The following is a 144,179-nucleotide window of genomic DNA, read 5'->3' as shown; positions in this document are numbered from 1 at the left end:
CTTCACATTTCAAACCCATTTCATTCAAGTATCAATTGTATTTCTATTGTTTATGCCACTACCAAGTGGCATAGGGTGCCAAAGCTTTAGCCACAGAGATCAAATAGTAAGATATACAGATAAATGCAACTATAAATCAGTATAAGAATAGTTTTCTCTTTGAAAACATTATACGTGTATCTATGCATTATAGCTAAATCAACATAAAACATATTTTCATAGAAAACATCAGAAAATGATTAAATATTTAATTTGAAGGTCTCATATGTCCTTTCTATTTTAAGCATATGCTAATTTGCTTTTACAACGTATGCTGATTTAAATATTAGGCAACTCCTCTTGTTTCTAGCAATTTAAAAAAATTTTAAGAGTATGTATTGGCTTTGTGTTTATCTCTCCCAGCACTTCATCATAACACTAAAACTGGAGCATCTACTGACAGCTATCGTAGGTAATTTATTGTCTCCAGGATAAACAATTTTTCAACCAATTACTGAAATTGCTAAAGAAACACAAATGTTTGGGAATTAAAATATGGTAGGCCTTTGGTGCATGGTTGCATTGGGAAAGCAAAGGCCTAAGGTTTTTTTTTCTTTTTAAAGTCTCATATCATTTTTCTATAAAATTTATTGGAAGGCATATTCTCCTGCTGAAGGTAATTTTAGGGTTCTACCCTATTTAGTCTTGAAAGGTTCACAAAGGACAGATGTACACACACTTGCTGGGCACTATCTTTTCACGCGTTAAGGTGTTACATACTGGGAAAGAAGTGTCATGATTGCTAACCTCAATCAAGTAGCCATCTAAGTAGAAAAGTACACACATAGATTTTCAGGATTAGAGATCATGAAAGGCCAAATGAAATGGAGATACGATTGCAGGGGTAACGTCTAGATAGAAGCAAGCTGAGTTTATTAAAAGACACACATAGATTTTTTTATACTTGAGCTAGACTTAGAAAGTTGGGCAGACCTTGGCTGGCAGTGAGCAAGGGCAAGAACACAGCAGATCTGTGAGTGAATTTCTCCAGTACAGAGTTGAGGAAACAGAAAGGAGTGTGTGAGGCTGGGGGAAGAAGCAATGTAAACACTGTCCAGACCAGAGGAAGATGTATACTGAAAAGTGATGGGGTACCAGGTTGGGTAAGGGAAGGGTCTGATTATAGGAATGTGGGTGATGCTACCAGCAAACGTGCATAATGTGTTGTTATGTATATTACAGATTTTTGGAGAAGGCTGACAAGATATGGGGGAAGGATGAGTATCGGTTTAGAAAATGAAATTGGTATTGGATTGCAAAAACCATAGTACATGCTAGGACTGAAGAGTATGTGTATACATATATAGGGCATTAGTTGCCTATTATATACTTGCTGCAGCTGAGTGATATGCTCATAGCTGAGCTTTGAGAGACAAGATTTTATGGTATCTATAAATTTAGTGTCTAAAATTAGACCACCTGGTTGTAAATTCCGGCTTTGACACTTACTACTTATGTGATAATGGGGAAGGAAGGTTTTTTATTTATTATTCAAATTCTTAAAATTATCAATTATTTAATTATATCAATTTAAAAATATTACTAATTATTTAAATTGTGTATTATTTAGATTAAATTAAATAACATATAATGTATTATTAGATTCTGAGGCAGAGTTCAGTGATTCATCAGTCTTCTGTAATACCCAGTCCTCATCACTTAATATGCCCTCCTTAACGTCTATCACCCAGTTTCTCCATCCCCTTAATCCCCCTCCCCCATAGCAATCCTCAGTTTGTTTCCTATGATTAAGAGTCTCTTAAGGTTTATTTCCCTTATTTTGATTTTGTCTTATTTTTCCCTCCCTTGTCCTATGATCCTGTTTTGTTTCTTAAATTTCACAAGTGAGATCATATGATAATTATCTTCTCTGATTGACTTACTTCATTCAGCATAATACCTTCTAGTTCCAATCACGTTGTTACAAATGGTAAGATTCTTTTTTTTTGATGGCTGAGTAGTATCTATCTATCTATCTATCTATCTATCTATCTATCCATCCATCCATCCATCCATCCATACCACAGCTTCTTTATCTATTCATCTGTCAATGGACATCTGGGCTCTTTCCACATTTCAGCTATTGTGGACATTGTTGCTATATACATTGGAGTGCTGGTGCCTCTTCAGATCACTATGGTTGTATTTTTGGAGTAGTGCAATTGCTAGGTCATAGGGTGGCTCTATTTTCAACTTTTTGAGGAACCCCCATACGGTTTTCCAGTGGGACTGCGCCAGTTCACATTTCCACCAACAGTGTAAGAGTGTTCCCCTTTCTCCACATCCTTGTCAACATCTATCATTTCCTGACTTGTTATTTTTAGCCATTCCGGCTAGTGTGAGGTGGCCCCTCATTGTGGTTTCAAATTGTATTTCACTGAAAGGCAAGGCAGTTTTAAATTCTATGTTTGCTCTTGTGAGGATTAATGAATTATTATGTGTAAACAGGTACAATGCCTGTAACACAATAAAGTCTATGTAAATATTAGCTACTATTAACTATCAGCAATATTTAAATAAATAGGTATAAATATATTTAAGGAAGGGAAAAGCAGATGTAATAGTACAGGTAAGAAAAGGTCACTATCTGAGGTAATAACTGAGTTTGGAATATTGTAGGTGGTAGAAATAACATGATTGACAATTTTAGTTTGCTCCAAATTAGCAAGTTATATAGGCAAATAACTTCTGTTACCTACTTAACCTACAAAAGATATCAAACCACTTTTTAAAGCTTCTTAAAATTCTGACTTTTGAAGTTTGTTGATATTAGGAATTATAAGAGGGCATTTACCTCCTGGGCTTAAAAATATTTCATTCTTGGAGTACTGAGAAAACATCTGAGTGATAGACTGTATAGAATGGGAGAGATGTTGGAATTGGCATGATAGACAGGTGTTGTTCTTAGAATCTCAATGGATAATTGAACCTACAAACTTATCATTCATATGCTTGCAAAAATCTAGAAAATATTATCAAAAGGATAATTTATGGAAACAAAATATAGAAGAGAAAGCAGTGATCACTAGAACCTAAAAAGGATTCTCTACAATGTCATGTCCATTACAGCTACCTTCTCTGGCACCATCTGGAAGACATAGACTCAAGGCATTTTTACAGTTTCCTCCCATTTTTCATAGACAAGGTATAGGCCTATAATAGAGATATATAGACTGGATATATGGGTTACTAAATGGATCAGTAAGTGGTTGACATTGTTTGAAGTTGCTGTCAACTATTTGACAATGGAGAAGGAAAATTATGAGATGAGCTCTCTGGGGTGGCATTCAAAGAAAAAGATGAAAGCTATGACAAAGGGAACTCTTGATTTAAGAGAATCATGTATAACCAAGCTGTCTAACCATGGATGCTTTCCCATTGCTGATTATTGGTTGTTTTGTTTTTCCATTGCTGATTATGTTTAAATAGAATTGGCAGGCCTCGATCAGAAAATCATAGAGTGTGGCATGGATGTTTGCTGCTTTTGCCTGCCTGGTGTGCATATTCTATATTGCACAGTGATAAAGTTTTGCTTTGAGAAACTAATTTACCTTTTTTGAAGAAGGTTGAGGGAAGCTGCTAATAGAAAGTCTTCCTTTCCTGGTTAAGTGAGCAACTTGATGTATATCAATCAGAATCCCTTTGAATTTGAGTTGCCAAAGATGGGATCTTTTCATCCCTGACACAAACACAAAGGAAAGTGCCCGTGAGTTCTCCAAGATAGAGAACTCTATTTTCACTTCTTCCCAGAAAGTAGCTTTTCCGTGTCTATTCTCAGGACACTTCTCACTTTTATAATTACTTCATAATATTACAAAACTCTCCAGATTTGTTTTCATTGTTTAAAACTGCAGAATTCTGTTTAGTACATAGGTGTTGAGCTGCACATTCATGCTTGAACGAAATCACTGTTAAAATATTTTTCCATCCAGACTGGCTGTGATTCTGTGATTTAGAAAATTATTTGCCTCCTTTTAATAGGAAAAAATGACAGGAAAATAGGGGAACCTGAAAATTGTTGACAGGTCGAAAAATCCCAGCTATTTTCTTCTGATTGCTAATTTTTATGGAATTGATCATAATTACTCTGCTATCCAAGCTTTTGAAATTTTTATTTATTTAAAACTTCTCCTTGGGTTCCAGTGTCCTGCAGTTGTTCTGCATTCACACTTGACGTCTCATCTGTACAAATGATCCAAAGGCCTAAGAGTGATTTCATGGAATCCGACATTATCTCTATCAGTGTCAGTTTCAACAAACGAGCAGTCACATTTATACTATAGGCCAAGGGGACCCTGTCACTCAGGAAAATAAGTGAGATTTCCTACCCTGAGGAGATTGAATTGATCCTCTGGACCAAATAGTGAAGAATTCCCCAAACTGGAGGCTGTCCCCTCTCCCTCTGTCAGATCCCTAAGATGTTGTCTTCATGTACTTACATAAGTCACCTGGATGATGACTGGACTTAGGTCAATGCAGTGGGCTGCAGATAAATCTGAAACAGTCCACCAGGGTTTGGCTGTGTTAAAGAACATGTCCTTCATATCGACTTGTTCTGTCCTCTGCTTGGCTGAGCCATACTCTGTTACTAACCATTTCTGGAAGTTTTAGATCTTCAGTTATCTGACCTCACTCTTTTGTACCTATCCTATTTTGTGGGAGTCCTCTTGGCTTCTTCCAGTTCTCTCCTTGATCTCTTCTCCGTTCCGGTGCCCATTAGTGATAGATCTTAATTTTCTATGTGATTAATCTATGGATTATATGTGAACTGGACTAATCAAGTTTTCTAACTTGGAGGAAAAAAATGAACTATATTCTATGTCCTCAGGGATTTCTTTTCGATTTTACTTATTTGTCAGAAAATTATATGTCTTATTCTCTTCTAGTTCTTATACTCTCTCTTAAATCTTCAATTAGTTTTTCTTTCTTATTCCAAGTATAAACTATTCTATTGTCTATCTCATAATCCTAAACTTCTAAATGTTTTTCTGGGTTTTTTATGTTTATGGAATTGTAAAATAAGCAACATTTAAATGTAGATATTCGGGCAGCCCTGGAGGCCCAGCGGTTTAGCACCGCCTTCAGCCCAGAGTGTGATCCTGGAGACCCGGGATTGAGTCCCACGTCAAGCTCCCTGCATGGAGCCTGCTTCTGCCTCTGCCTGTGTCTCTGCCTCTCTCTCTGTCATGAATAAATAATTAAAATATTTAAATAAATAAATAAATAAATAAATAAATAATAAATATATTCTTTGTCTCTTCATGTGTTGGCATATGGCTTTCTATTTCATTAATCTCAGATTTTTTTCCTTCAAAAATCCCCTATTGAAGTTTCTTATGGCTTATTCAGTTGGGTTTTTCCCAATGAGTATTTTGTAGATATTTTTTTTCTTCTTTAGAATTAAAGATTTTTGTAGCCATAAATTTTTCACTGAATAAAGATTTTGCTGTGCTCTATTAGTATTGTCATAAGTTATTCTGATTTTCCTTGGTTTTTAGATAATCTGTTTATCAATTTAATCAGCTTTGAGGTCAATAATTTTTGGAGCTAAGTAATTTTTATGGGCATGTTTCTTCATTTCTTAAAGATTCATTTTTGTAACTAGTGATTTCTAAACTTATTATTTTCCAGTTATCAGGTACTATGAAATAGACAAATTTCTGTTATAATTTAAAAAATATTTTTGTGGCAAATTACATATTTTTGGAAAGCTTTTTCTAAACATAAGAGCAGTGGACTTTCTCTATTTCTTCCCTCTTTCTCTTTACACACTTGTTTGTAATAAATACTTCTGACATGCATTACATTTTTCCTACTGTTTAATTCTGAGAAAAACATGTGTTTTTACACTCCCAGACTAGGGCTTATCTTTCAGTTCTCTTAATAGTGTCTTCAAAGAGCAGAAGGTTTTTAATTTTTATTAAATTCTGTTTATCAATTGTTTTGTTAATGAATTATGGTTTTGATGTACACGTAAGAAATCTGTCTCTAACCCAAGGCCACAAAAATATTATCTTACACTTTCTTCTAGAGGCTTTATAGTTTTAGGCTTTGTAATTAGTGATTAGTAATTTCTGTATATGATGCATTATAGGGATTGAAACTCTTTTTCTTTTTCTTTTCTTTGTATTTGATATCCAAATGTCCAGCACTATTCATTTAAAATGACCCTCCTTTGTATCTTTGTGGAAAATGAGTTATCCAAGAATGGATGTGCCCTCTATTTTCTATCCCATTGATCTATTTCTCCATCTTCTCACAAATACTACCTTGTTTTTTGATTCTTGTAACTTTGTAATAAGTCTTGAAATAGGGTAGGATTAGTCCTATAACTTTGTGCTTATTTTCTACAAAGTGATTTTGGCTATTCTAGGTCTTGTGTATTTCTGTAGGAATTTTAGAAAAAGTTTTTAAATTTCTCCCATTAAAAGCCCACTTTGATTTTGATTGGGATGGCATTGATATACAGATCAGTTTGGGGAGAATTGGTGTCTAAACAACTTTGAGTCTTTCCAACTCATGAAAATGGTTTTACTCTATATAAGTCTTTCTAAATGTCTTTAAGGAATATTTTGTCATTTTAAGCCTATAAATCCTGCACATAATCTGTACAATTTATGTTCTAAGTGCTTCATTTCTTTTAATGCCTTGGTTGTTCATTTGTTTGTGTCTCTCATGAATAAATAAACAGAGAGAGAGAGAGGCAGAAACACAGGCAAAGGGAGAAGCAGGCTCCCCACAGGGAGCCTGATGCGGGACTTGACCTCAGGACCCCGAGATCATGCCGTGAGCCAAAAGCAGACACTCAACCACTGAGCCACCCAGGTGCCCCCATTTGTTTGTTTTTTAAAGACTCATTTTTTAGAGTAAATTAGATAAAATTGAGAAGAAGATACACAGATTTCCCCTACTCCCCCTCATGTATAGCTTCACCCACTATGAACATTGCCCATTAGACGGTATATTTGTTACGGTTGATGAACCTACATTGATATACTGCATTTTCCCAAAGTCCATTGTTAACTTTAGAATTCAGGGATCCCTGGGTGGCGCAGCGGTTTGGCGCCTGCCTTTGGCCCGGGGCGCGATCCTGGAGACCCAGGATCGAATCCCACATCAGGCTCCTGGTGCATGGAGCCTGCTTCTTCCTCCGCCTGCGTCTCTGCCTCTCTCTCTCTCTGTGACTATCATAAATAAATAAAAGTTAAAAAAAAAAAAAGAATTCAATCTTGGCATTTTACATTCTAGGAGTTTGGAAAAATACATAGTGGCATGTATCAATCATTTTGGTATCATACAGAGTATTTTCACTGCCTGAAAAATCCTTTGTGCTCTGCCTTCTCTTCCTTAACCCCTGTCAACCACTAATCTATGACACTTTCCATAGTTTTGCCTTTTCCAGAATGTCACATGGTTGGAACCATACAGGATGTAGCCTTTTCAGACTGGCTTCTTTCACTTAGTCATATGCATTTAGGTTTCTTCCATGTCTTTTCATGACTTGATAGCTCATTTCTTTTTAATGATGGATAATATTCTGTTATCTGGATGTGTCACCAACTATAGGACCCCTAAGTGACTTCCAAGATTCGGCAATTTTGACTAAAGCTGCTATAAGCATCCATGTACAGGCTTTTTTGCAAACACAAGTTTTCAACTCCTTGGGGTAAATAGCAGGGAGCATACTTGCTGGATCATATGATAAGAGTATGTTCAGTTTTGTAGGAAATTACCAAACTGTCTTCCAAAGTGGTTGTACCATTTTGCAAACCCACCACCAACGAATGTGAGTTCCTATTGCTCCACATTCTCATTCACCAGCATTTGGTGTAGCAAGTGGTCCAGACTTTGGCCATTCTAGTAGGTGCATGGTGGTATCTCATTGTTGCTTTAATTGATATGGAACATCTTTTCATATGCTTATTTGCCAGTTGTACATCTTCTTTAATGTGGTGGTTTGTTAAGGTTTCTGGCCCATTTTTACATTGGTTGTTCTCTTATTCAATTTAAAGAATTATTTGGATATTTTAGATAAGATTCCTTTATCAGATGTGTCTTTTAAAATTTTTTCTTCTGGTCTGTGGCTTATTTTCTAATTCTCTTGACATTTTCCTTTGCAGAGCAGAAGTTTTTAATTTTAATCAAGTCTAGCAAAAAAAAAATCAAGTCTAGCTTATCAATTATTTCTTGCATGGATTGTGCCTTTGGTGTCATATATGTGATTTCATTGCCAGATTTGTTTTTTTTTTTTTTTTTTTTTTTTGCATTCCAGCTGTTCAGTGCTGATATATAGGAATATGGTTGAGTTTTGTATATTGGCTTTGTATCCTGAAAACATGCTAAACTCATAAATTAGTCCTAGCAGCTTTTGTGTAGATTCTTTTGAATTCTCTACAAAGACTTTTGTGTCATCTTTAGATATAGGTTTATGTCTCTCTTCCTAATATGTATTCTTTTTATTACTTTTTATTGCATTATCTAGGATTTTAAGTACCATGTTGAATAAGAGCGATAAAAGAAGACATTCTTATATTGATCCCAATTTTAAAGGGAAAATACGGACTGTTTAACCATTATTTTTTGTTGTTGTTTAACCATTAAATATAATGTTAGCTATAGCTTTTTGTTCAGTCTGATTAAGAAGTTTTTTTCTATTTCTACTTTGCTGAAATTTTTTAAAATTATAAACAGATGCTGAATTTTGTCAAACACTTTCCTACATCTATTGAGATACTCAAATGGCTTTTCTTAGTATGTTAATATAGTAAATATTTATTGATTTTGAATGTTGATTCTAAATTTGGTTTGATGCTCTTTTGTTGAGAAATTCCTGTGTCTTTGTTTATAGCAGGTCTATAGTTAAAAGCGTGTATTGAGTTTTGGTATTCAGGTAAAGTTAGCTTCATTAATGTTTTGGAAGAGTTTCTATTGCTTCTAATTTTTGGAGAAGTATGTATAGAAATGTTATTTTTTCCTTCAATGTTCCATCAAATTCAGCAGTGAGACATCTGGGCCTTGAGTTTTCTTTGTAAACTTAGCCAGTGGCTACTGCTTCCCTCCAATAGTCATTATTGCGGGTAAACTTCCTCAGATCTTCCTGGTCTTCCCTGGTGCCCTTGTGGAGGCAAATCCTGTTAGAGTGTTGGAATTCCCTTTGTCTACAGCCCAAGAGACTTTGCTGTCATGTGCTAGCCTATTCTCAGTTCGGCAATATGTTAGAAAAGAAAAAAGGAAAGAAAAGAAAAAGAAACAACAAAAAAAGAGAGAGAAGGAAGGAAAGAAATGAAAGAAAAAGCAAGAAAGCTAGCTCAATCTTACCAGCTTATGTGTCACTTAGCAGCATCTGTTAGTTTGGTGACATGCCATTTCTTCCTGCAGGTGCCTGTGTCCCTCTCCATTTCAGGATAATCATTCATCCTGTGAGTTCAGTTCTCAGAAGATTTCAAGAAAAATATTTAATTTGCAGTTTATCATTTTCTCTCTCACTGTAGAGGTGGGAACAATGCTCTTTGCAGCTCTACATTGAAATTTTTTAATCTCTGAGCTGAAACTGGTAACCTGATACTGTAAACTGCTGATAGTTTAATTAGATCACAAGAACATCAAAATACTTTTTAAAATAGTATATATAAAACTTATTTCATTTGACTCAAGTCTCTATTAATGCAGATTTCTTAGAGGCATTGTTTTCTGCATTAAGAAATTTATATCCATATTCATGTTTGCTAATTTAAAGTTTTCAGAATCCCATGGGGGTGATCTATTGATACTTGTATCTATGCTTGGTGCTTAAATAGAGAAAATGAATAATTTACAGGAGGAACTAGAGAACTCAAATGAAGTAAAACACAAAATTTAAGTTGAAATTAAATAGGACAAATTTTTTATATTAGGAGCTTGAATATTTAAGTTATGTCACATAAATTATTTTCCAAATCTACATGGGGAAAACTGTTGATGGTACTTGAACTTTAAAATTTGGAGTAATGGGCAGCCCCAGTGGCCCAGTGGTTTAGCGCTGCCTTCAGCCCAGGGTGTGATCCTGGAGACCCAGGATGGAGTCCCACCTCGGGGGACTGCTTCTCCTTCTGCCTGTGTCTCTGCCTCCCTCTCTCTCTCTCTCTGTCATGAGTAAATAAACAAAATCTTTAAAAAATAAAAAAATAATAAAATTTGGAATAGTTCTAGAATATTATAGAGAAGTCAAACACAAGTGTTAATTTTTTGTTTTTAAACTATTGATGATTATTCATAATAAAGTACTCTCACATTTTTTGGTCTGATATTTGAAGGAGTAGAAACAGAAGGTAGAGATCTGAGGAGGCGGGGCAAGACGGTGCTTGGAAGAGTAGGGTCCCCAAGTCACCTGTCCCCACTTATCTAGATGACTTTCAAATCATCCTGAAAACCTACGAATTTGGCCTGAGATTTAAAGAGAGAACAGCTGGAATGCTACAGTGAGAAGAGTTTAGGCTTCTATCAGGAAGTAGGAAGACCTTCGACCAAGGTAGGAAAAAAAATAAAGAAATAAAAAAGCATCCAAGGGGGAGGGGCCCTGCAAGGAGCCGGGCTAAGGCCAGGGCGAGCCCCCAGGACAGGAAAGCCCCGTCCCAGAGAAGCAGGAGCTTCACCAATCTTCCCGGGCAGAAAGGCCCTGGCAGGGGGTTGGAGCAGGATCCCAGGAGGGCGGGGGTGCCCTCAGACTCCCAGGGGCACTAACAGAGGGAGAGCCCGCCACACCCCACGGCCGAGCTCACTAAGGGGCTGCAGCGTGCACTCAGGGCAGCTTGGAGGCGGCACAGGCGGCGGCTCAGCGGGGGGCGGGAGGGGCTGCGCCGCCGCCTGGTAGCCCGATTCCAGCGGAACAGGCCCGGGAGCCCAGGGCTGGGACTCAGCCCAGGATCTGGCGCTCCCCCCGGGCAGGCAGAGGTTGGGAGGACACAGGACAGCCAGGATGCTCCTGCCACCAGGGGCCGAGCCGAGATGGGCAGATCGGCACCCCCGACCCTGGAGCATCCAGGCCCCTGCTGACTGGGAGCTGAGGTGGTTACTGCAGGAGCTGACTCCAGGGCTGCAGAGCTGGCCGCCACCACTGTGGTTGTTTCTCCTGGTGTCACCTTGTGCCTCGGACTGAGCAGGGGCCTCACAGGATAAACAGCCGTGTACCTTGCAGGGGGCTGGGCAGTTCCCCCAGGTGCACACACCTGAGAGTCAGCACAGCAGACCCCCTCCCCCAGAAGACCAGCTAGAAGGACAGGGGAAAAGCACATTATTGACCAAGCAGCGCTAGAAAGTTCCAGGGGAAGTCGAGGGATTTACAGTATATAGAATCAGAGGATACTCCACCTTGTTTTTGTTTTCTGTTTGTTCCCTACCCCCCCCCCCCCGCCGCTTTTTTTTTTTTCTCTCTTTTTTTTCTTTTTTCTAGTACAACTTGTTTTTGGCCACCCTGCCACTAAGCAAAATGACTAGAAGGAAAAACTCACCACAAAACAAAGAATCAGAAACAGTCCTCTCTCCCACAGAGTTACAGAATTTGGATTACAATTCGGTGTCAGAAAGTCAATTCAGAAGCTCAAATATAAAGCTACTGGTGGCTCTAGAAAAAAGCATAAAGGATTCAAGAGACTTCATGACTTCAGAATTGAGATCTAATCAGGCTGAAATTAAAAATCAATTAAATGAGATGCAATCCAAACTAGAGGTCCTAATGATGAGGGTTAATGAGGAAGAAGAACAAGTGAGTGACATAGAAGACAAGTTGATGGCAAGGAAGGAGGCTGAGGGAAAAAGAGAAAAACAATTAAGAGATCATCAGGATGGGTTAAGAGAAATAAATGACAGCCTCAGAAGGAAAAATCTACGTTTAATTGGGGTTCCAGAAGGCGCCAAAAGGGACAGAGGACCAGAAAGTGTATTTGAACAAATAATAGCTGAGAACTTCCCTAACTTGGGAAGGGAAACAGGCATTCAGATCCAGGAGATAGAGAGATTCCCCCCCTAAAATCAATAAAAACTGTTAAACACCTCGACATTTAATAGTGAAGCTTGCAAATTCCAAAGATAAAGAGAAGATCCTTAAATCAGCAAGAGACAAGAGATCCTTAACCTTTATGGGGAGAAGTATTAGGTTAACAGCAGACCTCTCCACAGACCTGTCAGGCCAGAAAGGGATGGCAATATATATTCAGGGTCCTAAATGAGAAGAACCTGCAGCCAAGAATACTTTATCCAGCAAGGATCTTATTCAGAATAGAAGGAGAGATAAAGAGCTTCCAAGATAGGCAGAAACTGAAAGAATATGTGACCACCAAACCAGCTCTGCAAGAAATATTAAGGGGGAATAAAGGAAGTCCAAGGAAACAATCCACAAAACCAGGGACTGAATAGGTAATGACACTAAATTCATATCTTTCAATAGTAACTCTGAACATGAATGGCCTTAATGACCCCATAAAAAGGCACAGGGTTTCAGACTGGATAAAAAAGCAAGACCCATCTATTTGCTGTCTGGAAGAGACTCATTTTAGACGTAATGACACCTACAGCCTGAAAAGAAAAGGTTGGAGAACCATTTACCATTCAAATGGTCCTCAAAAAAAAAAAGCAGGGGTAGCAGTCTTCATATCAGATAAATTAAAGTTTATCCCAAAGACTATAGTAAGAAATGAAGAGGGACACTATATCATACTTAAAGGATCTATCCAAGAAGAGGAACTAACAATCAGGTATATTTATGCCCCGAACGCGGGAGCTGCCAAGTATATCAATCAAATAATAACCAAAGTAAAGATATACTTAGATAATAATACACTTATACTTGGAGACTTGAACACAGCGCTTTCTACAATCGAAAGATATTCTAAGCACAACACCTCCAAAGAAACAGGAGCTTTAAATGATATACTGGACCAGATGGATTTCACAGATATTTACAGAACTTTACATCGAAACACAACTGAATACACATTCTTCTTGAGTGCACCTGGAACTTTCTCCAGAATAGACCACATACTGGGTCACAAATCAGGTCTTAACTGATAACAAAAGATTGGGATCATACCCTGCATATTTTCAGACCATAATGCTTTGAAACTAGAACTAAACCACAAGAAGAATTTTGAAAGGATTTCAAACACATGAAGGTAAAGGACCATCCTGCTAAAAGATGAAAGAGTCAACCAGGAAATTAGAGAAGAATTAAAAAGATTCATGGAAACTAATGAGAATGAAGATACAACCATTCAAAATCTTTGGGATACAGCAAAAGCAGTCCTGAGGGGAAAATACATTGCAATACAAGCATCCTTCCAAAAAATGAAACAACTCAAATATAAAAGCTAACCTTGCACCTAAAGAAGCTGGAAAAAATACAGCAAATAGATCCTACACCCAGCAGAAGAGAATTAATAAAGATTCGGGCAGAACTCAATGAAATAGAGACCAGAAGAACTTTGGAACAGATTAACAAAACCAGGAGTTGGTTCTTTGAAAGAATTAATAATATAGATAAACCATTAGCCAGCCTTATTAAAAAGAAAGAAAAGACTCAAATTAATAAAATCATGAATGACAAAGGAGAGATCACCACCAACACCAAGGAAATACAAACGATTTTAAAAACATATTATGAGCAGCTATATGCCAATAAAGTATGCAACCTAGGAGAAATGGATGCATTTCTGGAAAACCACAAACTACTAAAACTGGAACAGGAAAAAATAGAAACCTGAGGAGGGTGAAAATCAGGAAGGAAACTGAAGCAGTCATCCAAAACCTCCCAAGACACAAAAGTCCAGGGCCAGATGGCTACCCAGGGGAATTCTATCAAAGGTTTAAAGAAGAAATCATACCAATTCTACTAAAGCTGTTCCGAAAGACAGAAAGAGATGGAGTACTTCCAAACTCATTCTATGAGGCCAGCATCAGCTTAATTCCAAAATCAGACAAAGACCCCACCAAAAAGGAATAATAGACCAATATCCCTGATGAACACAGATGCAAAAATTCTCAACAAGATACTAGCCAATAGGATCCCATAGACATTAAGAAGATGATTCACCATGACCAAGTGGGATTTATCCCCGGGATGCAAGGCTGGTTCAACACTCATAAAGCAATCAATATGATTGATCATATCAGCAAGAGAAAACACAAGAACCATATGATCCTCTCAATAGATGCAGAGAAAGCATTTGACAAAATACAGCATCCATTCCTGATCAAAACTCTTCAGAGTGTTGGCATAGAGGAAACATTCCTCAGCATCTTAAAAGCCATCTACGAAAAGCCCATAGCAAATATCACTCTCAATGGGGAAACACTGGGACCCTTTCCCCTAAGATCAGGAATGTGATAGGGATGTCCACTCTCACCACTGCTATTCAACATAGTACTAGAAGTCCTAGCCTCGGCAATCAGGCAACAAAAAGAGATAAAAGGCATTCAAATTGGCAAAGAAGAAGTCAAACTCTCCTTCTTCCCAGATGACATGATACTGTACATAGGAAACCCAAAAGTCTCCACCCCAAGATTGCTAGAACTCATACAGCAATTCGGCAGTGTGGCAGGATACAAAATCAATGCCCAGAAATCAGTGGCATTACTATACACTAACAATGAAACTGAAGAAAGAGAAATAAGGAGTCAGTCCTATTTACAATTGCACCAAATAGCATGAGATACCTAGGAATAAACCTAACCAAAGAGGTAAAGGATTTATACCCTAAAAACTACAGAACACATCTGAAAGAAATTGAGGAAGACACAAAGAGATGGAAAAATATTCCATGCTCATGGATTGGAAGAATTAATATTGTGAAAATGTCAATGCTACCCAGGGCAATTTACACATTTAATGCAATCCCTATCAAAACACCATGGACTTTCTTCAGAGACTTGGAACAAATCATCTTAAGATTTGTGTGGAATCAGAAAAGACCCCGAATAGCCAGGGGAATATTGAAAAAGAAAACCATAGCTGGCGGCATTACAATGCCAGATTTCAAGTTTTACTACAAATCTGTGTTCATCAAGACAGTGTGGTACTGGCACAAAAACAGACACATAGATCAATGGAACAGAATAGAGAATCCAGAAGTGGATCCTCAACTTTATGGTCAACTAATATTCGACAAAGCAGGAAAGACTATCCACTGGAAGAAAGACAGTCTCTTCAATAAATGGTGCTTGGAAAATTGGACAGTCACGTGCAGAAGAATGAAACTAGACCATTCTCTTTCACCAGACACAAAGATAAACTCAGAATGGATGAAAGATCTAAATGTGAGACAAAAATCCATCAAAATCCTAGAGGAGAACACAGGAAACACCCTTTTTGAACTTGGCCACAACAACTTCTTGCAAGATACATCTATGAAGGCAAGACAAGGAAACAAAAGCAAAAATGAACTATTGGGACTTAAGATAAAAAGCTTCTGCACAGCCAAAGAAACAGTCAACAGAACTAACAGACAATCTACAAAATGGGAGAAGATATTTGCAAATGACGTATCAGATAAAGGGCTAGTTTCCAAGATCTATAAAGACCTTATTAAAGTCAACACCAAAGAAACAAATAATCCAATCATGAAATGGGCAAAAGACATGAAGAGAAATCTCACAGAGGAAGACATAGACATGGCCAACATGCACATGAGAAAATGCTCTGCATCACTGGCCATCAGGGAAATACAAATCAAAACCACAATGAGATACCACCTCACACCAGTGAGAATGGGGAAAATTAACAAGGCAGGAAACCACAAATGTTGGAGAGGATGCGGAGAAAAGGGAACCCTCTTGCACTGTTGGTGGGAATGTGAACTGGTGCAGCCACTCTGGAAAACTGTGTGGAGGTTCCTCAAAGAGTTAAAATAGATCTGCCCTATGACCCAGCAATTGCACTACGGGGGATTTACCCCAAAGATACAGATGCAGTGAAACCCTGAGACACCTGCACCCCGATGTTTATAGCAGCAATGTCCATAATAGCCAAACTGTGGAAGGAGCCTCGGTGTCCATCAAAAGATGAATGGATAAAGAAGATGTGGTCTATGGAATATTACTCAGCCATTAGAAACGACAAATACCCACCATTTGCTTCGACGTGGATGGAACTGGAGGGCATTATGCTGAGTGAAATAAGTCAATCGGAAAAGGACAAACATTATATGGTCTCATGCATTTGGGGAATGTAAAAATTAGTGAAAGGGAATAAAGGGAAAGGAGAGAGAATGAGTGAAAATATCAGTGAGGGTGACAAAACATGAAAGACACTTAACCCTGGGAAATGAACAAGGGGTAGTGGAAGGGGAGGTGGGGTGACTGGGTGATGGACATTGAGGGGGGCACTTGACAGGATGAGCACTGGGTGTTATGCTAAATGTTGGCAAATTGAACTCCAATAAATTTTTTTTTAAAGATCTTTCATCCAATTTTCAGTTATTTGTGATATTCTTCTTCTGAATAGTGGAAAGAAATAACATAATGCTATTAACATTTAAATCACTTTGAACCATAATTTTCTTTTATCTTAAAAAAAGAAAAAGCTAAACAGAAAAAGACTGTTTTTAATCAATTTGACCCGAAATTTGAAACTGAGTTTGGATCATTTTAATTGAGATGTAGAAAATTAAAGAAACAATGACACAATTCAGAAAATTATAGTCAGTGTAATTAAAGAATTTATTTTAGATTGTGAAGCTATGTGTCTAAAATTTTCATTAAGCTTTTCCTTCCTATCTTGTTCCGAAAGTTGATAGGAATACCACTGATTTCCTCTATAATGCAAAAACATTACTACTAGAGAACATATTTATGTTTAAATTATAAAAATTTATTTTTCTTTAAAAAAAGATTTTATGTATTTATTTATGTAAGAGAGAGAAAAAGCACAAGCAGGGGACAGTCAGAGGCGGAAACAGAGAGAAGCAGAATCCCTGCCAAGCAGGAAGCCTGGACATGGGGCTCAATCCTAGAACCCATGGGATTATGACCTGAGCCAAAGGCGGATTCTTAACCAACTGAGCCATCCAGATGCCTCCTAAAATTTGTCTTCAAGCAGCAACAATAGCTGGACAGCACTCTGTATGTCACCAAAAAGTATTTACAGAAAGGAAGCTGCATATGCAATGTTGCTCTTCTGTATTTTTTGTTCTGGGAAATAAATAGTGGAAAGGTACCAGAGGGTAGTTTCAAGTTTGAATTTTCCAAAGTCTAATTTAAAGTCGAATTTTCTTACATAGCCTTGTATGCACTCATTATTGAGAAAAGATCTCTGAAAAATTTCTCCCGTAGCCTCTTCCTCTCTTCTCATGATGCAGTAAAAATTAGAATGTTTGAAGCCAGAGAAAATGCATACAAATCAACAAAGATGATGACATAAATCATTTTTCATTAATTTTTGTTGTGAACATTTTAATAACTTTCTGTAGCAAAGTATTTAGCAGCAGAGTTCTGTTTCATTATATATTTTTGTGGGAATTTGAAACAAACTGTTAACTGAGTGGTCAAAGAGTAACTTGGAAAAATATATTCAGTCTTAACTTTTTATTTTTTCAAATCTTTATGTAAGAGCCTGGTAAGGCAAGTTATTAATTCATCCCTGATATAATTTAAACCAAAATTCAAACTGTAGAATCCAAAGCTACCCATACTTTAAACCTGTTGCCATATTCATTGCCACTTTGTTTAAATTAATAGTCTAAATTTCACTTTTGTGCAGATATATTGCCTCTCAAAATCCAGAAAAGTAATTTTAAATAAAATATTCTTGATTAGGACTACTCCAGTTGTGAACATTCACTCTTTCTCTCTGATCTTAGAAGTTTATGAGGGCATTTAAAAAGAAAGAGAACCAGAGGGATGCCTGGGTGGCTCAGAGTTTGAGCATCTGCCTTTGGCTCAGGGCATGATCAAGTCCCACATTGGGGTCCTTGCATGGAGCCTGCTTCTCCCTCTGCCTGTGTCTCTGCCTCTCTTTCTGTGTCTCTCATGAATAAATAAAATTGAAAGAAAGGAAAGAAAGAAAGAAAAGAAAGAAAAGAGAACCGATAGAATCAATTGAATAATGGTGTGGAATTACTAATCCCATTTTGCTTTTTAAAGGGGATGAATTAGTACCCTACGCTAATATATATCCAACACATGGGCTTTAATTATTTTTTTTCCATTTACTCGTAAAATAGTCATGTAAGTTTATTTCCATGGAATTGTCTAGTATTTCAGTCCACTTTTATTTTAGTTAGATGACTTCAAGATTCCCTCTATAGCATTGAAATTGTTCAAGTGCCAAGAAGAACTGGATTTTCCCAACAAAGTTTAGAATATTTTAATGTAAATCTTTTGATAGATGTAGACAAATCAAAGCTAATTTAAGACTGTTAAAATGATCATAGTCATACATCATTTAAGATTTTGTTATAGGTAGCCATTAAAGAAAATTCCTTTTTTTTTTTATTAAAGAAAATTCCAACAAGAAAATGTATCATTTTGAAGAATTGACTATTCTGGGGCAATATTAGACAAGACAGACCTCGGTGAAGTTAGGAATATCTATTAATTCCAAATTAGACCTGGAAAACTGTAATAAAAAACTAGATAGCAGTAAAAATAATGTGGAGTTCTTCAAAGAATGGAAATAACAGAGAATAACAGAAAATCTTGCTCCTTGGAACCTGTGTTTTGTGTTTAATTGGAATGCTCAGAGGGACAGTGAGGTTCTATCTGCTTACATTTTGAAAATATCTTCTTGCTCTATCTTTGCAATGACTAGACCTGTTTGTGCTTAGATCAAACTAACTTAGTGAGATCTAGAATAAAAAAAAACAAACTAAACATTAGAATATACCCTCTGGGAAATTATAGTCATTCTTGAGACCAAGGATTAGTGAGGTCATCATCCCTGGACTGTCAGTTAAGATGGAACTCACTCACCAGTCCAAAGTCATGAATATGTGATTTCTCTTAAATCTTGTTCAGAATGATATTTGGTTACATGTTCCTGCTTATTTGTGGCTGCAGGTCAAGTTAGCTCAAGTAGGGGAAACAGTCATTATACAAATACTTAGCTCAAATTTGTCACTGAGAAGCTTCAGTTAGCAAACTAGGGGAGAGGGAAAGAGGAGGTTCTAATAATGGCTAATTATATATTTTCTCAGAGAACTGGAAGCATGCTGCTAAAAAATTTGATCATGGTCTAACACTTTTTGTCTCCTTAATTCAGAGAATGTTATGAGTGCAGATAACATTATGAAGGATGGAGAATGTAGCAACAAGTAATGATTTTTTTTTAATGTTTTCATGAGTCAGTGAGGAAAAATTAATGATTTTCAGCAGAGAAGTGATGAAAGAGCATTTGTGAGAGGTAAGCCTGGTGTGCAGGGTAGATTTGGAGGTGTTTAAATGCACGAGGCTGAAGTGATATTGACTGACATGCATCCAATGCTCTAAAGAAGTCCAGAAGGAGAGAGAAGATGGTCTTTGAACTTGACTATTAGTCACTCACCTGTAGAAGTATAATTTCAGTACAGTGATATGGTTGGAAATAAGGACGTAGGGGATTCAAGTTTCTTTTACATGCTGCAAGTAAGAAGGTAACATTAAAGTGGAAGTGGTACTTAGCTGAGAGAAGAACAGGATGAACATGTTCTAGAAGCTGGCCAAAGGGCATCTGATTGCTGGAATAAATTTAGATATTTTATTTTATTATTCTTATTTTTTTAAAGATTTTATTTATTTATTCATAGAGACAGAGAAACAGAGAGGCAGAGGGAGAATCAGGCTCCATGCAGGGAGCCCGATGCGGTACTGGATCCCGGGTCTCCAGGATCACACCCCAGGCCGCGGGCGGCGCCAAACCGCTGCGCCACCGGGGCTGCCCTAAATTTAGATATTTTAAAGTAAATAATGGAATCTTAGAAACTTAACAAGATGAAGAGTGGTGAGTGATATATCTACATACATACATACATATGTACCCATAAACACACATACATACATACATACACACACACATGCATATATATAGCTGACCCTTCAACAACCTGTGTTTGAAGTGCATGGGTCCAGTTCTACTTGGATTTAAAAAAAATAAATATAGTACACTACTATAAAGGTATTTTGTCTTTCTTATGATTTTCTTAATCCTTTTTTTCCCTAACTTTATTGTTAGAGTCCAATATATTATACATGTAACATACAAAATCTGTGGTAATTAGCTGTTTATGTTATACGTAAGGCTTCTAGTCAACAGTACAATGTTAATAGTTAGGTGGGGGGAGTGGGAAGTTAAATGTAGTTTTTTAATTTGGAGGGAGTCGGCACCTCTAACCCCTGCATTGCTCAAGGATCAACTGTGTGTATTATATATACTAATTATACATATTAATGTAGACATATTATAATTCAAATATTTTTTAAAATTTGACTTGGGTCAGACTTCAATCTTGTATGATTTTGATGGTGAAAATGTAAGAGACATTTACATCAAACTACTATGGCAATCACTGTGTAGAGTGCATTCACATACATGATCTCATTCAATGCTTGCAACTACAATATCAGGTAGAAACTATTAATATTCTCATTTAAGGAAAAAAGTTCTTAGTTATATAATTATGCACTCTGATATGAGGTTCATGTTTATTTTTGTTTTGTTTTTTCAAGTTTTTATATAATTTCCATTTAGTTAACCAACAATATGATACTAGTTTCAAGCGAGTTAATTTTTATTAACCAAAATATTTTTAGGGACGCTTGCATGGCTCTGCAGTTGAGGGTCTGCCATGGGCTCAGAGTGTGATCCTAGAGTCCCAGGATAGAGTCCCAAGTCAGGCTCTCATGGGGAGCCTGCTTCTCCCTTTGCCTGTATCTCTGCCTCTTCCTCTGTGTCTCTCATTCAAAAATAAATAAATAAATAAATAAATAAATAAATAATCTTAAAAACAGAATATTTTTAGAAATGGCCTTACATTTTAGTTGTCTGACATAAATAAAACTCAAGCAGAAGACAAGAGTTTTCTCCTTCAGCTGGAAGACAACATCTTTAATCTCATTACTAACTCCATACCACTGGTGATAAAAAGACTAAGGGTGGCATTAAAATATATGAGTCAAAACTTTCTGCTTAGTAATCAGATGCCCTGAGCTAGAAAGGAAGGTGAAACTATTTTAGATGGAAATGCTGTAGGAAATTGAGAAACTGAAGAATAGAATGGCATAGAGAGTACACGCTGGAGGGAAACCGCAGGGTTGAAATCCTGAGTTTGCCATTCCCTACTGGGGTTAGTTGGCAGTTTCTATACTTCTTTAACTTTTCATTTTCTCATCTGCAAAATGAAGTCTCTGGGTGAAATAATGTCAGGCAGAGAGCACAGCACTTGTCTTTAGTAAGTATTCACTCTTCAGTTTGGATCATTGGTATCACTCTCTTTACGTTAAGGCAGAAAGAAACAAAAATACAGGAATTCAGTCTTCATGATAATGAACTATTGAAGGCTGTCTCTGCCTTTCTTATGCCGATTCCCTTATTTCCTAGTGTAATTTACAATAAACCATGTCACTTAAAGCATTCTAAGACTGTGTCTCTTACAAGTAAAAGAGCTTAAGGCTAGTTGTTAGGAATTAATGAGCCGATTTTAGGTAAAATCTGATGAATTTCAGTTGCTCACAGATCATTACAATTGAAAAATATTTTGGATAGGCAGAATTTGCCATGAGTGAAAACTGGTTCCACCAGTGCTTTGCTTAGGCTGTATAGTAGTACAAGAGAAATAGTAGTGCTTGGAGTCTAGGACTTAAGTATTTTAACTTAATTTCTTGGTTATCATCATTGGAATGATCATGAAAACTCCTTTCACATGAATGTTCTCAAAATGTAAGGTTGTGATATTTCTCATTTAAGATGAAATAATAAATTAATAATTACAGAATGATGTCAGATAAATTGAGATCCTATGTCTTGGGAGTTGACAGTGTCTGACTTACTATAAATATAAACCTCTTACAGTTTTGATTTTGAGAATGTTCATGAATCATAGGCACAGAGTGAAAATGGTATTTCTAGTTTCTGGATTGAGTGGGGAAAAAGGAACTTGTAGAAAATTATATTTTCAATTTTATAATCATTCTATAAAGCTTTGACAACTGCATTGGAGCAGAAATTCATCACTAATCTAAAATTTACTAGTTAAACAGAGGGGGAATAATTTCAAATAAACTTAGAATGGAAAACTGTATTTTAACCACTTTACTGGTAAGTTCATTGTTAACATCACTAACCTAGTGCCCTAGTAATGTTTTAGAAGATAGTTATTTATAGTTACACATTAAGGTAAATAACTCTTGTATAGAATCAGATTTGATTCTGAAATAATGAAGATTGGTTCAATTTATTATGAAATGTGTCAAGCAAATTGTTCAATAGTCTCAAATTATGTTTCATGTGAGTATTGGTTTTCACTGTAAAGTGAAAATAATAAGAGCAAATATTTATCAAGGCTTACTCTTGCTAGTTTCCATGCTACATGCCTGAAGTGCAATAGGTCTTTGATTTCATTATTTATCAGCTTTTATCTACCATCACTTCAGGGAATTAAAATATTGTTTTTATTCTGTTGTAGAGCATGAGAAAGGGCAGAGAAAAATGGTAATTTTGTTTTTACTTAGTCAAATAATACATTTTTCTATAATACTATAACACATTTTAAGTTTTGAGCATATTTCCCTTCAAACATTTTTGTTGGCATAAGTAGAAAATACATGATTGAAGAGTTGTTCATTGATTTTTATAGCAATATTTCTTAAAATTTCCTTTAAAACATACATTATAATTCATAGTACCCCAGTAAGTTTTGAGCTACTTCAAAGTCTTACTAAAACATTTATCTCATAAAGGATTTGTATCCAAAATATACTAGCAACTCTTAACATAAGAAAACAAAGATTTAAGAAGCCTACATGCTGTGTGATTCCAATTAGAGAGTATTTTGGAAAACATAAAAATATAGACATTATAAAAGTAGAAGTGACAGAGGCTCAGAGGGAGGGATTGAGGTTGAATAAGTGAAACAAAGTTTTGGGTGTTTTTTTTAAGATAAAATATTTAGTATGATATTATAATGGTCAACACAAGACATTATACATTTGGCAGAACTCCTAGAACTTTAAAGCACAAAGAATGAAAATTAATATATAGAAATATATAAGATTATTTAGAAGATTGAGAGGTCTCATGCAAGAATGCAGTCTATGGGGGCATCTTGGTGGCTCAGTGGTTGAGCATCTGCTTTCTACTCAGGTCATGATCCCCAGGGTCCTGGGATCAAGTCCTGCATCAGGCTCCCTGCATGGAGCCTGCTTCTTCCTCTGCCAATGTCTCTGCTTATTTCTGTGTCCCTCATGAATAAATAAAGTCTTAAAAAATGTACATTATGACAAGACAGTCTAAGTATATTACAAATATGTGAAACAAGCTCTCTTACCGGGAAGGGTGTAAAAGGCAATGACCAAGTAACTTAGGATACAAGTGGAGTATCAAAGACTAAGGTCAAAAGGAACTGCACATATACACTGAACTTAATTGATAAAGTTGTTTCCTACCAAGATACAAGTTAATTCTGATGTTGCTATAAATGTAGGATAGAAATGAATGATTAAGTAAGTGAATGGTGTATGTTAGGAGCCAGGTTTCTAACTATTATAATGGATTTTACAGATTAGCAAGGGGAGGAGGTTTGAAAGGACCATGTGGTAATGGATTGGAGTTGGAAACATCAATATGTATATATACATCGTGTGTGTGTGTGTGTATACATATATACAAATATATACACACACAAGAAATATATATACATACACACACACATGCACGCACACACACGTACACAGATGGTTACATATCAAAATAATTACAAATAGGTATATATGCATGGGTTAGAAGGCCAGAAAGGTTAGAAGTGCCAGAAAGTAAAACACACACAAACATCACATTTCTACAGATCTGTCAAAGATATACAGGAAACAACTGAAAGATCTCCAATGGCCAAAGGTAGAATAATTTGGATCATAAAATAAATTATTGTTGGGTTATATAGCCCAAAGTATAAAATACTCTTTCATGAGTCCTTACTGATATAATGAAATGTTTGAATAAGCAAATATGTGGGGGAGAACCGGCAAATCCCATGTAGATAATCCAAATAATTTTGTGTAAATACTATGCCCTCAGGAGGGGAGCATAGCTTATTCCTTGTGAACTGTGAGTGATGCACATGGCTTCCTTTCAGAGTATAGTGTGAAAAGTAAGATAAACAAGAGTGGGACTACAATGGAGGCATCTGACAAATCACCTTCATCCAGCTGATCAAGGTCAACATCAACAGTGATAAATCATGTTGATAGTAAATAAACCTCATGTTGCTATGATAAGAAGAAAGAGGCACTTCACCACTGTGATCTTCTTCCTCAAAACCCATAATAACAGCCCAGTCATGTGAAATATACTAGACAAATGCCAATAGTGGGGAATCCTATAAAATACTTGGCCATTATTTCTCCAGTCAAGGTGAAAAAAAAAATAAGTAAAATCTGTCAAATTATCACAATCAAGAGTGACCTAAGGAAACCTGATAACTCAATATAATGTGGGATCCAGGAACAGAAAAAGAACATTATGTAAAACTATGAAAACTGAATAATGTACGGCAAATGAGTCAACTAGGGCTTCTTAAGAAAGTATCACAACCTGGGTGATTTAAACAATGAAAATTTGTTTTCTCACAGTTCTGGAGGTTAGAAATCCAAGATCAAAGTGTTGGCAGGGTTGGTCTCTTTTGAGGGCTGTGACAGAGATTCTCTGCTATGACTTTTGTAGCTTGATGGCAGCCTTTGGTGTTCTTGGCTTATTGAAGCATCAGTCTAATCTTTGCTTTAATTTCACTCGATGTTTTCCCTGTGTACATGTCTGTTTCCTAATTTCCCCTTTTTATAAAGATACTATTTATGTTGGATTAGGGTTCATTCTAACAACCTAATCTTAATTTCATCGCCTTTTCAAAGCTAGATTTGAGAAAGAGAGAGATTCAACCATAATATAGTAATGCCTAAATTTTCAAGGACTTATCTCATATCCAATTTAATTGAGATATATGTTTATATATTGAAATTCAAGTGATTTTCTTCCATGTGTTCAGTTTAATTATTGCCTTTTCTTTATTGCATGGTTTTACAAACGATATGCATATATTGTTGCACATTTTAGTAATACAGTAGATTGTATATCATCCCCTCTAATGAATAGGGCCCCTTAAGAAAAAATTTGGAGGCATCAATATCATCGCCAGTGATTTAGTAATATAACAAAAATAGAAAATTAAAACAAAAATGTTTTATGTTTTTTCTTTAGCTGAAAACTAAATATCCTCATGTGTTCCTTTCCCAGAGCCAGAACCAATTACTGACTAATTTTGAAACAACTTTCTAGAACAAAATGTAATTATTCCACCTGGAGTTACAGGTAATAAAGGCTTTACTGTATCAGCTCCACTTTTCAGAGAAATCTACATGGGATTTAGTGTGTGCAAAATCTTGCTAATTGAAAATACCTTTCTGTTTTGTATTAATAATTTCTTCAAATTTTATCTCCTAGGCAATTTATTCCAAGTCCTCAGGTTTAAATGATCTAAAGTCTAATTTTAGTTTCTATACTTTGAATTTTTGTTTTCCATTGAGTGTAAAGAAATGGAGGAAGCAACAAAATTCAGTACCATAAGTATTTGTGGGGGGTTTATGTGTCAACGTAGGCTAGTGGGTGTTTTTGTTAGTGTATGTGCCTACTATTCTGCTTAATCTCTTTGTACTTCTGATTTCTCCCATCAGCTCTGTCAGAAAAGCTAGAATAGACATTCAAAATCATAAGAAAATCATAGAGAGGTTGCTTTGTCTGTTAGCACCTAGCCTCACTTTGGCTTAAGGAAACATTTCACCATTGGTTGTGGAAAAGATTATCAAAGAGAACTTTAACCATTCCCTTAATGTTTGAAATGTCTACTGCATATCATTCATTGTGTTTATTTACTCTGATTCTGATCATCCTGGTTTAATAAAAGAAAAAAAATTTAAAGATTTTATTTATTTATTCATGATAGTCACAGAGAGAGAGAGAGAGAGAGAGAGAGAGAGAGGCAGAGACACAGGCAGAGGGAGAAGTAGGCCCCATGCAGGGAGCCCGACCTGGGACTCGATCCTGGGTCTCCAGGACCGCGCCCTGGGCCAAAGGCAGGTGCTAAAACCACTGCACCACCCAGGGATCCCAAAGAAAATTATTAATTGGTATACTGGTTTACATTAATTCTTTAGCTAAACATAACACAAAGGGATCTGTTTGCATGTCAACTTCAGACATAGACTTTTAGACTTGCTGTTATTCAGTATTAATGTTCGTTTCTTAATTTTTGTTGGGAAGGGAAAAGAACCTGCATATCTGCAGATATTATTGAAAGAGTTGAGATTTTCCAGTGTCAAAATATTTATTTTATTTTTTATATTCCCTGATTGGCTTTTTAAATGTTTCTAGTTTTATCATGATACATGTTTTTCTTTTGTTGTGAAGTGTATCGCAGGAGAAGGCATAAGCTTCTACCAAAACTTCTTTCCAGAAATTTGATTTTTATCAATGAAAAAATTTCAAAGGCTTTCATTTCTGTTACTTTTTCTTTATTTGCTTTATTTTCCCCCTTGTGGCAGAGACACTAAGTGATTTTTCTATGCGTTAAAAAGTGCCTATAGCAATGACACCTTGTAATTTTTTTCCTTAAGATTTTATTTATCTTTTCATGAGAGACACACAGAGAGAGGGGGATAGACACAGGCAGAGGGAGAAGCAGGCTCCATGCAGGGAGTCTGACATAGGACCAGATTCTGGGACTGCGGTATCACGCCCTGGGCCTAAGGTGGCGCTAAACCGCTGAGCCACCCGGGCTGCTCAATGCCCTGTAATTAACGTCCTGTGTAGTTGATGGTTTTTCTGCTTTAAGGAAAATAGTTATGATGGTGTGACTCCTCACTGTCAGATATAATGTGAATAAGTCCAGACACAACTGTATTTCAAAAACCTAAATTCAGAGAAGCGTACTCCTCTACTCCTCAGGAAGCTGCTTGGAATGTTAGAGTAGGGATGCTGTCCTAGAAGTCCAATAATTTTAACTCAAGTTCAAGTAGTGGCTCTGATGCCCATATCAGGATAATTTCTGGTTTATGTTTTCACATCAGTAGAATAAGGATAATAATATTTTATTTGGGTGGTGGGACAGAAATTTAAAAAAACATAGGACGTATGTATGCAATGTCCTTTCTTTTGGAGAGATGGTATAAATACCAACATTTTAAATGAGACCTGTTTAAATTTGTTTTACTTCTTCCTAACTCCATTATTCTCACTAGTTGTTTCCATTCTCTAAATTTAAGTTTACTACTTAAAATATGAGGGAAGAGTGGATGTGTGCATACTCTGGCTATAATGTTGTCTCTTGGACATCTGCTTTCCTAGTTTTAACAAACAGAAGATAGTTTTGTTAGGCAGGTTTTAAAACAGTATGAGAAATGAGAGATCTAACTTTTGTTTTAAATTCTCTATCATGAAGAGTTTTAATATAGCCACTGTTGAGGAGTATGGAGGTTCCTCAAATAATTAAAAATAGAATGAACACAGTCTCATTTATTTTCTCAAAAAGGTAGCAGTGTTAGAACAACCAAGACATGGAAACCAACAAAGTCTTGACAGATAAATGGATAAAGAAATTGTGGTAGAACTTGGCATCCTCCATCCTTTGTTTTATCTATTTTAATGCATATGTATTAGTTTCATACTGTGTTTTTTATTTGCATTTTCTGTTGCAAAATGAAGTTGAGCCTTATAAGTGACATGTCTTTTGGCATGGGGTTATCTCTGTTTTTAAAGTGATGTATGGACATCAAATATTCTGTGTTGGGAGGGTGTATAGTGAAATATTATTCATCATGAAAAATAGAAAATTACATGGTTATAAAATAAAATAGCAAGTATTTAAAATATAAATAGTGGGCTATAGACCCTTGCATGACCATCTACTTAAGCAAATAATCTGAAATATTTTCCCTTAGTTATCACACATGGTTCTACTGATGTTCAAAGACGGAAGACTTAAGCAAATTGACATAAATGAAATTGAGCACATCTTTGTCCGTCTTTGATGATTCAAATGTCCCCTGGAATGACCTTACATATATAAATAAGAGTTGTTGATTTTGGACTGTCATGGTGGTGAAAGGCCGTTTAGAATAGATCAGCTTAAGCAGATTGTGTTATATAAACTGTGAAAAAAATCCAGCTCTGGAGACATTTTTTAGTGTTTAAACTTCTGTCTTTTCATCTTTTTTCTTCAACTTTATTTTCATTTAAGAAAGCATTTTTTTTTTCCTGAAAATATGTGACTGTGAAAAGTACCTCTTAATAAAGAAGTTAATCTTACTTTTTTCTAGACCTCTTTTACCTCATTTTAAAAAATCCTTATTTAGTTACAGTATGCATCTATTAATGTTCATGTATCATCAGTTTACAGTTTGATGGCTTTTCCCAAACTAAGCATACTGTGTAGCCAGCACTGAGATCCAGAAATAGATCATTACCAGCCTTTCCAGAGCCCCATATGTTCCTTTTGAGTCACTCATCACTCTATCTCACACTCAAGTTAACTGCTTTTTTGATTTCTAATGGCACAGGTTAGTTTTATCTGTTTTGTACTTTATATACACAGCAAGGTAAGTATATAGTCTTTCATAACTTCTTGCAATTGACATATCTCTGAGATTCATTCATGTTGTAAGTAGTTTTGATTTTTCTTCTTATTGGTATATATTGCTATTATTAAAATAACACTATTTATTCATTTCAGTGTCAACAGGCATCATTAATAGTACAGTTTGCAGTTTGGGGCTATTATAAATAGTGACACTACAAACATTCTAATACTTGCACTTTGGTGAAACTGTCTCTGTGCTAAATATAAACCTAATGATGGAATCCATGAGTCTGTGTATCTGTATTTTCAACTTTAATGGATACTTCAAATGGTTTTTATAAAATGTCTATGCGAATGTATACTTACATCAGTGGTATATGAAAGTTATGATGGTATCACATCCTTCCAAGAATTTGGCATTGCCCGTCTTGTTTCATCGATTCTGACATATATGAATTGGCATCATGGTATGTTCTTCTGCTGCTTAATGAAGTTGAGCATTTTTAAAAACAATTATCTTTTGGCCTTTGGGTTTTCTTCCTTTGTGAAATACCTCCTCAACTCCTTTCCCATTTTTCTGTTTCATCATCTCATTCTTTTTCAAAGATACATAGAAGTTTAAATATAGTCTGAGCGAGTCTTTCATATGATATATGCATTGCAAATAACAGCTACCTATATAGGCTACATTTTCATTATCTAAGGGGTGTGTTTTGTTTTTACCCATTTTAAATATTCAACTCAATTCCCCTCCCCTTTTTTAAAATAAATTCTTTCTTGAACTAATCAGATTAAACTAAATCTTCCATTTCAATGGTGTTCTAGCATCTCAAATCCTCAAAAAGTACAAAAGTCTTCTTTCCCCCCAAGACTGTTAACAGCTCAATTCTGGAGATGGGTATACAGTAGAAGCTAGTGAAATATTTGATGAAATGAACTTGAAAGATACTGCTGTGATTGACCAAATGGTGCTTTTGTATACTAGTAAAATTCTTTAAAAATGAGTTTATTTATTATTTTTAAAGATTTTATTCATTTATTCACGAGAGACACACACAGAGAGAGAAAGAGGCAGAGACACAGGCAGAGGGAGAAGCAGGCTCCATGTAGGACTCCAGGATCACACCATGGAGCCACTGAGCCACTGAGGGATTCCCCGCTCCCCCCAAAAATAGTTCAATATTATTCAGATTAATAACAAATTTTGAGTATAGAATGCTTAATTTCAGCATGTCATTTCAAAGCATTTTAAGTTTTATTTTTTCTTATTTTGTCTTCATAAAGTCACCATTTCTATCAGTAGTTGCTTTATCTTAGAGATCAGAATACTAAGAGTGAGTAAATGTTTTAGAAGGTGATGTGAGGGGATCCCTCAGTGGCTCAGTGGTTTAGTGCCTGCCTTTGGCCGAGGGCGTGATCCTGGAGTCCCAGGATCGAGTCATGCATTGGGCTCCCTGCATGGAGCCTGCTTCTCCCTCTGCCTGTGTCTCTGCCTCTCTCTCTCTCTCTCTATCTCTCTCTCTCTCTGAATAAATAAATAAAATCTTAAAAAAAAAAGGTGATGTGAAAGCTACTGATTAAACAAAATATGTAACTATTCTTCAATTTAATCACCTCACATTTGCTCATATTTTGGGAATAGGTGATCAAGATTGGATAACAACAATTCAACGTGACCATAGCAAGAATTAGGGATCATATCATTGAAAAGGGTTAAAACCTAGCCTTCACTTCTTTAGACTGCTGAAACCCCTACCTTCAAGCCCCTGAGACTTCCGTTGTTATCAGGGCAACATATCTTAGTCCAAATTGAGAGACATGGTTGACCAGTGACCAGTGATGCCTCCTAGTGTTGGGGGAGTGAGCAACATGTTTTCTCACGGCCAGCTCAAACAGCAGACTCTCACAAAGTTCTGTGCTGATGATACTCTTCAATAAGAAAATGTATATTTCACAACTTCTTCAGACACAGTTCTTGACAGTCACCAAAACAATGTAAACTCCATTTCTAGGGAAGGGTAGTATCCGAAAGGACGTGAAGAAAAGGGTCACAAATACACTGTGATCTACCCTCTTGCCCTCAAATTTGAAGATTTGAAGATGTTTGTCATCTGAGTTCTAAATTCAGCAGTCTTACCTCCCTGAATATCCAGAAATAGTTTTGTTTTCACAGGGTTTAGAAGTTTCTTCTTTCACAATGGTCAAATCACAAAGGGGGATTGAAATCAGCCTAACAATCTTGTGATGTCACTGGATGCAATTTGTCATCAGAAAGGAACTATTCACAGAAACAGAAGGAAAAGGAATAGTCAATATGGCATCTTGAGCCCAGTTCTCATTGTAGCCGATTGTGTCACCCATCTTGTATATGTCCTTTGCATTAAAAAAAAAATCACAATTGGATTCTTGCCATCTACTTTCTGAAAAGTGACTGTATTGAGATAGGATTCACAGCCCATGAAAACCACCATTTTGAAGCATACAACCAGTAGTTTTTAGTATATTCAACAAATTATGCAACCATTACCACAATTTAATTTTAGAACATTTTATTACCCCCAAAAGAAACTCCATACCATTAAAAGTCACTTCTCACCCCACCCCACTATCATTCCTAACCCTAAACAACTGCAAATTTACTTTTGATTTCCATGGATTTCTTTTATTTTGGCATTTCTTCGAAATGAAATCATACAATATGTGATTTCCACTCTATACAATAAATTTTCCCATATTTTTGTTTCCAATAGACATAGATGAGTCTTTGCAGAAGAGTAGAGTCACACAATATCATTGTAGAAAAACTTTTAAAGAACCAGGGCGAGGTATTGTAAAATTACTAAATCTTTCCTTAATACTGCTTATTTTTACTTTTTTTTTTTTTTTACACTTTACTCACATTCTGCTCATCCTGGGATTTCTCAAAATATTTTGGCCACCATTTGCTTATTCTCTCACTCCTTGGAAATTATCCATAATTTTGCAAAGGAATAAAATGAATTTAGCAACTTTCTGATTCTTTCTCTGATTGAACACTTGGAGAAGCTGAAGCAAAAACCTAACCCTCAAGTACTCATAGTCCTGGTTTAATAAGTATGGAGAAAAGAATATAGACTTCATCTACCAAATCCACCTGGGATTTTATGAGCAGGAAATTACAAGAAATAAATGTTTGCAAAATTATTTGGAAGAAATGAAATGATTGCAGTAAGAGCTGTTTGCAAATTACATTTCTTAGGACTTCTATTAAACCTGAAGAATGTTGGAAAGAAACACATATTTGGCAAACTTAACCTAAGAGTAATAAAACAGTTCAAGAACAGGCATTGTTCAGACATTGCCTACCACTGTGGTCTTGAGTAGGGATAATTTATATATTTCTGTGAGGTTAATGAAATAATGGAATAGAAATCCTTTCATATTATGGTATCTGAGTAGCATTAAGATATAATAGAGTTGTTCAGTATGAGTAGGTATGCTTGGCAGGATAGAGGTGAAGCTGTGATGATATGTTACTTAGAAACTGCAGAATTAGGAAATTAGCATCCAATCTTGAGAAAGATTGTATGATGGAATGGGTCAGTCTTGCATCTCATAGTTCGTTGGAATCTCAAAATGATGTCCTGCATTATCCCCTATTTCTTTATGGGTAAAACTCAAAGTCCTTAATGATCTTGTCCCCAGCAAGCCTACCTATCCAAACTCACCTGTGTCCCTCCTACATGGACCCTGTCTTCTAGAAACAAAATGGTGCTTGCTGCCCCACAACAAATGGAGAGACCTTAGGACTTCCTGCCTTTCTTTGTGCACACGGTTTTCTCATGAGCTCCCCCTGCCCACCTCTGCTTCATAAATTACCATCAACATTTTAAGCCACAATTCAGATATCTGCTTCTCTTTGCAATGCTACACAAGTCATTTGCTCCCTTCCCTGAGTTCTTTTACCTCTCTTGGAGTATGTATGGCCTAGAAACACACACACAAACACACACACTGCATTTTTTCTGCTTATTGATCTGTATTTGTCTTGTTACTGGATTTGTGAGCCCCATGATCACAACATGAAAAGTTCGTTTCTGCATTTTCTGGTAATTCACATAGTTCATGGTACAGACTAAGGATGTTAGAAATGTTAGCTAAGTTAAGAATAAACAGACTTGAATCCTACCTAAAGTATCCTTGCATATCCTTGCATACACACCTTAAATACACCTGCAATATTTTAAAGATTATAAGCATAAAATCATTTTTCCAGTTATGAATGTCAGAATAGAGAGTTTTTAAATCTTCTACTCCTCCTTCAAAATCTGTTGATGACCAGTGCTCCCTATGATGCAATATTGTGCCACAGCCTAAACATGCTGCAAGTGGTTCTGGCCACTACCAGAGAAGAGCCTGAGAAATGAAGCAGCACAATGCATCCAAAAAAAAAGAAACTTACCTCATCATATTTATAGTGTGGTGAGAAGATCTGAGTTCTAGGATGGGCCACTACAACATCCAGACACATCCTCGTGGAAATTTAATTCAGTCTCATGACTTGGCAGTAAATATGATGCTGCAGAAGAAACCCAACAAAAACCATTTTCCAAAGCTGAACCTTCTCTGCCAAGGAGAGTCCTGAATGTCAAGAGGAATGAACAAAGGAGAGGAAGCATCTGTCACTAGGTCTCAACATGAAGTGCTGTGTCTCAAGGAGATTTACTATAAGCTCCACCAACTCACTACTGCTTCAACACCTACTCTCGGAGGCGTGTGGAAGGGGGGTTGGTTTGTACCAAAAGGAAATATCAGACTTGGTAAAAGGATATTCCAATCAATATCATTCCAAGTTAGAGCTCATTCCCTTTCTTGTTCCCTTATCTACTCATTTGACAGTTTTTAGTGTACAGACTGCCATCTTTTAAAGATAACCCACAATGGGGGCAGGAGAGTAAAAGATGTGGCTTTATGAATAGAAACTATGAAAGAAGTAAAATATACATAGCATACATTATGGAAGAATTTACCTGTGAAGGGAAAACAGGATTTCAGATAAATCATTCCTCAAATTGCAAAGCAATTACAAAAAAAAAAAAAAAAAAAAAAAAAAACCTCTCTTTTACAAAGAGAGTGATAACGATATTATAAAAATATAATAAAAACAAAAATAATAGAAAACCCACTATATAGGCTTGAGGAAATTACTTACGAAGAAAGCCAATAAAGGCATAAAAAAGACTATAGGTGGAAATAGTCAAGGAGAGGAAGTGTAATTGGAGTTTTGAATATGTGGAACACAAAAATATTCAAAGATATAAGGGGAAATTTTCCTTGAAATAGAGTATATAATCTGCCCAATGAAGTACCATACTGATCTCAAGAAAATTTCATTCCAATACTTTGTAATCTAAAAGTAGAAAGAAGTTGAAGCAAGCTAATTCCTTCATCTTTTATTGCAATTAGGAAATGTATATTATTGAAGTCTAATTATGTAGTTTAAAAAAGACTTGGAACTCTTAGGGTGCTGGGTGGCTCATTTGGTTAAGAATTCCACTCTTGATTTCAGCTCAGGTCTTGATCTCAGGGTTGTGAGTTCAAGCCCTGCATTGGGCTCCATGCTGAGTGTGAAGCCTACTTAGAAAAAAGACTTAAAACTCAGTTTGTATCTAAATTTGATCCTAACTTTATAGGGATTTATGAAATATTTTATGTGTTGAAGAAAAATTGACTTGCAACTTACCAATTTGTTTAGGTTACACGAAGTATATATTGCTAAATTAGGTTAATATTAGAATACTTCTTAAATATAGAACACCACCCAATGCAAAGTTTAAATGCCATCTACTTATCTATAACTCTATTATTGATCTATTTATCTATCTTCTTACCTGCCCTTATATCTGCATATGTGAATTGGAGATGGTACATACAGTGTTCCTCACATGTTAATGAAGGTGATTTCTTATGACAGAACTTAGGATATGTTGAAGAAATGCAATTCTGATTGTGTGTCATGTTTGCTTTTTTCTTTTTTTTTTTTTTTTTTTATGAGAGGGAGAGAGCTGCATGCATTCATGAGCAGGGGACAGAGGGAAAAGGAGACAGAGAATAGTAAGCAGGCTCAACTCCCACTGCACAGCCTGAGAGGCCCATGCAGAGCTCAATCTCACTACCCTGAGATCATGACCTGAGCCAAAACCAAGAGTTGGACACATAATTGACTGAGCCACCCAGGGGCCCCTGTCTTGTTTGCATTTTTTAATATTAGCATGCATTATTTCTAGAAAAATATTTTGAGGTTTATAGAATATACTTTTATTGGGATATTTAAAATATCCTAAGTAATGTTTACTTTATCTTAGTTTGCTTTTTTTCTTTTTTTGATTCTTTAATACAGTATTCTGTGGAGTATGTCACACTTAGATAAATAGCAAGTATATAAAGAGTGTTTTGTCATAAAGTAATTAAGGGAAAGGCAAAGAAAATCCAACTAGTTTTCCTTGAATCTCAATGCTGTTTTGTTAAAAGACTCTCTATGGCGAAAAAATATTATATGCATTATTTCACAAACTTAATTTTATTGGACCATTTCCTATTTTGTTTTTTCAAAGCATGTCCTGGGATAATGTCAAAAGAGCACACTTTTTGCAGTCTCTAAGTATATTTGCTTTGGTATAAAATCCTATATCCAGGCAGCCCAGGTGGCTCAGTGGTTTAGTGCTGCCTTCAGCCCAGGATGTGATCCTGGAGACCCAGGATTGAGTCTCATGTCGGGCTCCTTGGTTGGAGCCTGCTTCTCCCTCTGCCTGTGTCCAGCTCTGTCTCTCTCTCTCTCTCTCATAAATAAATAAAATCTTTTAAAAAAATCCTTTGCTACCTTTCAGAAAAAATAAAAATAAAATCCTATATCCAATATATTTGTTAGTTTTTTTTATGGTAAGGAACTATATACATTAATTTTAAAAATGAGCAGGAACTTAGCTTTACCTTAAATTATTATGTAGCCATTAAATAATGTTGCGATCATTTTTTGGTATCATGTCATAAAAATATTCTACCTTGAAAATTAGTTCAACTAAGGAAAAGGTTTTAAGGACTGGAATAAGATATGCTAGAGCTGAAATACTGGATACCTCTGTGTGTCAGAAGTATGTTATTTTATGATTCTTTATGTCGTTCGTATTTCCAAGGATTTTCATTAATGATGAATTAGTTCAAAATTAAGGTTAATATTGAAAACAAGCATAGAAACATCTTGCAGTTGCCCTATCTTTTTTCTGGATTTGGATACATCTTTTCAGATTTAACTAAGGTGGAAAATTCACATGGTTGTCTGCCGTTGTACTCAGTTCTGGCCTATTTGTAGAGCCTAAGCTTCAGTCACATAGCGTGATACAATTTTGCCCAAAATGTAATAACTCTCTTACCTTTAGAGGCATCAAAGCACTGTTTCTTTTTCCTTTTTAACTGGTCAAAACCAAAGAGATTAGCTTTCTTCTCTTCAGAAAAGCATATTTCTGCTTCCTCCTTTCCTCACCCTTACCCAGCTCCCCTAAATTGGACTTAGCTCCTTTCCCATTGATCCCATCATTAAATTGTAAAGACTTCTGTCTGTTTTGCTTACTACTCTATCTGGAATATATACAATATTTCCTGAGATAGGGCATGCACAATTCAGTATTGGTCAAATATCTTTATGACTCTCAGTAATGATTATTTGAAGTATACCAATCAGACATTCCCTATGTATTTTTTAGTAGCACTCCAATGGCTCAATAAATTGTTTGAACTGCACTTAATAACTGAGAATTGAAGATTGTTAATAATAAAAATAACATTTCCAGTCATTATTACTATTTTTATTTTACTTTTTAAATTTTGTTAGAAGCCTTACAAGCTTCTAACTTCTTTATTCTCTTTCTCACTAACCAAGCAGAAGACACTGTGATTGTGACATTTGTGCAAGAGACCCAGAAGGATCGATTGCCAGCTTGAGTGAAGATTATTTAGCTTGATCGGTAATACTTTGTCACAAAATGTGTCATGCAGTTAGGCACCAAATATCATAGTTTTCTACAAATCATGAATCCCAGTATTTGTTAGACTTGCATCAGACTATGTTAATTATAGTTTTCAATGCCTGCAAAAAGAATGTTCATGATTGCCTAAATATTTGTTTTAATTGCACAATCCTGATGTTATTCAGTGCCATCCCTTGAAACCATATGCAGTCCTTCCATGAAGGAAGACTTGGCCCAAGCTCATTTAGATTTTGACATTTAAACCAAAACATACTAAGACCTTTTGTCAGAATAACAGTATCTCTGTACTTCATTCACCCAATTCTTATAGCAAATTAAGTTTCTTGAGATAGCTACAAGTATACTATTTTACATAGATTTTATGTAGAATATTACTTTAGTGCATGAGTTCCTCTAAAACCTAGGGATGTGATAGGCTCTTTGGTTTAGTCTCAGGTCACATGCTCCATCTTGAGATTAGAATGGATGTTCACCTGTATCTATTAAGATTCAGTTCCTAAATGAGTATGAGTCCCCAAATCACAGTGCTGTTAAAAAGATAAATTACAAGTTTGTTTCTTACATGGAAGTCTTGAGGCAGATCAGGGCTGATATGGCAGCTCTCATTCACAAAGCCCCCGAGGACTGTGTTTCTATTAGGCTTCTCTCTTGGCCATCTCTGACATAGCCAATTCATACTAATTGTACAAACTGGCAGCAAGAACTCTGGCCATCAAATCTACATTCTTGGCAGCCGGATGGAACAAAGGAAGAAAAAATTCAGACAAAAGTGTGTACCAGCTTTCTGTTTAAAAGTTTTTCAGAAGCTACCACTCAATACAATCAGACTGCCTAAAACATGTTGACAAGGAGCTGGGGAGAAGGTGTCCCCCAGAAAAAAAATGGAGAATATTATAAGGAGACAAGGTAATGGATGTAAAGAGCAAATACAGATATTAGCACACAGACAAATAAGTAAAAAGAAATAAAAATGATGATAAAGGGAGAGACAAAATGAGTAGTTTTACAGACTAGGGACAAAGAAATGGCAAAGAAGGATAATGCAGCATTTATACTAAAATATCAGTATCTCTGTGTATGGGTATTAGCAGATTTTTATATCTGTTGCCAATATATTCGATAACTTGTGCATAACTTGCAGATTCCCCATTATAGAACTAAATAAAGTAAGATTTACCATAAGAATACAGATTTGCTCATGCTGCTGATGGTAATATATTGTTACTAACTAGTTTTTATAATGTTTCATTTATTTTTGAGTAGATGCATTTCTTTCTGCTGTGAAAATATCAATTGCTTTATTACTTAAGTTGGAGTGTTTAATTTCTTATAGAGGAAGTTTATTAAAAAGAAAGAAGAAATTAAATTGATAGAAGACAACAACTTGTTATGACTTTGTTGTGTAATTCTTACCATCTCTGAAGAGAGATAATTTTTATTCCTACAGTAAGACTGGGAATGTATTAAAAAGATGAAGAGATGCCCCCCCAAAACAGGGGATCTGAATACTGGTCTTAGTTTCTTACTAACTTTGTGATCTGTTCTAGGAAAGCTTACCATGAAAATATTTTTCTTCACAAAGAGAATACCTAACTTTATCTCTTATGTGGGAGTTTTATGAAGATAAAAGTCATTGCCTGTGTGGATGGTTCTCAAATGGGGCCATTTTGCCTCCCAGGAGACATTTGACAATGTCTAGTGATGTTTGTAGTCTTAATGGCACCTAATGGGTAAAGGTTAACAATGCTACTAACCGTTTTACAGTGCTTGACCGAATTTCCCCTTCCCAGTCCCCAACAAAGAATTAATTGCCCAACCCAAATGTCAACAGTACTGAATTGTGAAACCCTGATTTATAGGAGTTTATTTGGAAAAGAGAATACTTCCTATTAATACTGAAGAGATACTTCTAAATATATATTTGACTTTTTTTGAAGTAATACTGATCTATGATTAAATATGTCCACCCCTAAACCAAGAGCTCTGAAGCTAAGGTCCTTGCAATGCATGTTATGGAAAGTCATCTTGAATTCATAAGAAAAATGTTCTTTATGTGTAAGTCTGCTTATTTTTAATGCGTCAAGTCTGTAACTTTTATCTGATGCTCTAAGGGATTTGTGACTTCACAAAGCCAGCCACTGAATTTATTTAGAATGCCAAAGGATTCTAGTAAATTAATCAGTCATTATCTTCACTCCAATGAGACACGCTGCCCTTTCAGGCCAATTCCCTGCACATTCTCTAACCTTACTATTTTTAAGGCATGATACTTACAGAAATAAAGTTTAAAGATTCCCAATCTGATCCTCTTTAATTAGTAGAAGTCATATCAGCAAATAGTTTGTTTTGAAGAGCTTGAGATTTAAGAACCCAGATTTCCCATTTTAACCAATATTCCTATAATTTCCACTTGAATATATTAAATATCCTTTGTGGTATATGTTGTTTTGGTGTTTGGAATAATAGTTTATCCTCTCCAGTTAATATGTTTCCCCTGTACCTGCATCCATCCAAGTCATCACACCAGTAAACAATAAAGAAAAATCTCCCTCGCCTCTTCCCTTCCCACTCCAATCATTTTTCATGGTCTTTCCATCTAGATCCTAAATACTGCACAAGCCCATTCCCTCATCCCAATCCCTAATGCTGTTTTTGTCCATTCAGTATCTCATTCTCTTTCAGCTGAAATACTGCATTAATCGTAGACTCCTAACTCTGATTCAGGCTCTACTCTCCATTTCATCCTCCACACACCTGCACAGCCATCTTTTTATCTTTCAGATCGAACCAGATCACTTTCCAGTTAGAAACATTGACGGTCTTCCTATATTACCTACGTGATAACATCTATCCTCTCTGGTTTTGTCTTCTGCTCCTGCTCCCTGGTCCCTGGGCAAGGCTCTAAGTGCACTGATTTCTTCATGTCCCTGGACGTGTGCTCTTCTGACTCCATCCCTGCTTTGCCTGAATGTTTATCCTTCTTGTTGAAACTTTATTTGTCCTTCCTAAAGAAGCTGGCTTGGAAACTTTTTCCACTTCCTTCAAGCAGAGTTCATTTTTTCTCCTATGTCTGCTCAAAATTCATTTGGTTCTTACATGACTATCTTATTCACCTTTGCTTTCTAAGTGCCCTGAGCAGTTCGTGCATGTATGTGCATTTCCAACATACTTTTCTGTAATTGGATAGACAACAACTATGTAAATGCAAGACTTTGCTCAGGACTGGACCATCTTGGACAAAAAAATTGTCTTTGGTAGTCAGGCCAAACAATAGATTCTGAATTCATGGGGGGAATGAAATGAAAAAATTCACTCTCAGCTCTAAACTTTGCAACTTGTGTTTTAGCTCTCTGAAATACTGTTATTAGAAGTTCAGAATATTGTTTTTGTATAGGGCAAGTGTTGCTCTGTTTTCTAACCACATTTCTTCCTATGAATAAAAGGTATATGCAGTAGCTGCATTGCAGATAGTTGCAGGGTTCACAAGTTTGAAGTTGAATGAATGAACAAAGTAATGCCATTTAAGTTTTTGATTAAGACATTAATGACCCTAAATCCAGGGTTGTGGATAAATATGCTACAATATCCAGGATGGCTTGCTTCCTGCCCCTCCAAAAACTATTATGTAGAACAAAATGTTAGTACTGCAAAGGATGAGAAACATTGCCCTATAATTTAATAAAGAGACTTTTCTAGAGGCTATTGAAATGCAAGGTGTTGTTTTTATTTACACCAAAAGTCCCAAAGCTTCTAGCTTCTAATTGTATGTAACCTAAGGCCTTACTGAGAGGATGCCCCTTCCTCTAATCCATTATATCCAGAGGCACACTGATTTCTGGGGTTAAAGTAACAATTCCACTGATAATGTGAAATTGAAGATGTAGAAATCATAGGGGTTGTCTAATGGCACATTGCTGTGGAAATAAAATAGGATGGGCCCTACGTGAACTAAAAGTGACTTGAAAGTCACTGAGACTATTTTTGGTTTGGCTGTGATTGAAGTTACTGAATTCTGAGTATAACCTGGTGGTAGGACTTTGGTAGTATAGTTTGCTTCTTTTAAAGTGATATGTCATGAATTGTATTCTAGAAGTATCATGGCAAATGTTGTTAGAGAACCTGAGATGGCCCTCTGATTAATTTCAAGTTTAACGGCAGTAAAAACTGCTTGTCATTCAGCTATTTGTCTTATTTACAAGGGTAATCTTCTTTCTCTTGGCTGTATGAAAATTTAAATATGGACACTCATATTTTCTAGTTCATAATGGTGGCAAGATTGAAGAAAAGGTGGCAGGAAATTGACCCTTCCTCAGGTTAAGTAAAAAATATCCTAGACACCTGCCTATTAAACTTAAAGTATTATCTCACTCCCATTCAGTAAAACAAAACCATTAAAGAGACCTTCTTATGTGACATTTAACAGACTTTCCAGAAATACCAGTCTATTGTAGTTGATGCAGACTTCTTTCCTCTCCTTGAGCTTACAATATTCAGCCATGCAAGCCTAAAATAAAAGGCATTTTGGAAGAAGAAATATAAAATTTAGTAGGCTGTCTTTTGTTTTGTTTTGTTTCCAATTCCTTTTGAGTACAATGGTTTTGAAAAGGACATGGTGAATAGAGATGGTCTCTTGGCATAGGCGAATAGATGTTTTTCCAAGTCCAGTTGCTTCAGAGACTTAATGACAAAAAAGAATCCTTGATTCCTTTCCAGACTATAACATTACTTTATTCAGCAGATTTGTCATGACTGACCTCCTGTCCTTGACTTCTAACCCTGCCTCTGCTTGGGCAGGGAAGACTAGTTAACCTGATTATATTAGGCTAATAAAAAAAAAAAAAGGCAACCCATAAAGTCCAGCTTGCTAATTCAATGGAAGGCATCTGATCATTTATTTAGAAGCCAGAGGAAGAAAGAAATGCCATTTCATAAAGATGAGAGCAGCATTTTATTGCTTGTCTACAGAATTTAATCGTTGAAAAACATTGGTGAATATTAGAGGGGGAAGCATTGTTATCACTTGTTTCATGTAATAAATTAAAAACCTAAAATGAATGTGGTTTGACAGAAATGTTTAACCAAGGAGGAGGGAGCAATGTTAGCATTTTAATTTTGTTTTGATTGAAGGTACTCTCATTGCACCATGAACAAATAATTCCATTCTTCTAGCATGCCTCATTTCCAATGGAACTCAGTAGAAAGCGTCTGGGTTAACATTAGCTTCGGTAGGCTTTCATGCAGTTACACAAAGGAGTTTTGCCAAAAGGAGGGATAGATATCACAGCCATTCACTTCACAGTGCTCTCCTGTTTGGCTGCAACTGTTTCTCTGAGCAGCACACATCAGTGAATAAAAAGAAAATTAAAAGGAGGGGCAGGAAAAAAGGGATTTAGGAAGAAGGGGTTGTCAAAAACATGTTTGGCTTTAGACAAGACAATTCACAGCCATTAGCGTGAGCAAAATTCCTGCTTAGCTTACAGGAATGAAAACGAAATGAATGTTGAGATTTTTTAGAAAATAAATAAAAACAGAAAACTGTTCTCTAAACACCACTGGTGAAGGCCAAGGGAACTAGGGTAAGTAAACAGCCACAATTTTATATAACTGAGCTCTACTCCCCACCCCCACCAACAATTTCCTCACGTAATAAAGTAAATGTCCTCATTTGGTGTGCTTGTCTGTATTCATGGGGAAAAAAAGCATCCTGGTGACTGTTTCCCTAAATTGGTTCCTTTAGTGCTTAATTTACATTTCAGTACTATGTACACTATGTATTATATTGCCCTCATGTAATTAAATATTAGAAAGTATTTATAGGTCCAGTTGCAAAAATGGCCAATGCTGATATTGTTAATAACAGCAGAAGAAAAGGCAAGACGTTTATTTTGATTCTGTTTTTTATTTCTTGACAAATCCACTCTGGTGGCCTCCTTCAGTGGTAGGAGATGGGATACAAGATTTGGCAGTTCTGTCAACATACGCCAATTAGCCTTGAGATCTTTTTTTAAGAATCTGATTCTCAAGTGGCTTGTTCAGTACTCCTGTGGAATTATGTACCCTTCCCCAATGTATTTATGTTTCTGTTTGTAAAAAGGAAATATACAATCACCACAAAATCATTTTTTTGTGTTTTCATTTACTTTGTTCACGAACATTGGGAATTAAATATTAGTGTCTTTTCTCCCTCCTCTTCTTCTTCAACAAATAAGGAAACTGAGTCTCAGAAACTATCTGTTTAGAGCCTTGTAACTACTGTGGAGTTGTGCTCCAGACCCTGAGGCCATAACATCATACCAGGCACTGTACTTAGGATTTACAGGAATTTGCTTATTGATCAATAGGGATGTTTGGCAATAAGGGGTTCAACATTATCCATGCTAATGAAATACCACAGGATTGTACATAATGCAGATAAATGAATGGACAGATAAACAGATGAACAGATGATAAATGAATGAATGAATGAATGAAGCAAACAAGCATATATTACATGTATCTTGTGGAAGGAATATTATATAAGTGCAAATTGGAATTTTTACTTAATAAGGTGGTGATATTATTGACGAATTTGGTGGTTATGTGCCTAATATGAGCAGTAGAAAAAGATTTCTGAAAAATATTCCTCAAAGAAATATTTTCAACTGGGAATATAAAAGGATAGAGAAGAGTAACATTTTTCTCATCATTTACTCCTCTATGGAAGACTTTAATTATGATATTTAACCATAATATTTATTAGTAATAAAATTTTTCAAAAGATTGACAAAATATCCCAAAACAAGTCTAAGCTAGGCTCCTAAGATACGCTTTTTATAGTCTTTTATGATATAACTATATCAAAATATTAATTTTTCCCTTTTTTTTAAAAAAAATATTGTACTTATTTACTCATGAAACACATAGAGGCAAAGACATAGGCAGAGGGAGAAGCAGGCTTCCTGCAGGGATCCTGATGCCAGACTCTATCCCAAAACACTGGGGTAATTACTATCATGAGCCAAAAGCAGACACTCAACCACTGAGCCACCAAGACATCCCTGAAATATTAAAATTTATATTGAAATTGAAATAATTATATTTTAAATATATTGAAATTATAAATGTATTAATGATTTCTTGAAATATTACCACAGAGTAACTATACTGTTATATATAAGATCCTTCATAAAACATAATTTCCATCATTATTAAAAATTGTCATTAAATTTATTTTAACTGAATTAAAATTGGCAAAATAATTGACAAATACCCTTTTTTCAAAATGATATGATTCTGTATGGACATATCAATATGTAAAACAAAATAAAGGTACAGGTTAAGATAATAAGTTTTTGCTGGGTGAATGCAGATGCTCCATGGATAAGAGAAATTCTATGTTTTATTTACATCTATAGTTTATTTTCTTAGAGAATTTCACCAAATTAATTTTTCAACTGTTTATTTTTTTTCAAGTGTTTATCATAGATGGACTTTACAAACTTTTTTAGAATCCATTTATTTAATTATTTGTTTATTTATTTATTTATTTATTTATTTATTTATTTTAGAATCCTTTTAGAGAGTAAAGTTTGCAGGGCTGACTTACATAGTAGATACATACTCTTTTTTTCTACGTATCAAAATCTTAACAAGTGGACACTTGTAATTTACCTACAAAAATGAATAGAAATATTGAGCTGGCACAAAAATATCTTAAGGCATTCCTTAAACTGATTTTGATGTTACTCCTGATAGTTCATGTACATTGTTCTTCTGTAATTACTTTTATATGAATGAAATATACTTTTGAATGTTCTAAAATGACTGAACACAACAGAGTGTAGGATTGGGCAAAGCTGGACATGTGGTTGGGGTTATTTCAAATTTCACTGTAAAGATTTGGGGTAGGGGGATGCCTGGGTAGCTCAATGGTTGAGCATTTGCCTTTGGCTCAGGGCGTGATCCCGGAGTCCCAGGATTGAGTCCCACATCGGGCTTCCTGCATGGAGCCTGCTTCTCCCTCTGCCTATGTCTTTGCCTTTCTCTCTGTATCTCTCAGGAATAAATAAATAAATAAAATCTTAAAAGAAAAAAGAAAAGATTTGGGGTAGGTAAGATGGAAGTCTGTTTGGGACAGACTTGCGGGGTCATCTTCAGGGATGTATGACCCGTACTGTTGCTTAAGATCCTGTCTTTAAGTAGCCCCCACTGCATCCACACGCCCCCCTGCCCCCACTTTATGGGGGTTTAATGTTCTGCAGCTAAGGATTTGATATTTTTATCTTTAGGTTTGTGTTTCATAAGTGAAGTCCCATATAATGAAGAATGCCTTGAGGGGCTTGAAGCTTTTCCTCATGCTTCATTTCACCTTTGTCACCCACATAAATGAGCTCCTGGCCACCCACTTCCTCTTATATATCAAGAGATCACTGCCACTCTCTCTCCATGAAGGCCAACAATGGCAGCCAGTTATTGTGTTCTGAGTTGCAGGCCGGAGCCCCAGAGGGTTGTGGGGGTCTCCACTCCACCTCTACCCAAAAGAGCATGACATTAAAGAACAAATAAAAAAAAAAAAAAACAGAGTGATTAGGTAAGAAAGAATGAAGTCTTTTTCCTGCCTTTTGAACAGGTCTCTGCTTTTAATTTTTCACCAGACCCTGTACATTTTGTAGTTGGCCTTGATAATTTGAAACTCATGTTGTTGAATGTCATTGTCTGATGTGCTAGCTCAGATTAGAGGGGCAATTCTAAGGTGCATGATATTTCAAGGTATCAGCTACTCATTTTAGAAAATGACCATCTGGCTTTAAACACTTGCGTATCATCTCTCTAGACTGTTGCTTTGTGACACATGTGCACTTATAAATAGACACGTGTGCACTTATATTCTCAGTGCAGCAAGTGCAACATACAGGCTTGTTCTGTGCATGTCTTGTTCATGAATGTACAAATTCCTCAGGCAGTGTCTGCCCTGATCCTGGGCTCAGGGAAGCAGAGCTGCTACAAGGGAGTCTCCCTTATATTCTAGAAAATGTCATAGATAATTCATGACAAGAAGTCAATTTAGAGCACCATGCTAGAATTAGCATTGTCCTTTTCTTCATATTAAAATAATTATTTTCAAGATGATTTTCTCAATATTCATAATTTGTGAAGCATGAAATGAAATGTTTTTCCAAAGTAGCTAAATGTCTAATAGAACTTAAAGATTACAATGAAGTGCATCCATAATGGCTTTTTCCTAATTCAATTATGTATGTATTAAATTCTATACATATCAGAAGTAAAACGAGGGGATCCCTGGGTGGCTCGGCGGTTTAGCACCTGCCTTCGGCCTAGGGTGTGATCCTGGAGTCCCAGGATCGAGTTCCACATCAGGCTCCCTGCATGGAGCTTGCTTCTCCCTCTGCCTGTGTCTCTGTCTGTCTGTCTGTCTCTCTCTCTCTCTGTGTCTCTCATGAATAAATAAATAAAATCTTTAAAAAAAAAGAAAACTAAAATGAGCTTGCTATAACTTGGAGCCAATACATGGGCATGCAAATTCACTGAATGGATGAAAGAAAATAGCACATGATGTTTTTATTTATATGTTTATAAAGACTTACTTATTTGAGCGAGACAAAGAGAGCGAGTGAACACAGAGAGGGGAAAAGGGAGGGAGAAAATCTCAAGCTGACTCCCCACGGAGCATGGAGCCAGATGCAGGGCTTGATCTCACAACCCTGAGATCATGACCTGAGCCAAAATTAAGAGTCGGATGCTTAACCATCTGAGCCATCCAGGCATCCCCCACATGATGTTTTTAAAAACACACCTGGGCCTTTTTAATCTGACTACCAAGAGTGCTTTGCCTACAATTTTTTTCAAACTGGTAACATAATACCTCCCTATCTTTTAAGAACCAGATTAAATACAATTTTTGTCATTGAAAATTCTTTGAAACTTTTTTCCCATCTTAAGGAAACTCTGCCAAACTTCTTCTACTATCACATTTTATTTATTTTTGTTAATTCTTTCTGAGGGAGAGATACTAGGTCTCTTATTCAAAATTCTCTCTCTCACTAGACTTCCTAGGTACAGGTAGGATATTATTGGCACCATTTGCAGGTGCCTCAGGTCTTACTAACACCTTCAAGTCCCATTACAGGTTTTAGGCAATGTACATTCTTCCCCGTACCTCCTTCTTGACCACTCTTAGTCCTCTTCACTTCTCAGAATATGAAGCCAATAACATTTTGATATGTGCATAAATAAAAAAGAATCTCCATACATATAACACCCACTCTTAGTAGTCATAGGCTCAATTTAACAGTCTCATGACCCCAATAGGTCACACTTAACAATGGTTTCATTAGAAGGATACAAATCATGGCAGTAGGGCAGTATCCACTGATACTCCAACATGAGAGTTCCCACAAAGGTCAAGGTCTAAAGTCTTTCTCCAACCATGCAAAATGACAGCTCAGCTGGGAGAATTTGAAATCATCGGTAGGTGTGAGATCTACCCTGGCTAATACTTACCATGTCCAGAATAGTAATCAACATCTGTTAAAATAGTCTGTAAGCAAAGAACATGACCAGTTACGTGAACGCACCACACTCAAGAAATCCCAGGAGATATTTATAGTCATTCAGTACCCCCAGACCAGATGCAGTTTACAAATCAGGATTTATTTTTATTATAAGCAATGTTGCCTAGTAATGCGGCTGACATTCTACCAGTATCAGGTTTCTATGGAAACAGAGCTAGAAAGTTAACTCAATGTCATTTTTCTTTTCGAAGAAGGAGAAAATGTTTTGCTATCCCTTTATTCACATTAGGAAACATAAATATTTGGGAATGTGGATTACCAAACAGGCTTTCTTCAAATAAACACAAAAACGCAAAAAATTTCAAAATGACAGCTATATGTTCAGCTTAAAAAAATGAAAAAAGAATATCAAGATCTTCTTAAAGAAAGTAGACAAGGAAAACTAAAAAGATAAAAATCAAATTACTATATAAAAATGATCAAATCTATGAAAAAAATGAAAACTTGACTTTTAAAATTATTTTATTTGGAAAAGAATGTCAAAATAAATTTCCTCCATATGTCTGAGTCTATAGAGCCACTATAACAAAAATACTATAGATTGGGTGGCTTAAACAACATTTATTTCTCACAGTTTTGGAGCCTAGAAAGTGCAAGATCAAGACCGGGCAGATTCAGTGTCTGGTGGAAGCCCACTTCTGGCTTCTAGATTGCCTTCTTCTACTTGTATTCTTTAATATCAGAAAGGAAGAAGGAGATCTGTGGCCTCCGTTTTATAAGGGCACTAATCCCATTCATGAGGTTCTACTCTCATGATTTACTCACCTGTCCAAATCCCCCACCTTCAGCTACTATCACATCAGGGATTAGGTTTCAACCCGTGAATTCTGGGGACACATATTCAGCCTATAGTACTCAAACATTAAGAAGAAACAAAAAATAGAGAAGAAGCAAGGGAGTGACTTGAGGAATCAGAAAGAACATTTAAGAGACTTCTATGTTTAAGTGTGGATAAAACCATTAAATTTATGTTTAAAAAACGTAAATAACCTAATTTGCTTTAAGAAGAATTTAAACAACCAATACCAAAAGAAGAAAATGAAAAGTAGCCAAAACCTTTCCACTCAAATAAGGTATCATACTGAAATGATTTTACGAATCATCCATCATTCTTAAATCACTGGCACTGTTCAACATTGTACTGGAGAGTCTAAACAATGAAGTAAGACAAAGGCAAAGACCACACAATGTCTAATTTTTTTAAAAGATTTTATTTATTCATGAGAGAGAGAGAGAGAGAGAGAACAGAGACACAAGCAGAGGCAGAAGCAGGCTCCATGCTGCGAGCCGGATGTGGGACTCGATCCCGAGACTCCAGGATCACGCCCTGGGCCGAAGGCAGGCGCTAAACCACTGAGCCATCCAGTGATCCCCAACAATGTGTAAATTTTGAAAAAGAAAGATGATAGCATCAATATTTATGGACAATATGATTACCAATCTAGGTAATCCAAAACAATAGTTAAAAACCTATTAGACAAGAACAAATAAGAAAGTGACATAAACTTAAGACGTTTAAAATTCAATATATACCTCTGTATCAGTGATAAAGACATATAAAATATAATTTAATAAACTATTTCATCCAAATAGCAATAAAAGCTATAAGAATAATTCTAACAAGGAATGTGAAAGATATCTATGAAGAAAATAATAAAACTTTTGAGAGCTCTAAAATGACGGTCCAGGGGTACCTGGTGGTACAGTTGCTTAAGCATCTGACTCTTGCTTTCTGCTTAGATCATAATCTTGAGTCCCTAGTTGGGCTCCGCACTCATCAGTAAGTCTGTTTGAAGATTCTTTACCTCTGTCCCTCCCTCCTCCTCCTGTCTCTCTCTCCCTCAAATAAATAAATCATTAAAAAAATAAAATGAAGGTCTATATAAATGTGACAGTCTCTCATATTTGTGATATGATTCCTTAATACTGTTCAGATACCAGTTCTGTCCCGATTATTCTACAAATGCAGTGTCGTTCCACAGTATTTTAAATTTTGCTAAAATAAAAGACTTGAACCTAAAATGAGAGGAAGTGAGTTTTCAGGTTCCAGAAATATACCACATACAATCATGTGGGTATGTGAATTTCTATATGGTAAGAATAGCATATTAAAGTATAGCAAAGTACAGGTAATTTAATATACCCTGTCAAAATGATTGGTGATCCACTTGGAAAAATAAAAGATTGGTAAGTAATTTTATAACAAATTAGATAGGTAGATTCAACCAGGACTGACAAAATTTTCTGTAAATGGCCAGGTAGTAAATATTTTAGTCTATGTGAGCTATACTATCTGTCACAAATAGTCATCTCCGTGGTTACAGCGTCAAACGAATGGTTTGGGGGATAGTGATTTTGGCTTGCAGGTGGTAAGGTTGACCTTGACTTAATCTCGCCAGAGTCAGAATTTCCTCATCTGGTAAATTGTAGGAATACTGACCTCATGGCTTAATATAACAATTAAATAAAGTATGAAATATTAGCTACATGTTTAGATATAATAGAAATCTAATTGTTTATCCTTACATTTCCGTGCTTGGCATAATGCCTGACTTATAGTAGGTATGGCATACATTTTCATTTAACTAAGTTAAATGAACACATCTTGCTGCTATTAGTTTAATGGGAAATCAGACAGATTTTCTTGAAAATGATTTTCATCATTTTTACCTCTTAAAATGCAGCACACACATGACACATTGTCCTATAGTTAAAAATATTTTCAATTATGTATATTTTAAAATATATACTTATATATACATATTTGTTTTATAAAATACACATTTCATAACAATATGCAATGTATACACATTTCTGTATTTATATTTAATAAATAAATATAGATTATAAAGAAGAGAATTATAAAAATTACATCAAGGTCCAAATAAATATAGAATTATGAGACTCTTCTGTTTGGACAAGCTTTTTGTAATATTTTTAGCTTTTCCTTAGCTTTGCATGGTGTTTTCGACATTTTAAAATCATGCTGTCCTTATTGCATTGAAATGCTCTGTCACTTAAGGTGCTACTTCTATAAAATAATTAATTTGACATTTAATGACTCAAAGCCTAAAAATTATCTAGTATCACTCATATTTTATATATCATGTTTGGGTCTGGAAAAAATTATAGGAATAAAAAAAATTATGAAGTGCTTGAAAACATTGACCTATTCCATCCAAAAAGTGAAGAAAATTTTAATTAGTTTTAAGCAAAGCCTTTTTGAGCAGAAATAAGCAATTAACCCACTGATCTGAAGAATGGGTCATAAAGCATTTCCACAAGTGCTTCAAGTCATTGTTAGCTCTACAAGATCTTGGTGTGTGTGATTATGTTTCATTGTCTCAACACTGAGTAAATGTATTTAAATTGTAGAGTTGTGACGCTATATGACATGTCTCTGTATTTGAAGCAAACATCCAAGAAAAAGAATGCAGAGATTTAAAACTGTTTGTGTTCTACTTTAAAACCTATAATAATACAAGTTCGTGAAATTTTTAAATTTGCGAATTATACATGCACAGCTATTTGGGGCTTTTCTTTGGTAGGAAACAATATTTGAGACTGAGGTTAAGCGATTAAATGTGATATCTGATGCCACACTGGGAGAGGCCGGGAAAACTAACAAATCTTCAAAGCTCAGTATGACTTCAATGTATTCCGCTAATACCCAATCTTAGAATTCAATCAGCGGGTGTACACGCTGCTGGCGGAAAGATTTTAGTCTCTGCTTTTAATGTATGGTCACTGAGGACTGAAAGGCAAATGTCTGCTTCTATGAGATACCTCCACAATGCGGTGGAACAGGAAAAGCTTCACAAATAACGGTTGCTCTTATCTTAAATAGATGAAAATGGAATGAAAGTTTCCCTTAATTTAATTGAGAATGGGTTATTTTGGCTCTCTTCAATTTGCCACCAAGGAGGCGTCTGCAACTGAAATTGTAAGTTATTGCTTTTAGCTGATGGGTTTGTCATTCCTTCGCTGTGAATGTCTGCGGTACGTAGGCCCTCCCCTCCTTCCTCCAATACTCTACACTTTTCCTGCGACCACTCTATGGAAATTCTTCAATAGTTCCCATTACGTTTGGCATAAAAATCTAAAACTTTTTTTTACAGAGTATAAAAGGACACCTTGGTCCCTGCCAGCCTCTCCAGAAGCAACTATATTTTCTCCTTTCAGTTTTAGCTACACAATATCGAAGTCACCCCCCCACCTTTGCCCATATGTTTCCCTCTGAAATATCCTTATTTCATAACTAATAGCAACGTATTACTTTTGCAAACTCCAACCTATTCCTCATGTCTCACTTCAAATGCCATCTTTGTAGGGTTCTACTACTATGCTCATTCTTTATTTCATATGTAATGGCAAAAGTCTGCTTATACCATGAATCTTTCTGTGTCTCCTTACCTTCTTGATACCTTCTTGATACTCATATCCTTGGCGAGCAGATTACATTTTTTACATTTTTGTGTCCGTGGTTCCTAGAGCAATGTCTAGTAAACAGTGGGTAGGGAATATACATTTTTGCTTGTTTTTTAAAGATTTACTTATTTATTTATGATACACACACACGCACACACACACACACACACACAGAGGCAGAGACACAGGCAGAGGGAGAAGCAGGCTCCAGGCAGGGAGCCTGATGTGGGACTGGATCCCGGGTCTCCAGGATCGCGCCCTGGGCCAAAGGCAGGCGCCAAACCGCTGAGCCACCCAGGGATCCCCTGAATATACATTTTTGAATGCATGATAGCTTGTTTTACCAGTCTTACTGGTAAACTATGAAAATGTAATTGGCATATTTAATCATCTTTGCCCCAAGTATATGAATTATGTTTCAGTATATCTTTAGAAAGTCATCTTGGATGATTTTATTCAATAGTAAAAGGAAAAAAATTAATTATTATAGGACTGTTGCTGATACATTAGTAACATTAGTTTGTATGTTGGTTTCCTTTACATATATGGAGGCTTCTATTTCTAGAAGATACAAAAATGGCATAAATAGGCAGATACTAGTAACACTGTTAGATTAAGGGTAGCATAAGCCAGTTTATTCCTGCTTTCTGCATTCCTCTTTTCTGATACACTCTTGCATCTTATGCAACTCCATGATGAAAGGTTGTCTTCCACTACTTCTGTATCTTTCATAAAACATATACAGTGATGAACCAGAGTAAGCTCTCAACACACTGATTAATTATATATGGTGATTTTTCTAGGTTTAGTCTTGGAAACAAGAGGATTATTTTCTTCATTTTCATGTCTAAGTTATTTAGTACTAGGACTTTGTTTTGGTAGTTGAGAATAATACAATGAAAAATAATTACAATTAACCTAATAGAATGGTAATGACTGAGTTTGTCACCAAAGGACTAAATGATTTATTCTCTTGTCTATGTATGTTTGTGGTTCTGTATTGGAGAAAGCATCATGCATTTGGGGTTCACCTATCCCCCAATGAAAGGATTAAGACAAGGGGTTCTCAGATATGCTTTAAGAGATTAAAAATATACATAGAGCCATTACTCTCCGTTTCTGACTTTTTAAACAATTTGTTAATCCTGATTATGGTACCAGGTTTATTTTAATAATTTCTAGACCTATTAATAGTAAGTCATTGCATAAATACTCTCTATGACATGGTAACTTAAAGAAAAGACCATAGACATGCTCACATTAAGTGATGCTAAGCATCTTTGATAGTGAGTGGGCAGCATGAGAGTTAGTTACATTTCTTTCCTTTTTCAAAAAAATATATTTGTTAATTACAAATATGGATTTAAATTATTTTTAGTGCTAGTTTGAAAGTATAGAATTCATGAAGTAAAAAAAGACTAGTTCTTTGGCGGCTCTGTTACATCAAGGAAAAGGATATCATTTTGACAATTTGTTAATACGTTTAGATTATACAGATTGCATAAAAGATTACCTTAAAGTGATTTCTTGATAAAATATTCTTTAAGGGTGGTACATATAAAAAGTTTATAGTCTGAAAATTTACTAAATATCTTGAGAACTTAGTACATTTATAAGTGGACAAATTTATCTGTTGTTTAAAAACCACCAGAGATAAGAGAAGATCTTTTAATTGAAACATAAGCATGCTAGTACTAAATTTTGATGACTAAGTTATCATATATTTTCATATATGAAATATAAGTAGAGTATATGTTTAATATATATTTGGGCACTTAAATTCCTTGATGAATCAAATAATTTTAAACAATGCATACTATTAACAAATGATTGCCTCATTAATAATTTGTTTTTGTTAAATTTTGTTTACTACTTCAACCAATCTTTTGTTTTTTGCTTTTCTTCCATTGACAGGTCCTTCAGGTTGGAAGGAATATCTTTATTTGGAGGCATGTCGGCTCATTTTTCTCACTTCAGATCATCATTATGACTTCTTGAGGCCAGATCTAATTTTGAAGTAACCAGGAACTTGTCCATCATAGAGCAGCAAATCCTTCAACTTTGGAGCACAAAAGATCACTGATATGGTCTGCATAAAATCATCTGCCTCTAGTCTGACAGCCATGAGCAGAGCCCTGGGGGCCAAAAAAAAAAAAAAAAAAGCCACAGCCTTAAATCTCTTCACTCGGAAATTACTAAGAAGATTTTAAAAATAAATGAAAGAAAAAGACTAAACGAGCAAGCCAACAATATCAACAACAACAAAAACAAACAAAATCCATTTTATTTCACCTTGGAAACGATATTCCCAGATATGAGCCCAAGAAAATTTATATTCAGCAATTAAGCTATAAATTTGATTTATCGCACGGGAAGGTGAATATATAGAGATAGGAGTTATCTCTAGCCAGATTTATTCAGCCTTTCAAAATATGTAGACAAAAAGAAAACTGAACAGAAGGGAATGGCAGGAATGAACAGCGTTAGGACACAATGTTACTGTTTGCAGGGAGGATGTTTGCTGTCCTGTGCACACCCTCAAAGCCATAATGGAGGAATAGCATTGTTGTTGATTGCTAGAAAAGTTTGTGCATTCACTCCTTCACCCCATATTGGTTAAGGGGAGGGGGGGAGGCCAGTTCTTACTGATTATTTTTCAATGCACTTCTAATATTTGCACTGTCACTTCCATTCAGGGTAATGATGTGTGTTGTTATTTGCACAGATGGTCCCATGAGTTTTGAGGCCACAAGCAGTTACATGCAGGACTCGAGGAAGGAAACATTTAAGAATTCTCAGACATTGCTTTCTCTTTCTTCTGTATCTTCTAAAATATAGACCTCTCAGATTTAAAAATAGCTATGGAATAATAAGGAAAGAACTTAAGTGTGGTCAAATGAATGAAGAAAGGATCCAAAGTGTGTTTTAGTGAAGATCATTTTATATCATTAACAGCCAAGAAGTCAGATACAGTGAACTGTACACCACACATTTGTGTTGAACATTTATTTGTTCTCTTAATTAAATAAATCATTTGTAATTTGTATTTGACATATAACAGTTTTTTATAGCCATTTATCTATTTATGCTTCATGGGAAAATGTACTAAACAGCATTTTCAGTTTATTTTTCTAAATAAATGTGTTGTTTGTATTATTTGTAGTTGCTTATTCAATTCGATTTTCATTGCCTGGAAAATAAGTTTCCTGTGGTTAATTGGAAAGCTTTTGTCATATTAACTCAAAACAAATGAAAGACTGAATTTTAAAATATTAATATGGTAAAAAAATTGTGCTATTTCCTAAGGTCCGAAGAAGAAATGATTTTCCTCATGACTTTCTTGTCAAGGGTTACGTTAATATTCTAGTTATACTAACTATCCAGAGTTACTTTTAATATATGTAGACATTGCTGGAAACCAGAAAGTTTGGGTACTATATAAGTAAGGATTTTTCCCTAAGTTCTTTTTCTAGACATCTGCTCCAGAAGAAGATGAAAATTAGACTGATTTTTTAAAAAGACCACTATCATGCCTAAGAAATTTTCAATAAGGCCCCCCAGAGGTCTGCTCGGAATTTTCATCACTGCATATACAAATGACTGACCAGGCAAGCATACTCGGTTCCCTTCTGACTGGATCACCGTGCATGGGGTTGGAGTTTATGGAGATTGGGTCTCAGTCTCTTTTCTCTACTTGGGTGTAGGCCTTCTCTCCTTAGCCTGATAAGGAAGACTTGCCTAATTCTTAGGTTTTGCCAGAGAAAGTTGTTCCATAGGTGGCTTCAGATTCAGTACGTCTGTGAGAAGAGGTGAGCCTGGGATCCTCCTCTGTTACCATCTCGAACTGGAACTCCCAACAACCTAAAATAAATTATTTTTGATAATTAAAAGAATAGGTCATTAGGTTTATGTCCAAACTATGATCCGAAACCAGCCCCTATTTTGTTCTGCACACTTAAATTGATTTACTGTCTGCAGTCTCTCTTGGTAGTCCTCAAAGTATCCTGTAACATAATCAAGAAAATTAGTTTGTCACGCATGATTTCAACCCCTGAAAATTAAGATGTTGTACATGAAAATAATCCAGCTGGGAATCAAATTGCCAGTTCCTGTGAGATATTGGGCATTGAAGTATGGATGCCTGGTCTCATTCAAATTCTTTTAAAATTCATGCTGATTGCCTCAAGCCGTGAATTATTTTAAACCATAAATAGGAAAATCAACTTTCCCCAAACCTCTAAGAGTAAAATCCATCAAGAATAAATTATAAAAAAAATTATAGGTCTTTATTTTTTGAGTATACTCAACTGTAAGCAGTGCTTTATCTGCTGAAGTCTGTGGTGAGCCTGTAAAGGATTTTCAAAAGCTATGACATTATCAAACTTTCTTTTGGGGCAAGATAGCTCCACTGGTAGTTTACAGAATGAATTAGACTGAGGCTGGGCAGTTGAAGGGTGGAGATGTACAGATCAGGAAAAAAAATGACTAATTTTCTTTGAATTAAGTTTATTCTCTTCAACTTTAATTACATTTATCTTCATTATTTCACTTTGTCTATCACTTTCTCTTCTTTTGTTCTCTTCAAATTTTAAACTTATCTTTTGCTGTTTTCACAATTCACTATTATTTCACAAAATCTATTAAACAATTTTCAGTCCCCATGGAGAATTAATGCTTACAGATTTTTAGACTTTAGAAAGCCATTGTAGGTAATCTCCACTTCCTGACTTTGCTTTTTAAGTGTTGCTTTGTTGATTTATATGCTGCTCCAACTGTTCTAGTTGTCCTCAATTCACATAATTACCAGGTGTATCTACATGGATAAGATGATTGTCTTTATTTATTGCCTGCCCATTTATTGCCCTGCAACATGAATTGTGCTGGGCACCAGGAAGAAACAGGTCCTATTTTGATGCAGTTCAAAATCTAGAAGACTGGAGAGAGAAATATATTAAACATGTGATTTCACTAGTTAACAACAACAAAAAATTGTGACTTTGTGCTAATTTCTGCGAAGAAAGGTACTGGATTGTGCTGAGACCATATATCCACTGGATGAAACTCATTGGGGAAAGTAAATTTTGAGCTGAGATCTGAAGCTGAAGCATAGGTGACTACTATGTAAATGGGATAAAATCATGTGCAAAGCATGCAGAGGGGAAAGAAAATAGGACGTCAGAAGACCTGAAAACAAGGCTAATTATATTGGAGTAAAGAGAGCAAAGAAAATAGCGCAGAGAAAACAGGTATATTGCACTATATCAGATTGAATGAAAACCTCAAGAAAAAGGGGAGAGGGTTGGGACACCTGGATGGCTTAGTGGTTGAGCCATCTGCCCTTGGCTTAGGTTGTGGTCTTGGGGTCCTGGGATTGAGTCCTGCATCAGACTCCATACAGGGAGTCCGCTTCTCCCTCTACCTATGTCTCAACCTCTCTCTCTCTCTCTCTGTCTCTCGAATAAATAAATAAAATCTTAAAAAAAGAAGGGTAGAGGGTTAAAAAGACGTTGAAAAGAGCAGAAGTATAAAGAAAAAATTAAGAATGGCATTGGGAGCATTTTTTAAAAAATATATATATATATTTAATTTTTCTTTATTTATGATAGTCACACAGAGAGAGAGAGAGAGAGAGAGAGAGAGGCAGAGACATAGGCAGAGGGAGAAGCAGGCTCCATGCACCGGGAACCCGACGTGGGATTCGATTCCGGGTCTCCAGGATCGCACCCTGGGCCAAAGGCAGGCGCCAAGCCACTGTGCCACCCAGGGATCCCCATTGGGAGCATTTTTAACTTATAGATGGTTTACTTCTTGATGAAGATGCAAAAAAATGCATTTACTAGCTATCTTTAAATTCATAAAAGCTTGAGCATCTATAGTGGACTAACAACAAACATTTAAAAATATGTTGAAACCAATTTCTGTAAAAGTAAGTTTGCCTATATGTATCAGAAAACCAAAATAAGAAGCTGTTCAGACCTGACATAGCAACTCCTTAAAATTACCAGGGATCCAGTCTTTGTTTTCTGCTCTGATATCCTTGGAAGATGACCTTTGTCCTGATGGTGCAGAATAGTTGCTAGAGCTCCAGACATGGCATTCATATTCCAGGCAGCACAATGAAGAGAGAGTTTACCTCCTCGTTTGTAAGAAAACCTACTAAAAAATGTTCCCTCAACATTTAAGTTTATTTGTTATTGTTCAATTGGCCACAGCAGCATTAGAACTAGGGAATGTGGTCCTTTGGCTGGGTGGGTACATTGCCACTTTGAATATACTTGGTGTTCTGACCCTGAAGAGGCTGGGGGAATGAATGGTGGTATACACAACTATCTAACTCTGTCGTTGGGACTTTAAAAATGTAGCACCAGTTCATCATGTCCTGAATTAAGTATTGGATATTTTAAACACTAGAGGAAAATAACAAGTGGAGTCATACCATGGTAGCGCTTAGTTTTCTTTGGATTCTATTACACTATGATCTATCCTTTTTTAATGAACATTTACCCAATGATATGAAAAACCTCTATATGTCTCTTGCTGTTAACATCTCATCACTTTGTGATTCTGATCCAGAAACAACAGTGCATTTTATAGATGATATAGGGGACTTTCACAGGACGTTTTGGCTCTCTGGACTTTCATACTTCATTGTTCAGACATTCTAAAGTGTTGTTAAATGGAATTTATCAATAACTTACTAGTGCATACTTTAATAGGGAATTTTACAAATTGTTTTGTGGAACAAAAGTATTGGAATTGCCTAAGATCTTTTAAGTGAACGGGTACTTAAGTTTGGGAATACATTTTATTCTGGCTTTATGTAAGCACCCCTTCCCTTTTTTAGTTTGGGCATAGCTAAAGAGAAAATTGTTCTTTGGGTATAGTGACAGGATCTAGATTTTCCAGAGGCTAAGACAGAGGAACTCAGAATACACATAAATTAAAAAGTAAACGTAAGCAAGTATGGGTTCCTGTAGAAAATGTAGTTCCGCTCAGTGATATTGCACTTGCCTTAACACACACAGAGACTTTCCTGGTCCTATGCCAGTTGTAAATGCATACAATAATGCTAAACATAGTTGAAAATTCATTTGAGATTTAGAGATGAAAAATAGCATACATTATGGCATTCAGTGTGATTCATAGGAGAGAAGTTAGTCTATACTTTTCAGGACATTCCAGTCTTTTTAATCATAAAATAAAGCCAATTCGTAAATGACTAATTTAACCAACCACTATGACCAAATGAGCTGCCTACAGGGTGGGAGCATGTGCTCTGTAAGCTTCTTTCAGTTTCTCTGGGAAGTGTCTAAATCTTCCAAAAGTATTTATGCTTTATTATCTGATGTGTAGGTTGAACCCACAATATGCTACCCTGATATATTTTTAAAATAATTTCTGTTTCTATATTGCATGCTAATATAGAGTAAACTTTTTAATGAAACATGAAAATGAGACCAAACATGAATAGCACTTAGTGCATTAATGACAGTTAGTGCACTTTGGAAGGTTACTAAGAAGGGAATGTGCAGTATTTTACCATAATCCAAAGAAATACTTTTAACACTTGGGCTTAGAGTACTTAGAACTTGGGGCACAGGAGTGTGGGTATGAAAAGAGGAAGGCATAGCCTAATATGTTACCTAAAATTCACGTTTTCACTTTAAGAGTATATGTTTAATTTATATTTATTTTTATTTAATTTATATTTATTATAAATTAAGGTAATTTACTTATTTAATTATATAAATTATAAAATTTACCCCGTTGCCACCATTTGCTGAACCTACCCCTTCTCTAAAGGGAATTTGGCACAGATACAAATACCAATAGAAAAATGTAGTATTGGGGTATATGTATATGGTCATGTGTGTGGTGTGCATTAATGGCATCATAATTTACATAGAGTTTTGCCACTGGAATTTGTTCTAATGAAGAATACGTCTTAGAGGTCTTTGCATGCTGTTGCTTATATCTCATAGTAACTCCCTATAGAATTTTTTCTTTTTCTGAGTTTGGATGTTCAGGTTATTTATTTTTTTAACTCTTACAATCAATACTGCATGTAACACCAGTGTAGGTGATTTCCTGTGCACATGTGCCTGCACTAAGGTAGAAATTGAGATCAATTTTTTTCTTCATGAATATATACATGGCCAGTGCTATAGCCTTTAGAAATGCTACAGATTTTGAAATTTTATGATTACGAATTTTTGGCTCTAGTGGTAAACCATTACCACACACCAGTGTGAAAAAAAAATCTCTTTTTCATATAAGGAAATTCTACTCAATTAACAGGATATGAGACTAAGGAGAGGAGAAACCCTAGATTTGGGAGGTAATTGGAGATTTCACTGGGGAAGTGTCATTTGGCACAGTAATTATTATCTTCTAAAAGTACAAGATGTAGGCATTAGTTGAGGAAGCATGAGGATAGAAGATAGGTGTATTTCAAAAAGCAAAACATGCTCCTTATGCTTTCAAAACATGGGAAATTACTCTGTTTGTTAAATGGTACTTGCTATGTGACTTCAGTTAATATTGAGGTTTCTTCTCTAGAAATGCCATTAACATTCTCTTTTCTGGAATGAAGTAATGCTTTTGAGATGAAAACACTTTTTCAATTACAACATAAAATGTGAGATGTGTTTTCCCCTGTGACAGTTTATGATCACTGTGTTTTAGTCACAAAATTACCTCCTTTAGAAATCATCATTTTCAACAGGAGGGTATACATGGTAATTAATGAAGAGCAAACATTCAGTTAGGTAGCCTGACCCTTTTTAAAATGAAAATGTGAATCTATTTGAATTTCCAGTGCCCCAAGATTTATTTATACATTTAAAATATTAATGTTCTCCTGTTAATGACTGCATACATAGACATACATAGGCATTAACATTGTTATAAAGAGCAACAGGTGGTTGAGAAATTAAAATCATCTAATTCTCCCAGACAGAAATCCTTCGCCAACAAAAATAAAATAAAATAAATAAAAATAAAGGAAAATGAAAGCTCTCAGCTGGCCTTCCAAAGCAGAGGTCCTTTTAAAAGAGGCCAAGAAGCATGTTGAAGTAGAAACAGCCATTGCCCATAGATTTTCCTTTACATATCTGTTTTCCCCCCATGTGTGAAATAAACCAGACACCTAAATGCTTTCCTGAGTAAAATAATGGAATTTTACTGAGGAAATTAGAATAACTGGAGCAAAGCAGAAAGCAAAAGAAGGGGAAAAATAGGTTGCTTTCAATCAAGATTTAAGAAGCAGCCTCCCTTTTTGTGAGAAAGCTCTTTTGGATTTATATCCATCTGTATCTTTAAGAGCAGAAAATATCTCAGCATTACCTGCTGGGAGTACTGGCTGAAGAAACCTAGATTTTGAATTACTAAAGAATGACCTCAGGTATACCCCTCAGTCTCTGCCAGAGGCACATTATCCCAGCCAGGAAGAAGCTTCAAGTTCCCTAAGAGTCTCCCTCCCTATTATCCAAAACTCGTAAGCCATTGATTCTTTTCTCGTGCAAACCCATAATTCTTAAGTTTAGGATTTGTCCAATTTAATGTCTTGCTATTGACTATTCCCCTTTACTCACTCAACAAATATTAGGTGACTATTATGTTCCAGATTTGCATTCCTGAAGCATAGAATTTAACTTGGAGCTTCCTGGAAGTCAGGAAAAAACTATAAATAACTGAAAAATATAGAGCTGTATAATTTGTTAGAAGGAAGAAGACAAAGTGTCAAGAAGTTAAATAAAAGCTAAGAGCTTAACAATGAAGTACTGTGCATTTCAGTGAAAGAAGTTTTGTGAGCTGGTAAGCTAAAGCAGTCTGTTTGTTTTTTCTTATTTTTCCAAGAACCAAAATTTGGAATAACTGGAAGACTGCATGTGAAAGCCTGTCTTTTGTATAAGCCAAGTTTGTGTTGCTTGAGAGTTTCCAAATCCTCTAGATTTCTGCTTTCACCCTAAATAACCTCACTCTTGCCCCCATTCACACTGTGGGATAAACCAGTTACTTCCCAGAGTCTCTGTGGAGCGTTTATTTCTCCTTGTTTCCACTTATCTCATGGTTCTGCATCTTGCCCATTCAAACACATGTCCTTCACACCTTTTCTCCTCAGGTGAACAGCACCCCTATTGTCCTCTTGCCAAAGCACAAACAATACTTTTCCATATCCAGCAGGTTTCACTGAAACTAAGAAGAAAGAGTGGAAGATTATAGCCTTGATCAACTAACTACCACCACTCACTTTATACATTAGATAGTATTAACAAAAAATGTCATGTTTGGTATTGCACAAAGAGGGATTTTTCTTCGATCACATCCTACCCTGCTTTTCCTTTCCCTATCCAAATCATATCCATCTCAGCCAATCCTTCTTAAAGCCATTATTCCCCCTTTTTCAGCTGCCTTCAACTCCCCAGTTGCTGCCATTTTCTTGCACAGAGCAGTTTACTGTTAATACCTCTTTTTGCAAAGCCAATAAACCTATTTGAGATACTCTCTTAAAGACCCATCTCTACCAAGCTCCCCACTAAAACTTAGAAATTAAGATTGCTTGTTAAGTCAATGAAATTCTTAGGCAGCTGGTAGGATGGCAGTAGAAATTTATCTTCTCTTTGTTCTGAGAAACTCCTTGTAAATTGTGGGACTGGAAGTGGTGATTTTGTTGTTGATATTTTGTTTTGTGTGTTTTGTTTTCTTCCAATTATATCAACACCCTCCTGAATAGAGTTTTATGAATAGAGTTTTTATAGAGTTTTATAACTACACTCCTCTTGTAGTAAGATGCTTAGCCCAGCCATTAACATTGCTTTTTTCTATTCATTCCCATGTTTTAATCTTAATGAATTTGGAGATCTATGTTCTGTTTATAATAATGACTTAAATTGTAATGTTTACTAGGAATAACAAAAACACAATAGCTAAATGTTTATATAATTCATATAATTCTATTAATTCTATTAATTTGGTGGGGCAGAAATTGAGAAAATACAAGATGTTTGCTTATTTAGGAATATATTAATAACACAAGAAATAAATCTGTTAGAATTCTGGAAACTCATGCTGCCATTTTTACAAAATTAATGAACGGATTCAACAAAAATTTAATCAGTGTCTTCTGGGCCAAGGTACCATTCTAACAGCCAGGATACAGTTAATGCACAGAGATAGCAATGCTTGCATTCTAATAACAGTAGGCAGATGATAAATAAAATCAAATTTAATAACATATAGCATATGTGTGATGCTATTTAGAAATTTGGAAAATAATACAGTAGTGCGGGGGGGAGGTAGGAAATGATGGAGGTTGAGAAAATCAGTGTTGTAAAAATGCTATTTTATATACAGCATTTAGGCAAGACCTTTTTGGTATGGTGACAACATTTAAGCAGAGACCCAAAAGAACGTTGAGAGTCAGTGTTATGCAATTTTGAGGCCAGCATTTCAGGAAAAGAAAGAACATGAGTGAAGGGTCTGGGTCAGGAACTTGCTCACAGTGACTGAGGAAAATCAGTTAGCTTAGAGTGTAATGACTGAGCAGAGAGAGAGAGAAGAGGTGAGGTAAAGATGTAGCAGGGTGGTGTCAGACTTTGTAGACTTTTACATTGATTTTAGGACTGGGGATTTTACTCTGATAAAATGAGACGTTATTGTAGGGTATATATTTGAGAAGTGATAAGATATAAGGATATAAGGAGCAACATGGTTTATCCTTTGAAAGGAACACTCATATGCAGATGAGACTTAGGAAGGAGTTTGAAGCCAAGAGACAAGTAGCCTACTGGAGAAATCCTGAAAAGAGAAGATACTGGCTTAGACCAAGATGAATTGTAGTAAAGGTGGGGAAAGGTACTTGGTGTTGGGATTTATTTTGAAAGTTTAGCTAACAGTACTTATTTATAGATTGATAAACTATGAGTTATGAGAGAAATCGAAGTGTCAAGAATAACTTCAGGTATTTTGTTTTTGGGGGTTCTGAGCAAATAGAATAATGAAGTGGCTGTTTATTCAGATGGGTAACTCTGAAGTAGATGCAACAGCAGATTAAAGAGGTAGACTCAGGATTTGGTTTAGGATATGTTAAGGCTGAGGTGCATCATAGATATCCAAGTGGACATGTCAAGAAGGGCAGCTAGAGTTGAAAGTTAGACCTAGGATGGGAATATACATTTCTAAGTCATCAGCATGTAGATGATAAGTAAATCCATAGGGCTGGAGGAGATTTTCTAGGGAGGGAGTAGAAATAGAGAAGCTCAAAGATAGAGCTCTGGGCACTCCAGTATTTCCAGTCAAGGAGATGAAGAGAAAACAACAAGAGAATATATAAGAGTTGGACTAGTAAAATGGAAGAAAAGTAAGAGAAATGAAAAGTGACAAAGAAATATATTCTGAGGTCAAATCCCAAGTGATGTGAAAGTGACTCTTCTTATTTTGCACAAAGCATAATGGTCAATCAAAAGCAAATCTATTTGTGCCTTTTAGGATCACTTATGTATTAGGTGGAAATTAGACAAACTGTCATAGGCAAGACCACAAGAGTGAACCACATGTGGTGGTCATGATGGCCCATATTCCATCAGGCTATCGGACAATGGTGATGGCTGACCTGGAACTATGAGCTAGCAAAAAAAATCACTTTCGAGTTCCCCAGCCTCTCCAAATGCTAGACAATTCAATCACTTGATACTTATGAGCTACTCTGAGTCATATTGTGCCCATGTTGGCAGAGTAACAAGGCAGATATCCAGTTTGCTCATACCACTGTTAAATCTTAAGCAGAGACTATATCACTCAACTTAGAAGAAGCTATTAAACATGGTATGTTCTAAAAGGCAAAGTAAGAAGAAACAAAAGAAGCACCCAGTAATTGATGGTTGAAGGTAATGTTACCCAGGGACTCAGGTCCTCTGCAGGGATGGTATTTGTGGTGCTAATCTGCCCAGTAAGAAGGCCTAAAGGGAGCTAATAAAATAAAAGGAGTTTAGGTGGGGCAGCAGGCTTGGGGTTTAAGTTCCAAAGGAACGTTGGTTTTAGTGATTCGAATAAACACATGGGATACCATGTGAGTAAGGATCCTTTTACCAGGCCAGGTTTATAATGAATGATCCATCAATTTTCTTTGTTGGAAGAACATTGAGGAACCCAACCACGTTACTTTGGTGCTCATTCTCCCTCAGGTCCCATCAGTAATGTTGCCTTTCCTGAGCCCAATTTGTATCCACCTCCCCGCCTCTTTTTTTTTTTTTTTCTTTGCAAAGTTTCTTCTAGGTGTCAGACTGGTTTAGGGCAGTGGTTAGCTGGTTCAGACCTGGACATATCTTCCTCCAGCTTCCCTTTCCTTGGCGAATTTGGAAATCTTGGATAATACTGCCATTCTGGATACTACATGGGGCATTATCCAGACTGTGAGCAGCAGAAAGCCATGAGGTTTCTGAGAAAGAACATACTTCCAGATACAAGTGGTCCCAGGGTTCCTTTCAGCTCTCAGCATTGCTTATTACTGATATCGAGAGAGGTTGCAAGGAAATATGTTTGCTTGGTTTACTTTACCATTACTTCCGGTAAACAGCAAGAAAATCTTCTAAATTCTGAGTACTAAGAACACTATAATCATATAGGAGTGCATCTCCTATTCATTATATTTTAAGAATTGGGAGATAGTCATGGGGATCATCAGCAACATGATAGATAATGGAAGAAGTCAATATATTTCTCACTTTCTATTTCTTTTTTTTAGACTCTTGAATTCTTCATACATTAAAACCTCACTCTGACAACCATTACAGATCTTGTTAATGATATGGCAAAATGACATACAGAGATGATTAAAGACCAATACAAAAAGAATTGCACACGATTTAATTTGGAGAAGGAACAGGTTAGGTACAAATTGACAACTAACTTTCAAATGCGTGAATAATCCTTACAAAAAAGACTACTGAAGAGTTAGTTTCCATAAGGACAAAGTAAAAAGAAATTGGCATAATTAGGCTTTATTGAATAGATTTTTTTAAAAGGAGAAAACTTCCTGTTGGTATGTGCTTTACTAAACTTTGGTTTATTGATTTTCTTTAGTCTTCTATTGATTTCTTTTTCCAGTGTGGTTTCTCCCATCCAGAAGCAGAAGAAGCAATTTTGGACATTTATGTTCTGTTCCTGTTTAGAGTTATGACATCAATAATACGACATAGCAAAGGGAAATAAAATCCAAAAGCCAAAGCATACAATTTGACCATCCACCTGGGTGTTTCTTAAAATAACATGTGCTCAAACTCATCACCCTGGAATCCCAAATGCAGAGTTTGGGGCATGAAAATAAGAACAAGCTTGTATATAATGGCTTTTCAAATAATTGACCTCTGTATTGTCTTGTGCCTTGAGGAGCTATTCTCAGTGTTTTTCCAGTGATGCTTCTACTTCTGTGCTGCTTTCACAGCCCACGTGTGGACCTTTCATGACTGCTTTAACCAAATACAAGAAATGGTCTTGGGAGCACTGTTATTATCAGAAATACTCTTTAAATTTCTGTTCTTGAGGTCAAAAGCATTTCTGTTTTGCCTAATAGCTGTAATTAACAGTAAAGATGAATGTTTACCATAGTTCAATAGTTAAAATTTGCAAAGGAGAAATAATTGAATCCATTAAACACATCATTTTCATTATCAAATATAAAAGGTGATAAAGCCAGGTGTTCTGTTAAAAGCTAAGGATTAAAACAGAACAACATAATTTTCTCATTCCACACACTATTTTGGAAGTTTTCTAAGCAAGTCTGTAGTATACAAAAATGAAGCTCTGCTAAAACCACCAAAACAATAAAAAACAAACAAAAAATACTGTATTCTCATTTATTGGTGTTTCAGTAAATATATGGTCTATAGCGTGGATTCTCTGAGATAAAATCTTGGCTTTAAACACTATTTTTGTGATCTTCAGTAAGATACTTAACCTTCTCTGCCTCAGTTTTGTCATCTGTAAAACAAGGATCATAATTATATGTACTTCATATGGTTGCTGGAATTAACTGAGTCAAAACACACACACTTAGAATATACTGACATTGCCTGGCATGAACTGAGTGCTTGAGACTGTAGCTAAAAATGTGTAACTTCTATTTAAAAAATACATAAAAATTGAAGTTGGTCTAAACTTGGTATAAAATACCTCTTTGTTAACAGAAGTCAAGAATAAACTCATGTAGTGGGCTATGACCACACCTCTTCAGGCATTCAATGCCTCTCATTCTGGCCTTAAAGAGGCCTTCACACAATAAACAAGCTGAGTTCCCAGAGTTCCTTTTCTCAGGCAACTGAGGTCAAGATAGTAAACCAACGCATATGCCCCCTTACACCACCCTTCACCACAATCCCCCCTCCTACATTTATAGCCTTGTTGTCTCTGTTTGGCTTAAATCCAGAATAGGTAATGTCCTTAAATTCGCTGTTCCCCTTTGTGTAGTTCTCATCAGGAGCTCGTGCTTCCATGTCACCTCACTCATTCTGTCATTACTGCCTGCCATCCCATTTCTTGCTCAAACTCTTCCTTAACTTACAAAACCCTTCTTTGGTATTGTCTGGAACTCACAATCCATTATCTGCATAATAAAATGCATCTTTAAACTCTTCTCTGAACACACATGTACTCTTAAAAAATCTGAGTTTAAAAAAAAAATCTGAGTTTTTCCTCAAATACTCTATTTCCCCTACAACTTTCAGCCAATACCTCCTTTCTCATCCCTAACTGGGCTTTAATGCTGGCGTTTAATGTGGGGTGCATGTCACCTATACTCCTCATGGTTGCTTTCAGTCCATTTGGACCATTCTTTTAGGCTCTTTCCCCAGCAGCCCCCTCCCATTTAAATTTAATGATAACAGATTTATTACTACCTCTCATTGTTTCTGACATTTGCCTGTGCTCTGGTCATTCTCCCTTCATTTCTCAGAGATTTAGTTTTCAGCCATTTGTCATTGTCTTTAATACTTCTCCCGTCTTAATTTGTGGCAATGTGGATATTCACGTAGGTGAATCTTCCAGCACCTTGCCCCCTCAATTTCTTGAGCACGTCTCCTCTTGACCACCATCTTTCCTTAGCTATTATTCCTTAGTCACACTCTGGACTTTATTATTATCCCATGTTCTGCATTATCCATTATCTTTATGTCCTGTTTTCATTTCTCTTCTCTTGCTCCAGTTCCCCTTTAGTACCCACTCCTCCCTCCAACAACCCATCATTTCAGTCATTTGAGATCATAAATGTTCACACTCTCAACGTCTTTACCCAAGGTACACAGATTAAATTACTTGCTTAATCATTATAAACCCTCCTTTTGATGAACCATCAACTCCCTTGTTCTTCTCTTACTTCATTAGGTAGTTGGATTCAATTGCAGCTGTAGTTGAATCCAGCTCTTCAGATACTTTGCATGAATATCCATGAAGGTGGATAGAACTGGAAAGAACACACAACCACATTCTTTCATCCCACTGTAAATTCCTGAACAAAAAGAGTAAATGAGCCATTAATGCTTTCTGGAAATCTTACTCTGCTTCTCTCTTCCACACGTGTTATATATTCTCCTTCCTCTACAGATCATTACTATGTCTCATGTCATCCTCATTCTTAGCCGATGACTTTGATTCCTACTTACTCATGAACACGAATGTCTGAAAAGAAAACTTCCACGGGTTCCTACCTTTAGTTTCACCTGTTTTCAGGTGTATACACCTACGTACTCTGCCTTCCCATCTGTTGCAAATGATCTATATGTGCTTTTGTCTAGAGCTAATTCCTCTGCTTATGCACATTTTGCCTCATTTACTTAAGGATATCATTCAAGTAACCTTCCCATCTCTGTTTTGTATCATTATTTTGTTTTCCTTATCTATTGAATCATTCCTGTAAGCATAAAAATTTGCTGTTTTTCTTGTATTTAAAAAGAACGCAAAACTATGAAGACACTAAAAAGATCAGTGGTCATGAAGGGTTGGGGAGCTATATGAATAGGTGGAACACAGGGATTTTTAAGACAGGGAAAGTATTTTGTATGATACTACAATGATGGATACGTGTCATCATATATTTGTTCAAACCCTAGGGGTGCCTGGCTGGCTCAGTCTATAGAGCATATGACTCTTGATTTCTGGATTGTGATTTGGAGCCCCAAAGTGGGTGTAGAGATTACTTAAAAATTTTTTTAAAAGCTTAAAAAAACACAAGCCCATAGAACCTACAACAAGAGTGAACTCTAATGGACTTTGGGTGACGGTATATATCAGGCAGGCTCACTGAGTGTAACAGATGTACAAATCTTAAGTGTGTAATTTGATGAGTTTGTACAAGTGTACAACCTTGTCAAGATAATAGAACATTTCCATCACTCTAGAAATTCCCATGTGTCCCTAACATTCAGTCTCCACTCACCCAGGATGACCACTTCTCTGGTTTTCTTCACTGTGGATTAGTTTTCACTCTTGTAGAAAGTTCATGTTAATAGAATCATCAGGTATATATTCTGTGTCTAACTTCTTTTCCTATGTCTGTGAAATTTTCAACCATGTTGTTGAATGGTCATTTGGATTATTTCTAGATTTGGGCTATCTGTATTTCTATCCCTATTTTGTCTAAGTTTCCTTTTGAACATCTTAAAAAACTTCTTCTCAAAAAAAAAAAAAAAAAAAAAAAAAAAAAAACTTCTTCTCGATAAATAACTAGAATTGGAATTTCTGGGTTATAAAGTAGGTGTATATTTATCCCTAAAAAAACCCCTGCCATTTTAAAAATAATTGTATGATTTTATATTTCTACCAGAAATACATGAGAATTCTGTTGTTCCCCTCTCTTGACAAAACTTGAGTTGTTGGTCTTTTACCTTTTTTCAAAATGTAATCCTACCATTCTAGTGGGTGTGTGGTGGTATTTGTTATTATCTTAATTTGAATTTCCATGATGACTAATAAAATATGACATTGAGCATATTTTCATGGGATTACTTGCTATTCATATACATTTCCTTGTGAAGTATTATGTAAGTAGTTTTTCTGCTTTTTATTGGACTATTTGTTTTAATTAATGAATTGTAGAATTATTTTGTGTATGATGGATACAAGTCCATTAGATAAATATTTGCTACGTTTTTTCTCAGTCTGTATTACGTGTTCTACCTTTCTAGTGTTCATGGATCAACATTTTTTGAAATTTTTGATGGTTTAATTTTTCATTGTCTTTCTTTTAGAATCCTTTCTGTGCCCTCTTAGAGGTATATTTACCTATGCCTACCACAAATATATTCTACTATGGTTTCACCCCGGGTATTATAACTTTAACCTTTTATTTTTAGGACTCTAATCCATCTCAAACTTATCTTTTTTTAATTTGGTGCCAGTTAAGATTCAAGATCTTTGTCTGTCCTCCCCCAATATTGATATGTAGCTGTTTCAGTGTTTTAAAGATTTTATCTTCACCCATCATTGAATTATTACTTTGATTCAATTGACTTTGTAACCCTGGGCCTGTTTCTGGACTCTCTTTTTGTTGTGTTAACTGATTTGCCTCTCTTCAGGCCAATGCCTCATTGTCTTGATTACCTCTTTACTAAGCTTTAAATTCAGATAGTTAAATCCACCAGTTTTATTTTGTGTTTTTTTTTTCTTCAAAATTATTTAGGTTATTTTAAGCCCTTTGCATTTCCATTTAAGTTTTAGGATTAGCTTGTCATTTTTTACAGAATAGCCCACTGGAATATTGATTGGGTGTGTACTGAATTTTAGGTCAACTGACTGAATAATTTTCATTTTTAACAATACTGAGTTTTCCAATACCATGAAAAAGGTTTATCTTTTCATTTTGTTCTGTCTTATTAATTTGTTTTAGCAATGTTTTTAGTGCAAAGATCCTGTATTTTGATAAATTTTATTGATATTTATAAAGTATTTATGATATTTTATTTGACAGTATTAGAAATATATCATTTGAAATTTCATTTTCCAATTGTTTTCTGCAATTATATAGGAATTCAATTGATCTTTATTTTTTGATTTTGTACCTGGAAACCTTCCTCAGAGACTTACTTATTAGTTGAGATAGTTGATTTGAAAATTAAAATTACCTACATAGGCAGTCATATCATTTACAAATACAGGGACAGTTTTCTTTCTTCTTTTCTGATCTTTGTGTCTTTTATTTATTTTTTTATCACTTTAGTTCATTGCTTCAAACCTGCAGTATATGTGACATGCAGATTGTGTTACTGATCTTCAGGAGTGAAAGTTCACTTCTTTACTGTTACATGTGGTCTAAGCAGTATTTTTAGGTGACTTTTACCAAGTGAATGAATTCCCTTTTTATTCCTCTTTTTTTTTTTTATTATGAATGTGAGTTTAATTTGTTTTGTTTTTCTCTTTTATTCATGTATCAAAATCATGGTTGATTATCAAATGTTAAACTAACTGCATTCCAGAGATGAACCCAGCCTGATCATCTTATATTCTCTTTTTAAATGTTGGATTTAGTTTGCATCTGAGGATTTCTTTCAATCTACATAATCTTCTCTTACATTGTCTATGGCCAGTTTTGGTATTAGGGTTATGATGGCCACATAAATTCAATTGTTAAGTTTTTCTTCCACTTTGATCTTTGCACACATCTTTATAAGTTGTAACATTTATTCCTTGTAAGTTTGATGGAATTCATCATTGGAATGATATGGGTTTTTGTGGAAGTATTTCTGATAATTAATACAACTTCAGTAGTATTTAAAATGACATCAAAACTTTCTGTAGCTTCCCATGTCACTTTTGGTAAGTTGTGTTTTCCAAAGAATTATCCCATTTCATCTCTCTTGTCCAGTTTATTAACATAAAGTTGATTATACGGTGTCTTATTTTTTAAGCTCAAATTTATCTATAAAAATATCCCTTTTCCATTCTAAATATTGATAATTTTATTTTTCTTTCCTTTTTCTTCATAGAAATAAATTTTGTTAATTGTGTTTGTTCTGATCAAACAATATCCATACTATTTCTGATTATATTTTTAAATAATGTATTTAAATGTTCAAGTAACATAATTATTGTACAAATGTACATAAGGTTGAATCAGAGATATAAGTATCATGGCCCCCCAAAAAAGACTAATTATAATGTTTACCAGTCAGGCTTTATAAAGTAATGCATAATTATTGACTCATCTTTAGAATTCATGAGCTTAAACAGATATCTTGCTTACAGCATTAATATTTATTAATAAGTGACATAATATTTCTACATTTTTATTTAACAACAAAAATGTGAGCTCAGATTGTATTTTCATATGGATACATTTCAGCCTAAAGTATAAATTATTTTATAAGCTCACACAGAGAGTTTGTAATTAGAGCCTAATTACAAGGCACTTCATTGCTAATTATTCTTTCCTACTAAGGATATTTATCCAGGATTTTATTTTATTTTATTCATAATTTCTGTGTTTTAAGGCAGTAAAGGAGAGGATTCTATTCATATCTCAGCTTTATTCAGAGCCATTTGTATATTCATCATTAAAACGGAGCTATTTTTTAAAGTCTTTCACTTCTTGGTTTGATACTAAAACATTTATTGTTATTGGATGTGGAACATCTAATATAAAAAGATACGTCATGAAAAAAAACAAACTGTAATCTGGCAGTTTGGAGATAGAGCAAAGGACATATTTTACTTAATATTTTCTAATGGCAAGTTGCTGATACACTTAAAAGTATCTATCTGAAAATTACTTGGAGACTGCATGAAAAAAAGCCTACAAGAAATTAATGATTAATTGTGAAGATTTATATAGTCTATTCCATTTAATCATAAACTAAGAAGGAAATAAGAACATGGAGGTTATAAGTCCAAAACTGAAGAAAGCTCTACGGGCTTAAAGCCATTACTCTAGAAAATAAATCCTGCCACACAACACAGGGAATGAACACAGTAAATTTCAAAGTTTGGAAAATGTATCTTATGGGAGAAAATCCCATTAAGTCGATCTGAATTACTTCAAAAGAAGGTCCGTGGCAGTGTCAACTGCCATTAACATGAAGGATACTTCCTTGTTTCTGATTCCATTAGGTTTGTAACAAATTCTATGACTTTTGTTTATGATCAATAACTAATTTCTTCTACGCACACTAAAAGGTTACAACCTGGTTTGCTCACAGTAATGAAGATTTACTGGAATGTGAATCATCCCTATTTAAATCAGCCTATTGAATCATCAATTTTCGGAGGCCCTGATGGGCTTGTTATATTTATCACTGTCCTTCGGCTAATGGAGGTTTGAGTTCATATCATAATTTAAGCCAAGCATTGATTTTAGTTTATAAACCCCAGTTTTCTCCATCAAGTGTGCTTTTGGTAGGAAGGAGTACTACATAGCTTCACTAGTAGCCAACTGGAGACTCAACCAGGGAATGACACAGAGGTTGGATGGACAGTTCGAGGCTCAGCTGATTTTCATGGTTGATAAGTTTCACTGTGATTGAAATTAATTCATCTTTAATATTTTTCATTTTTAAAAATACTTACAAATACTAAAAATTAACATTAATATAAATAAGAATACTTACCACTTTGCTACCCAAAGACAGGTTAGCATTCTAATTATTGAGTGTGACAGTAAACACCTCTTCATTTCATAAACGATATATCTATCTCCAAATAATCCTTTGGCTTTTTCTTGTTTTCTTCGGTGTGAACAGAGTTGGTTTTGGCTTCAGAAAATGCTGTGCATATTAATGTCTTTTCTGTCAACATATATTTATTTCTTTAGAATCTCCATCTTTTTTATCCATGTGCTTGTATATGGATAAATTCTGATTTAGGGCATTCAGGGCTTTCAGTATCTGGAATGTTGAGATGTTTTGTTAACTCGTTGGTAACTCCACTAAGTGCTCACTGTCAGCTCGGGTTAGCCTTACAATCTACATGCTTTGTCTCAGAGAAAGCTGGCTTGCTCTTTTCTTGGTCCTGCTTTTATGTGAATCACTGTTTGTTTTTCTTTCTTCTTTGTTTCTTTCTTTACTGGCAGTCATACTCAGGGTAATCTTTTAAAAATATTTTCTTGGTGAATATTAGAAATGTTCTAATTTTTTTTCTATAGCTGCGTTTTCCATAGCTGGAAACTTAATATTTTCATGTCTATAACTTGATAAAAATTATAGTGCCTTTTTAGTATAGGGCATGTTACTAGGCATACAATATGTAGTGGTGAATGGGGCATGCATAGACTCTATCCTTGTGTAACTAGACTGAAGAGTGCTAAGGAGCTCAATATACATCTACCTCTTTACATTTGTGGGGAGTGCTGTGAAGTGTGTTCTGTGAGTACAGAATAGGGTCTGCCATGTAAGCATAACTAATTATCACTACCAGAATCTTGATATTGGCAAGCTACCAGAGAACATAAAAAACACAGAATTAGAAACCCAGACTTGCCATTTCATATTTAAAAAGGAACATGTATAATACAGATTTATTTATAATTCAGCAAATAAGCCTTAAGCATAACCTGCTAGCTGTCCCTGTGCTAGTCACTGGAGATAGAAATGAAATGAGACTGTGCCTCCCTTTTAGAAATTGTTTGAAGAGAATTTAGACACGTACACTACTTACATTAACACAGTGTGATAAGCCCTCTTACAGAATAATATATGCTATGGACTCAACATGTCTGTCCGGCCACCTCCCGCCCACCCCCTCCTCGCCCCCAGGCCCAAGTCACATGTTGAAGCTAGTGTGATGGTTTTTGCGGATGGAGCCTTTGGGAGGTTATTTAGTTTGTATGAAATAATAAGGGTGGGGCTCTCATAATGGGATTAGTGCTCTTATAAGTAGAGACAGCAGAAAATTTGCTCATGCTCTCTTTCTGCATGTGAAGATGTGGGGAGAAGGTGGCCATCTGCATGCCAGGAAGAGAGCTTTCACTAGGACCTGACTGTGCTGGCACCGTAGTCCTGGATCTCCAGATTCCAGAGCCATGGGGGATAAATTCTTGTTGTTTAATCCACCTCAACTGTGATATTTGTTAAGGGGAAGAGAAGCACAATATACAAACTACATTGACTTAGAGGAAGAATAATTAATTTTGCTTATAGCAACCAAAGACAGTTCCAGAAAGGAAGTGATAGCTGAGCTTGGCCTCGAAGGGCAAATAAAATTTTACTCTATAGAGAAGATGGTGAAAGGGCATTCCAGTCACACACACAGACACACACACACACACACACACACGCACACAAATTAAAGACAAGAAAATGGGGAAATTAAAGATGAATTCCAGAGTTCTGTCTTATTTAACAAAGTGTATAGTGATGCTACAAACAGATAGAAAATAGAAAAAACGAGGCAAATTTTACTAAACAGAATGAAATAGCAAAATGCTAAATTTGACCAAGATGCCTGTCTAAGCACCAAGTAATTGCAAACATAAGTATGGAAATCAGAAGAAACTAGGGAACTGCTTTGAACATTTAAGTATGCCTGTAGTGGATATACTTGATGGTGTCCCAGCCAGGTCACCTCTTCACTGTCAAAGCATCTATCCACTAGCTGCTGGTAAAATTGCACAAATTAAGGCCTTCATTGGGATTTTTCAATTTGGCAACAAGGAGCTGCTTTGCTTAAAATTACGTTCCTTCCTAGTATGGGGTAGAGAGTGTGAGGAGAAAACCTGTGGACAGTGATGGGATGATGGAGATATTTGAAGACCTAGCATCCTTAACTTATTTTGGGACAACTCTGAAGGGCACCCTAAGCCCCAGAACTTTCTGTAGATTGGCTAAGGATTCAGTTAACACTACGTCATGATTCAGCTTCTCTTTCTCCCAAGGCCTGCCTTTCTCACACTCTCACAGGTGAACTTCCTAAGAGCACTACCCAATCAACTTTCTCATGAAAAAAATCCCATTTTCAGGGAACCCAATCTAAGGCAGTACCGGCACAAGTCCCAGAACACCCATATGGAGAAGTATTAGGCTAAGGAAAAGGGAAACCATATGCTGAAGTTGCTGCATGATCTGGCTAACACATATCAATATACTATGAGAAGACAAGATATATGCACAGGATCAGATACTGGAGGTGCTGAATAAAGGAGGACAGCATAGAAAAGAAAGTTGGGGAAGGGAGAATGTATCAATATGGGAGCAATATCCTTTGAAACAGAATTTAATATCCTGGTATTGACCCTGGGAGGTCTTGCTAATTCTTTCCTAGGATTACTCTTGGAAACATGGAACAAATACCGATCCAAAGTCAATTAAGTAGATTTTCCAGAGTTTTCAGGGTGGATGAAAAGAAAAAGAATTAAGCAACCCAGAGAGGTTAGGCTGGCATGTTATATATAAACAATTAATAGTGTATTATAGGAAGTCCTTGAGGACATTCCAGTCAACAGTGCGAAAGGAATGAGATGGTAAGAGGGAAATAAAAAATTGGCTCAGTGAAGACTCCTCTTTCTAGGCAAAGAATGACAGTAGGGGCTGCTATTTTAGAACTGGGAGTCCTGATAGCAATTATTATGATTGCATCTCAAAATAACAGAAACGAGATGCTGGTGTTTAGCAATCAAAAAAAGCAAGGTAAGTGCAGTTATCATAAGTGGCAAGATCTGAGTAGCAGACAGAGGAGGCTGCCTCACACTGAGATAAGGAGATGGTTAGCAGAGTATGTTATTCCTTAAGGAAAAGTGAATAGGCAACAAACAAGTGTTTTTCATAATATATACAATCAAAATTAATAAAAAACGGATGATCAAGAGGCAGAGCTGCCCATTAAAATGTCATGGTCTTTTTTCCAGATTCCAGATGTGATCCACTTCTCAGATTATGAACTCATTGACTGAAAGCAAGCTTAGGTCTATGATGAAGTATTATTTTTCACTGTGACAAAAGGTACAGTAGAAATTCCCCAAGGCTTCATGAGAGTGACCCAGGACCTTTAGTTAGATACTTGAGCATGAAAAAAGGAAATATCCACATCATTCAATAACTGGAGTAAATATGAACATAGTGACAAATACAAAATATTAAAAAGGAACTATATGGAATGTCTAGAACCCCAAATACATCATGTGCATTAATAAATTTTTCTGCAGATTAAACCCCAGGGGAAAAAGTTAGCCAACTTAAACATATAGTGATAGAAATTGCCCATTCAGAAACACTGACAGAAAAAACAGTACTGTAATAAATATATTTAATTTCAGTGAACTGGAATATGGTTCTAAGAATTCTAACAGTAGTGTTATTAGAGTTCTGAAAGGGGGTAGACAGAAATTGAAGAAATAATGAACTAAAATTTTCCAAATTTGCTCACAATGGTCAGGCCACATGTCTTAGATGCTAAAAAAAATTCCAGTCATGGGAGGGAGGAGGAGAAATAAGGCCAAAACATATAATTCAAATGATTAACAAATCATTGTTAAAAACACAATTTTTAAAGCAGAGAAAACAAGAGACATCAAATGGAGGGGAATGAGTACAAGAAAGTGACTGACTTTTCATCATATGTCAACTGAGAATTCTATATCCAGAAAAAATATCCTTCAGGAATGTAGGTAAAATAAATGTATATTGAGGAAAAGAAAACTTTGGAGACTTCATTGCCAGAAGTTCTGCGTAAGAAGAAAGTTTAAATTTCTTCAGGCTGAAGGAACCAAAGACAAGGAATGAACAACACTGTGAATAGTCCTTGTTTGGGTAGATAAAACATCCTTCACTTAAGAAATTTCTTTAAAATATGTTTTATTGTTTGAGATAAAAAGTAATATATTTGTGGAGGTTATCAGGTATAAATGAAGACTGACAATAACCATATAAACAAGAATAAGTTAGAATTATACTGTTACACATTTCTAATCTTGGACATGTCATAAAATTACTTGAAGATACACAGTGATGAGATGCACATTGCAAACTGTAGAGCTCCTGCTTTATAAACTTGAAAATTATAGCTAATAAGACCACAGTAAACAAAAATCAAATAACCAAATTTTTAAATTGTCAAAAAGAATGCAAGGAAAAAGAAAAAAAATATGTGGGACAAATTAAAAAACAAATATCCAGATGGTATACTTAAAAACAACCATATTAATAATTAGAAAAATTATAAATACTCTAAACTGTCCAACTAAAAGCCAAAGGATATCACAGTGGATTCAGAAAATGTATTCTGAATATGAGGTTAGAGATAGTTTAACATTAAGAGGATGGGAAAATCCACTTTAAAATCAAGCAAGTCCTCAGGACTAGGACTATTAACAAAGATGAGAAGGTGGTATTTAATAAAGATGAAAGTATCAATTCATCACAAAAATAGAAAGACTTTAAATTCTCTGTACCTAATAATAGACACTCGTAAACATATGAAGCAAACACGGAAAAAATCTGTAAACAAAATTAGACAAATCCACCTTATAGTCAAAATTTCCACAGAAAATTACCAAGGACACAAAAGACTTGAGTAAAATATCAAGCAGCAAGATATAATTTAAATTTATAGAATAATTCACCCAAAAATGGAGAATGCACAGTCTTTCTAAAAAGTACATTCAACAAGTGAAACATAAATTAATATATAACTAAAAAAATAACTGAGCACTTCTTTGGGGCACACTCCATCTGATTTCACATTAATGGAGGCATATTGTAGAAATGACTCCCTCATGGTTTTCCAGATTTGAGAAGTTCACACATCACTTACTAACGCTGGTAGGACCAATTTCAGTTTGAAAGTAAGGCTTCCTGACCACTTAATACTATATTAATACTAACTACCTTACCTGTAAATACCTTATAACTAATTTTCCAATCCTTATCTTGAGGAGAAGAAAATTGTCTATAATGAGGATGTCTCAGATACCTGGCAAATCTTAAAGGAATTTCAAGTGATTTTATGCTATTTTAGCATAAGCCACTTATGTGTGGGATTATCCCAGAAAACAATCTCTTTTCCCATAAATTCACTGTCCATTTACTAATCACATTTAAGCCACTTATGCTTCCCAGTACTTTCCCATTGAAGAACCAGTTTATAAGTATATATTCCTTTGATCATCTGATTTTTTAGAATGGATGGTGTATTTGGTGGATTTCCTAGCATCATCTCACTTGGCTCTATGTTACATTAATTTTAAGTTCATTGCGATGGTGTTTATTATTTTTGTGATAGTCTATTTAGTGCTTTTTTCCTCTAAGGTCACAAAGATTTTATTTGATTTTTGTTTTGTTTTGTTTTGTTAAATTGTGGTATATCCAAACTACAAAATGGAACAAACTACTTAGACATGCAACATTGATAAATCGTAAAACATACTGGGCTACCTAGGATACAGAAGAATACACGCCCTATAATCACATGTGTATATAGTTACAGAACAGGTAAAACTAATAGGCAGTAATGGAGAGCTTATTGGTTATTGTCTTGGCTGGAAGTAACGGCAGGGTAAAATGCTAATGGCTACATGGACAATTTAGGAGGTAATGGAAATATTCCAAATCTTGATTTTGGTAATGATTACATGAGGATGTACGTCTGACGAGCACATTGAATTGTAAACTTAAAATAGGTGCTTTTTATTGCATGTGAGCCATGGCACAGTGTTTTTACTTAATTAGTAAAAGCAAAATAAAAAATCGGTGTGGTGACAGAACAGAAACAGAGGGGCTCTCTACAGTGCCATGAATAATCTGTGAGCAATGGTGGTTTATACTATAGAAATGGAGAATGTGAAAATAGATTTAGGGAATGTTTTGAGAGGGGATCCCTGGGTGGCTCAGTGGTTTAGTGCCTGCCTTTGGTCCAGGGCATGATCCTGGAGTCCCAGGATCAAGTCCCAGGATCAAGCCCCATGTCTGGCTCCCTGCATGGAGCCTGCTTCTCCCTCTGCCTGTATCTCGGTCTCTCATGAATAAATAAATAAAATCTTTTTTTAAAAAAAGGAAATGTTTTGAGGAAAAGCTATACACGGTATGTTGACCATTTGGTATGTATATTTGAGGGTAGGAATGTCTGATGGACAGTGAGAAATCAACAAAAATCCCTCAGTTCGGCTTAAGAAATTGGATGGACTTGTTTATTCAAAAATGATAAAGATAGTAACTAGTTTGGTGGTTTGATCTTGTGAAGAATCAAGAGTTCTGTCTTGGCTGTGTTAATTTTAAGATGCTTATTGAAACACCTGTGGACAAATATCAACCAAGGTATTAATGCATGACTCTGGAGTTTTAGGGCGAGTTTGGATCTAAAGGTACAAATGTGGAAGTCATAACAAACAGGTTCTATTTATAAAGCCACAGGCTTGAAAAACTGTCACCTAGAGAGAAAGCGTATTTAGAGCTGATAAGAGAGCTCTGGACATTTATTGGTTCAGCAGGGGGAAAAGAACCAGCAAAGGAGCCTGTGATGAAGCAGCTAACAAGGTAGGCAGTTAATCACAGGAATGTGAGGTCCTGGACATCAGAAGATGAGAGAATTTTAGAAAGAAAGGTGTGCAACCATGCTGAAATCAGTGGATAGTTATGGTTAAGATGAGAAAAGCACAGTGACCTCTAGACAAATTTTTGTAGTGACCTTGATAAGATTTCTCTCTGAAATAGAGGGGATGGAAACCTGATTGGAGTATATTTAGAAGATCCTATGATATGACTCTAAATTTATCGAGAAAATTTACAATGAATTGGGGAAAAGTGGGGTCCTAGTAGAAAGATGATTCAGGTCAAGGTTAAGGGAGATTTTGTTTGGTTTATTTCAAAGGAAAAAGTATTAATGCAAGTTTGTATGCTGGTCATAATAGTAACATGAAGAATTGAGAAATTATTGATTAGGGAGAGGGAGTGTTTGAGGAAAGACTCTGAGAAGGTAAGACATGGGATCCAAGCCTCAAGTAGAGGGATTAGCATTTAATATCATACTTCATTTTGGGAAATACAGCATCATGCTAAGGGAATGCATTACTGTCATTGTTTTCTATGCTTTAATATTCGATGTGGGACTAAAAACACCATCTCAGCATATCAGCATTGGTTAAAGTTAACAATTGAATAAAAGACTCTGATTCCTTTTTTTTTTTTTGGTTTGGAGTATGTGATTTTTCCAGTTTTCTGTATCCTTTAGGAATATCTTGGGGATCCCTGGGTTGCTCAGTGGTTTGGCGCCTGCCTTCGGGCGTGATCCTGGAGCCCCGGGATCAAGTCCCGCACTGGGCTCCCTGCATGGAGCCTGCTTCTCCCTCTGCCTGTATCTCTGCCTCTCTCTCCCTCTCCTTGTGTGTGTCTCTTATGAACAAATAAATAAAATCTTAAAAAAAAGGAATATCTTGCTTTCATTAGAGCACTACTATAAAATTAAAGTGAAAAGAGTACATTTTCTAAAGGTTACACTATTTTATGTTGTTTTTATTGAAGAAAACATAAACAATTTTATTCTGGTGAAAAGAATAATTTAACCTGAGCCACTAATGAGGCTGAAACAAAAGACAGAATCTGAGAATTTGGTCACAGCATCTTTTGTTGAAAAGAATAGCCTTTGAAAAGTCTGTAGCCACAGTAACAACCATTCCTAGTCCTGTGATCTGCAAAGCACAGGGCTCTGTTAGATGTCACGAAATTGCACACCAGTCACTAATGAAAGGTTGAATTTCAATAGTCATTTCTTTAGCAGTCACTAACAACCATTCAGAGCCAACGGCACTCTAACGTGGCGAGTGGAGACAGTGAAATATTTAAGGGTCATAGCACAAATTCAGGAAATAGCTATGCCTGAGGTTTCATGAAACAAAGGATATATTTTTTTTTTAATCCAGATTTATTTATTTATTCGAGGGGGGCATGAGTGGGAAAGCCAGAGAGAGAAGAGAGAGAGAATCTCAAGCCAGCTGTGACCTGAGCATGGAGCCATACTAGGGGCTTCATCTCATGACCTTGACTGAGATCATGACTTGAGCCCAAACCAAGAGTCAGACACTCAACTGACAGTGCCACCCAGGTGCCCCAAAACAAAGGATATCTTACAAGTGAGAAGAAAGCTTGAGATCATGTCTGAAGCCTGAGGTCATGTCTCAGGGGGAAAAAAAAAGAAGCAATTATTTTCTCAAATACTGGTATTTAAGATTTTTGTACTTCAGTTGGAATAACTACCAAATCTATAAGAGGATCTCCACTTTCTCATACAGACTTGGGGCATTTGGACAATGCTCTTATACCTTCTCCTACTTCCTTCAAGCATAGATAATAACACTAAAGCATTTATATCAGTTGGGATCCTTTACCTGCAAATAACTAAATAAACTAAAAGTGGTTTAAACAGTGAGAAAAATGTGCTACCTCCAATAACAAGAAGTCACAGGGTAGGCAGGACCAGAGTGGGTTAAGTCAATGACTCCATGATGTGAGGGCTCCTGGTAACTCTCTCTGGAAATCTCTAGACTTTCCCATTTTGGGCACAAGAATACACAGAAGCTCCCAGCAGAGGGGCCTCACAAAGGCAGGAATGAGCAAGTCCCTGTTTTATTTCCCCTTTTTGGATTATGAAGAAAATGATTCCAGAAGGCTCTCATGCTTTTCTTTGTCTTGTTTTTGGTCACATAACCACACCTAACAAATTACTATAAGGGAACTAGAATGATAACAATTGGCATAGTCTAATGGACATGTACGCCTTGGAATGGGGAAGACCCTTAAAGATACTTAAAAAAATTAGTTTATAAATAAAGCTGGGACTCTGCCTACAAAGTAGAAGGGATGTTGAATGACTACTGAGAAAGTAGAGAAATGTATGCAAAGTGATTATTATTGGCACAATAGCTTGTGCACAATAGCATTTGGTAAATATTAGCTGCTATTTTTATCCTATCAGAGCCTCTCTGATGGAAATACAGTGAATGACACCAGCCTTACAGCCCAGACTGCATATTGTGCCCTCTGTCCAATCTGTCATCAAAGGGTATAGTGAACCCTTTGCTTTTGCCTTCCCTGTCCTCCCTTGGTTGTAAATCCTTTCCCCTTGTCATCCTATTTGTCTCATTCAAACAGCAGCAAGTAAGTTGTCTGTCTTCAGCCTTATCCATTTCCAAAAATCATGCATGTCCTAGCCCATATGATTTTTATGAAGGCAAATCTGATCACATCGCCATCTTCCTTAAGGTCCCGTAACAGTTCCTCAGTACATTACACCTGAAGGTTGAACTCTTCTGAATCATGTCCATGTAGCCATCCAGCCATGTTAGTGGGTAGAGGCTCGTCTGTCTTGCAGCTGCCGCATCTGTAACATACAGTCTTCTTGATGAGCACAGTACAGGTGGAGAGAAACAGAATACTCATACTCGGATTCTCCATTGTCTACCGCGTCAGGTACCTTGGCCAGCTTTCAGGAGGCTGAGAAGTGCCTTCTTTCATTCACCCCGAAGGGGAGGGGGACCTGTTTTTAGGAAACACTCTTTTGGTAGATGCAGAAATATCCCTCTCAGGTTTCCCTTCAAGGAGGGAGTTGATGTCACAACACAGAGTTTGTCTAAGTAACTGAAAGGTGCTTTGTCTGAGGTCATGCTCCTCTTAGGGCAGCCCACATGTGGGAACTGAAGGAAGCAGAAGTATAGAGACTTGACCGTCTCTGCCCATACACCTAGGATGTGTTCCCATGAGGGCCCCCTGAGGGGCTTGCCTCACGGAGTGACTTCTTTGTCTTCCCTGTCCTAATTCATACTTTCCTTTACAGTTTTGATCCCTCACAAACATCTTGCACCTAAACCATGCATGTGCATCAGTGTCTGCTTCTGGTAACCACAGTGTGCAACAGCTAACCATTTCTGCCAGTGAATCCATTCATCCTCAACTCTCTTTTCTGCCTTGGTTATAATTTCCTAACTTAAATCTTTTCACTCCAAATATGCAGAAATCATTACAGTCTCCTAAATGCATTGCCAAGATTTTGCAGGCGAAATATCATTTATTAAGTACTTACAAGCTGCTAAGTGCTCTTTCTCTTTCACTCTGCCATTCTGAGGCTGCCCATGAGTAAATAAATGTATAGAAGAAGAGTTATCTGCTTACACCCAATAATTATTAAACCAGAGAATTTAGACTCAGATTCTCCTTGTCCCTTTATACCTTTATATCTTTACACCATTACTGCCTTTTCCTTTATCACTGTGTTCAGTAGTCACTACATGGGACATCCTTTCTCCCTTTGCTTTGAGAGGCTCACTAGTATTCACCCAGTTGAGCATCCACACCTTCAAAAAGCCTTCCAGGGTTATCCTCTGCCTTTGCATGGGCTGTCATCCTGTTGCTCCTATAGCTAATACCCCAAACTTTTATCCTTATCATTGCACTTGTCATTACCGTATTATAATCCTTTTTGCCTGTCTAGCATTCTTAATGGCTGGCGCCAGTGCCTGATGTATTTGTGCCTTACCTACTTCTCAAAAGGATTTTGAGTGATTTACGTGTCAGCACATTTAGGTATTGAAAGCATTTGCTGAATGAATTTAATCATAATTTTTTAAAAAACCTTTCTAGCTTTGCACTGACTCTTCCATACTAGGGGACTCAGTTATAAAAGGAAAGAGATTGTGCCTAATGGCACAATCTAGAATGTATGCAGTGAACATTTGTGAGCCTAAAGGAATTTGATTTGTTTAAAACTACTCTCCAACTCTGATATTTGGCTATACCAATGTCTTACTACAGTATAATGTAACACTGATGACCGCAGATGGACAAAGGTACCTAGTGAGATGCTCTTCCTAGACAGAACCATTTCCTCTTCATGTCTTCACTAATCCATATTCAGCACCTATTACATGCAGGACCCCTTCAAGTGTTACTCTCTCAGCCAATTAAGACAATCACAGTAAAGCTCTTTGTGTGTAAAAGGAATTATGACACATATAAGTACTGACATTTTGGTTCTCTTCTCTGTCTCCCAATACAATCCCTATTAATTTATTTACATATAAGTAGATGAAGGGAAAAATGCTGAGCAAAATCTTCTGTGAGTTAAGATGAAGTTGAGGGAGGAGGAGGATCAGGGGTATAAATATTCAGCTATTGATTTTTTGTGGCTTTTACATGTATTTCTATATAAGACAGTAAATTTCTGGCTGGTAAGTTAAGCTGATCAAACATTTCCTGAGTTTAATAATTAACCATTTGAAGAAGGAGGAATGGAGTGCTTTGAAAGCTGGGGAGAAAAAAATGAAATCAGGGATATCACTGCATCCGATGAGGGATCACTTTTTATCCATGATAACTGTGTCTTTGGGCAAGTTATTCGCAAAATATGATGTAAGAGGAGAACACAAGGGTACAGTATTTAAAAATTATGGATGGCAGGATGAATATTGCCTGATTAAAAATGTATCGGGGTTAGGAGGGTAGAAAGGAATAGGCCTTAGTCAGTCAGGGTTAAGCATCTGACTTGATTTCAGCTCAGGTCTTGACGTCAGGGTCATGAGTTCCAGCCCTACATTGGGCTCCATCTGAGCGTGGAGCCTACTAAAAAAAAAAAAAAAAAAAAAAAAAAGAATTAAAAAGGAACTGAGAAGTATCTGTTAGGAGTAAATATGCAAAAATTTAAATATGATGCAGAATTTAGAATTTAGATTTAATTAGAAGACACCAATAATAAAATACTGAAATTGTAGATATTCACTAACCTTTTCTATCAGGGAACCCCCAGGTCTCCATGATTCAGTAAATAAACTGTTAAGCCACATAACAGGGCACCTGTAGGACCCAGAATTTGTGTTGTCACTAGTGTCCTTCCTGATGGATGATTGCCATTCTGATCATCACCTCTGATGTCCATGAATATTTAAACATAGTTTCTCTCTGTAAGCAGCAAAAACCTCAAAAAATTATTTAAATTAAATTTTAATATAACAAATCCATTTGCATGTCCTTTCAGTGAATTTGAGGCTCTGAAAGTAGGAGTTGATTGAATTCATTAAATGTTGCCTACTGCTTCCTCCTCCCAGGTCATCCTTTTTAGGGCACAGGACTGTGGTCTTATCTTCATAGTCTCTCATTAAGTGGATCTCAGGTGTCTTGCTCTGGTTTATTTTGGAAACTTCGCTCTGTAAAATGACTTTAGTCCATCATCTCCCCTTATCCAGCAGAAGCACATTCTGTCAAGGGATCCTACTTTTCCGGAGGCACTTAGCACCTACTGACAATACACATTTTTCTTCTGAACAGATAAAGAGAGATAAAGAAGGGGGGAAAAACATGAAAAAGACTTTTTACTCATTTTATACCAAGGAACAAATGACATTTTGCACCTTATACAATAAAAATCAGCTTCTGCTTCTGAAAATAAGTTTTCCCAGCTTGACAAGCAGCTGATCCTTACCATGACAATGGTAGAAGAGCGTGGTTTGTTTATTGAGGGCAGTGGAAACTTAGCAATTATGTAGTACAGAAAATTTGGAAGGCCTTACATTCTTTTCTGTAGAATGGAATAATGTTTAACCCTTGATAATTACTAAGTTTAAAATAAAATGGTGACAATTAAAAATTCATTAACAATCTTAACCCTACTCTGCTATCTAAGTGTACTTCAGAGAGCATTATTGTTTGAATAACAAATGAAAATTATGCAAATAGAAAAAAAACACTCTAAAGGAACCGTGTAGGAAGATTATAACATCCTTCATGGGACAGTACTGTATTAAAAAAACAAAAAAATCCTTTGTTAGTAATTGCATCCAAAAAGCTGCCATTAATCTATGACAGCTATCCCAATGAGAACATCATCTTCCAGGCGGGAATTCATTTACCTAATTGAATGAAAAAGGAGCACTTTCTAGTGTTTTTATTTCACTCCTTATTGCTATGTGCTTTGAATAAAATAGTCACCCTTACTTTTCATAAAAAGGCTACATATCATGTTTATGCAATTAAAAATGTAAATATATTCATAGTTTGTTGATTTCATTGTAATTTTGTTAAGTATGAAAACATAAAGACATGACATTAGAATCTACTTTATGAGCAGAACTCCATGCTGTGGCAAGACGGGCATGGTGAAAGTTACAAATAAAATTCACTTAATTTTAGGGGTATGTAGAAGCCAGCGCTTAAGTAAATGAAAGTAAGGCCACATTTCCTAACTGAAACAGTCTTTTCACTCCATTTTCACAGTCTTCATATTTTTAAAAATATGTATTTATTTATTTGAGAAAGAGACAGAGAGAGAGAGAGATAGCACCAGTGGGAGCAGTATAGGGAGAGGGAGAGAGAATTTTAAGCAGACTCTGTGCTCAGTTGGATGCAGGGCCCCATCTCAGGACCCTGAGATCATGACCTGAGCCAAAATGAAGAGTTGGATGCTCAACTGACTAAGCCAGCCAGTTGACACTAACCTAGACACTTTTCATATTTTTAAGAGTGCAACCCACCAGAGGCCTTGAATCCCTCCTCCACTTTGTCCTTCCCTGTTGTCCTTCTGTCTTTTTACCCTTCCTTCCAACTCATCTTCACTTCCAATTTTCTCTCCTTTCTTCAAACTAGTATCCAGCACCTGCTATGAGTTCAGCCACATGCTGACGGAACAGCTAGGTGAATAAATCAGTTAATTCTTGTTTCCAGAACCTTCATTCTTGCCTCTCTTCCCCTTTTAGACTTACATTTGCTTTCCCACATATCACATAAGGCATCAAACTATTGAAATTTCCCGTACCTTTTTCTTTCCAAACAAAAAAAAATTACTCCTTGTTCCATTGAATCATATGAGAACATGTCCCACTAATGTGTGAGGGATGATAATGGAGGGGCGATGTCCCTGATAGACAAATTTTCATATTATCTTCAACATCCTGAGTTGTGTTTACCTTTAAAGAAGGTATCACCCTGTAAGAATAGGTAAGACAATAAAGGATATTTATGAAGATGAGGGCCTTGAGAAAAGGATTTGTGAATGTTGTTCATAGTTGAAGTCATGGAAAAGAGAGAGTTTAGGAAGAAGTTAGTCCTCTGGTCTGTTCTTCACCAGGCTGTTTACTAGTTGAATGATGCTGAGACCCTTGGTTCTAAATTCAGTAATGGGAATTTAGTCTGCTGTACATTGTAAGGTGTTGTAAGTTGATAAGTCTATGTTATAATTCTTAAACTATTCATATCCTAAACTTCTCTTTGTGCACTTGTCTAAAGTCTCATCAATAAGCAGTTAGATCAATAGGATATTTTATTATTATTTCTGAGTGTCTGTGTCTCGTGTTTTTTGCCAGTATGCTTGACTAGCAGCCAGGCGTGGTGTACTTGAGCGGGCTGGTGTGACCTTCAAAGACTTGATTCTACTTCTTCCCAAATTAACATTTCAGTGTGATCAAATGAATAGTTTACAATCAGCCATAGTTGGAGCAATTATACAAATTAACAAACACTACAAACTAAGGGTCTGTTTTCTCCTGAAGAATAAATACATTAAACCTTTAGCAGCATACCAGTGCCTAAAAGAGTGCAGGCAGGGACTGAGACAAAACCCTCTTTCTTCTTTGCCCAAGTAACAGAATAGGATACTGCAAATCTTGAGTTTCCCTTTTCCTGTGACAGTGCCCTCTTCCAGGAGGGGAACATATCTCCAAATCCCCTCCAGACCCAACTCTGCCTTCTGCCTTCCCACTAAGGCAGCCACCCAGGCCTTCTCAATGAGCCACCCAGGCGCCCCCACCCCCTAGCGTCTTGAATGAAGTCTTCCTTGCTTGTGCAGGTTTTCTTTGAAACCTCCAGGCTCCCATTTTCTTGCACCATCAATCTGTATTTATAACTCTCTCAAAATCTGGGACACCTGAGTAGCTCAGCGATTGAGCATCTGCCTTTGGCTGGGGTCATGATCCTGGAGTCCCAGGATGGAGTCCCACATCGGGCTCCCTGCGTGGAGCCGGCTTCTCCCTCTGCCTGTGTCTCTGCCTCTCTCATTCTGTGTCTCTCATGAATAAATAAATAAAATCTCAAAAAAAATAAGTAACACTCTCAAAGTCTATATCTGAAATACCCCTTCTAATATGAGGTGGCTCTGAGCTGTCAAATCCTTTGACTGTTTATTCGATATTCTGTCCTAAAAATTTCTGTATGATAGAACAACAAACAGGTAGCTTGTCCGATGTTTACAGAGAATCCCAGGTTTAATTTTATGAGCATCGTTTAAAATGCACTCCGAATTCCTTTTTAAATATAAAAGCACCATTTGCAAAGTACAGATTGGAAAATACAAAGTTGTTTCTCTTTTAGTTCCTCAAACTTTCATCAGGTTCTGCAGGTTATTTCACGCAGCTGTGCTTTATGAGAGGCAACCAACCGTATCTACTCAGCAGTTTCTCCGGGGCAGTGAACTCGGGGCTCTTGCCCAGAATTAGCATAAGTAACCGGTGCCTTCCTGGTTGTCAGGCACATTCGCGCCTGCTCAGCACCCTCCAGGGAGGCATAAGGCAGACCTGCCCAGGAGAGCTTCCACACATTTCAGCTCGGTGAGGCTGCCCTACCTATCGCTTTAAAATGCAAATTTCTTCTTTAATGTCCCAGGATCTCTGCCTACTTCTCCCTTTCTCAGGAAATGATTCCTCCACCCCCACACCAAGGTGGGGGCTCTGTCAGTTGCAGGCCCTTTGCCAAGAACCTTAAGATCTGCAAAACTTTCACTTTCACCCCTGTCTCCCCTCCTTTTTAACCGCTGTCACCTCTGTGTCTGAGAACTATTTCTGGAGGGGCTCAGGCTGACAGCTGAGCCTTTGTGTGTCTTCTTACTTTAGTGTTTCACATAAGTAGAGCTCAATCTTGTGATGGTACTGGGAAAAGTGGCTTCTGAGAACACTTGATCCTTGCCCACCTGCCTTTGAAAGTGTTCAAAAGAAAACCACAGCCCCCAAATGGCATTGCTTAGGCCAAGTCACCAAACTGGGGCTTAATACCTATTCTAATTGCAGTTCCAGCCTCCTCCAGAAATGTAGTCTTATTTAACACATCAGTCAGGATTTTGTCATCAGTGCCAAAAGGGTAATCTGTCACATGGGGCCTCTTTGTCCCCCAAAGGAAGATGAGGTGATATACCTAATTAGGGACCCTAAACTACCCCCCAAGGGAAGGTGACTTTCCATGAAATGGTCCTTTTGTTTCTTTGCTAATAACCTCCTTGCCCCATGCTCCTTCCTATAAAACCCTTCAGTTTTGTACAACTCTTCAGAGTGCTTCTCTCTTTGTTGGACAGGATACTGCCCGATTCAATTCATGAATCACTTAATAAAGCTAATCAGATCTTCAGATTTACTCAGTTGAATTGCTGTTCTTTAAAAAAAGATAGCTAAATACAGATTCAGTGATCTCTAGGTGCATCTATAACCATCCCTAAGTGATTTGGGATTTTAATTACTGTGGGCAGGGACCAGGACCCACTGTTAACTGAAACTGGGTTCATTTCTCACTAGGTGCTGAGCCAAAAATCACAACTAAGCCAAAGAATTGGAAAAGGAAGTGTTTTACTTATAGCAAGTAAGAGATCTTGGGATCTTTCCCAAAGCAGTGTCTCCCAGAACAAGAAAACAGGAAGTTTTAAGCCCAGGGTGCATAGGTATTTTTGAAGGGACTTGAGCAATGCAGAATACAGTATAGAATTGTAGCTAAAGTCATCTTAAGGCTCCTAAGTCCAGGTCAAGGTCACAGGGCCATCCAAGATCAACATCATCCATTCTCTAGCTCCATTTGGCCTGTATCTGAGTGTCAGAGAGGTTTAGATCCAGCAAAGAAAACTCAAGACTGTACATTAGGTCAGTTTTCACTTGTGAATCAGCCCTGGGAGTTTTACCACTGATGTATTGTCCCTGATATGATTGGGCTCTCTCCTGGCCTGATAGTGGCTGTTAGTTATTCTTTTACAAGATGGTTGGGGTGGGGGGTTAAAATAATTTTTCTTTTCTTTTTTAAAGATTTATTTCACGGGAGGGGGTGGGCGGTAGAGAGTGCCCACAGGTGCACACATGAATAGGGGAGAGGGAGAAAGAGAGAGAGTCCTTAAACAGACTCCCTGCTGAGAGCAGAGCCTGATGAGGCTCAGTCTCAGGACCCATGAGAACATGACATGAGCTGAATCCAAGACTCAACAGCTCACCTGCTCAAGCTGCCCAGGTGACCCTAAAATGATTTTTCTTGTATCAAGAAAGCTATATTTCTCTTTCTTTTCCTGAAGACCCTTAACTATTTCCGCTTATGCCACCTTTTCTCAAGGAACCATACATTCTGCTTCTTCCTTGCTGATTCTCCACTTTCACCCTTTACCTCTCTTTTCTGGCCCTGCCCCACCACCATCAAATCAGGGGGATCTCTGGCAGGTATAATAAGTGGCAGAGACTTAGGAAGTTTCGCTCCCTTTCTTCCAAAACTGTTCATACTCTAGATTTTGCCTTTAGAATCTAAAATGTTTCTTCTTTACTGTAAAATCATTTTCCCAAAGTAATAAATGTCCTAGTTTAGATGTGTGAATGGAGAAATGACCAAGGTCTTATAAAAGAAAAAAAAATTAAGAGAATCTCTGCTGTTATTTCAAAATATCCTGCCACCACTTATATATTTACGTAAGTACTTTGCCTACTGGAGAAGTTATGATGAGAGAGAAATTTCTAAAGGCCTGAGATATAAGGGAAGCAATTTTAGTTATCTTTCTAAGTCAGCATGAATGTACATAAATTTTGTTTAAACCAAAAGCCTTACTTATGGCCCACCAAGCATACATTGTGCTCCTGCTTTATAAATGAGTAGCCTGAAGGAAAACCCTATTGTTGTTAAGATACTAATCAGTGCTCCTACTCCCTATCCTCCTTGACATTAAAACTTGTGATTCCTGCCTATATGATAATCTATAAACTTTTGAGCTTTGACAAGATGCAAAAAGTATATACTGCGTGAAAACTGTTCATTCTAAAACACTTCCTTCCCTGTGAAAAATGTGTTTCCCGGGCAGCTGTCCAAACTTGGGCTTCAATAAAACCCTTTGGAGATTCTAAATGGTTTGTTCATTTTGCATCAACAGATGTTTTGATGTAGATGCTATTCTTTATTATCTTCCGGCAGAAGCATGCATTGAAGATATGAAAGCCCCTGCTTTACTTATTTTCATTAACCCCAAATAAAGGGGAAATTGATTTGAGTAGAGATCACAACATAACAAACACAAAACTTATTCTCCTACCCATAGATGAGGTTCATTTAAAATAAATATTTTAATCAAATAATCATGTTGTGTACACTTGAAATACCTAACAGTTTTGTCTATTATACCTCAGTAATGCTAAATACTAAAATAATTTTTTTCAAGAGCACTTTTATATGGGTGAAAGTAAATTATTTAAATCTGACACATAGGCATTGTTTGTAATGTTGTAAACACAGGGTTTACAAAATGCAGATAGGATACTAACACAAAGCCACAGTTGTCTTCCATAGCTTTGTTAACTTTAAAAATAAATATTTTTTGTTTGTTTGTTTTCTTGTCAACAACAACAAAAAAAATGGGTTTATCTGGGAATAGCAGAGAATTGCTACCAGGATAAGCAAGTCATAGCAAAGCTCATACACAAATCAGCTGAACAAAGAAGGGGATGGGCCCTTTTATAGAAAAAAAGCAGATATTGGGATGGCTGTTAAAAACAGAAAAGTCCAATACAGTAAACTGGGAGTTGGAAACATGTAGTGGCTTTTGCTTGGCTGAGCTGTGACTGTCTTTCATTGGCTGGGCTGACTCGGTAGATGGGGCAGGGGATGGGGAGGGGAGACACAGCCAGGAGAGGAGAGGTTGTAAGGATTGTCAGGGGTGGGGTGGGGGATGGGGTTGGGGAAGTGTAGCCTTTCTTCCTCCTGCTGAGATGGTAAAGTAGTATCCATTTGTAAGGTATATCTCTCTTCCTGTTGGGTCTACAGTGGTGACAAGTGGTTGGTCCTGAGAGCTCCCCTGGCTCCCAATTCCATTTTGAGATTTCCCTTTATTTTCAGTGTATTCATTAATATTTTCCTACTGAAAACACTATATTTTGTCTGTTGAGGATATATCAAGTTAAAATTTCCTTTGTGAACTGGAATACTACCTTGTCATTATATCTATATCTATATAAAATTTAATATTAAACTAGTTGTTTACTCTTAAACCAGTCAACTACCAGATTTAAACAAGTATTTTAAGAGATTCTTTCCAAATGTGGCTTCTATTTACAATACAAATTAGAACTACTTTAACGAGGGAAGGAATATGAAGCATTTGCAAAATTCTTGTCCACAGTCTTGCTTTGGTTCAGAAATGATGACTTTAAGGGGATCCCCGGGTGGCTCAGCAGTTTGGCGCCTGCCTTCGGCCCAGGGTGTGATCCTGGAGACCCAGGATCTAGTCCCACATCAAGCTCCCTGCATGGAGCCTGCTTCTCCCTCTGCCTGTGTCTCTGCCCCTCTCTTTCTTTGTATCTCTCATGAATAAATAAATATTTTAAAAAAAAGAAATGATGACTTTAAGATTTCTATTCAAAGGGTGCCTGACTGGCTCAGTCTGTAGACCTGCAACTCTTGATCTCAGGTTTGTGAGATCAGGCCCCATGTTGGGCATAGGTATTACTTAAAAATAATAAAATTTAAGAAGAAAGATTCTATTCAAAAATAAAGACATAAGGACCTACAAAGCTCTAGAGGAGGTTAAAGAGGAAACCATCACTCTTTGCCCCTTCCTTTCTGTTTGTCCTGAAATTTGTGACTCCATGCAATGAAAATAATCAGAATGAAACTTAAGTCATGAAAAAAATTCATCTCACATTCCAGCAGGCTTCCATTATCTTCCTTCAGCATCACTCCTTATTTTCTTCAGAATGTTGTAAGTTTTATGACGTACTGGTAGAATCTTTGTCAAATACATTTTATTGGGAAAGAGATTTTAAGGTGGAATACAAGTATATTCTTTTAATCCTTCTGATTGATTTATTTTAATCTGGAATAAATGAAACAGCTGAAGGCCCTAAGGAATTGCATGAGATTTCATCTCAGAGCAAGTTGTTTTTGTAAACCCACTATCCAGTTAGGAATCCAGGAGAGAAGTTTTAACTCAATATTTTTTGAGGCTGAGAAAAGATCAGAGAGGTTATTTGGCCTCAGACAATTTTCATTCTTTTTTGTGGTTTCTCTTAAGTCTCATTCAAGTCAAGACACTACTGCTAATGAGCATTTCCAGTAATTTACGCTGACCTCATATTTTATCATATAACATTTGTTAGTGTGGAATTGTTTTGTCTCTTATCATGCTTCCCCCCCACCACACACACACATTCGCAGAGGCATTTCTTCTTGCATTTAATTTTGAAAAGTCTTATAGGACACCTCAAAGAGAGACAGTCCTTCTCATCTAGAGAAGTTAAACCTAAAAAACAACTTATTTTTGTCGAGTTTGGAAGGTATGTTTTGTATAGTTTGAAACAAAATATAGTCCATGTGGCATAATTGAAATGCACATGGAGTTTCCTGAGCTTCAGTGGTTCAATCTGTTAAATCTTATCACAAGAATTAAATGAGATAAAATGACATCATATAAGTAAAGATTTGATCATATGCTTGTCCTTCATTAAACGCTAATGTCATTGGCTCCTTTCACCCTTTTTTTTTACAAAGTGTTTTCACATTAATTCTTTTATTTAGGCCAGATAGTTTCTAGTTATTTGTTCAAGGTGTATATTAGCTCCATTATAAATGAAACACTGAGATACAGGGAAAGGAACCAGCTTTCCAATGCCCATGAGGATGATCAGCATCCATGTTTAGAGTAATAACCCAAGTTTGCAAGGTTCTGTCTCAGGGCCTGACTTCCAGATTTGCTTTGCTATTGGCGTGGTCTGTTCCCCTTTTGGGATCCAATTTTCTCTTCTGTCAATGAAAGGAGTTGGAATCCTTGGGTGTGGTATGAGCTAATATATGGCCAGAGTCAACCAGAGTCAATCTCAGTAGCACACTTACCTAGTACAGGGCCTACAGATCTAGACTAGGGATATGTGTGAGTGGCTCTGTTCCACGCTTCTTTGATCCTCCTCAGCTAGCCCAGGCATATTCTCATACTGTGGCCCATGTGAAAGAGAACAAGCACAATAGTACCAGCTTTTTTTTTTTTTTTTGTTCATATTCCGTTACCCACAGTAGATCATGGTAGGGGTGGTAAAGTAACTGTGGTCTCTTTTTTGGGAGGAGGGACAGTACAATTTTATGTAATAGATGAGGCTCTGGAAAGGGTAGAGAATTGGAAGTACTAATGCAATGTACTTGTTCCTAAAGTGGTAAGATTTCTTTTAACATGTGATTTTCTTCCAATTTACATTTGTTTGGCAGAGCCCTTTTATTCTCATTTTTTCTTTCTTAATGTTTTACAAATTGCCTGGGGCAAACAAGATTTCCCTGGAGGGCAGGAAACAGGTCAGTTTGTCTATTTTTGTTGTTGTTGTTGTGTGAATCTCCTTGCTCCCTGAACATGCTGTTCCATAGGTAATATTGATGGAGTTCAAAGTGTTAGAGTTCAGAACTGATGGCCAAGAAAGAATTCTTGAGATCTTTTTGGTCCAAAGAGGTGTTTTTATTACAGCACAAGGACAGGACCATGGGCAGAATGAGGTGCACTGGGGTTGTAAGGAGTGACTGATTATATAAGATTTTCTGTTTTATGGAGGGAAGGATGATGTTAGGGCTCCAGGAAATTGAGTCTGTAGGTTTCTGGAGATTGCTTTTTTCTTGTAAATAATTAAGACTCATGGAGACTCAGGTCTTGCTTGACGGTGATCTCTATCAGTTAACCATTTATTTTCCCCTTTCCTTTATTCTAGGCCAGCTGGGAGTGTTTGGGGAATATCCTGTATATTCTACCTGGGGAGCGGTTGGGTTGTGAGGTGTTAGTTTGTGTTTTGCCCTTGGCTTACCTTCTGCTCCCTCACTGATGTAGTTTTGGAATGTAGGTGAGGCGAGGCAGGGTGAGGTCCAGAGCTGCCCACCAGGAAAGAATTCTTGAGATGTCCTTGGTGTAAAATGGTGGTTTTATTAAAGCATGGGGACAGGATCTGTGGGCAAGAAAGAGCTGCTGCACCAGGGTTGCGAACGGTGGCGGATTATATACTTTGGAGTTGAGGGTAAGAAAAAAGAGAGCTTTTCAAAAGAACTTTCATAAAAAAAAAAAAAAAAAAAAAAAGAACTTTCATAATGTAAAGAAGACCTAAAAGATGCTAAAGGCCTTGCCATTTTCAAGTTAAGGTTTTTTTTCCCTTCTAGTAAGACATTAAGACACTTGGGAGCTTCCCAAGTGGAGGAATGTCACACAGATCCCACCTGGGAGTGAGGGTGGGGTTTGGATTGTCAGCTTGTACTTTGTCCTCAACTAGCCTTCTGCTCCCTCATCACTCATCAGTATTAAAGGGCAATCTCATCTGAGATTAGGGTACTACATCCTCTTTATCATAAGTATAGTTTCAGAGTTCATATGTTCTTTGTTTAAAGAGAAAAGAAGTAAAGAATCAGTCCTTTCTAGATGCAGCATATAGTGACTTTGGTCTGAAAGGACAGTAGGTAAGGAAAGAGGTTGTATAGGTGGGAAAGGAGAGGTGGTGAACATTCAGGGTCATTTCTGCTGACCCATGGCAGACTTCCTTCCTGATCTCCTATTAACTTCCATATTCAATCCTACCCTTAAGCCTCCTTTCTTTTCACTTAGTATCAGTCACCGGTTTTCCTGTCTTCTGAAGATTTCTTTCATTTTTTTATTTCTGGCTATTTTATCTTCGTATTTTTGTTTATTTTTTGTATTTTTTGAAAGTACAGAAACAGGACCTGCTTTTTAAAATCTTTTAAGCCCCGTAGAAATACATATGGGAAAGTATGAAAGCTGCTCTTTTATTGATGTTTTGAGAAATAGTCACTTGAGCTTATTTATTTTTCAAGGACTTTGCTCACGATCAACATGGGGATAAACAGATGAAGAATACAAATATTGGAAAGGGATAAATATTTAAGCTTTTTATCTTGGGAGTTGGGAGGAAAGGGTCACTGGCTTGAGCCAATATTCTCTGTATCTCAGGATTCAGACACATCCTTAAGACAGGTGTTGGTCTATCTATGTGAGGGAATGAGGAGAATTTAATAAGTGATTTATTATAAGAGATGCTAATTAAAACATATGGCCTTCATTTAGAGAGTTATAGTAAAGAATATGTCACTCAAATTGCCTCCCTGCCTAATATGAAAAAAAAAAAAAAAAACCCTTAAGGTGGTGGCGTTGTAGGGGAAAAAAAGTAAGAACTAAAAAAGACTTAGGACTTAAGGCATCAATGAATCTGTAGAATTCTTGTAAGGAAATTCAGCACTAGGGAGCCACTGGTTTTTGTTTAGAAATCAGCACCTGAACCTTGACATTTATAGCAGCTGCGTGGCCTCCAGCATATCAGGGCTGGGATCACCATTAGCACTTTTAATTCCTTAGGAGGGTAGAGGTGATGGTCATTGTGCTGATCTACATAGATGGCATATCAGCAATGTTTGACACCACCAGCATTAGTTATGACTTTAGAAAATAATTTCTTGTGTCAGCCAACAGTTGAAACATTGAGGTGATTCAAATCAGTGATTTAGGGGGATCCCTGGGTGGCTCGGGAGTTTAGCACCTGCCTTCGGCCCAGGGTGTGATCCTGGGGTCCTGGGATCGGTCCCACGTTGGGTTCCCTGCATGGAGTCTGCTTCTCCTTCTGCCTGTGTTTCCGCCTCTCTCTCTCTCTCTCTCTCTCTCTGTGTGTGTGTGTGTGTCTCTCATGAATAAATAAAATAAAATCTTAAAAAAAAAACTTGACTTAAAAAAAAATCAGTTTTATGATTTATGCTGAATGATGTGTTGAAGGGAGGGTCCATTGAGGGAGGAGCCAAATCTGTCTTTGTAGGACTCCTGCATACTTGGAAATCTGTGAGGAAAGGACAAGAACAATAAATCTTTGGCCTTTTATTCCTTTGATCTTACTGTTAAATGGGAGGCTATATCTGAAAGGGCCCAAATAGACACTGGTTTTGCATTGAGTGGTTCTCTGCTCACCCTCCCTTGTTTATAGAGGTCATTGGTGATAACAGAATTCAACCCTCTATCCCCAAAGAGCTTGTTATGCAACACTAGAACAACACAAAAAAATGGACTCGCCTCCAAGGAGAATGATTGGTGTCCCAATGAATTGGACACCCAAGTCAAATAGGGAATGGGAGATTAGGATGAAGGAATGACAGATAACATCACTTTCTTCCTATTCATGTTGGACAGGCCACTTTCCATGATGGAAAAATTTATATTTGATGAGACCATGGGGAAAATATTTTTGGAAATGATTATATGTTTTCATTCTGGATTGCTTGGGAAATGAGCCATCGTGAGTAGGTCCACCCAACTCTTTCTAGTGCAAGGGCTACACTACATAAAAGCTTTCATAGGATTGGAGATCTTCTCTGCAAGGAGATCGCAACTTTTTATAGGACACAGTGTCTTTAGGTGTGGGGCAGCTGTCATTCCCCAAAGCTCCTAGAAAAAGTGAGCACCAAAATCCTGGTTTCCATGCAGTCATGCTTCCTTTAATTTGATAAATATAAGAATTAAAAGTAATGTGGGAATGGGATCCCTTCACTGAAACAGAAGCCTGATCTTTGTTCCTGCAAATCCAATAGACCCCTGCACAGTTCTTTGTAGAATAATCAGAAGATGGAAGATAATTGTCTTCCCTTCACTTATTATTCATAGCTTTGTAAATTTCCCCCTTTCCCAGTAAAGTTATTCCTTAATCCCTACTATAGGAATTTATTAAATTTGTTCAAAGCTCTAGTATAAGACAAAAATCACCAAAAGCATCCTTAGCTTGCACAAAATCCAGGAAAGATCTCTATTAAGCTGGTCATTGTTACTAGGCCATCCAATAGTTGTTTCTCCATCTTTTCATCTTAAGAGACATCTTAGCATGTGTGGATAGCAATGTGTCCTTTCCTAGGCAGTAAGCTGTATTAGTCTCTGTCAAACATGGCAATCCCATTCTCCTTTGCCAGCATTAATGGAAGAACCTATGAGGAAGTCTTGCTGAAGTGCTTTTTTTCAAGCTCAAACTTACAAAATGAAAGGAAAAAGAAAAAGAAATTCCAATGTAAAGGCCAGTTATAACATTATCCACTTTTTACCTGCCTAGAGTGCTTTTAAGAATATGATAATCAGTACTATAGCAACCATCTTGTGCTAAGAAAAACTGTCACCAACACCTGATAATGGTAGGATAGAACTTAGAATCTAGGTTCCAATTGTTCAAGTCCTAAACGAAAGTCTGTTTTGGACTTCTTTTTAAAATGGAATAAGGGAACATCATTTTTGCTTAAAATTTTGCTTTTATTTTTGGCTGGGAGATCCTAAACTGAAATAGTTGCCCTATAACAGAGATGATCCATTCAATGACCATTCATAGTTTTGGAAAGATTACTGCATATGAGAGTTCATTCCATGTTTAGAAATTGGATTTGAATATTTGGAGAAAAAAAAAAGATAATGAGAGATTTATAGGGTAATCATGAAGGTTTATTGTTCTCAAGTGGTCTTAAAAATATTAAAGAAAGTGTTAGTAAGTCAAGTGGGACTTTATTATTTCCTTCTTGCCTCTGTTATAAAAGAAAAAACTGAGATGGTCTAAAAAAAATGTTGGGATTACATTTTTAATACTGTGGTGGGACTGACTGATTGAGTTCTCCAACGGAGGGTAGACATGAGTTAGATGGATCTGTGCTCAAGGCCTCAGCAGGCTGAAATCAAGTTGACAGCTGGTGTTCTGTTTTGAAGCTGGGGCTTCTCTTATAAGAGGATGCATATTGTTATCAGAATTCAGTTGCTTGTGGTTTCAGGACTGAGATTCTCATTTTCTTCCTGGCTGTGAGCTGGAGGCTCCAAAAGATCACCTACTTATAGATCTAGATTCTCTTACAACATGGCGATTTCACTTCTCCATGGCCAGCCAAAGCACATTTCTCTGACATCACAGCCCTTTTTTTTTTAATTATTATTTTTTTAAATTTTTATTTATGATAGTCACAGAGAGAGAGAGAGAGAGAGAGAGAGAGAGAGGCAGAGACAGAAGCAGGCTCCATGCACCAGGAGCCCGATATTGGATTCGATCCCGAGTCTCCAGGATCGCGCCCTGGGCCAAAGGCAGGCGCCAAACCGCTGCGCCACCCAGGGATCCCCCATCACAGTCCTTTTTTAAGAGCTTACTGACTTACCTGGGATAATAGCCTTTTCATTAAGTCACAGTTAACTGATTAGAGAACTTACTACATCTGCAAAATATGATCACTATTACTATATAATGGAACCAAATCATGAAAGTGATAGTTCATCCTATTCATAGGTCCCACTCACATTTAAAAGATCGTGGAGGGCATGTATAGAAAGGACCAGAAATCTTAGAAACCATCTTAGAGTTCTGTGTACCATGTTGCTGGCTTTATTATGTAGCTGAAGAAACTGAGTCTCAGAGAATTAAATAATTTGCCCAGGTCCCATGACCAATAAATGGAGGGCTGTATGTAGAACCTCAGTCTCCCTGATTCCTGAAACTGTGCTATTTAGACATATCTTCTGCTGAAGAAATTTACAAGCATTTAGTTGGAATTCTGTAGAAAATACATTTTCTGTAATTATCAGTTCCATTAATTCCAGAAGGAAAGCATGCCAGTGTTCTTTTATTTAATATATGGTCTTTTTAATTTTTATTTTACATGGATCTATTTTTAGGCTGTTATAATTCCTTTTATGAATTCAATTATTTTAATATGATTTTTAACAGATGTTAGATCCTCGTTTATAAATTCTAATGGCATATGGCTTTTCAAAAACTCATATCTCATACTTTAGGTGTTATGTCATTAATGCATCTTCAAGTTAGGATTTGTCCTCAATTTTTAAGAAATACTTATCTAGAAGAGAAGAAAGGTAATTAACAGTGATTGCCACACAGGCCTGGATTGAAATTTGGCTCTTCTACTTACTAATTTTATCACCTTGCTTAGATGAGTTGCTTTTCTGCATTAATACCTCATCATTTATTGAGAATTTGTTAGTGTCAGAGTTAAACAGTGTTGGACACTAGTTAAAGTGGTAAGGGGAGATTTGAATCAGCATTAGACAAATAGGGAAGAGATTAGTATGAACTGAACTCATTTGATTTGTACAGTACAGGAATGACTTAAAATTTTAAAGGGAAAATGAAGAAATAAGGAGACAGGTGAGTAGGGGCTCAGTAGAGTGAGGGATGTGAAAAATTATAAATTATAAACTTATTTTTAAGTTGGGGGGTTTTCATATGGTTTCATATGAAACCAATCTGGGTTTGCTAACCCAAGCTTATACCAACTCGGTTCCTACCATCCCATAGAAACTGGGAGACAGGGTTTCTATCTTCAGGTGTTGGCTGGAGCAAATTGCAAATTCTTTTGGTAGTCTTGAGTTTTGCCAGAATGCATTATTATTGGGGCTACAATATCTTAGAGATGTGTGACCTTGACCTGTTAGAAACTATATTAGTGTTTTGTTCAAATCCTTTTAGGCTCATGTTGAGGCCTCCTTGAGAAACAGCTCAGGGAGCCTGGCTAGGACAGAATCTTTGTTATTACTTATAGTAATGTACTTAAATTTCACAGCAAAATTTCTGACACAAGTTTCCCCCAGTGTTAGCTATTTCAAATTATACTTGTCAATTTTACTTTTTTAAAATAATTATTTAATTGTATTAGCAAGATACCAGGACAAAAGAGGACTTAACCACAGTAAGGTCACAAAAAATAAAACAAAAGTACATTGGACCAGTCAATAAATATTTTTCTGTTTTAGAGTTGAAATAAAAAAGTACAGATAAATTAATCAACAAGATCTTTCCCAAGTATAGCTTTCTTTTCTTTCTTTCTTTCTTTCTTTCTTTCTTTCTTTCTTTCTTTCTTTCTTTCTTTCTTTCTTCTTCTTTCTTTCTTTCTTTCTTTCTTTCTTTCTTTCTTTCTTCTTTCTTTCTTTCTTTCATCTTAAAAGATTTTATTTATTTATTCATGAGAGACAAAGAGAGGGAGGCAGAGATATAGGCAGAGGGAAAAGCAGACTCCCCAGTGGGAGTCCAACCAGATCATGCCCTGAGCTGAAGGCAGATGCTCAAACGCTGAGCCATCCAGGCATTCCCCAAGTATAGCTTTCTTATTCTACAACCTTTGATAATTGTGATGCCTATAATAGTAATTATTTCCATTAACATTTTATTGATGGCATTCATTTTGATTGATTTGTATTGATTTATTTGTTAACCATCAAATCTTCCCCTTGCTCTGCTGCTTTAGAAAATGTTCTTTTTGGGATGATTATTAGGGATCGAGGATTGGGCAATTTAAATAGGCTAGTTTTAACAGAATTAAAACTCTGCATGTGTTAGGAAACATGCCATCATTTTAAAACAGCACAGGGAAAAGATACTGAATTCTGGTATCAAAAGCAACATGTGATGATGATGAGCCAGGCTTGGCAGATCCTTGAATTCTCCCTTTTGCTATCAACAAAATAGTAACTTGGTGAGAGATTCGGGCAGTCATTCATGCTTCATTTTATTCCTAGATTCAAATTAAGCCCCTAAAAAATTATGAAGTTGAAATTAATGTTTCCATACAATTGTAGAATCTATTTAGGGCAACCCAGGCGGCTCAGCGGTTTAGCGCCGCCTTCAGCCCAGGGCGTGATCCGAGAGACCCGGATCTAGTCCCACATCTAGCTCCCTGCATGGAGCCTGCTTCTCCCTCTGTGTGTCTCTGCCTCTCTTTCTGTGTCTCTCACGAATAAATAAATTTAAAAAAATCTTAAAAAAAAAGAATATTTTTAGCATCATTTTAATACTTGCTTTAGTATCTTCAATACAAAGAAAGCTAAGAATGACTTTTACCTTTTTAATAGAACCATATAATGTAATGAAATCATGCTAGTCATTTCTGTATCCGGAGGGACTCAGGGTTATCTAGCTGATCCTCTCTTTTTACAGATGAAGGAAGTGAAAACAAGAAAGGTTAAATACTTTGCTTACAACCACGCGGCCTTGCTGAGTTTGGCTTTTTCATCCCAGCCCACTGCTTTGCTGGCCTCTCTGCTGTTAGTTATCATTCATTCTTCTTCCTTTTTTTTTTTCCCCTTACTTGACTTTAGTTTATTCAGCCTAGCTTTTTTTTTTTTTTTTTTTTTAAACTCGTGTGCTTTCTGGGGAGAGAAACCAACATTGTTGCTACAGTAAACATTTTGAAATGCAAGAATTTTAAATGCAGAGGAAATTCCTCTAGCCATAGAGCAAAGTATACAGCAAGTCACATTTTCTGTAGGAGGTCTAAACATAAACGTAAGAAAACAGGGTTTGCATTTGATGTGAAATGTGACAAGGAGGCCTTTATTAGATAGTTTTGAGCCCCTCACTTTGATTCCTGTTTCTTCTCTTTACAATCCATCCTCCACAGGACAGCTTTCTTTTCAAAAAAATATTGAGGCTATATTATTTAAAAATTCTTGACAGACTTCCAGGATTTCTTAAAAAAATAAAAAACCCAGAAATGAACCTGGCAAGCTCATTAGCTGGGTCCCGAAGTCCCTTCTCATTGCCATCTGTATTTTCAGGCTCATCCCACATCTTTGGCTCCCTCCAGTCTCCAGTAAAGCTGCTGATTTCCTACCATTCCCAGACGGCTATTTTCTTTTCCTCATTGTAATTTCCCTCTTCACTTGTAAGATCCTTTTTATCTATTTATCCATTTACCTGAACCACCCAGGTGCCTTTTTTTTTGCTTTTTCTTTGTCAAAATTGTTTTATGAAACTTGAATATATACAGAAAAACTTACATACTTAAATATAAAGATTACTAATACAGACACTCATTTGTTCACTGTCTGCCTTAGAAAAAAATAAACAGAGGGGCACCTGGCTGGGTCAGTGGTTGACCATCTGTCTTTGGTTCAGGTTTGGTCCTGGGGTCCTGGAATCAAGTCCTGTATGGAGCTCCCTGTGGGAAGCCTGCTTCTCTCTCTGTCTCTGACTCTGCTTCTCTCTCTGTATGTCTCATGAATAAATAAATAAAATCTTTTTTAAAAAAGAAAGAAAACACAAACAGAAACTACCCAAATCTTTGAGGCCTCTGAAGGCCTCCCAGAATGCCTTTTTCCTTCTTTACCCACATGTACCCACCCAAATGTTCACTAAGTGTATATCACCTAATGCTTCTTGAAACTTTTACCATATGTGATTTTGTTTCTGAACAGAGTATTATTTGGTTTTGCATGGTTTCATATTGTATTTTCCAATTTGCTTTTCTCTCTCACCGTTCTATCCCTGAGATGCATCCATTTTGATAGGTGAAAGCATGGCTTATTTATGTCCATACTATATATTATTACAGTATATGACTATACCACACTATCCACTCTCCAGCTTATATTTTTACATGAAGTAAATGTTACAAATGATCCTATTCTATACTTATTTCCTATCACTTGTGAACTGTCTTAGAGTGTAGGGAGACTGGAAAGCTGAGGGCCATACTTCCCAACTCCTTTGTAGTTGTGTTCTAGATGGGCTCTTGGTTTCATATATTACTATTTGAGCATATTATAAGCACATTACTATGTTTTCCCTCATACAATTTAATATATTTATTATTTTTCTTTAAAGTTCTTGACCATTCAAATTTTAAAAATTTGTGTGTATATATATATGTGTGTATATATATATATATATATATATATAGTGCATCACGTCTACTTTGTTGCATTTCTTTTACATAGTTTTATTTCTTATATGCATAGTTATTTTGACTTATGAGGTCATATTTCCATGTTAGGCTGTAGTTCATATCACTCCAGGTGATTCTGGAAAAAATGGAAAGGGTAAACCCACAAGAGATGTCTCAAGAACCCCATTTGCTGCTCTTCTACCAAGAAACTTCTCTGGTTCCAGACTAACCTATAAAATCCTTGAAAGAAGCAGCATTATAGAATGATCATACATTGCAGTACCTTAGCTCTGACTGAGTATTTATAGGGAGAGGGAATGGGAAAGTAAATACATAAAACAGCTGGTCTGGCTGTACACATTTTTATTAACTTCTTACTCCTGATATTTGGAATTTTGGGGGATGAACATCTTCTGTGTTATAATATTTAAATACTTTTTTTGTTAAAATGTTTCTTAAAATGCATTCAGCACATTTCTTATAATTCATTAATAATTGAAGATTTTCTAATGCCCAGTGGTTATCATCTTGAACTTGATCAAGTTTGCATATCTTATTAGGCTTTCATCAAGAATAGATAAAAGAGTCAGATAAGACAATTCTTTCATACTCCATGTTTCTAAAATAAAAATGTCTTTTCATTAAAATGATATTACTAATTTAGATTCTGTATATAAAATCAACAAAAGATCAGATTTTAAAGAAAAATCAAAACCTGATATCAATGGCATCCTTCTTGTCTTTTATAATACCAACAATAATATAAACCCCATCTCATGTAAGTTTGTCTATTTGCTATTTTCCTCAGGAGTATTTATCCTCCTGAAATCTTGCTTATTTATAAACATTTTTGTGTGAATGTTAGTCATTTTACTATTTTTCCCCCAGAAATCACTAAGTTTAAAAAAGTTTAAAAGTCTACTTTATCATGCTCAGTCTTTTCAGAATCCTATAGCTTCAAAAATAGATACAAATAAGTTGGATTTTCCTAATTATTATTATAGTGAATATCAAGTCTCTCCAAGCTCCTCTAGTGATTGCTACTTGGGGCTTATATTTAAGAATTTAAAAATTCATCTGATTTCTTTGACTATAACCTTTGTTACAATGATGTCTCTTTTTTAAACTCAGAAAACAAGCTTTCAACATGTTCCCATTTAGTCTAATATTACTCTATATTAGGGAGGTTTGCTAATAGTGTGGCAGAAAATTAATTAAATCATGAGTGGTTAAATTTTAACAATTATTATTTTTTTACAGAAATTTTTGAGATGACTACATGGTTTTAGTACAGATTTACTAGTGATGCATCCTCTCCAGTTTTATTTGTAGGAAAATGAATTTGTTTTACCTTCCTTTTAAAATTGTTACTTAGGTGAAAATCATATAATATGAAATTAATCATTTTATGGTGAACAATGCAGTGACAGTACATTCACAGTGTTGTGTAACCACAACTTCTATCTAGTTCAAAAACATTCTCAATTCAACTTATGAAGTGAAATATAAAATATAAAATTCTTTTTTAGTGGTCTGCATATAAAATTCTTGTGGTCTCTTTTTTTTCCCCACAGCCCTTTAAAGATATGTTTCTCTTGTCTTCTGGCTCCAGTATGTTTGTTGCATATTAAATAACTTTCAGTGTTCATTTGAACATTTTCTTTCTGACATGTATATTTTGTCTTTTTTTTCAGTTCTCTGTAGTTTTATTATTATGTGTACAGATTTAGTTTTCTTTGTCTTTCCTGAAAATTCTAAAATCAGGTGCTTGATATTTTTTTCATCAGTTTTGGGTAATTGTTAGTAATTATTTATTCAGATATTGTTTTTCCTTCATGATTTCTCTTCTCTCCCTTTTCATTCCTACATATTTTTGATCCTTAAGTGGTTTTTTTTTCAGTATTTGATGTTTTTACTTTTTTTTCTAAATGCTTATTTCATATATTTTTCTCTATCTCAGTTCACTGATTCTATTATCAGGTAAAATTCACCAGTCAATACTTTTATGAAATTCTTAATTTAGCCATTACATTTTTAAATTTTTTATTTTAGAAATTCCATTGGATCATTTGAAATTTTCAGTTCTTGGTTTACAATTTCAGTCCTTTTGTTAATTTTCTTGAACAAAATAAGAATAATTATTTTGAAAATGGTGTCTGGGAAGGAAGACCTATGTGGCTAGTGGTTGAGTGTCTGCCTTTGGCTCAGCGCTTCACTCCGGAGTTCCGGGATCAAGCCCTGCATTGGCCTTTCTGCAAAGAGCCTGCTTCTCCCTGTGTATCTCTGCTTCTCTCCCCGTGTCTCTCGTGAGTAAATAAAATCTTAAAAAAAAAAGAAAAAAAAAAGGAAGAAAAGAAATCTGTATCTGGTAACTCTACTATCTGGGAATGCTTGTTGATCTGTTCTCTTACCTTTTATTCCTCAAGGCTTTGGTTCACATTGTTTTATATCCTCAAATGCCTGGCCATTTAAAAATATATACTAGAATACACAACACATACACAATACACATATCTTGCATATAGGAACACAGTTGATCACTGAACAACCTGGGGCTTCAAGGAATCTGACCCATGTGCAGTTGAAAATCTGCACATAACTCTTGAGTTCCCCACAACTAATAGCCTCCAGCTGACTGGAAACCTTACTGATAACATAAACAGTCGATTAACATGTACATATTATATATATATATATATATATATATATATATATATATATATGTCATATGTATTATATACTGTAAACTTACAGTAAAGTAAGCTAGAGAAAATAAAATGTTATTAAGAAAGTATATTTACAGTATTGTATTTATTGAAAAAAATTTGTGTATATTGGACCCATGCAGTTCAAAAACCTGTGTGGTATTCAAGGATCAGCTCTGTGTATGTGTAGAAGACATTATATATAACAGTTTAATATATAATGTGTAGCTTATATTATAAATTACATATAATATATTCTGGTATATATATTTTTTCTAGTATATATTTAAATATGTATGTATCTGTACATATATACATATGCATATGAAGGATAATGTGAAGTCTGCAATATTATAATTTGGATATTTCATAACTCCAGCGAATAATTTTATATCTAATAAATTGTCACTGAGGGTGAAATGAAGGTATTTTCAAGTAAAATACTAGTACCTCAGAGTGTGACTGTATTTAGAGAGATAAAAGGAGATTAAATAAATATGAGGCCATTAGGCTGGCCCCAATCTAATCTGACTGGTATCCTTATAAGAAGAGATAATTTCGATACACAGGAGGTGTGCACTTCAAGAAAAGACTCTGTGAGCACACAGTGGATAGAAAGCCATCTGCAAGCCAAGGAGAGAGGCCTCAGGAGAAACCAGACTTGTTGATACCTTGATCTTGGACTTCTAACCACTACAACAGTGAGAAATTAAGCTTTTAAGCCACATGACATGGAATTTGTTATGGCAGTCCTAGCAGTCTAATAAAGCAGTTTAATAAAGTACTTCATAAAAGGTAGTACTAATACCTTGAATCCTAAGCATTTTCAAATCACAGCATACATAAAATAATAATATTTCTGTAGTATTCTGACAGAAAAAGAGGAGAACGGTCATAGTCCAGAAATCAGCACAGAGTTTCTAGCCACTCTGGTGTCCATCAGCCACTCTGAGGACTGGGGATCTCCAAAATCTTGTGCGCATGTGTAAGCCATTCATGACACCTCATCTTGGGAAGTACTTTACTAAAGGATACACTATAGGATGAAGTAAAATAATCTCAGAAGAAATGTGAAAGAGGAAAGTACTTTGCATATATAAACTGAAGCCCAGAGTTTCAGGATGAGTATCTTTTTCTTTTTTAATTTATAAAACAGAAGGACTCTAATCCATCTGCTGAGTTCTCTCAGTTATCTAAACTCAATCTCCCTTATCACCTTTACCTTCCAGCTATTCTTTCCCACTTCTACACTTGGATTCCAGAACATTGTGTGGATAGATTTGTGAATGTAGCTCCGTTCTCTGCTTTAGGATTCTCTTTGGAAACTACAGAGACTTTATCTTATGTTTGATCCTAACCTTACATTCCTTTTTTCACATTTTATTATTATCACTGTGTCTTTTGGACAGATATAATGTATTAAGAGTGTGAATGTCTGGTGACATCCTAATTGGAAATCCAGCATAGCTATTAAACAGTTTTCAAATTCCTCTTGGCCCGAAATAATGACATATAATGCAGATTCATGTATTCAATTCAGTTACTATAAGGTGTATGAAAATAACACAGAATGAAATCATGCACTTGTAAATTAAACACTGCTGAAATGATTTAGTAACCATTCAGACAATATTATTTTCACCTTAGAAAATAAACAGTAAAGTTTAATTTTTCTAGTAACATTATGTTTCCAAAAATTTTAGTCTTGAGGCTTAGTTTTTTCTAAGTATGAGGTAGTAGTGGTTCTCAGCCAGGGGTTTTTACTCCCTCCGCCTCCCACCAGAGACATGGGACAACACCTGGAAACAATTTTGATTTTTGTGCCTGGAGTGGGGCACTACTCCTGGCATCTAGTGGGTAGTGAACAAAGATATCACTTATCATGTTAGTGCACAGAACAAAAACCCCACAGAACAAAACTAGTGTGGGCCAGAATTCCAACAGTGTTAAAATTGAGAAAATCTCATTTAAACCTGTTAAAAAGATGTTAAAAACTGTTGAATCAAAAGTCGGGCAAAGTTGCAATTTGCAATGTAATGTCACTTAATAATGTTTAAGCCTCATTTTGTTTTTTCCACTGCAAATCTAGGTTGTATACCTTCATGCATCTTTTGCATTGGTCTTCTTAAGAACAGAGAAATATGAAAGACAGGATTTACTCCCTGGCCCTAGCACTGAATGGTATCGACTGACCTATGCATAAATCACACCTGTGATTTTGTCTTGTGCTAGTCCCTGGCCTAAAAAAATTCCCCTGTTTTATAATCCTTGTTCTCTACTATGTGAAGTTCAGGTTAATATAGATCAGAGTTTACTAAACATTATAGAATATTAAAACCACAATGAGGTATCACCTCACACCTGCCAGAATAGCTATTTTCATAAAGACAAGAGATAATGGATGGTGGCGAGGATGTGGTTGCATGGAAGTGGGTGTACTGGAGCCCTGGCTGTCTTGATGGGAGTATAAACTGGCTCAGCTGCTATGGAAAACAGTATGGAGGTTTCTCAAGAAATTGAAAGTAGAACCAATATATGAGAAGCAATCCAACTTCTATGCATATCTCCAAAGGAAATGAAATCACAATCTCAAAGATATATTAGCCTTCCCATGTTCATTACAGCATTGACAATAGCAAAGACATAGAAACAACCTAAGTGTCCATCAGTAGATGAACGGATAAAGAAGTGGGATACACACACACACACACACACACACACACACACACACAGTGGAGTACTTTTCATCCATAAAAAAGGAAGGAAATCCTGTCATTTCTAACAATGTGGCTAGATCTTTAGGGCATTATGCTAAGTGAAATAAGTCACATAGGGAAGGCAAATACTGTAGGATCTCACCTGTGGAATCTAAAATCTTTGAACTGAAAGAAGCAGTGGATTGATGGTTATCAGGGGCTGGGAGATAAAGGAAATGTAGAGATTTTGGTTAAAAGGTAGCAGTTTTCAGTTATGAGTAAGTTCTGGGGGTCTAATGCACAGCTTAGCACTAAGTAATACTGTATTGTATGCTTGGAAGTTGTTATGAGAGTAGAATTTCAAGGTTCTCACCATGACAGTTACAATCCAAAATGGTAATTATGTGAACAGAAAGATGTGTTAACTGACATTTTGGTGACATTGTACACTATATACATGTGTGAAATCATCACATTGTACATCTTAAATTTATTCAATATTTCATGTCAATTATATCTCAGTAAAGAATGGAAGAGAAACATTGTAGAGCATACCTATCCTGGCTATATCCACTCTTTGCTTACTCCTTTCCTGCCTTCATCTTCCATGAACTTATATTCCAGGTTTAGGACCAGTTTAAGCTTTCCCCAGTGAGTTCTCTCTAAAAGCATTGGAATGCTGTATAGGTGTTACTGAGAATGTCACAGTGGAAATGAGGCAGAAATACATATATCACCTGAATATTATATGAGACATTTTAACTTTCCCTAAATCCTTTTTCGCCTCTGCCATTCCCAGGCATTCCCTTCTCCTAGCTCCATTTCTATACTCTGTCCAGCAACCTGGCCATTCTCCGTTCTTTCCAGAATACCATTCCCACTGCCTTCTCTGTTATGTGGCTCTGACTCAGTTCTTGTCTTCCAAATTGCATAGCCACATAGAATTCCATTTCTCTTTCTTCCTTCATTTTGATTTTGAAAATGCATTGATTTAGGTCTTTTGTGTGCATGTGCATGCTTTAATTGCATGCACTGTAATTGAAGAATATTTGTGTCCACTCTAAGAAATTGCCAGCCTTATAAAAGAAAACCCTGAATATGATACTTTCAGTTTAGTTAGTTTTTTTCAAAAAAAAACAGAAATGGAACAAATTGAAGGAAAAAAAAAAAGTGTCCCAGATATTTGTAGAGAGTCTGTGTAGTTATATTAGCTACAAAAGAGAAATGATCAGCAGATATTGTGAAATAAGAAAACTTATATTTCCTTTGTAAATATGTCTTAAAAGAAATTCATTTCCAGGTATCATGTTGCCCCCAAAGAAGAGCTTTAAAAATACATGCTTAAACGTTAAGACTAATTACCCAAAGCAGCATAGCCACATATTCCCATGATGTGTTTGACGACAGGGTAGATAATTTTAAAAAAAGCACACACCTAACACCCAGACACATATCATGCCTGTAAACACACACCTAGATATAGACACAAGCACACACAAATGCTTCACAACCCATAAAAGCATTTCCTTTGATCCCTACTGTATTTCTTCAGTTTACTGTGCTTTCTTTTTATTTCATCTCTACTTATTTTTGAACAATTTCTACCGTTCTTCTCATTTTTCTCTTATAGCCTGACTGACAAGATTCACCGTACTGTCCTGTTCCTGGCTTCATTCTGTTTCTGAGTCTGCTGGGTTATTTGTGGCCAACACTATTAATCTAACAGCCACAGAGCCTAATCACTGTGTGACTGCATCTTTCCTTAAGAATAACCATAAGGGTGGCCTGAGCCATCACTTGTATGTGATATTTGTCCATTTTATTTCTGCTACATCAAAAAATAGATTTAAATCGAGGCTGTTTTTGTGTTTAAACATTTGTTTACTTTTATCCAAATATACAAGTACCTTTTTTTTTTTTAAAGAAAACAGTGTTATTGCCAGTAGCAATGGCATACATAAAACTCTAACTATCTGTTATTCCTTTAACTAAAATATACGAAGATTAGAGACACTACCAGAAATACACAGGAAGTAGGAAAGAACCTACCGCTGACTGATGGCTGCATGCACATTTACGTAAGAATAGCAGTCGTTTCTTTGCAGACTCTAGGAAACTGGTAAGGAAGAGAACAAACACTTTTGAAATATTAAAAATGAAATCAGATTGAATCAGCTTTTTGAGAAGTATGGATGTTTACATTGGACTTCATGTGGCTTTTCACTCTTTCAAACATGAGATATGTGCCTGTATGTGGCTTTACTCAGGTAGTTCTTTCCATTAGCTATATGTAATTATAAATTGATCACGTTCATTTCATAAAATTTCATATAAATATATTGCTGGGAAGTCTTCTATCCCAAAGCAAGTATCTATCATTTAGCTTCCCAACCATTTTTTAAGGTTTATTTATTTATTTATTTATTCATTCATTCATTCATTCATTCATTCATTTATGATAGACCTAGAGAGAGAGGCAGAGACACAGGAGGAGGGAAAAGCAGGCTCCATGCAGGGAGCCCGACAGACATGGGACTCAATCCCAGGACTTGATCCTGGGACTCCAGGATCACACCCTGGGCCAAAGGCAGGCACTAAACCACTGAGCCACCCAGGGATCCCCTTCCCAACCGTTTTTAAGCGAGGAGCTATTGCTGAGACTTTCTATAAATATGCAAACAGAAAGTTACTGTTTTGGTGCACCAGGCTTGCAGTGCTCTCTTGACCTTATGCTACTTTGGCAGTGCTGCAGTTACACAGTGAATCAATACCAGTTTCCAGTTTGAACAAAACATTTTAAAAGAAAAACAAAGTATTATTTATGAAGTACTTATTAAAAGCTTGCCATGCACTAATGGCCTAATGGCCAAAACCATAAATAATGCTTGTGTTCCACCAAAGAATCTGTGATTAGGCACATTTCCAAACTGACGTTTGATATTTATCTTGTCACTTAATTCTGAGCCCCATTATTACATCTCAAATGAGTGATGATGGGGAAAAAAAATGTCTTTTTTCATTAATAGCCATTAATAGTTGAATTTTACTCAAGCTGATTTGAGTTTCTTTCTTCCCCATTCTGAATTTGGTTGAAATTTCTAGGATCAATATTGTTGAACATATTTAATATTTGTTTGATCACCACACCTTTTGAAATTTTCTCTGGTGGACTTGGGGCTTTGGTATACTCAAATTCTGAGCATAAGTTATTTCAGATGTCTTAAGAAATGTCAATCAAATAATTTGTGGAATAAACATTATTTCCACATGTGCCTTAGAAAGGCTGTCATCTCTATGACTGAGCATTGTGCCTATAGCATTAGCATGTGAACCTGTTCCGATTTTAGAGAAGATGAATATCTTTATGACTTTATTTTTATAGACACATTTAAATATAGATGCATGGGGTTCCTACAGCACACATTTTCATAGAGAGTAGTATGAAGTTTTTAGTGTGCCTTCAGATTTCTAAGGAATTGCCAATATTACGATTACAGTATAATCACCCTGCAATTATCCCAACTACTCCTTTAAAAACTATTTGTAGAATTAAAATTGTTTTTATGAGCAATATGTAACATTAATATCTCATTTTAAAAATCTGTATTGAGTGAAGCCCATTTGCCAATATTAGATTTCATTGAAATAAATTTTCTTCTGGAGAAATAAATCTTTAAATTAAATTTATTCCTCCTACATTTATGATTATAGGAGAAAGCCCATCAATATGAACAACCTCTAAAGATAGTCATTTAAGTAAAAACAAAGACCAAGTACTGATTTCTGCTTTCTTCTTTGTTATGTCTATTACTGGCTTTATATCCTGAGTTCTGTTCTGGTAATAAATCTGTTGGTGGTTAAGAAATGTTCTTCAGTTAAAATATGACCTGTGAGCCACACAAAACACAATGTTTTGTTTCTTTTACTGAATAGATTTTGATTGAAAAATAGCATAAGAAAAACAGGCCTGCCATTCATGTTTTTAAGATCTGCTGCAACAATGCAAATGCAGGTCCACATTTCACATGTCTAAGTATTTAAAAGTTAAAAGATTTAGTAAACAGATTACAAATAAAAAATGTTATACCCTTCTCCCTCAACAAAAATATATTTGTATTGACAAAATAAAATATGCATAAAGCCCTACATATTTTGGCTTCAACTTAGCAAAATGTGAGATGACTCTATTTAAATATTATTTCATATGGTAGTGTTCTAGCCATATTAACAGTAAAATATTGACATGTAAAATTTTAATATAAAATTTATTTCTTTTTTTAAAGATTTGATTTATTATTTGCAAAGAGAGAAAGCACAAGTAAGGGGAGCTGCAGGCAGGCAGAGGAAGAAGGAGAAGCAGGCTCCCCACTGAGCAGGGAGCCAGGGAGCCAGACTCAGGGCTCAACCCCAGAGTTCCAGGATCATGAGCTGAGCTAAAGGCAGATGCCTAACCAACTGAGCACCAAGGAGCCCCTAAAATTTAATTTTCTTGTCTGGATTGGAGATCACCATTCATTATGCAGAGACCTAATTTGCTTCTATCGTGCACTCAGTCTTCTCCATCAGATGTGCCTGGTCCCTGAGTTCAGGGCTTTGGATCAGCTTCTCTAGAGAAAACTTTGTTCCAGAATTCTTTCAAAGTTCAAGAGGAATTAGAATGTTCCAGATTTAAGGCTATAAAAATCCTCACTTTATCATTATATGGTTTTACTCATATGGGGAATATAAAAAATAGTGAAAGGGATTATAGGGGAAAGGAGAGAAAATGAGTGGGAAAAATCAGAGAGGGTGACAAAACATGAGAGACTCCTAACTCTGGGAAACAAACAAGGAGCAGTGGAAGGAGAGGTGGGCGGGGGGATGGGGTGACTGGGTGATGGGCTCTGAATGGGCCCCTTGGGTTGAGCGCTGGGTGTTATACTATATGTTAGCAAATCAAACTCTAATAAAAAATACACACATAAAAAGAATTGAAAAAAGTAAAAAATATGTCACATAATATAAGCTTAAAAAATTTAAAAAATAAAGTTCAAGAGGAATTAGAGTGTTCCAGATTTAGGGCTATAAAAATCCTCAATTTTGAACTCTGTTCTAGAAGCTTATCTCCAGAGGTACCCTTTGCCTGTAATTATTGAGTAATTTCAAAGTTCTTAATATATACATGGAGCAAAATTTTCTTATATTTTTGTGAGAAATAGATTTTTATTTAACTTCAAGTCATCTGAAGTTTGTTTTGATTTTCCTTTTGATCCATGAGTTGTTTAGAAGAGTCTGGATTTTCAAGTAGATAATTTTCAAGTAGTTATACATAGGAGCAAAGACTAGGGGAGGAGGGTGAGTGTGAAAGCAGTGGAGAAACACTGAAGTCTCAGTTGTCTAGCTCTTGTTGGATGGAAGTCAGAGTAGGATCCATTCTCTCCAAACCACATATCTGATGAAAATTTTGCTCATCCCTGTTCCCTGATGCCCGACAGGAATGGTGGTCTTCCAGAAGACTAAATGCAGGAGATAGACAAATGCTTTAATTTTCTGTGAACAGAAGATCTTCCCTTGCATGTACAGCCTGGGAACTTGCATGCAACCAGAATCCGTGGTCTTGGCCTCAAGATCTGATCCACATTTTGTGTTCCTCCAGCTAAGTGGAAGAGAAAGTCTAGTACCTGTACTTCAGAGAATTTGTGTCTTCAGACCTGCATGTATTGTCTTCAAATTCAGCAAAAAGGTTATTTTAGTTCCTTAGAACTACACCATAGAATGGGTGGAGGAGGGAAATCACAGCTGCGGGTGCTCAGATTGCTATATAAAGTATCAGTTGAAGTACATGGATGTTTAATTGAAGAACATCTTCTAGTTGAGTTACATATCAGTAAAAATTTTGTTCTAAAGTAAGTCCAATAGACAAAAAAAAAAAAAAAAGAAGCATGTTAGCAGGCTTACCATTGAAAATTCCTTGAGTGAGCACTATGTTGCAGATATAAAGACTTTTAATAACTCCAACAAAGCCTGTTATTTCTCTACATTGGGGACAGATGGATGTTTTTGTTTGTTTTGGTCAAAAGTATGCTGAAATTAATTGACTACTCTAAGAGGACATGTTTTACAATATATATACATTTATACACTGAAATTAGATGGAAGCATTACATTAAACCCAGTAAGATGTTCATATTGAGGTGCACAATGGGATGGACTCATTTGAGAAACAGCAATTTTCTGCCTCATGTCTCCTGTATAAGCTTACATAACTAGTGAGAAATTGTCTTGATTCTAAAACTAATATTTTTATCTTACTAATTTCTTTCTGAAACACATAGAGTTGAATTAGTACAAGTAAAATATATGTTCAACTTCATGCAACTTTGCTTCTCATGTTTCAAAGAAGGAGATTTTTAAAAATTCTGTCAACTTACAATAGAAGGAACATCAGTGTTGTATATCATAATGAGACACATTGGATATCTTGTTTTGGAAAAAATAAAATATTCTGTTTTTCCTGATATTTTGGAAAAATCTGAACCAGATTTATGGTTGTTTACTATTGTTGTTTTCTTCTTAAAAAGAAAATCAGTACATATAAAATATATGAGTTTTTATTTTTATGGTAATTAACTGAATACCATGAGATTTGCTTTAATCTTAGTAATTTATTTACACTTCAGTTAATTTATCTAAGTGGATTTGCTATTTGACTCTGGAACCCATCCATAGAGCTTATGCTTAACATTTTAAGAAAACAGTTACTGCCAAACTCAAGCAAGAGGAAGTTGTGACTCAGATTGCTACCAGATGTGGAGTAGCAAAAATATCTTTTATATATGTGTATGTATGCATATCTGTGATTTTAAAATTAAAAACCGTAATTTAAACTCTGTTTCCAACTTCACCATGCACCATTCTCATAGTTATAATTTTCTAGAAGGATATGAACCTTAATTGTAGAGTATCAGCGTAATTCATGCTAAATGTGTCTTTTCTAAATGCATTTATGCATTAAATGGATTCACTGGTATAATATCACGAGTTTCAGTGATAACTCATGATTGAATACTAATGCCGAGAGTAAAGATGCAGAGCTCTTCTACATAATGAAATCTAGAATAAAACATAACTGGCAGAGTAAGCAGGGCAAAATAATGTGCTTTGAAGAAAATAGGTATTTATCAACAACTGCAAAGCTGAGTAATTAAAAGTTGAGGCTGAAAACAGAAAGCGTTCTTAACTCTGAGTATAAAGAGAAACAAGGAATCATTATTGTTCTGAATACCAAAACCAGAATAAGTACAAATTATAAATGCTTCATGGTTCTGAAAACCTAATTACATGGTAAATATTATTTAATTATTTTATCTTTAGTTTATTTTGTTTTATTTTATTTATGCTGAAAGGAATGAGTCCCCCAGTTCCTATTTTATATACGGAGAAATTGCAAGCCAGCAAGATTGACTTTTATGAGGTCACAGAGCCAGTTAATGACAGACCAAAGTTTCAAATCCAGGTAACTTTTTTTTTTAAATAAAATAAAAGTATTTATTTAGAATGCCAGAATTGCAATTCAAGGAGCACATTTGGGCAGCAATCCAAGCTGTATTCCCTTAGGGACAAAAGTCAGTTTTTAAAAAATTTATCAATTTTGCTTTATTTTAATATTAGCAATTATATCAGAATATGTATTTGAAATAATATAAAATTATCTCTATACAAATTTAGTTTTTTTGAGTATAGTTTACACACAATGTTACATTAGTTTCAGTTGTACAACATAGTGACTCAACTTTTCTCTATGTTTTGCTTTGCTCATCACAAGTGTCCCTACCATTTGTCACCGTACAATGGTATTAACAGTACAATTGACTGTATTTCCTGTGCTGTCCCTTTTATTCTCATTACTTATTCATTTCATAGGAAGCCTGTATCTCCCACCTTTTTTACACATTTTGCTCATCCCCACAGACCATTCCCTTCTGGCAAACATCAGTTTGTTTTCTGTATTTATGGGTCTGATTCTGCTTTTTTTTTTTTTAATTCATTTATATTTGTGAGTAAAATCATATGGTATTTGATTTTCTCTGTCTTACTTATTTCATGTGGTCCATTCATGTTGTTACAGATGGCAAGATTTTAACCTTTTTGAGACTGCTAATATTCCATTTATTCTATCTATCATCTATCTATGTATCTATCTATGTATCTATGTATGTATGTATGTATGTATGTATCTATCTATCTATCACCTATCTATCACATCTTCCTTATCCATTCATCTATTGATAGACATTTGGGTTGTTTCCATATCTTAAATATTGTAAACAATACTGCAATAAACACAATTTTTAAATTAGTGTTTTTATTTTCTTTGGGTAGATACCCAATAGTAGGATTATTGGATCATATGAAAATCCAAGTATTTTATCTCCTGCTATATGGTCTTTTAACTCTTTGAAGCAAAGAACACTACAGAAATATTGGCCAAAGATTGATTTAGGGTAGTACAGATGGTTAAGGATGGATTTTGTCCATAAACCTGATCTTGTCTTTTTCAGGATTTGCCCCTTAGTAACTTTGACCATGGTAGGTTTCATGATCTTTCTTAGCTTCTATTTTGTATCCGATAATATGGAAATAGATATTTATTTTATAAAAGGGATTCTGTGAGGAATAAATGTAACAATTTATTTAAATACTTAGCACAGTGGTTGGCACATGGTAAGGGCTGCATAAACATTATTTGTTATTGTTTATTATTGTTTTTCTTGTCAGAACTTGATAAAAATTGCAGAGTGGGCCTTTAAAAATAGCTCATTTCAATGGAAGGACTTAAGACTTAGATTCTTGGGATCCCTGGGTGGCTTAGCAGTTTAGCGCCTGCCTTCCGCCCAGGGCGTGATCCTGGGGTCGAGATCAAGTCCCACATCAGGTTCCTTGCATGGGGTCTGCTTCTCCCTCTATGTCTAAGCCTCTCTCTCTCTCTGAGGCTCTCATGAATAAATAAAGTCCTAAAAAAAACTCTTTTAGATTCTCTACGTTTTTCTACTCTCCTTGACAGTTCCTATTGATCTATGTCATTCAAAATATCTGTTCATAAAGAGACAGAATTGTATAAACAATTCATAACCTTTTTGGTCAATGTTTTGAATTAGTTATTAGAATTAAAAACTACCTCGATAATATTAAGAGTTATGTTTTTATTTTTCCAACACAAATGAAAGAGTATTTTACATGTTTAGTAAATTGGGCTGGGATGTGTGTCTTTCTCTTGGTAGGCTGCACTGTCTTAAAGGTTCAACGGGTATGTTTTCTTAAAATTTCTTAATGGTATTCCAGGCCACATGTTGGAGTCAACTCAACATGTTTTTACCAGCTCATCCATTTCAGGTTCCTTTTACTACTTTTTACTCTATTTAATACTTTGCCAGATTTGTCCAAATAAGTGAGTTCATAATGCTTATTCTGGCATTTAAGGCTTGCCATTCCTTGACTCTTAATGCTTCCTTTACCCTATAAAACTTTAACAAGTAACTTCCGCTCCTAACAGGCTCTTCTATCACTGTCTCCAAATACAACAGGTTCTTTTCTTTTTATTTCTTGTTCTACAGGTATTTTTTTTTATCCTCCCTAGCATTCACCATAACCAAGATTTCCTTAGTGTACATTGTTTGGAGTTTGGTTCTATATTGGCTATACTCATATTGCAGTGCATTAATGCTTTTACTGTTTTGTTACTTCCACAAATATGTGAGCTCTGTGAATGACATAAGAAGACCCTACAGTATGGGCTCACAAACAATGTTGTGCAGTTATTTACTGGAAATTAGATCAAATCTTTTAGTATGAAATGTAAAAACTATTGTAGAGTAGGAGTGTAGGATTTGAGAGCATGTGCTTTTCTGAGTATAACAGAACCTCTTTTCTAGATGAATCCTGAAGTTCAAATAAATACTTATTTTCAGATCTCAGGAATCATTTGGCAATAGTTTTGAGTTGATCTGAAATAGATTTCAGGTTTCAAGTCAGCACATCTTTTCTACAACTCCTCAGTGCTTTCTCTCACTCTGTAAGAGATACATCATATAATTTTGAGGATTTGATAGCAGATGTATCTGCAATTTAATACTCAGCTAGTGTTAAAAACTGACCTTGAGCCTAGGAGAGGATATTGTTGAAAGATGGAACATGTACCTTTTCTCTGTGCCAACTCTGAAACAAGTGCTTAACGTTTCCCTGGAGTGTCTTGGGCTTCACATCTGCTGTGAAAGATGGCGCCTTGGAAGTGCAGCCTGGCTTCTTCTAACCCATCTCCAGAGGCCTTCTAATGGCTGCCCTCAAAGAGTCATCCAAGTGTTAGTCTTGAAGTTAAATGTGCACCAACCTCTGAAATTTGAGCTGGAATCTAGCTAAGCAGTTCATGAAGAATGCTCTGGATTATTCTTCTGACATGTGGGCTCTTCCACCATATGTTTTTGTTTTGTTTTGTTTTGTTTCTTCTCAGTATTATTAGCAGGAAGATATGATAGATTTGTCCCAGTAAAGTTTATTTAAAATGTGGAAAATAGGGGTGGCTGGGTGGCTCGGTCAGTTAAGGTGTGCCTTCAGCTCAGGTCATGATCCTGCAGTCTGGGGATAGAGCCCCATGTAGGGCTCCCTGCTCACCAAGGACCCTGCTTCTCCCCCTCCTGCTCCCCCTGCTCATTCTCTCTCTTTCTTTCTCTCTGTCAAGTAAATAAATAACATCTTAAAAAATAAAATGTAGAAAATAAATTTTGAATTTTATAATATTTAGACATTTCCAGTATGATTTTTATAAGTCAAGAGCAACTCACATGAAATTTGTTGAGCATTTTGGATATAATTTCCTACACTGACATGATATATCATCCTTGGAGGAAATGCTTGATAAGATATTAAAGTAGACTGGAACAGAAAATTAACCTGGAAGCACATTTTTCTCTCATGCCCATTTCACATAAACTGGAGTGTTATTATGCCATTAACATTTTTATATTCACAGAAACCTATAAAATTTTACATGGAAAAGAAAATGAGTATTTGCTAAAGGAGTATATGAAAAGAAAGTTATTTCCCTATCCCTTTTGCTGGAAAACACCCATTTTACGTTATTATCCTGATCCTCCACTGATTATCCATTATCCTGATTTAAATACGATATCCAATACTTTCCATATTGGAAAACTAGATGACTAATATTTTTATTATTTTGATGACAGGCAATAAAATAATATTTTAGAGATAAGGAGGTTCACATATTGGTCTAAAAGTTAAATTCACTTTATTTAACATCTTAATCCTATATATTAAAATTTACTTTATATCAGGATCCTCATTATCTACTTAAATTAAAAAATAAATTCATTTATTCAAGTATAACATCATTCAGAAAACAACAAAAATCATATATATATATATATATATATATATATATTATAGTTTAGTGGATTTTCCTAAAGGGATCCCACATGATCACTGTACAGTTTGAAAAATAGAACATTACCAGTGTACCAGAAGATCCCCGGCACCCTCTCCATCCTCCACTGATTAACCATTATCCTGATTTTAAATACGATATATTAGTTTTGACTCTTTTTGAACCAAATATAATCATGCATTACTTACTCTTTCATGTCTGTTATTTTATTTTTACTTAGAATTTTATAATAGTCAGCTGTGTGATTCTTGTGACAGTAGTTTGTTTTTTTTCCATCAACTGCGTAGTAATTCATTGAATAAATTGTATTACAAAATTTATGTCTTTGACCGTTGATAAATACTTGGATTGTGTCCAGTTCTCAGCTAATACAAATATTATACAGCTTCTTGTACATGTCTTTCAATGTGAATACACATGCACTTCTGTGGGCTATATCACTGAGTATAATTACTGGTTCACATAATATCCTTATTTTCGGCTTTAGCAGGGACTGCCAAGCAACTGGAAATCTTTAGGCCTTTAATGAATAAAATTCTCTCATATTTGGGTTTAAATATGTCATCTTACAGTTTCCCCCTATATTCCTTAATGCTCTGTGTTCTTTTTCACTCCTTACCTTTTTCAGTACGGGGTTTGAGTTGTTGGTGTTTATAATCATTGTATTTTTGCTCTTTATTAGGTTTCTCAGTAAATACTCTTTTACTCATCTGTAGTAATTACCCAGGAGATTATAACATGAATTCTTGGTTTACTAAATCTAACTTAGTACTGTTACCACTTCTTGTGCAATATACTTTTCTGTCTTCTTTTAACACACTATCTTTTGCTGTTGTTGCAGGCAGTTGTTGACATGAATTATTGTAATTCTACATTTTATACTCCCCAAACCAGTAGCACCATTGCCATCATCATCATCATCGTCATCATCATCATCATCATCATTTTAGACAAGTATGTGCTTACTGTTCCTGTTCATTACAATTTTTAAATTTTATCTTATTATCTAAGAGTTTTTTTCTTACTGCCTAAACATTTCCCTTAATTATTTTTTCTAGTATTAATCTGTTAGTGATATTCTAAATATATATATATATATATAATATATATACATATATATATTACCTAAAACATCTTCATTTCACCATCTAGTTTTGATGAGTACTATAGAATTCTAGGTTGACATTTGTTTTCTCTTAGCATTTTAAAAATGTCATTTAGTTGACCTCTGGTTTCCATTGAAAAAGAACTATCAATCCTGCTGTTGCTTTTTTGACAGTAGGATGTAAGCTTTTTCTGGTTGTTTTTAAGATTCTCTCTTGGTATTTGATTTTCAAAGATTTTACTGTGTTGTGCCAGGTGTGATTTTCTTTATATTTACCTGCTTTGTTTCTCTAGAGAGTTTTATGTCTGTGACTTACATTTTTTAATCATTTTAAATAAGTTTTAATCAGTATCTCCAAATATTTCTCCCCTTCTCCTCAGGTCTCCAATTAAATGTTTTTATTATCCTTAGCTATATTATATATTTCCCTTGTTTATTTCTGTCCATCAGTCAATCTGAATATGTTTATTTACCTATTTTCCCTATCACTTTCTCTTTTCTACTCTGTCTTATCTCTCCTATTAAATTGATGTTAATTTTAGGTATCATATATTTTAGTTTTTTAATTTCCATGCAATATCTTAAAGCAGACTCAGTGTGGTGATGGTTGTTAAGTAGAACTAATATGGTGATTATTTTGAAATATATACATAAATTATCATGTTCTACACTTGAAATTAATATAATGTTATTTGTCACTGATATCTCAGTAACAACCTTTCACTATTCAGTATGATATTTGATGTGAGCTTGCCATGTGTGGCCTTTATTATTTTGTGATTTGTTCCTTTTATACCCAGTTTGTTAAATTTTTTTTATTTTGAAAAGATGTCAAATTTTGTGAAGAGCTTTTTTTTGTGTGTCCGTGAAGCTGACTATATAATTTAACATTTCATTCGATTTTTGGTGTATCATATTATTGATTTACATAGGCAATTAAACACATTTTAAGGAGACTGAACAAGCATGAGAATCAGAGTGCGATATGGTAGGAATTTTGGAATTGTCAAACAGGGATCAAAAAAACTTGTGATTAATATGCTAGTGGTTTGATGAAAAAAGTGGATAATGTGCAAGAAAAAATGATGTAAGTAGAGATGGGAATTCTAAGAAACAACCAAAAAAGCAGTGTTGGAGTTCATAAACACAGTAGAGCCTTTAAGAATAGTTTTAATGAGCCTATTAATAGACTGGACATGGCTGAGAACTTCTGAGCTTCTGGATATAACAATAGAAACTTCCAAAACTGAAGAGCATATTAATCATTGTATATATTTTTATTTTTTATTTTTATTTTTTAAAAAGATTTTATTTATTTATTCATGAAAGAGGCAGAGACACAGGCAGAGGGAGAAGCAGGCTCCATGCAGGGAGCCTGATGTGGGACTCGATCCTGGGCCTCCAGGATCACGCTCTGGACTGAAGGTGGTGTTAAACTGCTGAGACACCCGGGCTACCCCATAGTATATATTTTTAAATCCTAGTTTGATAATATCAACATTCCTTCCATATTGGATTCTGGTTCTCATGTTTCTTTAGTCTCTTCAAACTGTGGGTTTTTTTTTTTTTTTACCTTTATACTTGTAATTTTTTGATGCAAGGTGGTCACAATGTACTGGGTAAAAGGTAATTAGACCCTTAGTAATGTAGTGATAATATGGAGGGGAGGGGAAGTATTCTATAGTCTTATGATTAGGTCTCAGATTTTTGATGAACCTGTGCCTCTGAACTGTGTGCTTCACCAGTGATTCTCTAACCCAGGATAGCTAGAAGCTTGAAATTGGTATTTCCTTTTATATGGAAGGCTAGAGGTGTCTGGAGTTGGGTACTACCCTTCTTCCAGATACTTTAAGCTCTATTAAAAAATCCTAGTAGTTTAGGTTCTGGTAAAATAATGTTTCCTGAGGGCAAGCCTTATAATAATAGAAGGATCTGGAATACTTAAAATGGCTCCTTTTTCCTTTCTTCTTGATGAAAGCATCAAGGGATTTCCCCTCCCCCCACCCAGATATTCACTGAGAATCTGGTTGAGCTTCTGAAGGTAAAACTCAAAGTGTGGGGGCTTCCCCGTGATGGGGTCTTTTTGGAGTTTTAAATGCTCAGACTAGTCTACACTGATCCTCCAATATTCCATCAATTTCAGTTTAGGTTTTCCTACCTGAAATTGGTTCCTGCAAAATTTTTTTCTCAGGAGTTTCTGCTCAAGGGATATTGGAATTCTCTGTATTTGCCTATTTGTCTTTTGAGGGCAGTGGTTTGCTTTTCTGACCTCCCTTCTCTGAGGAAGCTAAGAAGTGATGCTGATTTTTCAGGTTTTCCAGATTTTTAGTTGTTGATAGGACAGAGTGGTGACTTCTAAGCTCTCCAAGCCAGGCTGGAAACTGGAAGGGGTAAAATTAATTTTAATACTTTATTTTACTTTATTAGGTATATCCAATGCATTATCATTTCAACCTCTAGAACTAGCTTCATTTCAAGTGATCAGAAGCCACATGTGACCAGTGGTTCTTGCATTGGATGTGAGCTCTAGAAATGCCTGCACTGATGTTCAGCTTTCACAATGGGAGACTTACTAAAAGACAGTCTCTCATTCTCTTGCCTCCCTGAGGTGTTTTAAGTATAATTTTGACTGTGAGTACTTTGATCATATTTGTTCAGTTTAGATCCAAATCCTGTGAAAGTTGTAAAGCATTTGTACTCCAGCTGGGGGGTTGGAGGGTCATACCCAATGAAGGTGACATTTGAGATGCTTTTTGTGGAATGGATGAGTCTTAAGAACTTAGAAATCACAGAAATGGAATTGGTAGAAGTAACTGCATGGGAAAAATTACTAGAGCAGAAGCAAATGAGGAGTTTACCGTGAAAAGAGATGCTTCCATTTGTCTGGGTCTAATCCACCTCTACAACCTCAATATAGGCAATCCTCACAGTTGAGACTACTTTGCTTCCGGAGTGCACTTCCACTTGGCCTGTTTCATTAGGAGATCAAAACCCATTATTGTCAATTTGGGTGTATATAGCACCTGTTTCTCAAGAGTCCCTGAGTTAGATAACATGATTTTGCTTACAGTAGAAAAAAAGCCATCAATGAATAAAAAGGAGAAACCATATAATATCAGGAAACTTCAGCAATTTAGCCTGTTGGCTTGGCTCCTGGGAATTTAGAGGTCTTGTTAAATCTTATTAAATTTTAAACTGTTTTTTGAATTCTAAGGTACCAGAGTACTGGTAACTCATGTGTTGCTCTTTTTTGAATATAGCGTGACTAGAAGCAAAGTGGTGAAAATGTTATTTGTAGCCCTTTAAAACTTTTAGCTTTCATAGTGTGTTCTCCTAATATATATATATATATATATATATACATATTTTTTCCTGAATATTTTCTTTTTGCTGAAGCATCAGGTTCTGATTTATGGATACCCACAGAAGAAAAAACATTCTTCAAATTGGAGTCTAGCAATTTTTAAAATTGCTGATTGTGTCAATATTTGTTTCCCACATTACCAGTGCATACCTTTTAAGGAGACAGTGTTTGTCCATCCTAACAGCAACATAAAGTATAAATACTATAGTGCATCATTTCAGGGCTATGAATTATTAGGATTGAGTTAGCTGCATGTAGTTCCATGTAATGCTTCCAATATTTCTATTGTGGTAGGACTGTGTTTTGGAAAGCTTCTTTCATAAGAGATGGAAGGGGGAGTTCATTTATTATATTCTAATATAAATTATAAGAATATATAATATATATTATATATAATATATAATATATATAATATATATATAGTCAGAGGTTAATAAAGTCATCTCTTCATTGGCTTTTATAAAACAAATATTGACCAATTCCTGTCTTCCTGTCTTCCTCCTAGATTCCACACAAATTAATGTATCTTGTCATTCTACTCGAATTGTTCGTGTAGAAAAGCACTAGCAACACAGAAGCTGAGGTGAGGAGAAATAGCAGGAGAACAGTAAGTAGATTTCTGTTTTCAAGTAAATTAAAAAATTTAGAAAGTGGTAGGTATCTTCCTGTGTCTGTAGTAGAAATTATATATAAAAGAGGGCCTTTGACCTCTAGGACTTCACAGTCTAGCAAGGACAGACAAGAAAACATAACTGAGATGATAAAAGTATGACAATAGTAATAAAGAAGCAAAGAGAGCCAAGAGTTTTGCTCCATGGGAGGGAGATACTAAGAAAACCTTCTGAGGGAAGGTGATATCTGTGTTGAGAGTTAATATGTTGTAGGAGTTCTGCTAGCTACCAGTGATGGTGGAAAGGTCTGGGGCTTCTCAAAAGAAGCATACCCTAAGGGTTGCTGGAGGGGAGGTAGGGGGGTAATGGATTATAAATGGGGATGGGCATTAAGGAGCGCATTTGTGATGAGCACTGGGTGTTGTACTTAAGCAATGAATCATTGAATTCTCCACCTGAAACTAGTATTACACTGTATGTTGTTTACTAACTGGAATTTAAATAAAAATGAAAAAAATTGAAAATAAAACAAACATAAAATTAGGAAAAGCAATCTGCTTTCTCTTTGTTACTAACGCTTCCTCTGTCATGCAATATTGCCTGTTATGATTATGTAAGACAGACACACCATTTTTTCTGTTGAGCATCATGACAACAAATGAAATGTCACCCAGATGCTCTGCATCCAAAAGAAGAGCAGTGGGGCAGTGAGTGGACTTGGAACCAGATGTCAGTGCTTTGTGGGGAGGAGAGAGTTTTTCAGTCCATCTCTCTTAGAGTATCCAGCTGTGTGGAATACAACCACAGACTTCCAGCAGGGCTAGGGGAATTGTGAATAATCCCAGGAGTGTAGCTGCTCTAGAAGAGAAGGAGCAAGTTTGGCAATGTCATTTTAATGATATTTACTTCTCAAGTGGATGGCAAGTTTGTTTAAGCTTACTAAGAACCATAGAGTATAGCTTGGTTCACAATAAACTGACACAGCTTTCTAAATAAACAAAGAGCTGGAACATACGAATGGAGCACTTTCTGTTCAGTCTCTGCATAAGCCTGCTTGTTCTAAGTGTAGGGCCAAAGGAGTAGTGTTAGCACAGCATTTCAAAAAATATTTGGATTCAAAACCAGACAGATACGGATTTAAATCCTGATTATTTGCTCAAAGTATGATGCTGAGGAATTTACCTTATGGGAATAATGGTATAAATCTCATGTGACTGCCGTTGTGATCATAAGAAATATACACAAAGCTTCTGATATAATGTTTGGCACAAACTACATAGTCAGTACATGCTAGATTTTCCTTTTCTGAGCCTGGAATATATGAACCTATGCTGTTATTGGGATTTTTCATTTTCACCATTAATTCTAATCATTCCAATAACATATTCTCATTGTAGACTAGTCATAAAACAGATAAATAAAAATAGCAAGTTATCCATAATTACACTGCATAATAATTATATTTAAATCCATACTTGGGATGCCTGGGTGGCTCAGCTGTTGAGCTTCTGCCTTTGGCTCAGGGCCTGATCCTGGAGTCCAAGGATCAAGTCCCACATTGGGCTCCCTGCATGGAGCCTGCTTTTTACTCTGCCTATGTCACTGCCTCCCTCTGTGTCTCTCATGAATAAATAAATATAAATCTTAAAAAAAATCTATTCTTGTTTTTTTTTAAAGATTCATATTCATTTATTCATGAGAGAGAGGCAGAGACATAGGCAAAGGGAGAAGCAAGCTCCCTGCGGGGAACCGGATGCAGGACTTGATACTGGAACTCTTCCACCCTGAGCCAAAGGCAGATGCCCAACCACTGAGTCACCCAGGCCTCCCTCCATTCTTATTTTCTAACAAGTGTGTGTGTGTGTGTGTGTGTGTGTGTGTGCGCTTGCAGTACATGGAAAGGCATGTAATGTATTAACTATGGAATGATTTATCTATAAAATAGAGGAATATTTACTCATTTGAGCACAATGCAATCATTGCACCTAATAAAATTATCTTTTAAAGTTTGGATTAGTATTTAAAAGGACCATACATAATATTTTGTTGTTACCTCTTAAATATACCTAAACATAGAACAATGATATCTACTCTCAGCTTTTTTAATGCTGTTGATTCATTAAAGAAAATGAGTCAGTTGTTGAGGTAAGCAGAATAGCCCCCCAAATGTGCACATCCTAATTCCCAGAACCTGTGTATATAATACTTTAGAGGGAAAAGGGGTTTTTGCCATTGTGGTTAAGTTAAGGACCTTGAGGTGAGAAAAGTTTTCTTGGTTATCCAAGTGTGCACAGTGTAATTACAGAAGTACCTAAAAGTGGAAGACAAGCAGGAGAAAATGTAATGGCAGAAGATTGGTCAGAGACAGATAATATTGCTGTCTTTGAATATGCGGCAAGGGGGCCACAAAACAAGGAATTTGGGTGATTTTTGTCAGCTGAAAAAGACAAGAATTGTATTCTCTGCTAGAGCCTCCAGAACAAATGCACCACTGCCAATGTTTTGTCTTTAGCTCAGTGACACCTCCATCAGATTTCTAACTTAAACCATAAAGCAAGAAATTTGTGTTGCTGTAAGCCAGGAAGTTTTGTGTGTTTTTTTTTTCTTTTGTGATTTATTATACCAGCCACAGAAAATTAATGTGGTTGTCTGGCAGGGGATTTCCATTCTAGATTCTCTGTTATGTCAATTAACTTTTCCTATTTTGTTTTGCTTTTTTTGGCGGGGGGGGGGGGGGGTATAATTTGGCTTTAGAATCTTGAATACATTTAGATTAGATATGTCTTTTTATGGCAAAATACTTCATAGGTGGTGTTTTAGGTCTCCATATTGCACAAAGTCCTCCCACATGCAATGTCTGCTTATCACAGACTTAAAAAGTCTGTGACTGATCATTGGGCTTAAGTGGTGGCATCTTGCATTTTCCTTTGTAAATATCCTCACATTTCATCTAATGGCTTAATATAGTGATAAACAGTGCCCAAAACACTTATTTAACTAGCATTTACAACATAATGATTTTTTAAACTTCATCATTACCAGTGTATTATTTGGGATTTACCTGTAAAGAATATATATAGATAGCCCAACGTGGGGTGTGAACTCATGACCCTGAGATCGTGACCTGAGCCAAAGCCAAGAGTTGGATGCTCAACTGACTGAGCCACCCAGGTGCCCTGTATATGTATATTTTTATAAACTGAGTTGGTGGGGTTATGCTGAAATAATTTGTACAAGAAAGTCTGGATAAATATTTAATTATTTCCTTTTAAATAATTTTTAGAATAAGGAGTTGAGACTAAGTTTACTCTGCCTTCATAAAGTGAGTTGGATTTTAGATTTCTTTTTTCTTTTTCCTTTTTAAAAATATCATTAGGAACTTACAAGTCCCTAATGTTTTAATATTAGGAATATTAGTGTGTTTGATCCTATAATTACATACTATTTATATAAATAGGTATGTATTTATATATACCTATATGTTTATAGTTATATATGTAATAATTGTGTATTTAAATTGTTCAGTTTTTGTCCTATTCAGGTTGAAGCTGTGTTCTTTTTGTTAAGACCCAAATACTTGCATGGCTTCCCTTTTTAGTAATAAGATATCACAGTATCATCTTGTGTATTTCCTACTCAGCTCTGTAATCAACCATTTCTCTAATCAAATATATTGACATATATATTGCAGGTGATCCCTTTGAATGTTTTTATTATCAGTTACTCGTTACTCAACCAGTTCTCTACAGTTAGACACTTAGGTTATTTTCACTTCTTGCATAGCTATGCCATCTGAAACACAAGTAAACATATTGAACTTAGTATAACTTGTCATAATATTTTAGCTTTTTTTGATAGATGTAGAATTTAGGAATCAAATGGCCACAATCATAGAACACACATTTTTTAGATAAATTTTATGCAGTGGATATTATGTTAGGCATTATAGAATAAAAAGGTAAAGCAGGGCACCTGTTTTAAAAAACCAAAGGTTGCTATTTGAATGATAAAAATACTATGTAAGTATTGAGGTTAAGCAGGAAATACCTTCATAAAGATGTATGTTTCATGGTTTCTTGACTACCATGTGGAAGAAACCAATAGGGCTCTGCAAGTTGCCTAATACTGAAATACAGGAATTTGTGGTTAGCAGAATATTCATTAGGAGTATGAATATGATACTGAAATGTGAGAATATGACAGATAGTAGGAGAATAAATTGGAGAAAACATTGTTGAAGAAAAATTGTATCAGACAGGTTAAACAGGCAAGGAACTATTGAAGTATAGGAAAGAGAGTTAAAGAGCTTGTGTGTGGTGGGGTTATCACTGGCCATCCATATTTGCTAATTGGCCTTGACTGACTGTAAAGGATATCTTCTGGATGATAGAGACTTTAGAGTAAGTTCCCCGCCCCCCAAAGTTAGCCTCCAACTCTTCCAGAAAGAATGGTGCATGGGGGTATTAATCTCCCTGGATGGTTACATTGCAAAAAGATGGTTTCCAGGTAAGTGAGAAAGACTTTTCCTGGGTCTTAAAGCTTGCAAGAGACTTTTGTTTTAAAATCTATTTATTCATGAGAGACAGAGAGAGAGAGAGAGAGGTAGAGACACAGACGGAGGGAGAAGCAGACTCCACGTGGGGAGCCCGACGCAGGACTCGATTCCGGGGACTCCGGGATCACACCCTGAGCTGAAGGCAGGCACCCAACTGCTGAGCCACCCAGGCGTCCCTTAAAGAATATATATATAACTTTTAAAGGAGATACATACACACACATGTATTACATATACATATATGTATATGTAAACATACATTATATACATTATAAATATACATTATATAGATTGTATATATTATGTACAATATAAATATACATTATATATTTGTATACGTAAAAGGGGGGCAAAGAGTTTGTAGTCAAAATTTTTTAGAGTAAATGCTCTGAGAAAAGAGAGGTCTGGGAGATTTATGGTCAGGAAGAAATGATCTAAAATGTAATCAAACTAAGGGAAGCATTAGTCCATCCTTGTATTTCATAGTATAAAATTTTGTGAAATTACAGATCAATTGGGTTATTATAAAGTGAATCTAATTGCAGTCATTTATTTTGCTATAGTCTTTGTTGATTTCTGTTCCATAAACCAATGTAGTTAATGTTGTAGGATACAAAGAAAAGATGATGCAAACTAATTGCAAATTTAAAAAAATTAGAAAGTTAATAAAAGGGGCAGTAAGTGTAAATTACAAACAAAGCCACTGATAAAATTATAGCAGATATGGAAAATTACCAATTAAAAAAAAAGAGAGAACCTGCATGAGTAGTGACATAATATGTTTCAACAGAGTGATTTGAATGTCAATAGATGAAAGAATTGTTGAAAATCTGATAAAAGTCAATAACAAAATGATGAGGATAAAGTCAAATGCAAAATGATGACTGTAGCTTTACCCAGTCTTACCAGTTGTCAGCAAATTACTCCTTAGATGTAAGCAATTAAGCCATAATTTTTAAAGAACATTACAAATCATACTCACAACTTAAATATGATCATTGTAAAATAAGATAAAATAGTAAAAAATAAGATTTTTGTTTGCAAGGTAACATCCTAATGGTTATTTTTGTTAAATATGTAATAGTTTTCTTCCCTCCATTTTGTGTGGATTAATTTTTGTCTGTATCATTCACAGATAATGAGACTTTTCCAAAATAGAAAAAATTTTAAATTTTGGTAACAGATCTTTGATAATGGGTATAACAGAAGGCTAGAATCCTTTCTTTAGAAGCTAAACTAGACCATTTTCCATTGAATATTTAAAAACTGTACAAAGTAGTACTATATATTGCTATAAGTACATTCACACAAGGATATTCCTAGGTTCAGGACCATGATTTGGTGGGAAGGGAATGAGGTGAAGGAAATAAATAAATGGTAAATACATCTCACATCTTAAAAATATCTAACATCTTCTTTCCTTTTTTTTTTCCTTTTTTAAAGATTTTATTTATTTATTTTAGAACTAGAGTGCAAGCAAGCAAGCACGAGTAGGTGCAGGAGCAGAGGGAGAGGGACAAGCAGACTCTGCTGAGCACAGAGCCCAACGGGGGCTTAACCTCAGGACCCTGAGATCATGACCTGAGCCAAAATCAAGAGTTGGATGCTTAACCAACTGAGCCACCCAGGTGCCTCCCTAACGTCTTTTTTCTTAAAAACAAATTAGGACAAAAGTTACCTCCTATTAAAGCTGAGTGGTGGGTAAATGAATATTTTATTGTATTAGGTTGCATGATTTGTTTTTTTCAGTTTTAAAAGAAGAAAAGACCAAAACTTTTATCTTGCCTGTTTTTCTAGCTAGAATGTAATCTTTTAGGGGGAAAATGCCTTATTCATTTTTGTTTTGTTCCACCTGTTTAAACCAGAAATAGGCAAATAAAAGATGCTTAACTTCATGTGACGTTGAATTGGAATGTCCTTAAATTATGGATTTAGGATTTACGGTAATTAAGTGACTTGTGCATTTAAGACACCTCTTAATATTTCTCTAATGTATGAACCTAGTAATTGGTAAATTCAGCTATGCTGATAAAATTAAATGCAGAGCAGTAATGGTGGTCTTATTACAAAGGGGATTGAATTTTGCTTCCTTTAATAAAAAATGCAAGTGCTAGTGTTTTTCTCTCTGTCTCTATCTTTTTCAGGACTTCAGTTGTACAGAGAAACTGAACAAATTTATTAATCTTTATATTAGCACAAAAAAATACTATATTGTTCATGCAGCTAGGTACTATTTCTTTATATTTATATTGCCATTTATATTAAGTAAATGGCAGTACTATATTTATGAAAACAGGAAAATGGAATAGTTTAGTTTTTAACAAACTGGTAGGGGAAAAAAGTAGTTTTAATTCAAACAGTTTTGAATTAATTCTCTGTGCCAGCACTTCTCCGAGACATGCATTTTGCCCTGAGTGAAATGAAGCCTCACAAAGTTCTTAATACCCACGCATAGTGTCCCAAGGGTTTAATGATGGGTCTTACCATGACAAACTAGTGGAAGCTCCAGTTCTCTTCGATATTTTGCAATGGGTCAACACAGAAATCTGGACTTATTTTAGTGTAGATGTTTTATTCTCATATCCATTTGTTTGTATAGTTAAACTCCACATATTAAATAGTATCTTCCTCTGAAACATTATTACAATGTTATGATTCAAAGAGAATTTTATTTATTGCTTTTGTCTTAAGGAAATTCATCCTTTAGAAACTTTATGAACTATTTTAAACAGACAATAGACATAATATCTCAAGTCTTGTATGCCTACCACCTGCATTTAATAGGTGACACTGTATTTCCTCTCTGAAACTAGGAGTTAATGGTATTTGGAGATTTTGACTTATCAGCTCATTTAGGTTTCTAACATCTGAGAATGTGATGAAAGCTACAGATTCTCTCTCAAGATAATTTGGACATATACAAAATTTTATGTCCAGCATTATAGTGTTATGGACTTTGCATAGTCTAAGTTAAAGATTTGACACTATGCAGACCCTGTCTGGATAATCCACTGTGATTAGACTTAGGGTATCCAGTGACATAGATAAGTTAAAAAAATTATGTGAGTCCTTCTTTAACGAAAGGCAGCTGGGATGTTAAGATTCAAAATTATGAAGACTTTAAATAAATTGAGACAATTTTAAAATAAATGGAGATGATTTTAAAATACTGTTTGAATAAACAGAGCATAAGTTGATGATTCTGCAGGAAAGTCCAGAAAATGTTTTCAAGTAGTGTGAAACACTGTCATAAAAATACGTGTCCCTATAGACATACACATGCATGCCAGTGTGTGTATATATGTGTGCACATGAGTTATTTCTGGGTGTCTTCTGACAGGATGTGAGGACTAAGCTGGAGAAAATGAGTCATTAAACATTGCATGTCACTGTGATCAGCTTAGACAAGCCTTCGTGGTTTCTTCTACATTAAGCCACTGTGGTAAGACAGAGGAAAAAAAGGAGTATGTATTATTTTTTATGAAAACTTTCACATATTTTTAAAAAATATGCTGTAATGAAATTTTCCTATTCCCGAAAATGTTTGTTCAGTAACTTCCCATCTATGACCTTACTTATTTTAGAATGAAGCCAATTTAGATGCAGGGGTGAATATCCTCAAATTACCTTTGAGAGCCAGTTGTTGCATAAAATGTATTTTTACTGTCGTAACAGCTGATCACAGTCTAAATTGCTTTTGATACATGAAACGCGTCCAGTAAGGAACTCACTGTGTAACTGTACAATGGGGAATTCTCCAAGTGCACTTGTATGTAGTACACAGTGTTTGTTAAAGGATAAAATGTAGTTTTGAAGCTTATGCATCCATTGCTAAAACTAAATTGTATTCTCAACGATTATTTAAGATGTTGATGAAAAAGATTTTGTCGGGGAGAAATATTTTGGCATTGTAATTACTTAGAGTTAACGGTGTATGGGGATAATTAGAAATAGACCAACTTATAATCAGTTTTGTTACCAGTCTTAATGTCTGTGCAGACAATGCATCCTTTATTGCCTGCTCTGACCACCTTGTCCTTGTATACCTTGTATACTACTTTAGGCACCAAGCACTGTGTTAGCTAGCAAGGCTATAAGTCAACAGACCTTAGTGCCAGGTCCATATCTATAAGGAGTTTGGTTTATGATGTGTGTCCCATCAGTTAAACATCTGAGTTTCAGTTCTGCTATCAGTAAGATAAAGACTGTCCAACCACATGATTTCTGAAGTTCAGTCTCTGAATTATTACTACCTAGTATATAATAATAATAGCTGTTGGAGTATGTCTGTGTATTTGGAGCCCATAAGCAGAACACTGGTGCGGGAAGCACACACCCATCTAAGTTCTAACCACTGCACTGTCCCCCAGCCTTACATGAGTCCATTAACCTTGGATGGTATATCAACTTCATTATTATTTTATTACCTGTGTTGAACCTGGTGATCCAATATTTTTGGGGTTTTTTCCTTGTTTGAGTATCATTTAATTATCCTATTCATAAATTCCTCAGAATATTCATCATACTGCTTATTGTATATATTGATTAGCTTAATTGTGATGAAAGAAATAAAGAATGGGAATTTTGTGATAACTAGTGTAGATGAAGAAATTGAAGTTCAAAGAGGCTAAGTGTCTTCCATGCTTTGTAATTGGGGAACCTCAATTTATTATATATAGCTAAATGTCACTGGAATTTATTATCTTGTCCATTTGGGCATAATTTATGTAGAACTATGTTAATGTAAACTATGTTTATGTAGAACTATGTTAAATCATTTTTACGTGATTTTTAGAAATTGTGTCTTAGTCACATAACTATAGCAGTTTTGAGCTGCTGTAGCAAAAATACCATAGATTGTTTAATACTAATCTTAAGCAACCTATGTTGATTTCTCACAGTTCTGGAGGCTGGAAGTCAGAGAAGGTCCCAGAAGATCTGGTGTCTGGTGAAGACCTGTGTCCTGACTTGTAGATGGCCACTTTCCACTTGCCTCCTCACATGGCCTAGAGAGCAAGCACTGGTGTCTCTCTCTCTTCCTAGAGAATACTAATCCCATCATGGGGCTTTGTCCTGATGACCTCACCTAAACTAGATTACCTCCTAAACCCTCTTGCCTCCTGATATTCTTTTATTGGGGGTTAGGGTTTCAACATGATAGATTCATGGGTACATAAGCATGCATTCCATAACAAATTGTAATTAACTTTGTATTCTTTTCCTAAACTTGTTTAGGTATGACCTTTCTCTAAGATTTCACCCCAAATGTACTCCCAAAAGATCTTCATGATTTGATAATTCCCATTCTTACTAGAGATAAGGCTAGCTACTCCCCATCCACCAAATCTGTCCCCACATCCTGTGCTCTAGTCATATTTACTGAAGTCCTGGTTATCTTGTTTCTCTTGGACTTAGTTATCTCAGGTTGCCATAACGAAATGCCACAGACTGCCTAGTTTAAACAACATAAATGTATTTTCTTACAGTTTTGGAGGCTGGACATCTGAGGTCAAGGTATGGGCACATTTGGTTTCTCCTGAGGCTTCTCTCCTTGGCTTGCAAGGGCTGCTCTTTTGCTATGTGCTCATGTAGGCTTTTCTTGATGCACATGCCTCTGGTGTCTCTTCATCTTATAAGGACACCAGTCCTAACAGATGAGGACCCCACCATTATGACCGTACTTAATTCTGAGTACCTTAAGAAGGTACTTTAAGACTTTAAGAAAGTCTTTATCTTCAAATACAGCCACATCATCCTTTGAGTTTTGGAGGATACAGTTACATCTATCCTGCCTCATGGCACTGGTTATGTCTTTAATCTATATTGTTAGTTGTGTTTAGAATTAATCTTGCCCTCAACAGCTCCCTACCCTCATCTGCCAAATGGGTGGAAGGTACTAATCCTGTGTATCCCTATCTCTCCCTTTATCTGTCTGATCAGTATTTGTCTATTTCTTTTCTTTATACTTGACTGGACTGTGAGCTTATAAACAGCTGAGTGTGTATCATTTTCAAATATAAAACTCTAGGACAGTGACTGTAAGCAGATGTATTATGCAGCCCATAAAAGCTTTTTTAATTAGTTAATTAATATAATGGTTTTATTTCCTATAAAGGTTTTTTTTTTTTTTTTTTGAAGTTCTGGAAATTGCCCTGCATGTCTTTATCCTAGATAGTAGCAGTTTAGATTGTGCCTTCTTAAGATCACTTCTGCTCGGAAGAACATCCATGAAGAGGTTAAAACACAATATGCATTTAAGAATACTTGTGGAATTGAAGTGAGAGGTCTCCATAATAACAGTTTAGAAAAATTATATCAAAGAGAACTGCAATAAATGAAGTATGTTGGGATGAATTAGAGCTGAGGGGATGACGTGTCTCTGCTGTGGCGTGACCACAGAGCATTCCTGATGACAGGTGTGTCCATATTGCTGAGGCCTGGATGTACAGCTGACACTTGGATAATGGGTAAGTGATGTGGTTGTCAGGAGTGGAGAATAAATGAGGAGTCTCCAAAAACAAAACAAAAAAAAAAAAAACTACCAAAAAACACGAAGGTGAAATGATTTCATTGGTGTTTGATTTCCTCAAACAATTTCTTGATATCTCTGGGACATTTTTCTAAATGACTTGCTTGTCTCGGCCTTTTTTGCTTTTGAACCTACCCTTGGCCGCCAAAGATTGTCAGTAAGATCTGCTGGTCCATTCCATAACTTAAAATTTAACAACATAAAAAATTTAATTCCTGAGGCTTCTAAAGGGAAGAAGAAATTGAAGTTACAAAGAATTTTCTATGATTTCACATCACAGTGATTTTTTTTAAAAGTTCTTTTTTTAAAAATATTTTATTTATTTATTCATGAGAGACACACACAGAGAAGCAGAGACACAAGCAGAGGGAGAAGCAGGGAGCCTGATGTGGGACTCGATCCCGGGACTCCAGGATTACGCCCTAGGCTGAAGGCAGGCACCAAACCAGTGAGCCACCCAGGGATCCCCTAAAAAGTTCTTAATTGAAATAATGTTATTCACTCATTTAACAGCCTAGTATTTGTTTCATATCATTCATATTAAAAGCCAGAATCCTAATGATGGTTTACGAAGCCAACCTTGTGCTGACTTCACTTACGTCTCTGACCTCAGGTCTACCTGCCTTTCCTCCTTGTTCTCCAGCACATAAACCTGCTTTCTTTCTCTCCAAAGCCCTTGTGACTCTCAAGACACATTATCTAATATATTAATTCATTTTGTGTGTTGTTTCATCTTTTCTGTTAGAACACAAATTCATGGCCAACATTTGTCTGTTTTGTTAAATGCTGTATCTTTGGTGCCTACAAGAGTGTTTGGCACATGCAGATCCAACATTCAGTAACTTACTGTTGAATGAATAAATATGATGCAAATTAAAGATGGGATTTGTTTGGAAACAAATGAGATTGTAAATTTACCACTAGATATTGGTACAGGAAAACAAAATCAGTAACATTTTGTTAAAGCATTGCCTTTACACTTGTGTATAATCATGTTGAAGAAAGTTGATTTTGTTTTGTTTTTCTTAGGCCACTCTTCATTTTAATAGGATAGTCCTTGGTGTAAACAATTCATGATCATATTTATTCACTGAATTTGCATTGGTAATGGTCTCTGTATCTTCAACAATAATACCTTCATCTTTTATTAAAACTTGCAGGATGCAAATAGAGTAAGAATAAAGGAAAATACAAGGGGAAGAGGAGAAAGATCAGATAAGCACTTTTTGTGACTCTACATTTTTAGCCACAACAGTGTTTCTCTCTGTATTTTAAGAGGTACCTTCATAGTTCCCTGCTGAGGAAGGTGGCCTGAACCCTTCTTTCTTGAGTGTCTCTATGTGAGGTATGAGGGGAAGAAAGAGTAAGGGGTTGATGATTTGTAGAGAATAGAGCATCTTCCCTTTCCTTTCCACATTACAATTTATCACTTTTCTCTAGGAAAATAAAGCATTCATTTTACTTAGGAAATTTTCAAGATAGGCTTTTCACAGGTTACAGTAATCTTTTTTTCTACATGCAATATACCTTTTCATAGAAAATGACTTTTGAAAGCACAGCAGGAAGGAAAAGGCATGATGGTCTCCCTGCAGGATTGCCTCTTGTTACTGTAACAAGAGGATGAACGACCAGAAACACAGCAAGAGGCAGGGCATGCTTGGCAGAAACAACAGCTCAAAGACAAAAAATATAAAACATCAATTATGTATTAGAGAAAGGTGTTCAGTTAATGATCACAGCAGATGCAGCTTTGTTTACACACACAAAAAAAATTAGTCTGCCCACAATTCGTGTTCAACCTTGAAAACACAGTCTCATTAGTCAGAAAGAATCTGCTCTAATTATTCTTCAAATTAGAAATTCCTCAGGGAATGTGGTCCATTCTAGCTCTCTGATAAGGACTGCTCAAGAGGGATTTATTGATCCTGACTTTGAGAAAACCTCATTGCAAATCCTGTGCTAACTTGTTTAGGAGGATATTACTCTGAAAATCCTTTCCCTTCTTACTGGGACATCATTGAGGCACAGAGATATCTCAGACAGTCCAATATTCATTATGAAGCTAAGTAGGAAGTCAAACATGAGTGAAAGAAACCAGTTGAGTAAGTTGGCAACTGCTTTAATCCGTAAACATACAGTCATGGTAGCAACTGATACCTTTATTGAGTTTACAAAGCCCTTCTCATATATCTTGTATTGGTCAGTCCTCTAAACAGTATTATGAATTAGGTAAGAGAATTGTGTATCTGTTTTTGACACTAGCTGCTACCAATTTTACCTTAATTGTAGGAAAAATGAGATTTTGTTGGGCTGACCGTCCTGAATCCAACTGTGGCTCATAGTGGAATTTGGGATTAAATATTATGTGGAGGATTGGTGAGATAATGAATCTGCTTCAAGGACATCAGAATACCAGGTAAAGCTCACAGATGGCTTGCTTCTACTTTTTCTGGAGAGTTTTAGATTCCAAGTAGGCTATTAATAAGTAAAATAACAACAAAATATATCTAAAGTTAAAAGAAACTTATAGTAAATGAGCATAACAATAGCTGGTAACTTTAACGAAAGAAGTCTTATGAACATAGCTCTTGGCATTAGAAACACATATATAGTTAGATAAAACCAAATTTTAGTGTTTTAGGATAGCCTTTAACATTACAAGTGTTGGGGGTCCCCAAGGCTACTACCCTAAGACTCATTTGCTAGATGAACTCCAGAATTCAAAACTCTTGTACTCATGAGCATGGCTTATGAATGTGAAAGGGTATAGATAAAAATCGCCAAATGGAGAAGGTGCATGGAAGAAGGTCTTGGAGAAACCAGGCATATGTTCTTAGCTGTCTTCACAAGTGGAATCTCCCAAGATGCCCTTAATACTCCCATTAGTCATGATGTGTGATCACGTGGGTGAAGCTTTGCCAGCAAGGGAAGCTCACCTGAACCTTGGTGTCCAGGTTTTTTATTGGTGGTCAATCAGGCAGGCATTTCATGTGACTTATATATGCAGCTACTCCACGAATTAGATTCCATATCACCAAAGAGAAAAAGGAGAGGTTTGCTATAAATCACATTGATAACTACCTGGTGACCTGCTAGATTATGGCCCAAGGCTGCAGGCAGACAAAAATACTCTTATTAGGGAAAACTTCACACAGGCTCAGAGCTCAGCTGTCGTGAGTCAGCAAATGGCAGTTGTGAATAAAGGCTAGATTAGCCCTTTCCTGTGCACTCTGTCATCTCAATGCAGAAACACTAAGACCATTAAGTGAAGGAATATTCTTTGAGAGCGGCTTCCTCTCAACCATTATAAAATCGTTCAAATGCTCTGTATATATTGATCATTTGTCTTTTATAAATTTCATGTAGTACAGTTTAACATTTTTATTGTATTTTCTTTGAAGATGAACTGAATTCATCATATTATTCTAAAAATGTACTTTTCCATAGTAAAATCTATTGAGCTGTCCTCATAATAACTGGATCGGATTACCCTTTATCTGTCTCCTTTAGGCTAAAAGACACACTAAGAACTTTTTCTCCTGCCTTTCTTCACCAGCCATATTTTATAAACTTCTTTATCTGAAAATGAGTACCCAAGCTATTTTTTATTTTTCCTAATTATATGATAATTTACTCTTTACCTATCTGCCTTTTAAAAAGGCATCTACATTGTTATCAAGTGGTAGGGTAGCATGTATATGGTTTAAAAAAAAAAGTTTCAGTCCAACATTATTTATGGTTTTTACCTTAATACTTCTAAGTAATATGCTTCTTGCTATTTCTTGAATTTCCAGTTTTGGACAATATTGACTTACTAATAAGAATAGGGAAGATGGACATTTATTTCTCTAGTATCCAATAAACCCTCCTATATTTCTAGAAGAGTTATATTTGGGAATGTTTAAATTTTATGTGTTTCAAGGCTCTTGGGTGGTTCAGTCAGTTGAGCATCTGCCTTTGGCTCAGGTCATGATCCCAGAGTACTGGAATGGAGCAGCACATTGGGTTCTCTGCTCAGTGGGGAACTGGCTTCTCCCTCTCCCTTTACTTGTTAATCTGCCTGCTTCTGATCACTCATGCTCTCTCTCTCTGTGTCAAATAAATGAATAAAATCTTACATTTTCTAATGGCTTTATAATGTAGAATGAGACATATAGTGTATCATGATTTTTATTTTCCATAATTTTATGACTTACCTGGAGTGAATAATTGTCTTTTATTACTTGCTTAGGTTTTTTCCCCCCAAGATATTTGTTTGTTTGTTTGTTTGTTTATTTATTTATTTATTTATTTGAGAGAGAGGAAGAGAAGAAGAAAGAGAAAGAGAAAGAGAAAGAGAAAGAGAAAGAGAAAGAGAAAGAGAAGAGAAAGAGAATGTGTGAGCATGAGCAGATAAAGAGGATGAGAAGGGGAAGAGGAAGAGGGAAAGAATCTCATGCAGGCTTTACCCTAATGTTGGAGCCCTATGTGGGGCTTAATCTTATGATGCTGAGATCATAACCTGAGGTGAAACCAAGAATTGGATGGTTGCTTAACCGACTAAGTCACTCAATTTACTTTAATTTTTTAATGTAACTCTTAACCAGTTTAATCAGAATTCATCAGAGAATCAAAAATATCCTTTAATATGATCCAAACTATCAAATCATCTGTCAGTTTGTTTTTCTTGAAACCTTCCTTCATCCTGTACTCTGGGCTGATTTCTCTTTAGGCCTCTGCAAGCTACCAAACTGAGGCTTCCTTGTATAAACAAGCTTAGAATTTTTTGGTTCTTTTCCTTTGGTGGTTTTATATTTGCAGGATTCCATATATTCTGACACCAACTAGTTTACTGCAATACAATTCTGATAATGATTCAGAGTTAACACAGATCCTGCAGTTAAAGTACATGGTTCTCAACTGCCCTCACTTCTGACACCAGTTCCACTTTGGGACTCCCAATGCCACCCACAACTCTGACCCACTGTCTTCAAATTCAGGGGTTCCCAGGGGAAACCAAACGCAACTGAATATGATACAGCTATACTGAAAACATGATTAGTTACAATTCTAGATTGTGAAGAGTAAAATCCCAAATTCCCTATTCAACTACCTAAACAGTAATACCCAAAGATATACTTTCCAGACCAGGAAACAATGTATTTATTTCTAAAAAAAATAGTGTCCCAAAGTGAAATAAAAATTTAAAAGTAGTGTGATCATGTTCAACAATGTGCTAGAAAGACTTCCAGAATTCAGAAAGTTACTCTTCTTAGAATTAATTATAGAGACTACTTTGGGGGTAGGCCTGTGGTAAACCCAGTATTTTGGTGCCCTCTGCCCATGAAATCAGAGTGTGTCATGCTCTAAGCACATCACCAACTAGGAAGCTCTTGTGAGCCTTGATGTACAAAGTTTTTATTTGGATTTTATTATGTAGGTGTAAATGATGTAATCACGGGCTACATGAGTGAACTTCCCTGGAGGCTGGGCTGACTCAGAGTCTCAACCTTCTGATCACATGGTTGCATGTGGTTGGCCTTTCTCTTAGCCTGAGCACTAATCATCTCATTAACATGTACTGAGGTGTGATCTAAGGGATTCATGATTAACAAAGACCTTCCTATTATTTGGAAATTCTAAGGATTTAGTCTCTCTCTCCAGGAACCAGAAATAAAGGACACATTTCTTATTATACAATGCCATTTCATCCCGTTTCTTGGTTTGTTACATTATTTTGGTGGAATGTCTTTGAGAAGCTTTCCATGGTTCATAGGAAGTACAGTTTTTCTGAGATATTATCTGAAAATGTATCTCTGTGTCACACTATATGGAGAGTCTATACGAATATAGGCACCAATATTGGAAATAGTAGTCTGCCAGGAAGTGCTATTTCTGGTCAAATTTTTTTTAAAGATTTTATTTACTTATTCATGAGAGATACAGAGAGAGAGAGAGAGGCAGAGACACATGTAGAGGGAGAAGCAGGCTCCATGCAGGGAGCCTGATGTGGGACTCAGTCCTGGGACTCCAGGATCATGCCCGTGGCCAAAGACAGTCAGACACTCAACCACTGAACCACCCAGGTGTCGCTCTGGTCAATTTAACTGAACAAAGACAAACACTGGCTGTTTGTCTGACAAACTGAGACACTGACAAACAGTACAGGGAGAGACATGGTAGGCAAGGTGTAGTTTACCATTCTAAGTCCTGCCATGATCACACTACTTTTTCTTTTCTGACAAGATAGTTATCTCTGATTATTCTGCTTCCTATTTCTGAAACTTTTTTGATATTTTTAATCTTCTGTCATTTTGTCATTTTTTCTGTTGTTTTTGTTCATGTGACTTTATATATTTTGAATATTGCTTCAGTAGGGATTTAGAAAGAAAAATAAACCTATGTTTAACTCATCACATTTAATTAAAAGCCTCATGTTAATCACCACACATTTATTTAATTAGCTTCATGCTGTCTTTTTATCACATGGCATCTACATTTGTAGTTAAAGTTGTTTGGTTTTTTTCTGTTTGTTGCTTTTACTTTATAC

At 35.9% G+C, this 144,179-nt stretch overlaps 1 long non-coding RNA gene across 8 annotated transcripts; it reads left to right on the top strand.

Annotated features, from left to right (window-relative positions):
- Window positions 1-89,263: 89,263 nt before the first annotated feature.
- Window positions 89,264-140,920, top strand: LOC121496030. Of its 8 annotated transcripts, XR_005989093.1 has the most exons (7): window positions 89,287-89,326; window positions 115,521-115,768; window positions 117,432-117,541; window positions 122,328-122,440; window positions 126,461-126,562; window positions 132,585-132,749; window positions 134,462-140,920. It is a non-coding gene; the product is annotated as an uncharacterized LOC121496030 (long non-coding RNA). The 8 variants fall into 8 exon arrangements; XR_005989096.1 differs by lacking the exons at window positions 115,521-115,768; window positions 117,432-117,541 and having other exon boundaries at window positions 89,264-89,326; window positions 134,462-134,563; window positions 136,023-140,920; XR_005989092.1 differs by lacking the exons at window positions 115,521-115,768; window positions 117,432-117,541 and having other exon boundaries at window positions 89,264-89,326; window positions 134,462-134,585; window positions 136,023-140,920.
- Window positions 140,921-144,179: the final 3,259 nt, after the last annotated feature.

This window comes from Vulpes lagopus, chromosome 7 (assembly GCF_018345385.1).
Source record: "Vulpes lagopus strain Blue_001 chromosome 7, ASM1834538v1, whole genome shotgun sequence".
Taxonomy (NCBI): Eukaryota; Metazoa; Chordata; class Mammalia; order Carnivora; family Canidae; genus Vulpes; species Vulpes lagopus.
Note: the sequence above shows the minus strand (reverse complement) of the source record. Positions and strands in the feature narration are given on the sequence as shown.